Raw genomic sequence first — 144,179 nt, 5'->3', positions numbered from 1 at the left:
TATATATATATATATATATATATATATATATATATATATATATATATATATATATATATATATATATATATATGTATGTATGTGTGGGAAAAAAATCACAAGACTACTTCATCTCTACAGGCCTGTTTCATGAGGGGGTTCCCTCAATCATCAGGAGATATATATATATATATATATATATATATATATATATATATACAGGTAAAAGCCAGTAAATTAGAATATTTTGAAAAACTTGATTTATTTCAGTAATTGCATTCAAAAGGTGTAACTTGTACATTATATTTATTCATTGCACACAGACTGATGCATTCAAATGTTTATTTCATTTAATTTTGATGATTTGAAGTGGCAACAAATGAAAATCCAAAATTCCGTGTGTCACAAAATTAGAATATTACTTAAGGCTAATACAAAAAAGGGATTTTTAGAAATGTTGGCCAACTGAAAAGTATGAAAATGAAAAATATGAGCATGTACAATACTCAATACTTGGTTGGAGCTCCTTTTGCCTCAATTACTGCGTTAATGCGGCGTGGCATGGAGTCGATGAGTTTCTGGCACTGCTCAGGTGTTATGAGAGCCCAGGTTGCTCTGATAGTGGCCTTCAACTCTTCTGCGTTTTTGGGTCTGGCATTCTGCATCTTCCTTTTCACAATACCCCACAGATTTTCTATGGGGCTAAGGTCAGGGGAGTTGGCGGGCCAATTTAGAACAGAAATACCATGGTCCGTAAACCAGGCACGGGTAGATTTTGCGCTGTGTGCAGGCGCCAAGTCCTGTTGGAACTTGAAATCTCCATCTCCATAGAGCAGGTCAGCAGCAGGAAGCATGAAGTGCTCTAAAACTTGCTGGTAGACGGCTGCGTTGACCCTGGATCTCAGGAAACAGAGTGGACCGACACCAGCAGATGACATGGCACCCCAAACCATCACTGATGGTGGAAACTTTACACTAGACTTCAGGCAACGTGGATCCTGTGCCTCTCCTGTCTTCCTCCAGACTCTGGGACCTCGATTTCCAAAGGAAATGCAAAATTTGCATGGTTGGGTGATGGTTTGGGGTGCCATGTCATCTGCTGGTGTCGGTCCACTCTGTTTCCTGAGATCCAGGGTCAACGCAGCCGTCTACCAGCAAGTTTTAGAGCACTTCATGCTTCCTGCTGCTGACCTGCTCTATGGAGATGGAGATTTCAAGTTCCAACAGGACTTGGCGCCTGCACACAGCGCAAAATCTACCCGTGCCTGGTTTACGGACCATGGTATTTCTGTTCTAAATTGGCCCGCCAACTCCCCTGACCTTAGCCCCATAGAAAATCTGTGAGGTATTGTGAAAAGGAAGATGCAGAATGCCAGACCCAAAAACGCAGAAGAGTTGAAGGCCACTATCAGAGCAACCTGGGCTCTCATAACACCTGAGCAGTGCCAGAAACTCATCGACTCCATGCCACGCCGCATTAACGCAGTAATTGAGGCAAAAGGAGCTCCAACCAAGTATTGAGTATTTTACATGCTCATATTTTTCATTTTCATACTTTTCAGTTGGCCAACATTTCTAAAAATCCCTTTTTTGTATTAGCCTTAAGTAATATTCTAATTTTGTGACACACGGAGTTTTGGATTTTCATTTGTTGCCACTTCAAATCATCAAAATTAAATGAAATAAACATTTTAATGCATCAGTCTGTGTGCAATGAATAAATATAATGTACAAGTTACACCTTTTGAATGCAATTACTGAAATAAATCAAGTTTTTCAAAATATTCTAATTTACTGGCTTTTACCTGTATATATATATATATATATATATATATATATATATATATATATATATATATATATATATATTAGGGTTGTATGGTATACCGGTATTGGTATATGTGGAGGGGGCGTGGTCCACGCGTCGCCTGTGGGCGGGGCATGTGCAGGAGCCGGCTGTGAAGCAGATGACAGGTGAGTGGATGTCTCAGCTGGAACGAGTTATCTAATCACCTGTCTCATTATTAGCAGCGTTGGTGACCGCGGAGGGGGAGCTGAAAAGCTAGAGGGAAGCCAGAAGGCGAGAGAGAAGGGAAGGAGAAAGACTTTTTGAACTGAAAGAGGAAAAAGACTTCTAAACTGGAAATAAAAATAAAAACATTGTAACCTTGATAACACGCCTGGCCACAGTTTATCGGTCCTGGAAAGAACCCTGCGACACAGAGTTGTCACAGTATAGTAGCGCGATACTTATGAATCATATTCGGTACTATACCGCCTCTAAAAAGTACCGATCCCCCCCGTGTCATTGTTGGTTTTACAAGCAGACAAGCATGTTCCCCAGCGCACAATCACGGAGTACTTACAAGCAGACCCAGTGTGTAGACAGAAAATAACGTTTTGGCTTAAAAACTAAAAGATAAAAGGTGAAGTTATAACACTGAAACGCCCTCAGAAGGAGGTGCTTTAAGACATGGCTAGCTAGCTAGCGGCTAAAGTCCAGCCGCAGTCTGCAGTGTTTAAGGTACTTCTAAATCACTAATCCTCGTCTCCATGGCGACAAATAAAGTATGTTTCTTACAAGTATCATCCCTGCAGGACGAGGAATAGCTAAACATGCTTCACTACACACCGTAGCTCACCGGTGTCACCACTATTGACGCCGATCATGGGTGGATCTACACCTAACATCCACTGTAATGATACCAAGTACAGGAGCGTATCAAGTTGATACTACTATGATTACATTGATATTGTTTAGCATCACAAATTATTTTTTCGTTCTTTTAAAATAGATATTATGTTTATAAACTCAGAAAATATGTTGCTGGACACATTAGGACTTTGAATGATCCAGTAACGACTTTGTATCAGATTGATACCTAAATTCGTGGTATCACCCAAAACTAATGTAAAGCATCCAAACAGAAGAATAAGTGATTATTACATTTTAACAGAAGTGTAGATTGAACATGTTGAAAGAGAAAGTAAGTAGATATTAACAGTAAATGAACAAGTAGATTAATAATTCATTTTCTACCTCAGGGATCAATACTAGGATAAGAAGTTATCTAATGAACAGGAAACAATACGTGAAGGTAGGCGAACACACCTCTACAACGCTAAATATATCCTGTGGTGTACCTCAGGGATCAATACTAGGACCTAAATTATTCAATCTATAAATAAATGACATTTGTAAAGTTACAAAAGATTTAAAGTTAGTATTATTTGCGGATGATACAACAGCGTTTTGTTCAGGAGAGAACACACAGAAGATACTACAAATAATAACAGAAGAAATTAACAAATTAAAAAGATGGTTTGACAAAAACAGACTATCGTTGAATCTCAGTAAAACTAAAATAATGCTATTTGGTAACAGTAGAAGAGAAAGTCAAACACAAATACAAATAGACGGAATAGAAATTGAAAGAGTAAATGAAACCAAATTTCTAGGTATAATGATTGATGATAAATTGAACTGGAAATCTCACGTAAAAAATATACAACATAAAGTAGCAAGAAACACGTCAATAATGAATAAAGCAAAACATGTTCTAGACAAAAAATCACTTCATATTCTCTACTGCTCACTAGTGTTACCATATCTGAGTTATTGTGCAGAAATATGGGGAAATAATTACAAAAGTACACTTCATTCATTAACGGTGTTACAAAAAAGATCAGTTAGAATAATACATAATGTTGGATATAGAGAACACACAAATCCTTTATTTATTGAATCAAAGATTCTGAAATTCTACGACATAGTGAATTTGCAAACAGCTAAAATTATACACAAAGCAAACTATAACCTGCTACCCAAGAATATACAACAATTCTTCTCAAAAAAAGAGGAGAAATATAATCTTAGGGAGAAATGTAATTTAAAACATTAGTACGCACGTACAACACTTAAGACCTTCAGTATATCAGTATGTGGAATTAAATTATGGAATGGATTAAGCAAAGCAATCAAACAATGTACTAATATGATCCACTTCAAGAAACTCTTCAAACTTAAAGTGTTTACAAAGTACAAAGAAGAAGAACCATGATAAACATTCTGAATTTATTTAACTCATCCATTCTTTCATTCTTTCACTCACAAAAAAATCTTACTTATCTCAACATATGAAATGTAACTTACTTCACCAATTATTATTTATTTACTTATTTTATTGTGATTACTTATGGAGTATATTGTGAATAAATTGAGAACAGGAAGTGAACAAAAGTTTTAGCAAATGTTATGTAAAAGAAAAGGGGTAGGATTAAATAAGCTCTGCTTCTTCCTACTCCTTTTCGAACATGTTGAAAAGAGAAACTGGAGATTGTGATGTATCATGTTGTATACTTGCATGTTCGAAATAAACTCAAACTCAAACTCAAACATGTCCTTAATAATTTTGACAAAATAATAGGTAGATAAATGACACAATATGTTACTGCATATGTCAGCAGCTAAATTAGGAGCCTTTGTTTGCTGACTTACTACTAAGAGACAAGTTGTCTTGTATGTTCACTATTTTATTTAAGAACAAACTTGCAATAAGAAACATATGTTTAATGTACCATAGTAGATTGTGTTAAAATAAAGTCAATAATGCAATTCTTTGTGGTCCCCTTTATTTAGAAAAGTATCAAAATACATTTATATATATATGTATATATATATATATATATATATATATATATATATAATTTGATACAAATGCTTCTCACCTTCTTTATTTACTTACTTACTACTTTTTTTTTTAAACCCATGATGGGTTATTTAGCAGTCGCACTCAAAAAAAAAAAAAACACAAAGACTTAGTCACTAGTGCGTAGGATTCTTTTATGCGGGAAAATTATGAATTGTTTATCAATATTGCAAATCCTGTGAACATGTTTTGTGTTATTTCAGAACCATTTTGGTAGACAGTAAAAATCATTCCAGTTTTTACATCAGTTTTAAATACATAATCATACTCCATTAGACTATGAGAGACTATTAATCATATGCAGCATTCACCAAATAAGCAGTGGTACCGAAGAGCAGGAAGTTGAAAGTTTCTTCACATTCAATATTTCCATCCCCATCGGGGCTTCATGCCAAAATTAGATCAAGTGTCTCATTCACAGTTAATCGTTTACTCATTGAAGTGCTAGAGCATGATGACACATGCAGGCAGACAAGTGGTATTTATAGACCTAAACCAAGAAAAGGTATAGGTGTGGTGGTGTTGATTGGATGAAATAGTGAGTGAGAGGTAAGCTAAGTGTGTCGAACCATCTGCGTGAGGCATACACTGTAGATTTAATTTATCACACTCCTGCTGGCAGCTAACAAATACATTTAAAGTTTTCGTCACTTGCATCGTGATTTGTTCTCCCTAACAAATAGATTCCCTGTGGCATAGACCATTGATCTTTGCATCGCTGACCTAGTGGCTGTTTTGGATTGATTTTATTTGGCTGTGTGCGGATTGATTCACTTCTATTTACCCTCTCTGTTGAATGCTGATTTGCTATAATCATACAAGTGTAAAAAAAAGAAAAAAAAGAAAGACTTTTAATGGCTAAAACTGCAGAATAGAAGCCAAAGGCCATTTTGTTTTAAACACAACTTGTAAAAGGCAGCGCCACAAAGTCATTCACTGAGCTTGTGGGAGGTCTAAAAGAGTGAAGCTTTTCAATATATCATAGCATTACTTTTGGTTGTGTTATGTGTACAGGAGGAGGAGACAGCACAGACAGGGGGAACGTCGTATAAACTACAAACCCCGTTTCCATATGAGTTGGTAAATTGTGTTAGATGTAAATATAAACGAAATACAAGGATTTGCAAATCATTTTCAACCCATATTCAGTTGAATATGCTACAAAGAGAACATATTTGATGTTCAAACTGATAAACATTTTTTTTTTTGCAAATAATCATTAACTTTAGAATTTGATGCCAGCAACACGTGACAAAGAAGTTGGGAAAGGAGGCAATAAATACTGATAAAGTTGAGGAATGCTCATCAAACACTTATTTGGAACATCCCACAGGTGAACAGGCAAATTGGGAACAGGTGGGTGCCATGATTGGGTATAAAAGTAGATTCCATGAAATGCTCAGTCATTCACAAACAAGGATGGGGCGAGGGTCACCACTTTGTCAACAAATGCGTGAGCAAATTGTTGAACAATTTAAGAAAAATCTTTCTCAACCAGCTATTGCAAGGAATTTAGGGATTTCACCATCTACGGTCCGTAATATCATCAAAGGGTTCAGAGAATCTGGAGAAATCACTGCACGTAAGCAGCTAAGCCTGTGACCTTCGATCCCTCAGGCTGTACTGCATCAACAAGCGACATCAGTGTGTAAAGGATATCACCACATGGGCTCAGGAACACTTAAGAAACCCACTGTCAGTAACTACAGTTGGTCACTACATCTGTAAGTGCAAGTTAAAACTCTGCTATGCAAGGCGAAAACCGTTTATCAACAACACCCAGATACGCCGTCGGCTTTGCTGGGCCTGAGCTCATCTAAGATGGACTGATACAAAGTGGAAAAGTGTTCTGTGGTCTGACGAGTCCACATTTCAAATTGTTTTTGGAAACTGTGGACGTCGTAAGAGGAAAAGAACCATCCGGATTGTTAAATGCGCAAAGTTAAAAAGCCAGCATCTGTGATGGTATGGGGCTGTATTAGTGCCCAAGACATGGGTAACTTACACATCTGTGAAGGTGCCATTAATGCTGAAAGGTACATACAGGTTTTGGAGCAACATATGTTGCCATTCAAGCAACGTTACCATGGACGCCCCTGCTTATTTCAGCAAGACAATGCCAAGCCATGTGTTACATCAATGTGGCTTCATAGTAAAAGATTGCGGGTACTAGACTGGCCTGCCTGTAGTCCAGACCTGTCTCCCATTGATAATGTGTGGCGCATTATGAAGCCTAAAATACCACAACGGAGACTCCCGGACTGTTGATCAACGTAAGCTGTACATCAAGCAAGAATGGGAAAGAATTCCACCTGAGAAGCTTAAAAAATGTGTCTCCTCAGTTCCCAAACGTTTACTGAGTGTTGTTAAAAGGAAAGGCCATGTAACACAGTGGTGAACATGCCCTTTCCCAACTACTTTGGCACGTGTTGCAGCCATGAAATGCTAAGTTATAATATTTGCAAAAAAAATATAAAGTTTATGAGTTTGAACATCAAATATGTTGTCTTTGTAGTGCATTCAATTGAATATGGGTTGAAAAGGATTTGCAAATCATTGTATTCCGTTTATACTTACATCTAACACAATTTCCCAACTCATATGGAAACGGGGTTTGTATATTTATTAATATATATATATATATATATATTTATATACACTATATAAATAAATAATGCACGAGGGAATGGAGTGTGACTAAAAAAACGAACACAAAAAATGGGTGGCACAAGTTGAGCAAAGAGCTTAACAAAAATGGGTACAAAAACAAAGTAGCGTCAAAGACAAAGTAGATCTGACAAAAATCAAGCAGAGTCTATCAAGGCTACAACACAGCATGGCAGACAAAGAATCAACCTGATTCAGTGGTGAGCAGGTGGTTTTAAGAAGGATGAATGGTGGACCGGAATTGGCTGGCTGATTAACAGGTGAAATGAGGAGCAGCTGGCAACAGGAACCGGTTGATTGGCAGCAGAGGCCGTGAACGAGCGTGACCTGTAGGAACAATAGGGGAAGAGACACAAACGAACCACCACTAGTGCTGTCAAAAGATATTTTTTTCAAATCAGATTAATCAGACATTTAAATTTGGATTAATCACAATTAATCACAGGTTAAAACTCACTTGCATAATTCAATTTAACTTAAACAAAAGACCACAATATTTGGACTTAAATGCATTTTTACTGTCAGAAAGTCATAAAGGAACATGTGTTATTTGCATTTATTTCATCAAAACTTGGTAACAGTTTTATCTAAAGTCCTGAGAGGGTGTATTTTGAAGTGAAATGTGTCAGTGAGGGCTTCACGGTGGCAGAGGGGTTAGTGCATCTGCCTCACAATACGAAGGTCCTGAGTAGTCTTGGGCTCAATCCCGGGCTCGGGATCTTTCTGTGTGGAGTTTGCATGTCCTCCCCGTGACTGCGTGGGTTCCCTCCGGGTACTCCGGCTTCCTCCCACCTCCAAAGACATGCACCTGGGGATAAGTTGATTGGCAACATTAAATTGGCCCTAGTGTGTGGATGTGAGTGTGAATGTTGTCTGTCTATCTGTGTTGGCCCTGCGATGAGGTGGCAACTTGTCCAGGGTGTACCCCGCCTTCCGCCCGATTGTAGCTGAGCTAGGCTCCAGCGGCCCCCGCGACCCCAAAGGGAATAAGCGGTAGAAAATGGATGGATGTATGTGTCAGTTTAACACACCAGTCAGAGTCTCCTCATTTATCTTTGCACTGACATGTGCATTGACCTCATCACTGACCGTGGAACAAACCACACCGCCTTTCAGTTAACCATCCACGGTAAAAGGTAAAGCAGCGCTCAAAATAAACAGCATGAATAATCTGCATACATACATAACCAATGAGATATTTTTTGTGATTAATCGCACAGGTTAATGCAATCTAAACAGTTTATTCCAATATACGTATAATGTTAAAATAAAGTTGGGTTAAGATCAGACAAAGTAAGTTAAACATGATGGGATATTTGCATGTTACACTGGTATAGGATGTCACCTAAGAGTACCTGTATTGCACTATATAATATAACATATACTGTATCTAAGATTAACCGATAAGCAAGAACGCTTGCTCACGCTGAAAGAATTGGCTTTTCTAAGAAATTCATTTTAGACACAAAAGGGAAAACATGGTTTATGGTCCACTGGGAGAAAAGTTCAATTACTCACATTGTTCTCTTGTGTTCTCTTGTGTTCAACTGATTGATTCATTAGCTTGGCTTTTTGTTCTCAACCAGGGTTGTTAATTTGTTTTTACCATGCCGGGCTTAAAAGGAAACCTCACAACCCCCTCAAGTGAATAAATACTACCATTATTCTTACCATAATGTTCATCCACAAATGTAACTCTTCTGCACTCTGACAGTGTCATCAGATCAGTCATACTGGACATACGCAAACGTTGGAAAGAGATGTGATGTTTATCATTTACAATCCTTATGTAAGACAAGAACACATACGATTGGCTTTTTTTTGCATTCAAAATCGTAATTGAAAAGCTAACAATTGAGTCAACAGATCGAAGGGTCCTCTTTTGCGCTCATTATACTCTCTCAAAACATCCAGAAACCGCCAAACATACTCCATTTACATGTTGTGACCTGAAAATAACCATATTGTTATTGTAAGTGCCAATACAGATGGACTATTTGCAGTTAGCCAATGCTAGCTCACGCTGCTATTTTTGACACATTGAGCCAACGGCTGCTCTGCTTCGTATCAAATTTGCTAAAAGTAAATTCTAGATTATAATTCATGCAGCTCTCACATAGTAGTTGACAAATGTGGCCATGGACCGAGAGACTAATGGACTTTCACATCCCTGAGAGATGGCGAAAAAGACCCCAAAAGACACTTCCTGCAGATACTTTTTTTAACCCTTCGTGAGGATTGCAATTGAATCTTCATCTAAACGCGATTATGTGACCCATAGCAAAATTGAAGATGAGATCTCATGTATGTCTTATATATATATCTCCTAGACATAAAAGAGCACTAATCGTAGGCTGACCATATTCTGAAATCCCAAAAAGAGGACACCAGTGACGTGCGGTGAGGTTGATGGCTGGTGAGGCACTGACTTCATCACAGTCAGATTTACAAACATATGAACCCTAAAGAGTATCTTATTCACCATTTGATTGGCAGCAGTTAACGGGCTATGTTTAAAAGCTCATACCAGCATTCTTCCCTGCTTGGCACTCAGCATCAAGGGTTGAAATTGGGGGTTAAATCACAAAAAATGATTCCCGGGCGCGGCGCCGCTGCTGCCCACTGCTCCCCTCACCTCCCAGGGGGTGGGCAAGGGGATGGGTCAAATGCAGAGGACAGATTTCACCACACCTAGTGTGTGTGACAATCATTGGTACTTTAACTTAACTTTAACATTACACATACAAACTATAGCACACAAAAAAGCACATTTAATTAAAAAAAACGTTATTATGGTCTTACCTTTACTTATAAATGAAGTCCATGTGCCGCTCCTTTTGAACAAAAGCATCGATAACTTGTTTATAGAAGTCTTCCTTATCTTTCTTCAGTTTTAAAAGTCTCTCTGTCTCGATGGAGATCTTCCTTTAAGTATTACCTCCTGCTTCGATTGAAAGTCCAGTTTAGAAAACTGTTTTATTTTAGATATGTAATCCTCCATGTTAATAGTCCAAGCAAGAGGAAAAAATAAACGATCGCTGCTAACTGTTGCTGCTTGTTGTCACTTCTTCTGCAGCCTGTAGTCGCAGAAATGCTCCCTGGGATCACTACCGCATCTACCACCAGGAGGCGGGATTACTGCGAGCCTCACACAGTGCGTCTTCGCAGCAGTTTTATGATTGCTCAGCACAAGAAATACGTTACACACATACAGTTGTTGACAAAATACACTGTACATTATATACCTCAGCTAACTAAACTATGGAAATGTATAATATAATTCATATAGCAATACGGTCTCACTGCACAGCAGGCCAGCAGTTAGCCGAATCATTGCGCAATCCATGGTGAGGCTCAACGCAGTGACGTGCCTCAACTGGCTGCTGACTCACCGCAAGTCTCTTCTCAATATTTGAACGGCAAATGTGAAAATTCTGCGATTTTGAATAAAAAATAATCTAAAACTGCTGAAGTTAAATAGAAAATAACTTTATAGTATAATCACTGGATACATATAACAATTAAATTATTTTTTTAAATTGCTATATGTATCCAGTGATTATACGCCTCTCCTGCCTCCCCTGACTGCACGTCACTGGAGGACACATATATGCGGGCAGCACGCCAAGGCCGGGACTAGGTGAAAATTTGCCAATGATACCCAAACTTGCTTTATTAATAATATATTTATTTAAATAAAGCATTTTTTCTCCTCTGTTGATAGTAGTGTTGGCGCTAGGAATTTTCAAAATTGGGTCCCAGGGACCCTATCAAGTCATAAAAATGGGGTCCCACCATACTTGCCAACCCTCCCGAATTTTCCGGGAGACCCCCGAAATTCAGCGCCTCTCCCGAAAACCTCCCGGGACAAATATTCTCCCGAAAATCTCCCGATTTTCAGCCGGAGCTGGAGGCCACGCCCCCTCCAGCTCCATGCGGACCTGAGTGATGACAGCCTTTTTTCACGTCCGCTTTCCCACGATATAAACAGCGTGCCTGCCCAATCACGTTATTCCATAAGAGGCGTCCGGCATACCGCCGATGAGCATGGTGCGGATGGAGAAGGTCTTCTCGGCGTCCGTGTTGGCGCACACGTTGCCAAAGTCGACGCTGGTCAGGCTGCTGAGGGTGAAGTAGAGGGCGTCGATGTAAGAGCTGCACACCGACGGGCCCCCGACCGTGTTGTTGACGTAGGGCATCTCCAGGCATTTGCCCAGCTCATGGAGCCATCCTTGGGGAAGAGACGGGAGAGCAAATGGGTGACAAGAACTAAATCATCCAGACTAGAGATACATTTTAATTATTATGTTTATCTTACCTAAAAATAAATGTATTTATTAATACAAATAAAAATAAACTAAATAAATGTTTACTATATTTTGCTAAAAACATCAAAATGAATTGTGTTTTTATTTGTATTTTTTCTGACTCCTTATTACATCCAGCCATAGAATTTATACATTAAAATAAACATATTTGAAATAATTAATTTTAAATGATCATAATAATTAATTTAAAATGACCATATTTAATTATTAAAATAATTGCTTGTTTATCAACAACTTTAGCATTTTATTCATTACATTTTGAAGCTCTCAGAAGCCAAGTTATGTTATATTCCTTAAGATTTATTTATGCAAGTTTGAAGTATCAATTATCTCAACACAATTTTGTTTGCATATTTTCAGAATGTAGATTTTATATATATATATATATATATATATATATATATATATATATATATATATATATATATATATATGTATATATATATATATATATATATATATATATATATATATTGTATGTACTGTATTTGTGTATGTATGTGGGAGCGTAGGTACATATGTATGTGCTTGAGTACCTTTGTGTGCGCGTATGTATGTATTAATGAATTAATATACGTATGTGTGTATATATGTATGAATAATTGTGTGTTTGTGCATTTGTATATACACTATATTTGTCTCCTAGTGTGTGCTTTTAATTGTATTCAATAATTATATGTAACCTATTTACAGTTTAACAGGATTAACCTTATTGAATGATATGAAAGCATGTGTTAATCATCAATTTAAATACTACCGTAATCATATATACAGCAAAAAGAAGGGACTCATAAGAAATAAGCAGTGCTGTAATAAATTAGTTCTAACTAAATGAATAATCAAAAAGAACAATGAGTATGTTTCTTAACTAAATTTAAGTGCAAATGAAAATACAGCTTTACCATTTTAGTCATAATTTTTGCGTTTAAGAAACTTCTCTTTAACTTTACCTCCAGACTTCTTCTGTTTGTTAGATGTTGTAATTACTGCCACAAGTGGTAGAAAAGTGTATTACATCTGAGTACTGTTGCAGCCCATACAGACAGACCATTTTTGGTGGCACTGCTCACGGCCCAACGACGGGCCCTTGCCCAATGGTTAAGGAACACTGGTCTACATGCTGGATGTTCAGAAGATACAATGAAAGGATCACAATTTAAAATCACTACTTACTTGTGCATGAGGAACACGAGACAGTTGCTTTCGATGGGTATTTAATTCGAGGCAAATATTTGAAATATTTGCGTTTGTGCGCATGGTGCATGCTAAGTAGCGGTGGGTTGTAGACATCGATGGGTTGCAGACATCCACAGAACACCGGCAATCCTCTCAGAGGTGGACTGGCAATCAGGAGTTTCAAAAGAGGACCGTTTATTTATTGCTGCACCTTGCCTTACCTTACTATGGTAACTCTTCCAGGAACATGTCACTGCAGACACAACACAACAGAGACAGTTGTGTGTTTGTGTGTACATCGATTAGGTGAGTTGGCACCTGTATCTGCGCATGGATTGTAGACCTGCTATTCTGCCAACATGAATTTTCATACTCCGCACGCATTTTGACCCCTGAACGCTCTGTTGATTTCAAGAATGCATTTTGTGTTATGTTTGCTGGACGAGACCCTCAATGTCTGGGAATGTTGTGGGCCAGTCTGAACTAAAATGTCCCGGGTCAAATCTTTCTCCCAATGAATGACTAAATTAATACCAGTGGCGGGCCGTGCGTTTCCCACCTAGGCCTTCAGTGATGTCCTGTGTCCAATGATTACATGATCAAAATACCATCATTTATGAATCGCCACCAACAGTGTACAAAAACGGGTTATTTTCTGGCACATCATTTAAAAATCAATAAACCCGCATCAGCAATTAAAACATATCTTATGTGGTACTGTCAAAATTAAAATTGCAAAAAACATATTAAACATGAAAAATATATATATATCTATATATATATCTAAACTCACAATTTGTAAAACACATTCAAGCTTTCGGGGTTGGCCGACATGGTCTGACAAGATGTAGTTTCTCTTTAAATATCCTTCTTGAAAATGGCCTTACAAATATACGTGTTGTATTGTCTAATTATAAAAAGATGCAGACGAGGCATGTTGGCTGAGTTCTTAAAGTTTACTCCACAAGGTGCTCATCAAAAACATCCCCATGGCTAAACGAGGCTACTGCACATGCTCTTCGTTACTGTGGCATGCTGGGTAATGGAGTTCTTATGTTACCTAGCTTATAACATCACAATATATATCTGCCTTAGGCCAGCGAGAAGGCCTTACTGACAACAACTCGTGGTGGCTATCGCAACTGTCTGTCAACTGTATGCATACTTGCCAACCCTCCCGGATTTTCCGGGAGACTCCCGAAATTCAGCGCCTCTCCCGAAAACCTCCCGGAAGAAATTTTCTCCCGAAAATCTCCCGGAATTCAGCCGGAGCTGGAGGCCACGCCCCCTCCAGCTCCATGCGGACCTGAGTCCAGTGTGCGCACACAAGGAGACGAAGCAGAAGAACGAGACCATAGTCGAAGAGCACAGGGAGACACTTCTCCAGGGCCGATGTATGCTCGGGGCAACACCCTTCACCTTACCCAGCAGTGGGTCTCCACAGCGGACGACTTTAGGGTGAATGATGAGTCCAGCGATTAGTTGCAAATCTTGCTTTATTGATTGCTTGCACACAGCCAATCCAACACAAAACCAACTAGTCCGTCCCCGCACTCACGCTACCCCGCTCTCTCTCTTCTCTCGCCCACACACTCATTGACGTCACTCACCTCACATGCTGTCACCTATTAAAGGGCCACACACACACATACTCTATTCTCATAACACACAGTACAGTTAGTAGAACAACTGTGTTTTCATTACTGTGTATTTGATAGGTGCCATTGCCCCGGAATTGTATTGCATTGTACTTTCAAGTACAACAACGAGTAGATGAGTGTTATGTGTGTGTATATGTGTAAATAAATGAACACTGCAATTCAAGTATTTCTTTTATTTATATATATAATAAAATAAATATATATATATATATATATATATATATATATATATATATATATAATATATATATATATATAGCTAGAATTCACTGAAAGTCAAGTATTTCATACATATATATATATATATATATATATATATATATATATATATATGAAATACACGAGTTGGTGAATTCTAGCTGTAAATATACTCCTCCCCTCGTAACCACGTCCCCAACCACGCCCCACGCCCCACGCCCCACGCCCCAACCACGCCCCGCCCCATCCCGACCACGCCCCCAATCCCCACCTCCCGAAATCGGAGGTCTCAAGGTTGGCAAGCATGACTGTATGTCCCCGTTCACTTAAAGTGCACGGACGCCTGCATTGTTGATTCTGAAGCCTCGGGCAGATTTGGTACAGCATGGCAACATAAGCTAGCTGAATTCTGATTGGATAAAAACTTTATAACCTAAAAACAACAGCGCTGGAAGGATCATAATATGACATGAAGACAATATGAATACTTTTGGATATTTAGGGAAAGTAAGTTTTCAAATTACTTTTAATCTTAATTATGATCATGATTTCTGGTTATGTTAGGCCAGCAGAGAAGACCTTGCTGGCCTTGACGGCACACCGCTGATTAATACGCATAATCCCAATCAAACTTTCTGTAGCTGATTTCATATGTCACCAAAATGTAAATGAGTTGGAATTTCTAGATTCAGTTCATCAATGTTGTGTGTTGATGCATTAGTGCTAAAGCAGACACCTCTCAATCAGAGAGATAAAGGTTGTGTACGGTATGTTGATAAGATGCTGTACATTGCAACACATTGAAGGCTATTAATGTTACCCAACAGTGTCCCTCAATGACACAAATTGCAATGGCTTGTTTTTCATCACGTTCTTGCTCTGGGCCTCCATGCCTCACTCCAGGCTCTCCCTCTGGCAGGAAAACTCCATCTGTGTTTATTACACCTCAAGCTCCGTTCCCGAAAAAGGGGAGTGCTCTTTTTGAACAGATGTACTGCAATCTGTTAATTCTGGTGCTGACACCCTGAAATGGGGTGGAAAAGCACTGTGCATGTATCCTTCTTAAAAAGTGTTTTACTCGAAATGATGTACCTCACTTGTAGATAAACATCATGAAGGTTAAGGTCGTTAAGGCAATGTCTCACATTTCAGGGGAATTGCACAATACTTTTATACAAATTTTCAGTTCAGTTCCAGTTTATTTTGAACATGCATACGATACAATGTAATGCATCACATACAATTTTGCTAGGTCATTAAAAATGGTACCTTGGTTTTTGTTAGTAATCTGTTTCAAAAGGTCTGATAAAGTCTCACGAAAACCGGAGCAGTTTTTCCCAGGAAAAATATTGTAAATATCTTTAAGGCACTCAACATATGTTACAGAAATCTCTATTTAAATCCTGTGGCGTAGATTTAGGTCAACTCATATCATTGCAATGACTTGTTATGCAAAAGAGGCTGATCGGGCACCTGATCCTCGAGTGTTATCATTTCCATGTAAATGAATGCGGCGTAACCCTGGCTGGATGTACACTGTCATTAACAGGTCAGGAAGACAGAAACTTCTGAAACAGACAAACAATATAAAATATGTTTTAAATGTTGCAGGTATGTTGTCAAATGTGCGACACAAAATGTATTATTTTTTAATTTAAAAAAAAGACTATTGTTCAACATTAATTATTTATGAAAAATAATTATTAGGGCTGTTTCAACCTTTACGTGACTGTGTTGTAAGAATTATATCCTGCCCTCTTACATATTTTAGCATGTACAATAAATTACACCAATAATTCATTAAGTTAAGCGCATGACACAGTAAGATGAGCTATCCAATTATAAGAAGGTTCTTAGACTCCCCCGGTAGTGTCCACTCTTGAAGGGAATATCATACAAGTGGTGCATGAATGTAAATACCTTGGTGTTTTAATTGATGACTCCCTCAACTATAAACCTTTTATTGATAAAAACTAAAACTTAAATTGGGGGTTTTCTCTTGTAATGAGATGTTTTTCTTTAAGTGTAAAAAAAGTTCCTTGTCTTTGCCATATTTTTATCTGTGCTAGATTATAGTGATCTTTTTTATATGAATGATACTCGTTTTTGTCTTCAGATGGTGGACTGTGTTTACCATGCTTCTTCGAGGTTCATCACAAAGTGTAGAGCCATGACACACCACTGTGACTTGTACTCTCGGGCAGGGCCGGCCCGTGGCATAGGCCGTATAGGCAAATGCTAAGGGCGCCGTCCATCAGGGGGCGCCACGCCAGTGCCAAAAATGTTGGAGAGAAAAAAAGAAGAAAAAAAAAGTTGGTACTATTATTTCTAAATACAAAAAATAATCCCACGTTAATTAAAATGCAAAGTAAAGCCTATTTAATAGAAATATTATTTGTTACAACATTACACCCCCCCCCCCCCCCCCCCCCCCTCTCCCCCCGCACGGTGCGCCCCCTCCCTTCCCGTATCATGACTCTTTTTGGACGTCACCACATCAAAAAATCAACACAAGATGTCAAAACGGCCAAAACTGTCAGGTGCCCAGGGAAGAAAAAAGAGAAAAGAAGAGGAGGAAAAACGAGAAAAGACAGAGGTAGCAGGTAGGTGAGCCGAACATGAAATTATTTGTCTGTTACAGAATGTGATAGTAACCCGGCTTTTTAGCATTAAGCTAATGTCACATGATTCGGCAATTGCTAATCAATAAATAGCTAGTTCTGTTTTAACGTCGGGTTAATATTGTGGAGGGGGCTAAATTGTTATGGAAAATAATAATGTAACGTTAGGTAATTACAGTACTCCCACCTTACATTTTTCAGGGACATTTGTATTAGATCTTTTAAGCAGCTGTTTTTTTTTTTACATTGTTATTGCCTTCTGGTTAGCTATGTTTGCGCTGCAGGTAATAGTCACTTTTCCACCCCTTTATATATTAGGTATAGTTGTAAGTAAAAAAAAAAAAGGTCAAAGACAAAGCTATTCGGTTTCTTGTGAGTATATACACTTCACTGCCGATGTGGGGGGGCGCCACCTAAAATCTTGCCTAGGGCGCCAGATTGGTTAGGGCCGGGCCTGCTCTCGGGTACCATGAATTGATTAACGTGGACCCCGACTTAAACAAGTTAAAAAACTTAGTTAAAAAACGTATTCAGGTGTTACTATTTAGTGGTCAATTGTACGGAATATGTACTGTACTGTGCAATCTACTAATACAAGTTTCAATCAATCAATCAATGGGATGGCATTCTCTGTCCACTAGGAGACAGTGTCATTGGTACACTCATATTTACAAAACTTTTGTAGGACTATTACCCTCTTACATCTGTATATTGATTTCACACAGATGTACGGACTCTTATGCACTGAGATCCAACGATCAGCTGTTGCTCTCTGTCCATTTTGCTCGCAATGAGCTAGGGAAAAAAACTTTTCTCTATGCAGCTTTTTGTGCTTGGAACATGTTACAAAGCTGACTGAATTGCGATCCTTAAATCTAAACTGAGAGCATTCGAAGGAGCCTCACTTATCTGTAACTGTTTTACTTGATGTCCATCCTGTCATTTTAATGTGTAATGTGAATGTAATTTTATGTGAAACTTTGCTGCCTCTTGGCCAGGACGCCCTTGAAAAAGAGGTTTTCAATTTCAATGGGATTTTTTACTGGTTAAATAAAGGTTAAAAAAAAATTAAAAAAATGTTTGTTACTGGATCATTTATAATCCGCTTCTGCCTTGGAGACTTTGTTTCTGTGAGTAATATGCAAGAAGAATTAACTGATACTTGTTTACATTCACAAACGTGGTCTTTTATATTGCAACATTATTAAATTAAGGACACTTACAAATTCGTATGTCTAGCTTGTGTGCTATTTTGTGTTTAGCTGTTGTGTAACTGCTAGCTCCTAGTAACCTATAAGCAGTGTTGGGACTAACGCGTTACTATGTAACGCCGTTAGTTTCGGCGGTAACTAGTAATCTAACGCGTTATTTTTTATATTCAGTAACTCAGTTACCGTTACTACATGATGCGTTACTGCATTATTTTACGTTATTTTTTTATGTAGTATCGGCTAGAAACAGAAGATCTGAGTGTGTTTTATTGCAGCGCTGCGGTGTCTTCCTTCTGTGTCACAAGGAAAAGAAGAGGCGTGCAGAGAAGAGGCGTGCTTTGTGTGGGTGGGGGCTGGGGGGGCTCCCAGACCGTAGTTGAGGGGCGCAGGGGAGACGTTCCTCCAGGGCCTATGTACTTCGGGGCTGACAACCTTCACTTTACCGGGAAGTGGGTCTTTACAGCTGAGGGTGAATGACGAGGCCGGCGGTTTGTTGCAACTTTGTGACTTTATTGGACGCAGCCATCCACCAAGCTAGAGCACCTGCACGCACTCACTGTCGCCGGTCCCTCACCTCTCTCGCCCACTCACTCACTGACGTCACTCACCTCACATGCTGTCATATCTTAAAGGGCCACACACACACACACACACATACGCTACTCTCATAACAACTAAAAAGACATCATGGTGAAGAAAGAAGTCGAGTTTCTTAACATGGAGACATTCTCAATAATATTCTTTTGTCGAGCACAAAGAAAATAACATTTTAGTTAAATGTAAGTTGTGTCTTGGATCAAACATCCTATCTACTTAAAGTTAAAGTTAAAGTGCCATTATGTTGCAGCTATTTAAAATAGTTTTGTCAATTTGTTCTGACCTGAAATAAATTGGCCCTTTGAAACATATCTTTGTCTTTGTGTGTTGTATGTAGACCACATTGCTTTCTGAGTTCAGTGATGCAAATGCATGTCAAGTTAATCAACAGATTGTATTATTCTCCAGTGCAATAACAGTACTGAAATGAAGGCTTAAAGGGCATTAATGGGAGCCTTAAAAAAAAAAAAAGTAACTAAATAGTTACTTTGCACAGTAACGTATTACTTTTTGGTGTAAGTAACTGAGTTAGTAACTGAGTTACTTTTGAAATAAAGTAACTAGTAACTGTAACTAGTTACTGGTTTTCAGTAACTGACCCAACACTGCCTATAGGGGAGGGTGTGGCTCAGATAATAGAGCTTGAGGTTTCCAAGATCGATTCCAGCTTCCGCCATCCAATTCACGGCCGTTCACCCACCTTGCTCCAGTGCTGCTCACACTGGTGTATGCATGTGAATGAATGTTTGGTGGTTGTAGGGACAAATTGGCAGCCACGCTTCCGTCAGTCTACCCCAGGGCAGCTGTGGCTACAAATGTATTAAGGTGTGAATGTGGAGTGAATGAATGATGGGTTCTCAGTGTCTAGAAAAGCGCTTTGTATATCTAATACTTTATCATTATTGTCATAATAGCCTACCATGTTTCCATCCATCCATTTTCTACCGCTTGTCCCGTTCAGGGTAGCAGGGGGGCTGGAGACTATTTGTGTTGGCCTACCATGTTTGCCTATTACAAATAACTTTGCTAAAATACAAGGAAAGACCAACCTTGTGTGCTTATTGGGGGACATTTAGGCCTGGTTCACACTACTGTTCAATTCTGATTTGTTTGCCCAAATGCGTCCTGTGTCGGATATTTTCATGTCAGTGTGAACAGTGCAATTCCAAATTGTTCATATCCGACCCAGGCCTCTTTCATATGTGGTGGATATAAATTGGATATGTATGCGATGTGACTGCAGTGTGAACGCTCCCATGATCTGGTCGCATTCACCAGAACAGAACGTCATCAAAAAGCAATCACCGTCATCATTTTTTACCAAAATAGACGGTTACAAAATAAATTGTTGACAACGGAGCAGAAAACAGGTGAGAATAATATGTTTTAGTAAATCACGTCAAAGTTCCAATACTCATGACTCTGACTGCTTGCCGACACCCACTTCGGAAGACGTGAGAGTGAAATGCCTCGCAAACTGCCAAAAACAAAATACGTGCCCTCTTCCTGCTTAGTCTTCTTTTGCAATAATACAGTTCAGAAACTGTTGACTTTAATTGCACAAAATCCTTCAAATTGCCACAAATGCACCAAGACTAAGACCGACTAGAATTAAAGCCATGTATACTTCGGCAAACACGTGTGATGTCATGACGTCATGTCTGCATGCGGGTCAGATTGCACTCACACTAGAAATCAAATATTTTTTGGTAATGCCACTGAAAAGATTGGATTTGACAAAAAATCAGAATTTGACATCCGACCCTGCATTGTGAGAGTAGCCATAAATGTTAATTGGCTGTCAAGCTTTTAAAAAAAATTGAACGCGCTGCAGGACTGCTTGTATCAGGGCTCATATTGTAGATTTTAAGTGCAAGTCGATATTGATACTAAGTTTTTTTGCTGATATCAAACCGATATTTGATATCAATATCGGATCGGGACATCCCTAATTATTAGTAATTATAACAAATATAAAAAAACTAAATAAAATGTAAAAAATATTTGCTCTGTTAAAACACTCATGGTAACATAAGCGAGCCGGTGATTTTCTCATTATATTTTTTTGGTTTGCAAAATGTAATATTGAGGAAGTTGCAAATAACCCCTTTAAATACAAATAATTACTTTCATTTTAACAAAAATTAACTGTGCGGAAAAAATCACATCCAATTTGGACAAGTGCGTTTAATTACAGTTAACTAAGGAAATTAATTTGTACTTTCCCCAGAAAGAAAAACAAGTCTTTCAATGACGAGATAGGGATATATTGATGGAACATAAAATACAATTAAAAAAGATAATCAGAAAAGTTTACTCAATTGAGTTGAGTTTTTTCTAGCCCTGATGTGGGGTCTGAGCCGAGGATGTTGTTGTGGCTTCGGCAGCCCTTTGAGACACTTGTAATTTTGTCAAGGCCCGGGAACATTCCAATGCGCCCTCATCTGTGCGCTCTGCTGATTGCAGCTTCCAAGAGTGCACCTGCGTGTGAGTCCTGCTGCAGCCGGCAGCTGCAGTCAATCACCGGCAATCAGCACACCTGAAGTTGATCAGAGGTCCTGCCTTCAAAAGCCTGCACAACCTGCTATTCCGGGTCAGAACGTAGTCTGCTGTTTGAGTACCGTAAGCGACCATCAAGCTCTGTGCAACCTTGCTCTCTCTCTGCGTGTTTCTCTCCCGTCGTGTTTGATTGGTCCCATGTCTTCCTTGTGGTCCTTCCAGCAGGCTGCTTTCGTTCCACGTGACGAGCTGTGCGTCTCGTCTTCTCCTGTGATTCCCTGTTGTTCCCCTCTGGTTCTCTGGCTGCCCCTTTTGGATTCTCGACCTCCCGCTTGGACACGGACCTTCTACGCCCCGCTTAGCCCCCGACTTCCCGCTTGCCTCACGGACATCCGAGCCTGCCTTTCCCCTCCGGGACTTCCGCCTCTTGCTCAACACTCCCAGTAACACACAACAGCTAATCTCCACACATAGTCTCTCACACACACTTTTGGATTTTGTCACACTACATTCTCGAGTTTATATTATTATTGTATATATATATATATATATATATATATATATATATATATATATATATATATATATATATATATATATATATATATATATATATCCATCCATTTTCTACCGCTTATTCCCTATATATACAATAAAATCATAAAGTTTAACTACACCCCCTTGTGGTCTGTGCCATCTACTCCCCCCAGTACATAACAAATTTAGGGCTATATAAATAAACTTTGATGGATTGATTGATAAATATATTTTTAATGAAAGAAGCCTGGTTCAAGAAGCATCTGTTTATTTCTCCTCTTGACCAAGATTCATCAAAAAAAATAACGCCAGTGGTAAAATGCCACTCATGTTTGTCAGGAAGCTAGGAAGTCATTAGTTTATCAAACCTAAAACAGGAAAACATTACAACAGCACCTTAAAATTGCATCGTCAGCTTAAATGGTGTACCTGTAAACTAAGAGCACATTTGCACATAGATCGTGTTTACTCACTAATACACCGAAATTATACGTTCGAGTCGGTCCATGTATTTTAATCATATCACACATTCGCATACTAATAGAATTATTTTCATTTTATACAGTAGTTTGTATTTTATGTAAGCAAATATGACAGTATAACGCGTCAGTCAGCAGGTACAAAATCAGAACAATGATCAAATGAAAAGTAAATGTTAGCAGCTGTTCAAATGGATTTTAATTAAAGCCAGCCACAAACCAATCCAGCAATGTAACAGCAGTTGCTGCACTCCAAGCAAATCTTTATTCATAAATGTACAAACTCTCTCTCTCTCTCACACACACACACACACACACACACACACACACTCCAAGACATGACAATCCCCACATTACAGACCCAAACACTAATTCCACTTTACAATATTTAAGTTTATGCATTAAAATATGATGAAGTATATTGTAAGGACAAATGCTACCATTGAGTGCGCGGACATTTACTTCTTTAGCGAGTCAGTACAAAGAGATGTATAACTACATGTTTATCTTCTTAAATATGTATTAGTTTGTAAAGGTTTTAGAGTGTTTTTATTGATAAAGGCAAAACAAGGCTTCACTTTCTGTTGTAGACATGCCCATATATTGATCTATCATATGGATCAATCACTCACAGAGCACTGCCTGTAGGTTCAATGTGCGCAATTGAATAGATCAGACAGCAATGTGTTTATACAAGTTAAGATTGGGCTATAGCAGGGGTCGGGAACCTTTTTGGCTGAGAGAGCCATGAAAGCCAAATATTTTAAAATGTATTTCCGTGAGAGCCATATAATATTTTTCAACACTGAATACAACTAGATGCATGCATTTTTAAGTAAGACCAACATTTTTAGAGTATACTAAGTCTCTTATTCTTTTTAATAACATTGTTATTCTGAAGCTAACCAATAATAAATAAAATACTTCTTACCATTAATGCAACTTCTTGAACAGGTGCGGTAGAAAAGGGATGAATGGATTAAAATGCATGAGAATGTTTTATATTTTGAACGTTATTTTTAACACTGTGATTACCAGCTGAATTATTGAATTTGAGCACATTCAACAATATACGACTGTGTCAATAATGATACGTATAACTTAGCATATGCCATATATGCGTTAATGATTAGCAATAGCAATTTCACATGCCAATTTCAACACCCCAAAATCTGGCAGTATAAAATACAAAGAAGATGCTTGCTAAAATCAAAACAAGACTGGCACATTAAAGTTAATGCCAATAGACTACATATATATATATATATATATATATATATATATATATATATATATACACACACACACAACTGTACAGTACAGTTACATTATCATTATCAGCTCAGTGTTATTGGGAGAAAAAATGTTTCACTTTTAAACAAACTAACATATATTACCGTATGAATGAACTTAATGCCTGCGATGAGGTGGCGACTTGTCCAGGGTGTACCCCGCCTTCCGCCCGATTGTAGCTGAGATAGGCTCCAGCGCCCCCCGCGACCCCGAAGGGAATAAGCGGTAGAAAATGGATGGATGGATGGATGGATGAACTTAGTGCCAATAGACTACTTCCTGAGTACGGCAACACACCTAGGACAAACTTAAAGATTATTAAAATTAATGTATACTTGCCAATGAGACTCAGAAGTGTATATATATGTATATATATATATATATATATATATATATATATATATATATATATATATATATATATATATATATATATGTACACACACAACTGGACAGTACACTTACAGTATCATTAATGTGCAGTGTTATTAGGAGAAAAAATGTTTTACTTTTAAAGAAACTAACATTTATTACCGTATGAATGCACACAAAAGTACCAAATACTGATTCCCAGATACCGTATCGGTTGGGTAAAGGCACCCATCCCAACTGGTTTTGGGTGATTGTTTAGAATGACCTATTTAAGACAAAATATGACTCATGAGTTATTGTGTACAAACAAGGAGAAAACTTTATGCATCTTTTCAAAATAGCTTGTAGGAATGTGATTGGCAGTTAGATTATCAGGAGAGATACAACCAAAGTTCTTTGCGGTCCTATTTTTCAAAGCATGACAACTCACATCCCAAATAGCCTAATCTGTCAGATGATGGAGAGAAAACGACAAGATGAATACCATACCTTTGATTACTGCTGTTTATCAGGAACAAGGGGAATAATGCAAAACATGTCTCCTCCTCCAACTACCTCTCAATGCTTTAAACTGTTTTATCTGATCAGTGAGGCAGCGCTTCAGGGACATCTTGTGTTCCAACTTTATGAATATTTCCTGCCGCTAGTCAGGTAATTCAAAGGGTCCAGCAACTGGGTGTCACAGCAGCACTTTGTAAGAAAAGGTCTCCTTTCATTCGAGAAATCTTTTTGTTAGAGGCTGGCCCTCCGGAGACAGTTTGATATTTTTACAACTCAGCTTGTCTTTGCTAACGTCTCTTTCTGAGTGGCCTAAATTGTTGCAGGCTCTTGTAGTTCTAAAAAACACAAAAAAGGTCAGGTACCAGCCAGACCACTAATGTTGCCCTCTCTAACTGTTTTAAGTGCTTTTTATTTACACTTTCTTTTCTAGCGACGTAATAAACACCCATATTTGAATCTGATATCATCCCATGTTGTCCCATCAATACCCCAAATTTTGAATATATTTTTTTACATGTTTGTACAGTACAGTGTACCTTAATCCGTTCCAGAAAGTTAGGTGAAGACCAAATTGTTCGAAAATCTAATACATTTTTTCAATAAAGAAATTCCAAAAAACCCAAAATATTAACACAAAAAACAATTTATAGGGAATAATTATAGTTTTATATGCAGAAACAAATGTTAAGTATGTATGAATAACAAAGGATATATTGTAGATAAATGAGCATTCAACATCACTTTGACTTTTATTGAAGACGAGAAGGACGAGACAGTACTTTGCGTTATTTCTTGAATGCCATAGTGCAGTGGTTCTCAAATGGGGCTACGCGTACCCCTGGGGGTACTTGAAGGTATACCAAGGGGTACGTGAGATGTTTTAAAAATATTCTAAAAATAGTAACAATTCAAAAAACCTTTATAAATATATTTATTGAATAATACTTCAACAAAATATGAATGTAAGTTCATAAACTGAACATCAAATCAAGTAGGCTATTCCATTCATTACAATGCAACAATGCAATATTCAATGTTGACAGCTAGATTGTTTGTGGACATGTTCCCTAAATATTGATGTTAAAGATTTCTTTTTTTGTGAAGAAATGTTTAGAATGAAGTTCATGAATCCAGATGGATCTCTATTACAATCCTCAAAGAGGGTACTCTTTGGGGATTGTAATCAATAAAAGTTGATGATTACTTCTATGTGTACAAATCTTTATTTATAATTGAATCATTTGTTTATTTTTCAACAAGTTTTTAGTTATTTTTGTATCTTTTTTTCCAAATAGTTCAAGAAAGACCACTACAAATGAGCAATATTTTGTTATATAATTTAATAAATCAGAAACTGATGACATAGTGCTGTATTTTACTTATCTATCTCTTTTTTTTCAACCAAAAATGCTTTGCTCTGATTAGGGGGTACTTGAATTAAAAAAATGTTCACAGGGGGTACATTACTGAAAAAAGGTTGAGAACCACTGCCATAGTGTATCTCACCTTCTTTATTAAAGTGCTAGCACATGCAACTTCTTTTGGCACTATGGTGGCAGAAAAATTAGCCACCACACCAACTACAAATTTAAATTTACCAAGAAAAATGTAAAATTACCTCTGCTATAATTGTTACGAGCCGTCATCACCCTGATTGATAGCCGTATCAAAAGAGAGGATGTTGCGAACTCGCATGGCTGCAGTAGTAGTGACCCCAAAAAACATGAACCAGGAGAACGAAGAGCAGGTAAGACGATTTTAATATATTTAAACAGAGAAGGCAGTAGTCGTGCATGTAAACGGTTCTCAACATAAGCAATCCTCAAGCCCTGAGGAACAGGCGAGGCAGGCATAAATAGCCACCTGATTGGCAATTGCCACCGGGTGTGCCCGGCTGCCAATCAGGGACAGGTGAGGAAAACGAGCGCTCAGGGAGACATGCTGGAAATGGAACAAAAATACGAGCGCTGACAAGAAATAAACATCAAACAAGGAAACACAAACATAAATGAAGTGACAAATCGTCACAGAGAAGTTACATAAAAAGGGCTACGTTCCACCACAAGCTACCTCTTTACCACTCATAAAAAAACGATGCATTTCTTCAGTAGGCCTGCAGCAAACACAGGCCTATGTGTTGTTGACAAAGCAAACAACTATTACATTACTTTTTGGTTACCTTTCATAAAAAAACTATACTGGGCGTTTTTTCCATTAGGCCTATGTAGCCCACATGGTTCAGCCCCCTGACTTTATCCCATTCTGCACGGGGACGCGAACCCTGGTCATCGGCATGAAAGGCAAGTGTGCTGACCGGCGAGCTAACTCGGCAGTCACCACATTTTTAGAGGTTGTCAGGGAGTGAGGTTTTCTAATATGCACATGGCGCCCGTTACACCTATGTGGCGTTTACGATCAAAACAGTTACTATAGGAAAGTAAGTTGTGTAATACTTTGTATTTATGGATGTAAGAAATGGATGGGTGGATGTTGTATCTATCCTTCAAACATACAGCCTTGTGCTTGGGGATTTTCCTCATGTTCAGTTGAAAATGAGGACTCCCACAAGCTAGCTTTCGTCCAACAAAGACATTCCTCATAGTTTTGTCTTCTGTTTCAGGAAATGGGATGGGAAACTCTCCGGTTATCATCGAGTATATCCACATTACTAGTGCCCCATCCACACCTAAGACCCATTTTTTTCTGAATTAAACTTCAACTCTACTGATTTTTAGTCCGTCTTAAAGGGGACCCGCACTTTTTTTTTAAATTTTGCATATCGTTCACAATCAGTATGAGAGACAAGAAAACACATGTCTTCTTTTTTGTGGAAGGGGTGGTTATTGGAAGTCACCGTTGTAGCCTTCAAAGCTCTCTAAAACAACTTCAATAATAAGTACCGTATTTTTCGGACTATAAGTCGCAGTTTTTTCATAGTTTGGCCGGGCTCCAGTGCGACTTATATATGTTTTTTTCTTTTTTTATTATGCATTTTCGGCAGGTGCGACTTATACTCCGGTGCGACTTATACTCCGAAAAATACGGTAAGAAAGTGCCGTATTTTTCGGACTATAAGTCGCAGTTTTTTTCATAGTTGTGCGACTTATACTTAGGAGCGACTTATGTGTGAAATTATTAACACATTTCTGTAAAATATCAAATAATATTATTTAGCTCATTCACATAAGAGACTAGACATATAAGATTTAATGGGATTTAGCGATTAGGAGTGACAGATTGTTTGGTAAACGTATAGCATGTTCTATATGTTATAGTTATTTGAATGACTCTTACCATAATATGTTACGTTAACATACCAGGCACGTTCTCAGTTGGTTATTTATGCGTCATATAATGTACACTTATTCAGCCTGTTGTTCACTATTCTTTATTTATTTTAAATTGCCTTTCAAATGTCTATTCTCGGTGTTGGGTTTTATCAAATAAATTTCCCCAAAAAATGCGACTTATACTCCAGTGCGACTTATATATGTTTTTTCCTTCTTTATTATGCAATTTTTGCAGGTGCGACTTATACTCCGGTGTGACTTATACTCCGAAAAATACGGTAAGTACATTTTATTTATAAATGGCTTTTCACAGATAAAATCATAAAGCACTGTACAAAACATAGGTGAAGTAAAACAATTCAATTAAAACAACAGGGGCAACATCATAAAAACGATACAAAGTGGATTACAATTGATCGTTAAAAGGTGCATTAACTAAAAGCTTTACTAAAAAGAGAAGTTTTCAAATGTTTCTTAAAGGTTTCAACACAGTCAAGATCACGGAGGGACTGGTGAAAATTGTCCCAAAGTCTGGGAGCTATAGCCTGGAATGTCAGGTCTCCACGGGTTTTAGAACAAGTTTTTGGGATCTTTAGAAGACCCTGGCCTGAAGACCGGAGGTGGCGCCCTGAAGAGTAGGGACATAGCAAGTCAGTGATGTACTGAGGGGCCCACCATGCAACGCACGGAATGTCAGGACTAAAATCTTAAACTCAATGCGGAATTTAACTGGAAGCCAATGAAGACTGGATAAAATCAAGCTGTTATGTACACACTGCAAGTATATATATATAATGTAGCAGCAGACACATTCATAACAATATGTAATATGTACAATATTTACAGTATTTTGGTCATTTTAAGCATTGCCTTGGCGCATTTATTTCCATTTCCATTGTAGCACATTTCTGACTTCTGGCAACAAATGTGTGTCCTACTTCCGGAAAAAAGGCATCTGTGTCCTCTAATCATGGCAGATTCGGTAACAAACAACAAAGACGACTATTTTTGGACAAATGAAGATTCACGACCTTATCTTTTTGAAGCTGTAGCTGAACAACTGCTTCTAGAAACCAGCACGAAGGAAGAGTGAGACGTTGGAGAAGACGGAAGCCGAGAAAGTGAGGTGAAAGTGACTTGAAGCTGCCATATGTGGAATTTGTAGCCAAGCTATTTCGACATGAATGGTTTACCCAAATAAACCAGAAGAAATGTCCGCTGAACCAAACAGACAACTGTCAATCAAGTGGGTCACACTTTATATTGTAATTTTCGACAAAAAAAATATAAAAGCAAAATATGTTCCGGTGAAGGCACTAATAGATTAACTAAATCTGCATATTCATGCTTTGCACAAAATGTAACTGGCAAACCATTTAGAAGCACAGAATAGAAGCAAAAGGAGCTCAAAGCAGGTACAATGAGATAAAGAAACATGATTTGCAGCCTGGTAATCATGAAGATAACAAGAGGGAAGATAAATGACTGGACAATGAGTCAGTAAAGAAGGCAATTATTTATAGGGGACGACTGAAGGCGGGAGAAAGAGGACGTGGCAATGAGAGCGTGACAGACCGAAACAAAGACGCACATGTGCAGAAAGGAAAAACTAAGTAAGAAAATGGTGACGGGGCCAAATGGAGGTTCAGGTGCAGAGAAATTGAGTGGGTGAGATAAGATTAGCAACTGTCACATGTCATTGATCCAACCCTTAACTCGCACTGAGCATTAGTAGTGCATAGTATTAGGTATACAGAATAGTTTATTTAATCAAAAGTATATTTGTATCCTCCTCAACAAGTCCTCATAGATTCCATTTTGTGTTTATAGTACGACTGAAGTATTTAATAATTGTGAGATGAGACAACATTGACGTTATTCACAACAACATGAATGCAATTTAGTGGATGTTGTGCGAGAGTTAGTAGAGCAGAGAAACCCTTAGTGTGGCCAGATGGACTAATTGGCTGGCCGGTAGGAAGTAACAGTCCTTACACTTGTTTTGATTGGCTCTAATTATGATCTAGTGCAAGGGCTTTCCAAGTGCTGACTGGGGTTTAAAAGAGCAAAGCTTTCCAAGAAAAAGTAGGTCAAGCGAAGGTGTTTAGCAGGTAAAAAGCAGCAGGAGTGGACATATGGTAATTGAAGTATCGGAAGAAATCCCGGGCAGGACCTGTAAAAAGCAGATACAAGGTAAAGTCCGATAATGGGAATGAAGGTTATGTTGCAGTCATTTTTAAGAGAGAGAAGCAAATGTTGCACTAAAGATAAAACATGCTGACTCACACATACCTGTATACCTGTGTGTCTACTGTTTTGAAGTATGCTATAGAGTAGAACCTCTTAAACCATGGGTGTCAAACTCTGGCCCGTGGGCCAAATTTGGCCTGCCGTGTAATTTCACTTGGCCCGTGAGGTGATATCAAATTAACACTAGAGCTGGCCCGCCGATTATATATAGCGGCGGTGCCGCAGTACACCGCTAATTCTCATACTTGCCAAACCTCCCGGGAGACTCCCAAATTTCAGTGCCCCTACCGAGAATTGTAACGTCCCCTTTTCGTCCAGTCCAACGTGTGCTGGCTCAGTTACATAATATGTGCGACTCTGGCACGCACACAGAAGTGAATGCAACGCATACTTGATCTTCAACGATACAGGTTACACTGAGCGTGCCAGTATAAAAACCTTTAACATTGTTAGAAATATACGCCACACTGTGAATCCACACCAAACAAGAATGACAAACACATTTCGGGAGAACATCCGCACAGTAACACAACATAAACACAACAGAACAAATACCCAGAACACTTTGCATCACTAACTCTTCTGGGACGCTACAAGGTGTGTGTATGTGTGTGAGGGGGGGGGGTCGGCGGGGTTTGGAGGTAGCGGGGGTGTATATTGTAGCGTCCCGGAAGAGTTAGTGCTGCAAGGGGTTCTGGGTATTTGTTCTGTTGTGTTTATGTTGTGTTACTGTGCGAATGTTCTCCCAAAATGTGTTTGTCATTCTTGTTTGGTGTGGATTCACAATGTGGCGTATATTTCTAACAATGTTAAAGTTGCTTATACGGCCACTCTCAGTGTAAACTGTATCGCTGTTGATGAAGTATGCATTGCATTTACGTGTGTGCGTATAGGAGCCGCTCATATCTTGTGACTGGGCGGGCACGTTGTTAGAAGGGATGAAAAGCGGACATGACGTCAGCTCGTAGAGGACTTTAAAAGCAGTGCCTGCAAGGCACGCCCCCAAGACTGTGGAATACGAGATATAATGACTGATGAACACCTTCGTGCGATAATGAGGGTTGCCTCAGCTCAAAGCCTGAGCCCCGACATTAATGAACTAGCATCCAAGAAAAGATGGCAGGTAAATGGCTTGGGCACATCAGATTAGATCAGTGTGTTGCAAACTGAGCAGTTTAAAGTCCTGAATGGTTGGTTTATTCATTATTTTATTTTCAAATTTATTAGCCTGTGGAAAAAGTTAATGTTAATATTTACCTCAGAAGGCTGCAAATAGAAAAGAGGCATTCAATTTTTATTTAAATTGTATTTGATATGCCATTGATATTTTTTAATTATTATTATTATTATTTGAAACTCGATTTTGCATGTCACTATAAAGTTATATAAGCCTTGCTTGTTCAATATTTAATGCAAAACTTGTTTGGGTCCCTTTCAAAAAGGTGAATTTGTTCAACCTTGGCCCGCGGCTTTGTTCAGTTTTAAATTTTGGCCCACTCTGTATTTGAGTTTGACACCCCTGTCTTAAACTGTGTTGACTAGAATGTTTACCATATTGCTCCGGACCTCAGTAAATCTTCCAAGATTGCTGTATCGGATAAACCCCTATAGTACTCGAACACATACCCCTTTACCCTATTGAGTGCCCCTCTGGTGATCAAGAAAGAAACAAAACATAGGGCCTGATCTACTAAGATCCAAATAACAAGTGCTAAATAGTGTTTGCAAACTATAAAATTGTGTGTACTATTAGTGTAGCAAGACTGTGTATACAATTGATAGCAAGTACAATTACATAAATATTGATGCAAAACAGCAGCCGCAGAACAGTTTTAGTCTTGATTATATTACAAACTGTTAGGCCAGGCCATTCTTTGTTTTAGTTTTTGGGTGTGTTTCCTGTGTTTTGGCTTCACTTCCTGTTTTGTTTGCCCCAGCTTGACTCTCTTTCTCAGCGCTTCCCTCCTCACTTGCGGCTTGTTTGCGTTGATTGTCTTGGAGGGCTATTCAAACCAGTCTTTTTTCTTTTTCGATGTTGGGATCATTTCAAATGTTTGGCGTCCTGGTGTTTGGAGGAATTTTCACAGTTTGTGGCCTTTTTCACTTCTTGTATTTGTTTCTTATTTGCTCTATTTTGTTATTTTTCTTGTACAGTTTCCCTGTGCTTGCTTTGTTCATATCCCTGTTGCACTCAACTTTAGATTTTTGGACCTTTTGACATTAAATACCGATTTACCTGCACTTTGCCTCCACTTTGTCTCCTGCTTTTTGGGGTCACGACCTCTGCTATAAAGACCATTTCTAACAGATTAATCACATTGTGGGTGTTGAATGAATTAATATGCGTCTATAAAGTACTTTATCTTTTCTTACTAAGTGCATTCTTTCCATTTTGAAAAAAAAAAAAAAAAACATGTTGTAGAAGTCGCTGTCTTGCGGTTCCACGGATATGCACGTCAAAGTATCCAAGCGTACAGAGTTGACGATAGATTTAATGTTTTTCAACCCAACCATCAAATGATATGCTTTCTTCCAGGACTTTCCAGTCTCTCTCCAAACGTCCTCCTTCTCCTGCACCCGGCCGCTCACTGTTAAAGACAACAGATGATTAGATTAACACGTACCACCTGTGAAATCTAATCACCTGCCAGCTGTGTCTCGCCGTCAGCACATGCCCCGCCCCTGCCTGATGGTGCTCGTCCTCAGCTCCATGGACAGCGGCGGTGACTTTTGCTCCTGCAGGCAGCGCTGGCTACATCACCCTCCACACATGTATTGCACGCAATTGCTTATCTCTTAAATTGTAATATTATCTAATAATGCAACAAATACAATACTATCATACATTTTAAATGTTTTGATTAAAAATCGAAATAATATTAATAAGTATCTGCCTGACAATTTATTTTAGAGCAAGTTATTCCTAAAATTGTACACTGTAGAAATGACAATACATTGTGTAAAAAAAAACAAAAAAACAGGCAGCTCAGGAGCAAAAATTTGACTGTAAAAAAACAATAGTACCATTTTTGTATTTACGGTAATATGGCTGTAAAAACCACATACATTTTACGATAAAATTATAGTGACTGAGCTGCCAGATTTTTTTTACTGCAAAATCTAAATATTTGTTACAGTCTATGTAAAAAATATATATAATAATCAAATGCATAGAAAATTGTATAATATCAGGAGGTGAATCCCTACACATTTATATTCATAAAGTGTTTCTGGTTACAAGTGGCCCTCTGAGGACAGGCATAACTGCGATGTGGTGCTCAATGAAAATGGATGGTTTGCGCTCTCTATTTTGCTCATTTAAGAGACGCAATTCTTGGCGCACATGCTTAGTAGGTGAGCTTTTTATGCGCTGCCAATTTTGCACGTGTTTACTACAATGCATACCTTTTGTAGATCAGGCCCCAAGAGTGTTACAGCAGACAACCTATACGCTACCTGCTCCATTACCAGACAGTCAAGAGTCCTAGCTCAGGGATTACACAATCAATACTCATTCATGACCACTCTACTTGGATAAAAATGAGGCAAATGTGTAGGCAGGGTCCTCGAAAGCAGAGGCTGAAAATTGGCAACAAACCGGTGGTATTGAAGGAGCCACTGTGATTAGGCACATAGCTACTATGTAATATCCTACAATCTTCCTGTGTTTATTCAAGGGCCCCACTCTAATGCTGACAACATTGGTCCTTATTTCATGGTTCTGGACCTAAAAATTATGTCTACAGGTAAAATTACTCCTAGTATGGATCTTAGGCTTGTTTTCCAAAGTGTTTTAGCACATTTTGGAACACCCACTTTTCTCCAAAATGTGCATCATCTTAGCATCTTCATCCTGAGTCACATTATTTTTGCGCAGAATTTGAAGGAATTAGCAAATTTATCTGCCAGATGCATCGTTACAGAAAGGGTCAGCCTGCATACATTTCCAAATGATGGGAATATTAGGAAAGTATGGACCTCTCCATTCAAATTGACTTACGCAAAATCATTAATATGGTATTGTCGTAAACCAAACAACAAGACCTACCAACCACAACACCCTGTTACTATTTTGTATTTATTTAGGTTATGTGGTTATTGATAACATTAATGGTATTTTTCCAAACATTTGTAAGTAAAAGTTTAACATAAAGCTACATTAGTGTTCTGATTGGGTGACTAAAACGAAATGTAAACTGCGGCCAATTGTTGACTCTGCCTGAGTGCTGGCGAGTGATGTGCGGACCGTTACTGAATTATCGATAGCGTCGATATCAGATCTTGATGCTTTAACATTGATTCTCAAATCAAAATATCGATAAGTTTGATACTTTAGTTCAGGGGTGTCCAAACTTTCACCAAGGGCTGCATACTGAAATGTCAAAATATGCGTTGGCCATATCGATATAATTTATATTTTAAAACATGCTAAAAACAGATATTGTGTCAGCTATGTACAGTATAGGTGACAAACTATAATATTATCATTAGAACATTTCACCTTTTTCTCATTGCATACCGTATCTTTTATTTTTTTGCTCATTTTTCATGCATTTTCAAGATTGTTTTTTCCCCTTGTAAGAGTACAATAAAATAATAGTATGATTGTTTAACAGCATAACATAATGTTCAGTTACACATTTAACAGTGTTTTTTATGGTATTTAAAATTAATTCATAAGTTAGTATTATTCTTTTTTAATTACCTAACTAAACTTTGTCTATATTTTAAGCATATTTATATTTTATTTCATTTTGAAAACTTTTAATATTTTAGATCACGTGTGTTTTAACATTTTCCACCAAGAGCCGAATACTGAAAGTCCACTATCAGGGGCCATTTTGATATTTTTCTATTTAGAAAAATGCTGAAAATAGATAAGACATATCTTTAAGTAATAGATTACTAATGATATGATTAATAATAATTTGTTCAAAAATGTCAGCTTTTTTTCATTACATTTGGATTTTTTTTCATTTTTACTGTTGTTTTTTTTACATAGAGATGTTATTATTTGAAAATACATAACTGTAGATACGTTGGGTATATTTGCACAAAGTATTGGTTTCCGATCGGTATCACCGACACCAGCATGAATGATACATGATACATCGTCATGAAAAAGACTGCTGCAAAATTAATTTTAGTATTGCATGCAAAGATGTCTTTTGGTGTTCATTTAAGTGTTACAAGGTAGGAGCAAATTTGCACCCTCCTCCCATTCTTTCGGCCACGCTCTCTTCTCTCACTTCTTCTTCTTAACTTGACACTGATGAGAAGCGAAGAGGCAAATTAATCGGTGCAGCACCGGGTGGCCAGCTTTCTCTGACATAGGACATCCACAGAATCTTTAAGGGAAATGCGACGTCAACTCCTATCAGCGCTAAAAGAGGCAAGTCGTGGTAGAAGAATGGGTAAAGGAGCAGCATTGGAGCCATGCATTATCATCGCGTTACTTCTCTGTAAAATGAAGAGTGAAATGATTTAAATAGCTCCCTCGATAGACCTGGAAAGGGCAAGTGAGGCAACGAGGGAAAGTAAGCAGGGATGAGAGAAAATTGAAGATGGTCTAAAACAGTGTGTGCCGTGGGAGATTATCTAATTTCACCTATTTAGGTTAAAAATATTTTTGGAAAACCAGTAATTATAGTCTGCAAATTATGTGTTGTTGTTGAGTGTCGGTGCTGTCTAGAGTTCGGCAGAGTAACCATGTAATACTCTTCCATATCAGTAGGTGGCAGCCGGTAGCTAATTGCTTTGTAGATGTTGGAAACAGCGGGAGGCAGTGTGAAGGTAAAAAGGTGTCTCATGCTTAAACCAAAAATAAACAAAATGTGAGTGCCCATAAGAAAAGGCATTGAAGTTTAGGGAAACTAAAACTGAACTGGCTACAAAGTAAACAAAAACAGAATGCTGGACGACAGCAAAGACTTACTGTGGAGCAAAAACGGCGTCCACAATGACCATCCGAACATGACATGACAATCAACAAGAAGGATAAAAACAACTGAAATATTCTTGATTGCTAAAACAAAGTAGATGCGGGAAACATCGCTCAAAGGAAGACATGAAACTGCTACAGGAAAATACCAAAAAAAGAGAAAAAGCCACCAAAATAGGAGCACAAGACTAAGACACTAAAAACACAAACTAAAACACTACACACTGGAAAACAGCAAAAAACTCTAAATAAGTCACGGCGTGGTGTGACAGGTCGTGACTTTACACCTACTTTGAGACAAGAGCTATATTGATGCATAGTTGGTATTGGTTTAAAGTCATATCCAACGACTTTTTACTGTCAACTGAGTTTCGTTGTTTAATGATTTCTGCTGTTAGTGTGCCTCCAGATTTTTTCAATGCGAAAAATGTGCCATGGCTCAAAAAAGGTTGAAAAATACTGGTCTAAAAGAGCTAAGAAAATGAAAAACTTTTCTAATTTAAGAGACTTTTAAAAATATATTTAATCCAAGAGGGACATTACACTGTAGTTTATTATGATAGAACGCTCCTAAAGCTCAAGTTGTTGTCCAGGATGAATCAGCATCAATTACCGGTAGTTCTAGTACAGATTTCACTGCACAAAATGCCTATATCAGTTTTCAAAATGTGAAAAATAGTTTTTGAACAAAGGAACAAGAATACAGCAGTTCACCAGTACACTAACTGAAATCAATATACGTTTGGTAGCATATTTCTCATTACGAGTCATGAACACTTCTGACTCTGGGCTTTGTAAATTAAATAAAACTCATTGAAATTAAATTGAATCCATTAAGTACTTAAATCAGTACATAGCATAAGCTATTTGACAAAGCATACCGAAATCCAAAATTATAGCAGGATATAGGGATGGGGTATGATCTAGTATTGATATCGGAATATACAGTATATTGCATTCTCCTGCAATAACGATACAGTATATATAGCAATGTATATTTTGGAATGTAAATGATAATGGAAGCATTTCCAAGGCGGGTTATTACAAATGCTCCTAATTTGGCTGTTGATTAGTATGTTTGTAGTATTATTTTCTTAAAATTATTATGGATTTACTTGATAATTTACTGTTAATTTCTGGTTACTTTCTGTTGTAACATAGTTAAATCTACACTTGTGTTTGGTAATATTGTTATATAATGTGATAGGGACTTATTCTTCTCCTTGGCTACTTTACATTAGTTTTGGGTAATATTACAAATGTGGGTATCGATCCACTTCGAGTAGTAACAGGGGCAGTATTGGTCATGCCAATGCTGATACTGATCCTTCAAAAAGATCATTGAATTATTCAATATTTGATCAAAATTATGTATAGGAAAAGCACAGGGTGGCGGTGTATTGATATCAATAACATTTTCAAGATATTTGCTTATTCCCTTTTATTACATACAATATCTTGGGCAAAATAAATCAACAGTGTAAACTACTTAAACATAAGCAACAACTATTGGCTCTGATTTTGTCATGATCTGTGTGACAGTTTTGGGGTGTTTTTTCTGTGTTTAGTGTTTTTTCCTGGCAAGCCCTCTTTTGTTTTTCTACTTCCTGTGTTGGTTATGTCTTGCAGTGACTTCAACACTGTTTCTAAGCACTGTTCTCCACACCTGTGTTTGATTAGTGATCAGGGCAAGTTGTCCTTTACTTCAGAATGCAAAATAGAGATTAGCTGATTCACATAATATTATCATCAGTGGATATTACAAAACATAATAATATATTATTATTATTAATATTATTATTATTATTAAAGTATTAGTTCATCTCCTGGTGGGCAAGTCTGCCCCGTATTTAAAAAGTAGTGGTACCTCTGTTTCTAACTTTAATCTTATTATGGGGTCTTTGAACGCACCACAGGATGGGCAATGAAACGCAAATGTGAAACTTTTAACTTTATCCCATGCTGCCACAGATAGATTTATTATATTTTTACCTTCTTTCTACCACTTCATCCTTGTTCCAAAATATTGCTGCTCTGTGTGTGAATGCTTAAAAAGAGCTTTGATGACGTTATGGCGTTTGTGTTGAGTAAAGGGTTCAGTAAAGGATTTTCCACTTTCCACTTGGAACAAACCGCTTTGCATTTTTGATAGCGAGTAAAGTTAGTCTTTGACATTTTTAATTTGATTCATAGTTTGTGTTTTAATTTGAATTATATTCATTTTATGTTAACATTTATCGACAATTTGACACCCATGTCAGCAAGTATCATTGCACATTCAAAATGCAGACATAGGGCCTGATTCACCAAAGGTTTGCGTATACTAAAACACGTGCAAACCTAGTAGCACATGCAAAGCTGATCTTCTAAACATGTGCAAAGTGGATTGTGTCTGTTAAGTGAGCAGAATAAGGTGTGCAATTAATATTGCGTCCCTGTCTTCGTTAATATGCAGAATATATGCTGATCATCAAAACGCCCACAGTACTGGGAGGAGAAGATGCAAACACAATTATTTAGCACGCACAATGTGATTTATCAACACTCATCACCGTTTTGGGAGCACTATTTAGCGTTGTATTTAGCACATGTTAGAAGGATGAACAAACTGACAGTTCCACGCACTGCTGCATGATCAGTGCTCGCGTTGCACGGGTAGACGAAAATCTTCCGACTTACTTACTTACTTGTGTCAACATTTTGGCTGGTCAGAAATAACAAATATTACACGTGTCCTGTAGTCTATACATCAAAATATTTTTTTATAATTTTATAGCTGGTAGAGGACTTAAGGGGCTAATCAAAATACATTAAATTGATACCTTTTGGTTTCCTTTAGTATTTTTTTAATTACGTTGTTTGTTTGTTTTTTTACATAAAATAATTATTAAAATATTTCTCATATAAAAAAAAAACCTCTTTAAGTATGCATTTTTTTGGCGTCTTGAGTGGAGTCAGTGTAGCCTCTCTCCAATGAGCGCACCTTCGGTGGTAAAATTAAAATAAATACTTCTTCTAAAATGCCCCAAGAAAGTGGTAGACTTAGACTTAGACTTCCTTTTACTGTCATTCAAATTTGAACTTTACAGCACAGATAGGAACAACATTTTGTTGCATTAGCTCGTTGTAGTGCAAGATAAAAGAGCAATAAGGTGCACATATAAATAAATACATTACTGTACAGATAAATATATTGCACATTTATGGATGTATGTTATATTGTTTTTATATTCCAGCGAGTTAATCCAATTTTGGGGGGAATCGAGGGGATTATTATGATGCGTTTAAGAGTCTTATGGCGTGAGGGAAGAAGCTGTTACAGAACCTGGAGGTTCTGCTACGGAGGCTGCGGAACCTCTTTCTAGAGTCCAGCAGTGAAAACAGTCCTTGGTGGGGCTGGGAGGAGTCTGCAGATTTTCTGAGCCTTGGTCAGGCAGCGGCTTTTTGTGATTTCCTGGATAGAAGGAAGAGGAGTCCTGATGTCTGATGATACAGATGTCTTCTGTATTTTTGAAAACATAGCAAAACGCCCGGAAGAAATTACACAATGCCTGACGCTATTTTTAGCTTTTATTACCAATCTTATGATAACAAATGGCACAATTCCAACAGGAGCATGATAACATGACTGTGCAGTAAATAAGAGTGTTTCAGTAGTCATGCCCCATATAGTACACGCAAAATCCTTATTTAAATAAGGCGACCTTCACCACTTCACAAAGGCACATGCAGTGTTAGTTAATTGCATGCAACACACCCACAAATAGTACATGGACATGCTATTTTATAGATTGCACATGCTGTTTAGCGCTTGGTATTTTAAATCAGGCCCATAGAGTCTGTTTACAGAACACAAAATGTTTCACTTGCATTAGCCAGCCACTCTTACTGTATGTATTTCTATTTGTCCATATTTAATCTTACAAATAACATGTAGTGTACAAACAAAGTAAAGGTCCTACTTGTTTGTTTTTCATCCATCCATTAATTGTATAATCCCCTTATCTTTCTCAGGGTCAGAGAGGAGCTGTGGAGTCAATCCAACTGACTTGGAATGAGAAGCGTGTTGCACCTTGCACTGATCTCCTGTCAATCACAGGCCTGTCACATACTGTAGATAGGTAACCAATCGCAGTAACATTTACATCATTGGGGAATTTAGAATCTCCAGGTGACAGACCACAGTCTGAATGTTAAAGGGGAACATTATCACAATTTCAGAATTGTTAAAACCATTAAAAATCAGTTCCCAGTGGCTTATTATATTTTTCGAAGTTTTTTTCAAAATTTTACCCATCACGCAATATCCCTAAAAAAAGCTTCAAAGTGCCTGATTTTAACCACCCGTCCATTTTCCTGTGACGTCACATAGTGAAGCCAACACAAACAAACATGGCGGAAAGAACAGCAAGCTATAGCGACATTAGCTCGGATTCAGACTCGGATTTCAGCGGCTTAAGCGATTCAACAGATTACGAATGTATTGAAACGGATGGTTGTAGTGTGGAGGCAGGTAGCGAAAACAAAATTGAAGAAGAAACTGAAGCTATTGAGCCATATCGGTTTGAACCGTATGCAAGCGAAACCGACAAAAACGACACGACAGCCAGCGACACGGGAGAAAGCGAGGACGAATTCGGCGATCACCTTCTAACCAACGATTGGTATGTGTTTGTTTGGCATTAAAGGAAACTAACAACTATGAACTAGGTTTACAGCATATGAAATACATTTGGCAACAACATGCACTTTGAGAGTGCAGACAGCCCAATTTTCATCAATTAATATATTCTGTAGACTTACCCTCATCCGCGCTCTTTTCCTGAAAGCTGATCTGTCCAGTTTTGGAGTTGATGTCAGCAGGCCAGGGAAGCTAGGGTCGATAGGGGGTTTAGCTCGCTCGTCTGCGGGAACAAACTGCCGCCATTGCTTGCCGTGCTACCGAGGTCCTTTGTCCCTGAATTGCTCACACACTCCGGCAGATTCAATGGGGGTCTGGCGGCAGATTTCTTTGACTTTATCGTTGGAAATGCATCTGCTTTGAGTGTCGCAGGATATCCACACATTCTTGCCATCTCTGTCGTAGCATAGCTTTCGTCGGTAAAGTGTGCGGAACAAACGTCCAATTTCTTGCCACTTTCGCATCTTTGGGCCACTGGTGCAACTTGAATCCGTCCCTGTTCGTGTTGTTACACCCTCCGACAACACACCGACGAGGCATGATGTCTCCAAGGTACGGAAAACAGTCGAAAAAACGGAAAATAACAGAGCTGATTTGACTCGGTGTTTGAGAAAATGGCGGATTGCTTCCCGATGTGACGCCACGTTGTGACGTCATCGCTCCGAGAGCGAATATTAGAAAGGCGTTTAATTCGCCAAAATTCACCCATTTAGAGTTCGGAAATCGGTTAAAAAAATACATGGTCTTTTTTCTGCAACATCAAGGTATATATTGACACTTACATAGTTCTGGTGATAATGTTCCCCTTTAAAGTACCTGGACCGAACCCACATAAGCACGTAGAGAACATGCAAAATTTGCACAGAAAGGTTGCTATTAGAGAGGAATAACTTCCATGATGTCTGGTCAAAGAACAACATTAGTATTCAGCACGTGCACAGTACCGTTTCAACTGCAAGGAATGTAGTCATGAGTGCTGCATGACTACAAAGCATAAATCTAAACTGCCTCAGAGCACGTAACTTAAAAGTGAAAGAAGATAATTCCCGCTGTGGAGGTTTTAGCTTCAATGGTGCCTTTTGCAAGACCCCGTTTTGGCACTCATGCCCCTCACTGACTCAAATATAAAGACCAGGTGAGCACAAATAAATATGAATCTTTTTTTCTACCTCATCAGTGCGGCGATCCCTAGAGAATTTGGCCCATGTGGCCAAAAATTCAAGCTGCCAATACTTGTACAATAACAGTAAAGTGATCTTCTAATAAGAGTGGGCGGATCCATCTAAATATTGATAGATTTGATACCATAGGTAGTATCAGTATTGGATTTATTATCGTGTGTAAAGATTAATATTTTGAAGTTCTCCTCTGTTTATTTTTTACAAATATATATGTAAGGGTTTTTTGGGGGGAGGAGTGTCCATATGGTTGAGTATGTTGCAGGGCTACTGCATTCGGGCGGAAGGCGGTTTACACCCTGGACAAGTCGCCACCTCGTCGCAGGGCCAACACAGATAGACAGACAACATTCACACTCACATTCACACACTTGGGAAAATGTTGTTTTACCAACACCTCCCGCGACCCTCAAAGGGATAAGCGTTAGAAAATGGATGGATGGATGGATGTTGGTATACTGGTATTACAGGTAATACCGGTATATTTTAGAAAGACGTAAATATTTCAGACAATACCGCCATACCGGTATCTTTAGATGTGCCTTTTTTACAGCCGTTTGCGGCTGATGCGGCGCGCCGCCGCAGGGGGTCCAGCAGGCATCGTAGCTGAGGAAGGGTCCAGCGCGCCGGAAGTGTCCAGTGCCTACGGAGTTGCTACTTAGCTTTGCCGACACCGACCCCCGCCACATTCGTCTTCGCGCATTGCCGACGTGCCCGCACCGTAGCCCTGGCAGTGTCCTCTTTATTAACCAGAGGTAACACAAGCCAGTGAAAAGATTCAGCAGAACAGCCGTCAGAGCAGACAAACTTCCGCTGCTAACTTCTAAAGCTAACAAATACAGTTAATCCGAAACCCTCGCTGACGTCACATGTCGCTTGGCAACAGACACCGCCTTTTAAAGGCACACACACGCATGCAAACGCTGCTCTCATAAACTTCTCTTAACCGCATATGACATATATTTGACGTTTTTGTTTTCAGTTTTTTAATAATACATTTATTAAGGAGTTATTACATTAATAATTACATTTCTTTTTTGGTTAATCAATCAATCAATCAATCAATGAATCAATCAATCAATCAAGCTTTATTGCAGACTCTAACGTCCAAGTAGACATACAATCACATACAGTACATAAAACAAAGAATACAGTATAAAAGGCATTACCACATAATATTAAAGCAGTGCTTGTGCATATTCAGTAAAAGGCATCTAATAAATAAATAAAAGCAGCAATAAAACCTATACTTTAAAAATGCTTCTACACATTCTATAGAAGGCACAAATACCAGTGTTTCCATATAAAGAATAGGTACCTCACCGAACTAAATTTAAAATTGGTTATCTGTATAATAAGATCCTTCTCGGCCTCCTGCAGTCTACATATAAACTTAAACATCAGTTTTTAAGTAACTATTAACTATAATTAATTTTTTTTTTTTATTAATTTTTTCGAACACTGGTAGTAACAGTAATGCGGTGCTGAGTTTAAACTTAAGATTGTGCACGTTTTGTTTGTTTTTGATACATATAGTATATCGTGATTCGGCCTTAAAATACCAGCATATCAGTTTTGGTCCATATCGCCTAGGCCTAGCATATTGTTTACAAGGAAAAATGTATTTATGTTTTTGGAAACAAAAGGAGTGTTGGTTATTATGCTCAATACAATGAAATAGTTTCTTTATTTTTGTTGATTCTGTGCCATTGTCTTACAGTGCTTTATTTGTTTATTGGTAAATTGTTCACAAATGAGTTCTTCTTTGTCCTGGGTTTTATTTGGATTATACGAAAAAGGTAAAATCACAATATCACTCAGTGATCTTGAAAACATTTCAAGTAAAAAGTCTCTGTGTCAGTATCGGTACTGGTAGTAACAGATTTGAATTTACTTGGTGTCGGATCAATACCAAACTTATATGTATTGACATTTTTATGTTGTTGTTCTTTTTATGTATTTATAACTATGTTTTAGTTATAGAATGGATTGTACTCATTGTAATTTTTATTATTGTTAAAGGGGAACATTATCACAATTTCAGAATGGTTAAAACCATTAAAAATCAGTTCCCAGTGGCTTATTATATTTTTCGAAGTTTTTTTCCAAATTTTACCCATCACGCAATATCCCTAAAAAAAGCTTCAAAGTGCCTGATTTTAACCATCGTTATAAACACCCGTCCATTTTCCTGTGCCTTCACATAGTGAAGCCAACACAAACAAACATGGCGGAAAGAACAGCAAGCTATAGCGACATTAGCTCGGATTTCAGCGGCTTAAGAGATTCAACAGATTACGAATGTATTGAAACGGATGGTTGTAGTGTGGAGGCAGGTAGAGAAAACGAAATTGAAGAAGAAACTGAAGCTATTGAACTAGGTTTACAGCATATGAAATACATTTGGCAACAACATGCACTTTGAGAGTGCAGACAGCCCAATTTTCATCAATTAATATATTCTGTAGACATACCCTCATCCGCGCTCTTTTCCTGAAAGCTGATCTGTCCAGTTTAAGGGACGGTGTGAGCCAAGACATCCAGGGGGTTTAGCTCGCTCGTCTGCGGGAACAAACTGCCGCCATTGCTTGCCGTGCTACCGAGGTCCTTTGTCCCTGAATTGCTCACACACTCCGGCAGATTCAATGGGGGTTTGGCGGCAGATTTCTTTGACTTTATCATTGGAAATGCATCTGCTTTGAGTGTCGCAGGATATCCACACATTCTTGCCATCTCTGTCGTAGCATAGCTTTCGTCGGTAAAGTGTGCGGAACAAACGTCCAATTTCTTGCCACTTTCGCATCTTTGGGCCACTGGTGCAACTTGAATCCGTGCCTGTTCGTGTTGTTACACCCTCCGACAACACACCGACGAGGCATGATGTCTCCAAGGTACGGAAAACAGTCGAAAAAACGGAAAATAGCAGAGCTGATTTGACTCTGTGTTTGAGAAAATGGCGGATTGCTTCCCGATGTGACGCCACGTTGTGACATCATCGCTCCGAGAGCGAATATTAGAAAGGCATTTAATTCGCCAAAATTCACCCATTTAGAGTTCGGAAATCGGTTAAAAAAATACATGGTCTTTTTTCTGCAACATCAAGGTATATATTGACACTTACATAGGTCTGGTGATAATGTTCCCCTTTAATATCTGTAATCTTCTAACTTTATCCATTTTTACTGTGTTTTAAAGAATAGATGTTCTGTAGGTATTGTAATTTATATCATTATTATTTTGAATCTTTTACCGTTCTGCTTTAATCTTTACAGCACTTTGGGGCATTAGTCTGTTTTAAAAGTGTGCTATATCAATAAATCAGGGATGTCAAACGTACGGCATTCGGCCCGCGAGATCAGTTTGCTAAGTATAAAAATGAGCTGAAGTTTTTTAATGAAAGAAACTGCTGTTCTAAATGTGTCCAATGGATGTCGCAATTGCAAATCTGTTAAGCGAGCAAACGGTTTATACAAGCAAGCAAGAGGTACGTAGTCAAGCGTGGCTGCGGCTCTTCCCCCGCAACCAAAATGAAACATAAAACCTGCCGTTTTACGCCTTCTGCTTCAAACACATCGTTATTTGGTACCCTCATTGCCCCAAAATGTTTCTGTTAAAAATGAGAAAAGTGCATGCAGAGTGTAACTCACTTCTCTTGAATAGTTTCTACCTCTGTTTGTATGGTTTGTTGAGTTCATTGTGTTCTTCATTGTGTTTTTGAAACTGTGTCAATTTTTTCCTCAGAACTTTCAAAAAACCTGAAATGTTTTGTCAAGAGGATTACTTGTGATTTGTATATTTTCAGAATGTGCTTGTTCTATTTTTGGTCAAAGTAAAACCAAGAAAACAATCTGAAATTGTCTTTATTTTTAAGTTATCATACCATGAATTTACCAGTTTGGCCCACTTGGGATTAGATTTTCCTCCATGTGTGCCCCAGAGCTAAAATGAGTTTGACACCCTTGCAATAAATCAACCTTGACCAACTTGCACTGAGCCTAGTCTATAAAATTCGCTACACCTCCCTGATACCGAAGTACATGTCAAACTACTTCCATAACGTAAATGACCGCCATAACCACAACACCAGGGGGAGCTCCACAAACCACGTTAAACACAGATTCCGATCTAACAAAGGTCTTAACTAATTCTCCTTCTATGCCACATCAATATGGAATGCACTCCCAACAGGTGTAAAAGAAAGTGCATCTCTATCTCTACCAGTGACGTGGAGTCACTAGAGGCAGGTGAGGCCTGGAAAGAAAAAAAATGTAAAAAGAAAAAAAAAAATTAAATTGTTAAATGTATCCAGTGATTATACTATTAAGTTATTTTCCATTTAACTTCACCAGTTTTAGATTATTTTTATTCAAAATCGCTGAATTTTCACATTTGCCGTTCAAATACTGAGAAGAGACGGTGCGGTGAACAGCAGCCAGTTGAGGCACGTCACTCAGTTGTGCCTCAACATGGATTGCGGACTCGGCTAACTGCTGGCCTGCTGTGCAGTGAAACCGTATTGCTATATGAACTATATTATACATTTCCATAGTTTAGTTAGCTGAGGTATATAATGTACAGTGTATTTCGTCAACAACTGTATGTGTGTAACGTATTTCTTGTGCTGAGCAATCATAAAACTGCTGTGAAGACGCACTGTGTGATGCTCGCAGTAATCCCGCCTCCTGGTGGTAGAGAATGCACCCCCTGATGGGAGTGTTATATCAACTAAAGCCCACACTTAAACTTTCCACGTGCAAGATTGAATCTATTTAAAAAAGTTATTTAATAAGAAGCCAAAAAGTGCAAAAACAATAATGTTCATGTTGGAGGAGTTGCGAATGACTGCTGGGCCACAACATTAGGTACACCTGCAGACTGCAGCACGGATTTCCTATTTCATTCATTCACAACTCCTCCAACACGAACATTATTGTTTTTGCACTTTTTGGCTTCTTATTGAGCTGCTGCATTTTTTGGTTGGGTTGTTTATTTCTATTGAGTAACTTCTACATTTCTAAAAGGGGAGGAATGTAATAGAGTGATCTATGTTTGTCTGTTGCCATCTCCTGGTTAATGTTGGCTATAGCGTACTGTGGTTACTTTTTGGTTGGCCAACCATTTACGTGGTGTTGCGCACCTGACGTCAAGTGTGTGAGTCTGTTCTGAAGTCTACAGTAAAGAGACGTACTTCATCACCTTGCCTGGTTATTGCCTCCAACCCAATATATTACATAAAGGTAAGACCATAATAATGTTTTTTTTAATTAAATGTGCTTTTTTGTGTGCTACAGTTTGTATGTGTAAAGTTAAAGTTAAGTTAAAGTACCAATGATTGTCACACACACGAGGTGTGGTGAAATATGTCCTCTGCATTTGACCCATCCCTTGATCACCCCCTGGGATGTGAGGGGAGCAGTGGGCAGCAGCGGCGACGTGCCCGGGAATAATTTTTGGTGATTTAACCCCCAATTCCAAGCCTTGATGCTGAGTGCCAAGCAGGGAAGAATGCTGGTATGAGCTTTTAAACATAACCCGTTAACTGCTGCCAATCAAATGGTGAATAAGAAAGTCTTTAGGGTTCATATGTTTGTGAATCTGACTGTGATGAAGTCAGTGCCTCACCAGCCATGAACCTCACCGCTCACTGATCTCTACCCTCCTTCAAAACCGCACTAAAAGAACACCTCCAGGCAACTACAACCCTAGACTAACACCCTCCCCCCACAACATCCCACCTCCCCGGATTGTAAATAATCAAATGTAAATAATCATATGTAGATACTTGTTCTTATGCTTTCTGAACTCACTATGTTCACTGCTCGCTGTACATATCCTACAAAGTCAGACCTACACTGTTTCAATGTCCATTTCTCAGATTATATAATTGTTGATGACTGAAGTGCTGATATCAACCAAACCTAACCCCCACCACCCCACCGCAACCCTCTCCACATCCGACATTATTGTAAATAATGTAAATAATTCAATGTATATACTCTGATGATTAACTTGTGTGATGACTGTATTATGCTGATATATCAGTCCACGTTAATCAATTCATGGTACAATACTACAGTATTGTACCATGAATTGATTAACGTGGACCCCGACTTCAACAAGTTGAAAAACGTATTCGGGTGTTACCATTTAGTGGTCAATTGTACGGAAAATCAACTGTACTGTGCAATCTACTAATAAAAGTTTCAATCAATCAATCAAAAGCAGTATCACCCAGTCCCACTATCAAACTGCAAGTGGGGACCTTTTGTGCATGAACACGTTTCACAACAGAAATATAATTTATATCAAGACATTTTTTTTCAGACACATGGAATCAAAACATTTTAAAAGTGTGTTTGAGTTCAACAGAACTTTTGGTTTAATATACAGTATGGCTGGCAACACTGCCTTTGAATGGTTCGAATTGGAATTACAGTAGTGTACACACACTTCCGTATTCATAACAAAGCACGCAATTACTATTTTAAAACATTCTTTATTTCATAATTTTTACTGTAACCTATTTTGTTTTGTTCATACGTTTGATATTTTATTTTTAGTTTTAGTTTTAATTCTGTTTCCTGTAGGAACCCTTGGTAATACACGTTTTCTTGTCGACGGACTTACTTGAGAGGACCACACACACAAACCTCTTCCCCCACGTGAGTTTGGTAAACGTGTGGCGTGAAATCACGTCGTCCTCCTTCTTATTCAGTATTACTTAAATAACACATTCTAGCCATATGGTTATTGCAAGTGAAACCATGGAACTAATAGACGAGGACGAGATGCTCGGCGAGGAATCAGAAGACGAATACAGCGATTTATCCGACAGTGAGGTGGGTCCTCCTATCTTTAGCTAATGTTAGCAGCTAGCCATTAGATCATGATTTGTACTGTTACAGATTGTGTGTGTTTTTGGGTCGTAGATGCCACATATTCTTTCTCCCTCTAAAAACAAAGCTTATTTTTCGAAAATGCCGAATGCAGCTGAGCTAGGCTCCTGCACCCCCCGCGACCCCGAAAAGGGACAAGCGGTAGAAAATGGGTGGATTTAATTTTTCTGCTGTTAAACTAAATGTGTTTTTCGTCGTCATCTTGAGGACTGTTATATTGCAGCTGAAACGACAATGTCATTAAATTGTGTGTTTTCACTACATTGAGACGTTTTGATTATTAGATTAGATTGTGTGAATGTTGTCTGTCTATCTGTGTTGGCCCTGCGATGAGAAGTGACTTGACCAGGGTTTACCCTGCCTTCCGCCCGATAGTAGCTGAGATAGGCTCCAGCGCCCCCCGTGACCCCGAAGAGAATAAGCGGTAGAAAATGGATGGATAGTTTATTTCAAAGGGGACAATGCACCATACTTGCCAACCCTCCCGGATTTTCCGGGAGACTCCCGAAATTCAGCGCCTCTCCCGAAACCCCCCCGGACAAATTTTGTCCCGAAAATCTCCCGAAATTCAGGCGTAGCTGGAGGCCACGCCCCCTCCAGCTCCATGCGGCCTGCCCAATCACGTTCTGTAGAATGATCGAGGGCGAGTTCTTGGTTTCTTATGTGGGTTTATTGTTAGGCAGTTTCATTAACGTCCTCCCAGCGCGGTAACAACACACAACAACAGCAGTCACGTTTTCGTCTACCGTAAAGCAGTTCGTCTGCCGTAAACAGCAATGTTGTGACACTCTTAAACAGGACAATACTGCCATCTACTGTACATGCATGTGTGACAATAACATCTAGGGCTTTTAGAGAGTGCAGTGCACAACTGCGCACACAACAAGGAGACGAAGCACAATGCATCATCAGAGAGGGTGTTCAGCATGGTTAGAAAGATAGTGACAGAGAATAGAACAAGGATGGACAATTCAACCCTTAACTCAACAATGAGTAGATGAGTGTTATGTGTGTGTATATGTGTAAATAAATGAACACTGAAATTCAAGTTTCTTTTATTTGTGTATATATATATATATATGTGTATATATATATATATATATATATTTATAGCTAGAATTCACTGAAAGTCAAGTATTTCTTATATATATATATATATATATATGAAATACTTGACTTGGTGAATTCTAGCTGTAAATATACTCTGTCCCTCTTAGCCACGCCCCCCCCCCCCCCCCGAAATTGGAGGTCTCAAGGTTGGCAAGTATGCAATGCACTTTCATAAAACACATGACTATACATTAGAGATGCGCGGATAGGCAATTATTTCATCCGCAACCGCATCAGAAAGTCGTCAACCATCCGCCATCCACCCGATGTAACATTTGATCAGAACCGCACCCGCCCGTTGTTATATATCTAATATAGACGATGCAAGGCATTAGTGAGGTTATAAAGCTTTTGCCTGTTAAAGAAAGGAGACTGATCCAATGCAGCACAGACATTCGCGTGCCACGCTGTCACGACCCAGACGCACACTAGTGCGCAATCATATGGGAGCCGCGCTGAGCGCACCTCCAAGCGCGTCTCGCTGCCGGCGACTGCCGGGTATGGGCCCGACGCTCCAGCGCCATCCATTTTCAGGGCTAGTTGATTCGGCAGGTGGGTTGTTACACACTCCTTAGCGGGTTCCGACTTCCATGGCCACCGTCCTGCTGTCTATATCAACCAGGGTGAGCCCCACCCTTTTCGTGAGCGCACTGCGCGCGGAGTGACCCCTGTTACGCGCTCCCGGCAACAGGGGTGGCGGGCAGGTAAGCTGCGCGGGCGGAGCGCGCGGAGTGACCCCTGTTACGAGCCCCCGGCCACGGGGCTGGCGGGCAGGTAAGCTGCTTACCTGCTGCGCGTGAAGGCGGGGTGTCGGTGCGGTGGGCGCGGTGGTGACCCTGCACTTGCGTCGGGCCCTTCTCGCGGATCGCCTCAGCTACGGCTCCCGGTGGGGCCCTCTCGGGGGAAGGGGCCTCGGTCCCGGACCCCGGCGAGGCGTCCCTTCTCCGCTCCGTAAAAGTGTCCATCTCTCTTTTTTTTTTTTTTCTGTTGTGGCATATGCAGCAGGTGCCTGCTCGTTTTTCGTATGTGGGTAACAACATTTAACTATGTATATATATTTCCGAATTGGTTTAACTGCCACCCGCCTGAATCTATTTAAAATCTTTTTTTTTTTAATTTCAACCGCCCGACCCGACCCGCGGATAAAATCTAATTTTTTAAAATTTCATCCGCCCGATCCGCGGATAATCCGCGGACTCCGCTGTTGTGCCCGCAAACCGCGCATCTCTACTACACATGGTTGAAAAAGCCGGAATTAGCCAAAGGCTAGTTTTCATCTGTAGTCCCCTGGTCATGATGTAAAAAAGGCAGTAAAATTACAATTTAAAAGAAAAGAAAGAGAGCGAATAAGAAAAAAAAGCACACAATACATATTAGCCTGGGCGATATAGCCTTTTATAAATATCTCGATATTTTTAGGCCATGTCACGATACACAATATATATCTCGATATTTTGCCTTAGTCTTGAATGAACACGATGCATATAATCACAGCAGTATGATGATTCTATGTGTCTACATTAAAACATTCTTCTTCATACTGCATTAATATATGCTCATTTTAATTTTTCATGCAGAGAGGGAAATCACAAAGTCAATTTACCAAAACTGTATTTATTAAACAGTTATTAAGTAGTGGCACAAACATTCATGTAATTTCCAAAACAGAACATGCAACATTGTCAGAGACATTTTAAAACAAGCTATTAGTGCACTTTTGTGCATGATGTCACTAAGATGACCTATCAAAACAACACTAAATTAAAGTGCACTTTTTGTACAGAATGCCAATGGTTTAAAACAAATAAAGTGCACTTTTGTGCATGATGTCACACAAGATATTTCAATAACTGTCAAATAAAAATTAGCTGCATAATAGGAAATCAAATAGTGTATGTCCTTCGCTATGTGGTAGTTTACTGCGGACATTATCTCCTGTTGTTGACTATTTGTTTCATACGGTGTTGATCTGGAAATGGTTGCTTGGGCATTTTGTTGGTGTGGCACCAAACGGAGATGTTGACATGCAGAGTTTCAAGCACTCTTCATTCTCTAGCGGGTGACTTTTCAAGTCATGCTACAAATTAGCAGTAATGCTACTTTTTGTAGCAACGCTTTTGCCGCATACTTGACATATTACGGTTGTCTGTTCAAAATCTTCCCGCTTGAAACACAACCACCGCTAGACGATGGAACCCGTGCTGTTTTTCTTGGGAATTAATTATTCTTCCTTCATTTGTTACCAGATTCGTACCTTCTTTCTCTCCTATTACCACTCGCACCACTCCGCTAGCACCACAGCTAACGTTACCCATGCCGCTACCTCTCTGCTCCGCGAGAGCGTATGACGTTGCACGCGCGACAGTATGTGACGTATGTAAAAAGGTGCGCTTGTTTTGTCTCTGTGAGGAGAGACGAGAAAGAGTGAGAAACGCTTGTACCGGTAATACAATGCCCGCAGCTAAAAGCAACTGCGTGAGACAAACCCGCGATATATCGTGTACATTCGATATATCGCCCCGCCCTAATACATGATAAATAAATGATAAATGGGTTGGACTTGTATAGCGCTTTTCTACCTTCAAGGTACTCAAAGCGCTTTGACACTACTTCCACATTTACCCATTCACACACACATTCACACACTGATGGAGGGAGCTGCCATGCAAGGCGCTAACCAGCACCCATCAGGTGCAAGGGTGAAATGTCTTGCTCAGGACACAACGGACATGACGAGGTTGGTACTAGGTGGGGATTGAACCAGGGACCCTCGGGTCGCGCACGGCCACTCTCCCACTGCGCCACGCCGTACCTACATATACAATATGATACAAAATAAAATACAACATCACAACATAACATTTATCTTAGCATCAAAACAGGTTAATTTTTTAGTGCTGACAGTGCTGTAGGTGTTGATAAGCCACATTTTACATTTTTTTGTGAAGGCCTTGTAAGTTGTGACCAGTTTAACCTCCTCGGGTACTGAGTTCCACACATTTGCACTCCTTACTGACCAGGCCGACATACTGAAAGTGCTCCTGCTCAGATGAATATGACAGTCACCTCTGTCAGAGCCTCGAGTGACACGCACACGGCTGTTTCTTTGGCTGATGAACTCTGCCAGGGGAGCTGGAGCCAATTCATGCAGTACTTTATAAGTCAGGTTTAAGTCTGCAAATGTGTGAAGACTGTCCCAGTTTAAAATACTGTATTGTTTTAGAATTGCACTGTGATGATAGTGCCTAGGTTTTTATCCATAACCTTAATTGCTTGTTTGTAGAAGATTTCCAATGGTTGTTTTTAACTCTGACCAGCCTGAGATCAGCTGGTAAGGCAATAGTTGAAGTGGCTGAAAATCATCGAATGCAAATACAATTTTGCAGCTTCAGTTGACATTTCATTTCGATTTGCATGAATATTTAAGAGATTAAACTCGATTATTTTACACAATTTGCCAATATGGGCTTTAAAGGAAAGCTCTGAATCTATTAACACATGATATTTATATTGGATGACAATTTATATTTTTTCTCCATTAATATGTATGTCGGGGTCAGATGATACTATTATAATCAAATCCCTGTTGTTTTTTTAGCTCCAAGAAGCTTTTGCAAAAGGCTTGTTGAAACCTGGAATGAACTTGGTGGTGGACAAATCCAAAAAGTACGCCAATAATGCGGTGAGTGATATAATAACGTATTTTGACCTTTTGTATATTTAATATTCCTAAGTTGATTGCGCACAGTTCCTTCACGACATGATTGCTTTATGCAGGAGGGTTTGAAACAGTGCTTGGGAGACTTGAAGAGAGACCTTCCCTGGGTAGAGAGATTGGACCGTACCAACCCACCAGTTGATGATATCTTTGCCAAGACTGGAGGTAAAATACCAAATGCCAACAATGGAGACGTCGATGCAGAGGATGATTTCCAGAGGGAAATGTTCTTGTAAGTGTCCACATATTAAGTTCACTTTTAAGCATTGGTATCTTGATAATATTTTATTGTCTTGTTCATCATTTAGGTAACATTCATTCATCCATTTTCTACTGCCTGTCCTTTTCGGGGTCGCAGGGGACTCGATAACCCTGTAAAATAGTTAAAAAAAAGTTTACAACTTGTAAAAGTTTTAGTTGTGTTTTGTGGCCCTGGACTATTTTTCTTTTGTGGAAGAGGGTGAAATATTGCTTTTTTTAGTAAAGGTTAACGACCACTGCCCTAAGGTTGACAGTTTCGGGGTGCAGACACAAACACACACACGAAAGCAGGGTTTCCCCGAGACTGGCGTGGTTTTATGGGTGTGGTCATCATGACGTCATCAATTTGCAAAATTTTTCCAAAATGTGTTTCTTTAAAAAAGCTCAAGAAATGTAAACATACATTTCAAATCAAATCTGATATTATCAATCAGTATTAACATATTTTTTTATCGTTTTCGCCATATTTTCAATTGTTGCCGCTTACTGTACTATGTACTTTGATGATATTTTTTAAGTGTCTAGAGACTTAATTAGTTTTTTATTAAAAACAACTAGCAACAAACAAATCTTAGCGTCTTTTTATGGTGATGTTATAAAATGTCGTCGTGTTTAGAGACTATACTTCTGTCCCTCAAAGTCCCTGACAAAAGGCGAGCATGACATCCTACTTGCTTAGCGCTGTTGCTCCAGTTGGACTTTCCCTCTTTATAAGCCGCCTGTCCTCTTAAGTATTTGCACATTTTGTATACGGCTGTCCGCGAGTATATCTGGGATATGAGGTGGCAACTTTTATAGGATGTACCTGCCTTCCGCCCGAATGCAGCTGAGATAGGCTCCAGGACCCCCCGCGACTCCAAGAGGGACAAGCGGTTGAAAATGGATGGATGGACGTCCAGATCACAGACATGCCACCGACGCTCCAGGATAGCGAGCGTTTTGATTACACCCGGTTTCGGTGCCGCTGTTTTCGGGAATCAAAGTATTTTTTTCAGTGGTTGAGTTTTCGGTACATCACTTGTCAATAGTGCGCAAATAATAGGCTATATCATTTCATACTGTTATGACCAGCTGGTGTTAATGTTTTATGTTTGTGTGGCTAAGATTTGATGTCATTTTTTCCCATGTTTGAAAAACACACCGTCCGTGCCTAAAAGGTGATTGGTGGAGAATGAGGAAGTGTTCTTTTGTGTCTGGTTTTTAGAGCCATCATCTTAAATATTGATCTCTGTCTGGTCACTGTTGGATGCTGTGTTTGCATTTAATCTCTAAAGCTACCACATTGTGAATCTTTCAACAGCTCTCTTGGATTCTACATGTTTGTGTAGGCATCCAACTTGATTTAAAAATGATTTGTTTTGACTGTTAAATTCTTTCACAGCTACCGTCAAGCTCAAGCAACAGTTCTTGCTTCCTTGCCCCTCCTGAAGAAACACAACATTTCCACCAAGAGGCCCAATGACTACTTTGCTGAGATGGCCAAGTCTGATCAGCAAATGCAGAAGGTGAATGCTGTTTACTATGCTAATCTGTGCTTAATATTGTGATCAGGATTTCAAAGGGGTGGAATCAGGCTGTGGGAATACATAGTTATTTGAGGTAAAATAATATTACAAATTAAGATTTTTTTTTTTCAAGAATTATATAGCATATTAGGCATTTTTTAATGTTGAGTCATTTTAAATATTGTTGTTGGTAGGTTCACAAGTTATCCACGGAGTCTTAAAGCCTTAAAATTACTAATTATTTTTTGTTTAAACAAATACATAAACATATTTCTCGCTTTTAATATTTTAATTTTTGAGGACGCTATTTATAACTACAAAATGGAATTCATGTAGCTGTGCAACTTTCACAACTTTGGGCACAGTAGTACTCTAAGGGCCTGATTTACTAAGATCCAAATACCACGCGCTAGACAGCATGTGCAAAAAATTAAATAGCGGGTATTATGAGTGGGCGTGTAATCTACTAACACTGCGTGTGCATTTGAAAAGTGGTGCAGATTACATTATTAAAATAAGGATTTTGCATGCATATGGTGGTTTTATTAAGGAGAGGATCATTTTCTGCACAACATGTCGCACACCTGTGTGCGACATGTTGAACCGGCAGCAATCAGTAACATCTTTTCTGAAACACAATATAGACAACAGAAACAAATGCACACTGACAATTATGTGCACGAGGCTGTGGATCACACCCCCAGCCTATTTGTGCTTCTGGAATGACTCAAACACACAACAAAATACATATTTTCATGTTGGAGATGTAGTAATATATTTCCTAAATAAATAAAAAAACAAGCAACAATTAAAAAAACACCAGCAGACATCAAAACACATAATTCGTATTCATTTTAATCAGCCTCTTAAGTCATCCAGCAGCTATGAAACTATACAAGGAAATTGCTGAATAGACGATATGGTTTGTATTTTTTTAGTTCTGTCAGTCCAAAATGTTGACTCTGGGATCCCAGATGCCCGCTATTTAGCAGAATGCCGTGTTTTTTTGTTGTTGTTTTTTAGCCAAAGTGGTAATTTGCCCCCCTTGTCCCCTACCCTGGACCTGGCTGGGGACCTGCGGCCCCCATACCCCTGTCTTATTTTCAGTCTTTTTCATTAAGTTCAAATCACCTGCCTGTTAAATGCGATGTCCAGAGGCATTAAAAATGTAATTCAATTGTAGGACTTGGCCGATAGTCAACATGTCATTCCATCAAACGATAAATGAAAAATGAACTGAAGAACGATGCAGTCATCGATAAATATCTTCGTCTGTCTGTGTAATTATTTTCTTGGTCTCTGGCTTTAAACTGGATACAAGATGTCTTGTAAGGTACGAAAGCAAGAAACGTGCTGCCTTCATAGCGACTACTCTGCTGGACCGCAAAATGAAATGGCTCTTGGGGCCCAAACTTTCGTCACTGTTAGCGTGTAGTCCTTAACTCTAACACCCTGTTGTGTTGATGAGGAAGCAGAGCTTGTTTTATGCACAACTCTTTGATTTCAGTCTTCTCCAGTTCAACACATGTGCTAACTTAGCTAACATTTGCAACTCTCATGACGCAGGCATCTCACTTAACCTACGGTGGCTTAGGATGGTCAAACGAGGCAATTCTCACACTTGACCACAACTCTTATTTTCTGACCTAGTTCCTCCAACTGCTTGACGCTTTATGCATAACTTGATATCTACTGTACCCATTTTAAACACCTGACAGGGTGTAAAATACAACCTATTCAAGATGTTAAATTGACTCCGTTTTTTTTAATGCATTTTATTGGCATCTTTGCAAATGTCATTCCATGACATGTGTTTTTAAACTGTGTAAATCAGTCATCTATTTCCAAACACATGCATTATTTGTATTCCTAGTATGATGTTCATTTATTATTCCATAAACCCTTTTAATGATTTTTTTTTAAATTGTATCGTGGTTAAAAAACATCCTTCAGTCTGTGGCTAGCATAAGTCATACATTTAGAGGATTTGCATGTTTTCAGCATGTTTTAAAGAGATAACATGACTTCTGGGTAGATTATATTGATCAACTAATTAAAAATGGATGTTAATTTAAAGGGCTTAAGTGCAGTTCCACTTAAATCATTTTAATTGAAAGTACAGTGTGGTGATTGACAGGCGGAACCTTTTAATTGGCTATTGTCTACGGCCAAGCATGTAGTCAGAACACTCGATGTTACTACAGTAAATAAATAAATACAAATATCCAGTTCTAATTCACTAGATAATAACAGCAGGGTTTCCCTTTAATATAACTGAATTTGGTGCACCATCACCACCACGATATCATGGCCGCCACACCTTGAAAAATAAGTTGTTTTTTTAAGTGTAAAAAAATAAAGTAATATTATGTATTGTAGCCTCGAGAAGAAGTCACACAAAGTCAGACATTTTTCACTTTTATTGTCAATCTTATGCCAACAAACAGCACAATTTCAACATGTTTTACCTCTCATGCAAACACTTGCGTCTCCGTGCTTCCCGGGATACACAACACTTTCTCATTCTCCAGCAATACGCAGTGCCTTCAGGCACAGACTGAGTGTTTGTGATCATGGGGAAAATCAACATCAAATCAAAACCACATGGACATTATAGAACATTACCACCAGTAGATCATCACCCTGGCACACTTGTCTGTCCGTGCAGACGTGTGTGGAACTGTCAGTTTGCACATCCTTTGGACACATACTAATAAATAAGACGCAAAATAGTGCTCGCAAAACGGTGATGAGTGTTAATAAATCACATTGCGTGTGATAGTTATGGTTAATTGATGAATTATTATTGATATTAGCATTTTTCCTCCCACTATTGTAGGCGTTTTGATGATTGGCATATATTTTACACTTTGATAAAGACAGACGCAAAATGGATTGCATGGGGAGGAGGGAGATGTTTGAGATGAGGGGGGCGGGGTTGAGGGGGCAGGGTTTGGTGGTAGGGGGGGTGTATATTGTAGCGTCCCGGAAGAGTTAGTGCTGCAAGGGGTTCTGGGTATTTGTTCTGTTGTGTTTATGTTGTGTTACGGTGCGGATGTTCTCCCGAAATGTGTTTGTCATTCTTGTTTGGTGTGGGTTAACAGTGTGGCGCATATTTGTTACAATGTTAAAGTTGTTTATACGGCCACCCTCAGTGTGACCTGTATGGCTGTTGATCAAGTATGCTTTGCATTCACCTATATGTGTGTAAAAGCCGCATATATTATGTGACTGGGCCGGTACGCTGTGTGTATGGTGGTGAAGCGGACGTGACGACAGGTTGTAGAGGACACTAAAGGCAGTGCCTTTAAGGCACGCCCCCGATATTGTTGTCCGGGTGGAAATCGGAAGAATGGTTGCCCACATGGGAATGGTTTTCGGGAGGGGCACTGAAATTCGGGAGTCTCCCGGGAAAATCGTGAGGGTTGGCAAGTATGGATTGCGCGCCTTATTCTGCTAACTTAACAGGCGCAATACACTTTGCACATGTTTAGTAGATCAGCTTTGCGTGTGCTATCAGGTTTACACATGTTTTAGTACACGCAAACCTTTAGCAAATCAGGCTGTAAGTGTTTTCCTCTGCTCGATTGTGACAGCCAAAAACACTGCAAAAGTTAGCATCTCTGCTACAGCTAAATGTTTATTAGTCCCTTTCACAGATGACTTATTGTTGTGCTTTCCTCCACCATGGCGACGTCACTTGAAAACACTCAATATGAAGCACACTGTACCTTCTGCAGGAACATTTGGAACATAAGGCATTTCAATCAAATGCAAATTAGAAACTGGTCTATACGATATTTGCTGATTTTTATTTTAGCGTTCCAAATAAACATTGTTTTACAGTGGAACGGCTTCTGGTGTTTTTAGTTAGGTTAAGCATTTTGTTTTCCAATATCAAGGAGCAGTGAATGAATGAAGATATTTACAATTATTGTTGGCCTTCTATTTTCCTTCATATCTTTATACTTTTGTATAAGTATCAATGTGAAATGGGCCTAAGTTTTATTCATTATGATATTAAACATGTCTCAAGTCTTAAACTTGATTTGTTGAAACCTGCAGAGACCCCGGTTGAAATGCAATAGCAAAGCGATAGTACCCATACTGTAGTGTACAGGATTTAAGACCTAGCAATTGCTAAGGACTTGCAGTCACACGGTATATGTTAGAACTTCGGCAGCCAAGTTTAACGAGACAAAAAAAATTGCATTTATCATGTATAGATGCAGATTAATCACACAATTTATCTTGACACATGCTCCTATACCTTAACCGTGGATAGTTACCTGAAAGGTGGAGTGTGTTATACGGTTAATGATCAGGTCATACATGCAATGCAAAGATGAGTGAAGAGATACCGACTGATGTGCTCGCTGGCATAGTTCACTTCAATTTATACCCCGACGTTACTTTAGACAAAAAAGCTACCACGTTTTGTGGGAATTATTCTCAGGCATTCAAGTAAAACCTTTTTAAAATGTTGTTCCTGTATGACATTTTGACAATTAAACTGCATTAGTTTTAAAATATCGCTTGTTTTATGTTTATTTATATAATGCAAGCAATTTAATTCAAAAGTGCGGTTAATCTGATTTAAAAGAATAATCATTTGACCACGCTTATTAAAACATGACCAAATTGAAGTTTAAAAAGGAATGGCACTTTTTTAGAATTGTGCCAATAGTTCACAATCATTATGAGAGACATGGATGGATGTATTTTTTTTCAATGCATTCTAAATATTAAGTGAATGCGATCAAAAGTCAGCTTACACTGAAGCTTATAAGAGCTGTTCAATTCTGCCTACGAAGCCCCTAAAACATTCAAACACCTTCATTAGGGTTTTATATACATGATGTAAGTTTAACATTTAATAGTTATGTATTTTGGTCATTTTAAGTATACACAGTGCATTAATCTCAAAAACGCTTAATGATGTTTGCTTTTTTTCTTCATCACTGATTTCTGCTCACTGCAGACTTTATGAGAGCCAAAAATAATAAAATATCACTTACTATATAAGGTCTGCTGTCATTAGGATGCCAACTGCTGGAATGTTCATATATTCCCATTTAGATGAAGACTCGCGAAGAAACCGCATGAGTTCAGGGGACCAAGCGTCTTTTTGTGTCATTCTGGCCATTTTCGGATCCTAAATGGCTGTCATAGTGTCCCAACTTGTCGGATTATATCCTCAGTCATCTACTTTCCAGGTGAGAGGCATGATTTATGATCTACATGAAAATTTCCAAAAAGCAGGGAAGCGAGGAAACAGCAGACCACTCTGACGTAAACATAGGCACACACGGTAGTGACCACGGCGCTGCTATAGTCTGCGTTAGTGCTTATAATAACAATATCACTAATATTTGATAAATATTCCAGTCACAAAATATAAATGTAGTATTGTTGGCGCTTTTTAAATGGTTATCGGATTTTATGGCCGGAATAGCGGACATCCCATTGGCTACGCTGTGAGCAGACTTTTATTTACGTTAATTTAATATTTAGAATGTAAAAAAAAAATCATGTCTTTCATAATGATTGCGAATGATACACAAAATTCCCCCAAAAATATGCAGTTCCCTTTTAAGTAGCTTGGATAAGCTCCGGCCCCCAAGCAGTAGTAAATGGATGGATGGACTGCAATTGTGTACATTCTTGTTAATTTCTTTGGTAAACGTCAAGGTTTGAAAATGTCTATAAAGTTAGCAACCCTTTCTTTGTACCTTTTTTTTTTTTTTTTTTAAAGCATCCTAATTGAATGTAATTAAATATATGCACACATTTCTCGTATGATTCACTATCCAGATCAGGAAAAAGCTGCTTGCAAAGCAGGCAGTGCTGGAGAAGTCGGAGAAGGCCAAGAAGATCCGCGAACAAAGGAAGTTTGGCAAAAAGGTAAGATAAGTGGAACGGGGGGGACAATGGTATCGTTCTTTTTCGTCGCTATTAATGATTGGGTTTGTCATGCCAGGTCCAAGTACAAGTGATCCAAAAGAGACAGAAGGAGAAAAAGGCAATGATGTCCGCTGTTAAGAAATACCAGAAAGGTTTGTTCACTTAAGTCTGGATGTTCTGCCAGTGTAACTCAAACCAAACTCTATTTACTGTGTTGATAAATATGTAGTATTTACAGTATGCACCTCCTTTCTTTGCTCTAAAATTGTAACTGTTCTGATCATTGCACTTTCAGGAATGATTGACAAGTTGGATTTCTTGGAAGGAGACAAGACAGCAACGAAAGACACTCCTAAGAGTTCCAACAAAGCAATGAACCAGAAAGGGTACATTTCTTAGTTTTAATTTGCATCAGTAACTGTAAAAAGTGTTTTCCTAACCTTTGTGAATGCTCATTTTTATAGAGCCAATGCCAAGAGGAAATATAAGGAGCAGAAGTTTGGCTTTGGAGGCAAGAAGAGCGGAAAGAAGTGGAACACCAAAGAAAGTTTCAATGATGTTTCCAGTTTCCGTGGCAAGGTGGCTCATGGAAAGGGGGCAAAAGGAGGGAAGAAAGGAAAGGGAGGGAAACAAAATGTAAGTTACACACAAGGAGCACTTTTTACCCTTCAGGGGACAAAGGCTGGTTAGTTTGGTCCGTTCAATTTTTTGCCATAATTGTTACTATTAATTATTTTACCTATTATTCATGATTTTTCCTTATAGGATTGTTTTAAATGTACAATTTTACATTTCAATGTCAAATCCTTTATAGGTGTATGATACACCGGCAGTTATTTGCCAATACCTAATCTTGAGAGACATTTGTGGTGACGTAATACGAGAGTACCGTTGTCATTTGCAACTGACGACAGAGCAACATGGCAGACAGTAATTCTGACTGCCTTACTGACAGAACCAATCACAGACCAATCCTTAAATTCTTGTACCTAAATCTAGCGAACGAAAGGCACCACACAGTGTAAACCAATCAGAAACAACCTAAGGCGGATTTTGCATCTTTATTTTTCACACACATCTCATCAGCACAGTGCTGTCTACTTGGCTACTTTCTCGCTAAATCTGGTATTTTTCCAACTCCTCTTTGTGACTTTCTTTCAAAAGCGAGTAGCGACAAATCTAGCAACTTTTGTGGATGTATCACTCTGTCTTCACCATACAAGCGGTGCTGCTGTGAGCCTTTCCTCACAGGCCCTGTCTACTGAATGTCTGCTCTTAGACAGCTTGTAATGAAAACATTTAGTTGTACTTTTAAGTGCAATCACAGTTAAGTCCATTCCTGTCTGAGCAGAGAAGAGACGCACACGCACTCTGCAAAGCTGCCGCTGTTTCTGCCTTGGTTGATATGTGAATGTTTGATCACTGTCACGCTTCAAATAAAAACAAACCAATCGTTCATGTTAATGAGCCAGTCAATAGATTTGTTTTGTTTGTGAATATCACAACCCTTCAGTCTTTTGATCAAATTTGATACTCGAACATTTAAGGATGTAGAACAAAGAAAAATACAACTAAACTAAGAATCAACAGAAGAAAAAATATTTACAGTTCTAATCATAATTTATAATTTTTTAACTCACACATCTTCTTTTCTTTTAGTTTGGGGATTGCAATGCATTGACGTTGATAGTTCTATTTGCTAATCATTAATACAGGAATAGTCTGTTTTGTATGTGTCTTATTTAACAAATAAACACATGACATTGTTCTGACATGATACTTTAATTTTCTTTTGACCATGCAAAGCATCCATCTTCATCGAATCGTATCACATCGAATTGTATTGAATCATAATGGTTTAAAAAATATTGTAAGTAAATCGTATCGAAATTCATATCGGATTGCCATTTAAGGTATAAATGCACACTATGTACTGTATATATGTGTATAAATATATATGTATATGTGTGTGTATATGTTTGTATGTATATATGTGTGTGTGTGTGAGAGAGAGTGTGAGTGTTTAGGACTGAAGTTCTAGACATTTGAGCAAAAGAAAAAAAACAAAAGAAAAATATGCCATATAAAACTTAAGGACTGGGAGTTAGAGTCCCTGGGTGTACCTGCTTGTGGAGATAATTTGGATTTTCTTGACATTTTCTTTCAGAAACGTCCAGGCAAGTCTGTACGCAAGAAGATGAAGTCTCGCTCATGAAAACAAGACTGAGGTTTTTCAAAAGGACTTGAACTTTGCTTTTAGGGTGAATTTCCCAACAGCTGGTCTTGAAGACACACAAGAAAGTTGACTTTGGGAAGTTTTGCTGAATCATTCTTCTGTAAGGTGTGTGTAAAGGTTCAAGAGGTACATACAAGTAAGGAAGACATTCTGCTGTGTAACTGGCCATGTACATTCAACGACAAATATTTTCTCAACGCTGTTAAAAATAAAATCTCCATCCCCTTAAATGTAGTCGTAACAAAATCTCTGTCCACATAAATACACATTTACTAACTGGCATGTGTATTTTGACCAATCAGAAGCCTTGGTGACACATCAATATATATATGTACATTAGCTTTAAAATCAGCACACACTTGTATATAGCCCAGGAAAACTCATGAATGTTCCTTATAACATGCTGCACACAATGGCACCAATAAGTCTATAGCTTCATGTTATTTTGTTAAATAAGGTTTCAAAACATTTTATGTGAAAACCAAAAAGCTCAGTTTTACCTGTCCACACTAGTTTTTTTAACATCTGCCCAATTTAACCTGTGGAAAAATATTCATATTCATGTAGACATGGCTTAAGGAGGCTGTTGCTGGAATGTGGAACATACTTTCATGATTTGTGCAACTTTTGCAATAATTATGAAATGGCAAACTTTATCTTTATTAAATATCATATATGGATATTTTCCCTATTGTGCTAAACTGAGAGGTAAACACCACAATCTCCCTGCCCTTCCATTAACTTTGTTTTTGCCTTCCCAGCGTGTTGATTGTCTCCCATGTGACCTGACATTTTTAATAATACTGAGCAAGTGTCACTTTTGCTCTTTGCCTTTCATTAGTATGTGACAATAATTGCTTTATATAAAGACCATCCCAATACTTGTTTTTCTTCGCTGGTTCCGGCAGCCTTTGTGTCATTTTTTCATTGTGAGATGATAAAAGCTGTATTCACTAAATTCAAATGAATAACCAATTAGGATTTGATTGTGTGATTTCCGTAACAAGTGGTAAAATAAAGACTTACATTTCTTTGAATGCGCATGCAGACAAAGCACAAACAGAGGAACTGCACTTTGTTATGTACATTTTGCCCATCATTCACGATTATGAGAGACAAGAACACGTCTTTTTTTATATATTTTTTTAATTTTTTTTAGGATCATCAAGATGATAAAAAAAACGCTTGCAAATTTCGGCTAATGGGAGTCACCATTGTAGCATTCAAAGCCATCTAAAACAACTTCAAATCCCTCCGTTTTGTATACACGCTAAGTATATATATAATGTAATAACTGACACGTTCATAACAATATAATATGTACAATGTTTACCGTATTTTGGTCATTTTATGCATTACTGGAATTTATTTCCTCAGCACTTCCGACTTTCGGCAATATATGTGTTCCTACTTCCGGAAACTAATGCAAATGTTTTGTTAATAATGGCAGACTTGGTAATAGACAACAAAGAGGACTATTTTTGGACAAATGAGGATTCACAACCTTATCTTTCTGAACCTAAATATACAGAAGTCAAACTTCTGCTTCTTGAACTGAGCACGAACACAGGGTGAAACGTTGGAGCAGACGTAAGCCGAGAGCGAGAGGTCGGTGTGACTTGACTGTGTAAATGTGGAACTTGGAGCCAAGCTATGCTGACATTAATGGAGTGCTTACCCAAAACCAAATTGATAAAACTTCCCCAACCAGCTGGAACAGACAGATCGAGTGAGTGTTTTTAATATAGATCATGATACAGTCAGCACGTTATGCTTGTTATTACAACTACACACATCGAGCTAACTGTACAAGCAAAACATGACATGTGGGCTCATATTTTACAGATGCTGTAATATGATAGTTCATGTTTTCCAGTCAGTACATATTGGTGTCCTATTGCGTGTTGGACATTACAAACTCAAAAGCGATTCAGCTGCTGAAGCAAAAGCCATAGCTTACCTTTTGCCATAGCTATACGGCCAATGCCATAGCATGCCTCCGCAAGACGATGTGTCACTACGTTAGATAAACAGTTCCTCAGTGTTCGTTTGCTCTTACAAAAACAATGTCGTTACAGTTTGGTTATTATACAGATTATGGAATGTAAATAATGTATTGTTGGTGGTTTTGGATGCATTTTTAAAGTCCCCATTAGCTGCTTTGCTAGCCACCTGGAACAAGCCGATTTTTACACTTTAGAATGCAAAAAAACCCCAACTTTTTTCTTCTTGTTTCTCATTAGGATTGTGAACGATAGGCAAAATTCCCCCTAAAAAAGTGCAGCTTCCCTTGAATCATGTAGTTTAAAATCTTGCAGCATGATTATGAAACGCACATTGTAGTTTTTACATATTGACAGATTACACGCGTAACATTGGTCAGGTGACCTCAATTTGACAGTATGAGCAGAAAGTGATGTTTTCAGTAAGAAATGAAAGTCAAGCAATACAGAATATATTCCAACAAAATGTATTTCCATCTCCGGACGCTTGTCTAAAGGTTATTTTGAAGAGCGCAGGATAGACTCTTGGTGCTTGCTGATGTCTGAGCTCCGGCGGTAGAAATTCAATCTGTCGTCATTGCGATTGGTTGGAATCTGCATACAAAACAAATAAGAAAAATAAATATGCCTTACTAAACGTCCGTGTGACAGAAACCAAAAAGTATCTTAATGTTCCATCATGCTGTCCTCACCAGGGGTTTGGACACCCATCCAATCTCCTGACTCTCAGTCAGTGGCATTGAATATTTCTTAGTGGGCTCTTGGCGGGCTTTGTGGAAGGCCTCAATGAAGTCCGCTGAAAAAAGTAGGACATAATTAATTAGCAGATATACACTTTATTTATTTTTAAACCACAGATTCATTGGATCATTTCTGTGTCAAAATTAAAGTCAACATGCCACAAATTATATGCAGTAGCCATGATCAAAGATAACTTGTGGATAAAGATGAATAACCGTATTTTTCGGACTATAAGTCGCAGTTTTTTTCATAGTTTGGCGACTTATATATGTTTTTTTCTTTTTTTATTATGCATTTTCGGCAGGTGCGACTTATACTCCGGTGCGACTTATACTCCGAAAAATACGGTATAGAGATGGTGGATTCAAGTCTTTCGAACAGATCTTTTAAGTTAACGTTGAGAACCAATTTTAGCATTTGGGAGCTGTCGGGCAGCAGTTTTTATGCAGATACAAAAACAGAAATCAGTCACAGCCAAAATAAATGCAGCATTTGATTCCCTTTTAATTTGTATTTTTTAATTAGTCTCTGTAGTTCATTGTTCTAATATGTACAGTAGTTCAGTTTATTTATTTATGTAGCACATTTAAAAACCACCCCAGTTGGCCAAAGTGCTGTACAAACAATTTGAAACCAAAAAAGGGCACATAGTGTCACATGTACATGCTAACACATAAGGATGAATAAAATACAATACTGCAATATATCTTAAAAGAAGTGCAGAATATATCACCTTAAATACTAAAATGTATAAAACAAGAAATAAAAAGGACCAAGATATCCTGCCTAACTGGATTTGAACGCCAGGGAATAAACATGTTTTTAATCTAGATTTAAATTGGCTCAGAGACTGGTAGGATCTAATAGATAATGGAAGGTTGTTCCACAGTCTGGGCCCTGCCTCTGAGAAGGCTCAATCTCCTCTGGTTTTTGGGTCAGCCAGGAGGAGCTGGTCTAAAGACCTCAGGGTCCTGCTGGGACAATAAGGCTGCAACAGCTCAATAAGATAGGACAGGGCTACTTGGTGAAAGCATTTAAAAACAATAAGTACAACTTTAAAAGTAACTCGGAGCCAATGAAGGCAAGCCAGTACAGGGGTAATGTGCTCACGTCATTTGGTTTTGGTTAGAAGATGAGCAGCAAAATTCAGGAAACACTGCAGCTGCTGGAGAGAGCCCTGATCCAGGCCTACGTACAAAGAATTACTGTAATCCAGGTGTGGCGTCACAAATGCATTGATAGCTCTTTCAAAGTCAGCCTGTGAAAGATACTGCTTTATTACAAATAAAAGGAGTTTAAAATTGATGCGTTATCGAATCAATTTTAAACTCCTTTTATTTGTTTTTAAATGTCTAAACAACCTCGCGCCAACCTATCTCTCCGACCTCCTTCAGCCTTACTGCCCCACCCGATCCTTAAGATCAGCCGATCAGCTGCTGTTGACGGTCCCTGACACAAGGCTGAAGCTTAGAGGTGACAGAGCTTTCGCCGCTGCTGCTCCCAAGCTCTGGAACGACCTACCTCTGAGTATTAGACAAGCCTCCTCTCTTCCTGTTTTTAAATCTCTCTTAAAAGCATACTTTTATTCCATGGCTTTTAACACTGAGTGATATCCATCCTGCAATGGCGCCCCATAATACACATGCTGTGAACCTGTTTTTATGTTTTTATTCTATTTTATTTATTTATTTTTTATCGTGTTTTGTTTGTGTTGTGTTGTGTTTGCTCGGTACTCGTATTATCTTTTAACCTGTCCATTGTACAGCACTTTGGCTACCCCTGTGGTAAATTTTAAATGTGCTTATAAATGAAGTTGATTTGATTTGATATTTTTGCAAGGAGTCTTAGCTGAAAGAAGCTAGATTTAATGACAGAGCTAATTTGTTTGTCCAGCTTAAGCAAACTGTCAAAATAACTCCAAGGCTCCTTGCTGGTAAATGGTAAATGGGTTATACTTGTATAACACACAGTCTGGTGTGTGGCAATATGAGGACAGAGGACCGATAGGACTGTCATGACCTTGCAGCTGGTTTGTTTGACCAAATTCGACGATTTGTTGTATTTTTGTATAAGTAAAAAATTGGCCCCCAACCATTCCTCTACATCATGGGTGTCAAACTCTGGCCCGCCGCGTAATTTCACTTGGCCCTTGAGGCGATATCAAATTAACACTAGAGCTGGCCTGCCGATTACATACAGCGGCGGTGCCGCGGTACACCGCATTCCCCGCTAATTCTCATACTTGCCAACCCTCCTAGGAGACTCCCATATTTCAGTGCACCTCCCGAAAATCGTCACGTCCTCTTTTCGTCCAGTCCAACCGAGTGCTGGCCCAGTCATATAACTTGTGTGGCTGTGGCACGCACCCACAAGTGAATGCAACACATACTTGATCTTCATTGATACGGGTCACACTGACGACGCCCGTATAGAAAACTTTAATACTGTTAGAAATATACGCCACAATGTGAATCCACACCAAACAAGAATGACAAACACATTTTGGGAGAACATCCGCACAGTAACACAACATAAACACAACAGAACAAATACCCAGAACCCTTTGCAGCACTAACTCTTCCGGGACACTACAAGGTCTGTGTGTGTGTGTGTGTGGGGGGGGGGGGGGGGGCTATTTTGTAGCGTCACGGAAGAGTTAGTGCTGCAAAGGGTTCTGGGTATTATTTCTGTTGTGTTACGGTGCGGATATTCTCCCAAAATGTGTTTGTCATTCTTGTTTGGTGTGGATTCACAGTGTGGCGTATATTTCTAACAATGTTAAAGTTGCTTATACGGCCCCCTCAGTGTAACCTGTATCGCTGTTGATGAAGTATGCGTTGCATTCACATGTGTGCGTACAGAAGCTGCTCATATCTTGTGACTGGGCAGGCACGTTGTTAGAATGGATGAAAAGCGGACGTGACGACAGCTCGTAGAGGACGTTAAAAGCAGTGCCTGTAAGGCACGCCCCCAAGACTGTGGAATACGAGATATAATGACTGAGGAACAACTTTGTTCGATATTGAAGGTTGCCTCAGCTCAAAGCCTGAGCCCCGACATTAATGAACTAGCATCCAAGAAAAGATGGCAGGTATCTGGCTTGGGCACATCAGATTAGATCAGTGTGTTGCAAACTGAGCAGTTTAAAGTCCTGAATGGTTGGTTTATTCATTATTTTATTTCCAAATTATTAGCCTGTGGAAAAAGTTAATGTTGATATTTACCTCAGAAGGCTGCAAATAGAAAAGAGGCATTACATTTTTATTTAAATTGTAATTGATATGCCATTGATATTTTTTTAATTATTATTGTTTCAAACTCGATTTTGCATGTCACCATAAAGTTATATATGCCTTGCTTGTTCAATATTTAATGCAAAACCTGTTTGGGTCCCTATCAAAAAGGTTAATTTGTTCAACCTTGGCCCGCGGCTTTGTTCAGTTTTACATTTTAGCCCACTCTGTATTTGAGTTTGACACCCCTGCTCTACATCATGCAAACAGTTCTGCAGAGTAGTCATGGCAACCTGCTTATTGTTACAGGCAGATATATTTGAATATATTCTGCGAAACAGTGAAAAGAGACATTGTGCTTTTTAAAAATAGCACCCAGGGGAAGCATGTATAAAGAAAAGAGGACAGGTGCCAACATTTAACCTTATGGTTCACCATACTGAAGGGCAGGTTCAGAAGAAGAAGAATAAGTGGCCTAGGCTTACAGAAAAACTCCTGCTGGTCAAAAATGACTGAAACTATTTTAGAGCTGTTCCCTTAATACCCACACAAGACTCAAGGTGAGTAAAAAGAATGCTGTGGTCTACCGTATCAAAAGCAGCAGTCAAATCTAAAAGCAGAAGAACTGCAGATTGACCTAAGTCCACAGCTAAAAGCAGCTTATTAAAAACTCTTAAGAAGGGCAGTTTCTGTGCTATGTTGTGATTTAAAACCAGACTGAATTTTCCCCCCAGTATCATTTGAGTTAAGATAAGAAATAAGTTGATCATAAACAACCTTCTCTAGGACCTTGGACAAAAATGGCGACTTTGAGATTGGTCTAAAATTTTATAAAATATTGAGGTCAAAGTTATTCTTTTTGATTAGTGGTTGGACCACAGCATGTTTCAAGGAGGTTGGGAAACATCCACACCTCAGGGAAGAATTTCTTAGATGGACAATATAAGATAGAGTTGTTAAAAAGCCGACATGCACTTCCAGCGTACACACCTGGTGAGGTAGTACTGTACAATTTGTATTTTAGTTTTATATATATTTTCTAAAAACTGACATTTTGTTCCTATCTGTGTATTTTTCCTGTATAGTTAAAATATGTTGCAAAGTTTTTTAGGTGAGGTTGCAGCTGGGATAGGCTCCAGCACCCCAACTACCCCGAGAGGGCCAAGCAGTAGAAAATGGATGGATGGATGTAACATTTAAAATATTACGGGGGATATGGCCCCAGTGTGTGAATGTGAGTGTGAATGTTGTCTGTCTATCCAAAAGGGACAAGCGGGAGAAAATGGAGGGGGGATATGGCGCCACCTTAAGGAATGTTTACAATAAAATATTTAAGAATAATTCCTACCAATAGATTGATTACCAATCATTTAAACCTGCTCAGTGGCCTTGTGGGTAGAGTGTCCGCCCTGAGATTGGTAGGTCGTGAGTTCAAACCCCGGCCGTTGGTATTGGGGGTTAAATCACAAAAATGATTCCCGAGCGCCGCCACCGCTGCTGCTTACTGCTCCCCTCATGCTCCCCTCACCTCCCAGGGGGTGGAACAAAGGGATGGGTCAAATGCAGAGAGGAATTTCACCACACCTAGTGTGTGTGTGACTATCAGTGGTACTTTAACTTGAATCCCTATCTTATCATAACTGTTACTTGTGTATATTTCCTGGATAAAAAAACCCAAAACATTATAAAAAACACTTTTGAACGGTTCCCTTCACCCATTTCCTAGCTTTTAAAAGCAATAAATCCCATATCTAATCACTTATTTTCAGTGAGGAAGGCTACATCTATTTTATTTGGTCAAACTACATATACAGTATACAATATAACTGTTGAAAGATGGTAACATTTTACACTGTCATTATAAGATATTTTCTACAATGCATTGTTGAAGTCAATGAAGTCGAATGATTAAACTCACAGTTCTCTGAAATCACTTCTTTTGGTTTCCTGGACATGGGTTTGTCTGGTATGATGTGCACTAAAAGTCAGGGAGAAGAAAATAAGTTTTGTTGTGGTGAAAACATGGCATAGAAAGTTGTAAGTATATACTGCAGTAGTAGTCATTGGTCTATTGAGGTAGTTTGAAGTACAAGTTGTGGTACTTACATCTCCTGTGTGGGTTGATGCTAAACTCCGTGTGAAGTCTTTGCTGTCTTTGCTCTTTCCTGATCATCTCAACGTGAATTGCATTCTGATGGACCAAATCCTTCTCCTTTGTTGCCATTTTGAAGAGAAAATGAAATGATGTACTTAATGAAATGTAAAGCGGACTCTTCTACGCGAGAGAGTTTAGGCGTGCTCCAATTCTCACTGCCGTTGCCTAGCAGTAGTAAACGTTGATTCAGGCTGCAATAGCAACATTTGGCCACACGATGGGAGTGTGCGCTTTACTTAGATTTTTGTCCTTAATGAACATGATCATTTAAAGTAAGTATGCAGCACATTGTCAAATACTAACAAAGAATATACCACTAAAAAATATATGTATACTATATATATTTATCTATTATATGTACATGTAATTTATTAATCAGTATTTATTACCTCATGTAAACATGTAAGTGAGACACATATTAGAAACTGCTCTGGTGCATTGCTCCAATAAATGGCCAATAAAAGTTGTAAATTGGTTTTATTTAAATGCCACTGTCGGACAAATACATTTGATTAAATTAAACTCTGTTTTGCCTCTAATGAGTGGTAAATATAGGCTTATATGTGAGGATGTTAATATATATTAATACATACCTTGTAACAATAAACTCTATTGTGGTGATTATGTATTGTATTTAGGAGTTAACAATGCGTCATATTATTATGCATTATAATAAATAAACATGGTCATGCTCCTTTTCAGGCACATTTCTTTTTTTTTGTTTTTTTACATTTTATTTTTGATTTTTTTTATAATTCTACCCCCCTCCCCCACATCCCCCCAGGTGACTCGATTGTTTTAGTCGTGTCATCTCTTTTTTACTGAGCTGACCGATCCGTTTGCGCATTCGCTGAAAGTCAACAACTTCTGTTCCCAAAATGTAACATTTCCTTCTTTTTTCTTAAACAGTTGGCGAAAAAATTTACCGATAACCTCAAATAATCGACAACTACACTTTAAAAATTCAAATAACTTAACAATCTGGACTTTGTTTATAATTTTCATGTGTTGTGTATAATTTCCTGTCCTGGTGCTCTTATTTAGGTTTTACTTCCTGTTGAATTCTTTGTTTCACTGCACCTTCACTTCCTGCTCCATTTCCTGCCAGCACACCTGTTTGCCGTTTGTTAATCTAGCCCAGTGGTTTTCAAACTTTTTTCCCACCCAAGTACCACCTCAGAAAACAATTGGTTCTCCAAGTACCACCTTAATAACCAATGTCAAAATACAGTTGCATAGTAGGCCTAAGTATTCATTAAAAATCAGGCAGATGTTTGTCTTTACAATTTTTGGCCACCAACACTATACGTAGTTTGAACAGAAACACTGTGTTTGAATATAGGAAAATAAAACACTGTAATAAATAAATGATAAATGGGTTGTACTTGTATAGCGCTTTTCTACCTTCAAGGTACTCAAAGCGCTTTGACACTACTTCCACATTTACCCATTCACACACTGATGGAGGGAGCTGCCATGCAAGGCACTAACCAGCACCCATCAGGAGCAAGGGTGAAGTGTCTTGCTCAGGACACAACGGACATGACAAGGTTGGTACTAGGTGGGGATTGAACCAGGGACACTCGGGTCGCGCACGGCCATTCTTCCACTGCGCCACGCCGTCCTGTACTTAAATAATGACTCAAGTCATTGCCGTACCACTAAATGGAGTGGTACACGTACCACAGTTTGAGAATCACAGGTCTAACATAGTTACTTTCACCTGTCAATAATAACCCATTTTGCTTTTTAAGTGTTTGTCTCCCGTGCACTTCCATTCTGCACTCGATTTGTTTTGCACTGTCCGTGTTATTCACAGGTAGTGTACGCCTTCCTTGCTCTGCATCCTGGGGTCCATACCACAGTGACGTGCGGTGAGGTTGATGGCTGGTGAGGCACTGACTTCATCACAGTCAGATTTTCAGAGTATCTTATTCACCATTTGTTTGGCAGCAGTTAACGGGTTATGTTTAAAAGCTCATACCAGCATTCTTCCCTGCTTGGCACTCAGCATCAAGGCTTGGAATTGGGGGTTAAATCACCAAAAATTATTCCCGGGCGCGGCGCCGCTGCTGCCCACTGCTCCCCTCACCTCCCAGGGGGTGATCAAGGGGATGGGTCAAATGCAGAGGACAAATTGCATTACACCTAGTGTGTGTGTGACAATCATTGGTACTTTAACTTTACACATACAAACTGTAGCACACAAAAAAGCACATTTAATAAAAAAAACGTTATTATGGTCTTACCTTTACTTATAAAATAAATCCATGAGCCACTATTGTGCTGGATTAATGCAATCCTTGACGAGAGTGTTATATCAACTAAAGCCCTCACTTAAACTTTCCACGTGCAAGATTGAATCTATTTAAAAAAGTGTAACCGAGGGTTTATAAATGCAGGCCTATACTGTATGAAACTACAAAATAACAAACACGGAGGCTCCAGTTTACACGAGGACCACTTTATTTACCTTATTTCAAAAACCTCCACAACGTGACATCACTTCCGCTCTTAGCGCCTTCAAAATAAGAGCTCAAGGCATATACTGTATAACAGCGCATAACAGGAACTTAACATCACAAAGAGGAAAGCCCATGAAAATAGGTTACAAAAGTTATTTAATAAGAAGCCAAAAAGTGCAAAAACAATAATGTTCGTGTTGGAGGAGTTGTGAATTACGTACACCTGCAGTCTGCAGGTGTATCTAATGTTGTGTCCCTGCAGTCGTTCACAACTCCTCCAACACCAACATTATTGTTTTTGCACTTTTTGGCTTCTTATGAAATAATTTTTTTAAATAGATTCAATCTTGCACGTGGAAAGTTTAAGTGTGGGCTTTAGTTGATATAACAATTCTACGGCGGGGGTGCAGGAGGCGAGCCTCAGCCAGTGCGTCTTTTGCAGCCGTTTTATGATCGCTCAGCACAAGAAATACTTTACACACATACAGTTGTTGACAAAATACACTGTACATTATATACCTCAGCTAACTAAACTATGGAAATGTATAATATAGTTCATATAGCAATACGGTCTCACTGCACAGCAGGCCAGCAGTTAGCCGAGTCATTGCGCAATCCATGTTGCGGCACTGAGTGACGTGCCTCAACTGGCTGCTGTTCACCGCACCGTCTCTTCTCAGTATTTGAACGGCAAATGTGAAAATTCAGCGATTTTGAATAAAAATAATCTAAAACTGGTGAAGTTAAATGGAAAATAACTTTATAGTATAATCACTGGATACATATAACAATTTAATTTAATTTTTTTCTTTTTACATTTTTTTTCTTTCCATGATGGCAGGTGAGGCCCCGCCTCACCTGCCTCTAGTGACTGCAAGTCACTGCCATACCAACACCGCTAGCACACACATTTCACATCATTCCCAATTATCCAGCATATGAATTCGTGGGCCTTATTTGATAGCACTATAAAATCTTAGCGAGATCAAACCAAACTCTCAAGGATATTGTAAAAGGATATGCGTTATATAACTTCATTTCATAGGTCAAGTCATTAAACTGTAGCAGTGAATAAAGCTCAGTGAGTCATTTCCATTTAAGGAGAAATGTTCTCTCTCTCTGTCTCTCTCTCTGTCTGCTTAACCTACTGTATAACAATGAATGAAGATATTTCATTCAAGCAAAGTATTTACCCCCATAGAAATGTACTACATTTTACTAGATAAGCATAACGTGTACATGCCATGTATTTTGTATTTATTTATTTGTTATTCCATCTTAATTGCTGCGAGTGCTGGCTTTTGTGAAGCTATTTCTATTCTGTTTTCTAATCACACTCTACCACTGTTTGGATCCGATGTGAACAGCCTACTTATTTAACTGATTTCACTATTTCTGAATTGGTATGGTCGGATGGTCACCGTTGGATTATTGGGGAACCGCACTTTTGTTTGGGGACATTTGCCCATCATCCACAAGCCTTCTGTGTGAGACAACATCGAATGTCTTTCCATTTTACGTGCGTTTCAAATAGTGAAAGACTGCAAGTAAGAGGCGGTTATGTAGGTAACAAGAATACTGTACGACCTATCAATTGATCTCTAAAAACCTACGACATTGTTTTGTGTACATGCTGTAAGAAGTACCGGTACACTGCAAAAAGTCAGTGTCCAAAAACAAGAAAAATAAAAATAAAAATTAGGGGTATTTTATTTGGACTAAGCAAAATTATCTTCCAATAGAACAAGAAAATTTGGCTTGTCAAGACTTTCCAAAACAAATAAACCTCAATGAACCCAAAACTACCTTAAAATAAGTATATTCTCACTAATAACAAGTGCACTTTTCTTGGTAGAAACAAAGGAGACGTGTTTGCTCAATATGTTGAAAAATATTCTTAAATTAAGTAAATGCTAGTGCCATTATCTTGACATAATGATATGCGCTCCGCATTACATTTCTTGAAACCGGCAAACTTATACTAAAAACTAATTTATTGTTCTTAATGGAAAGGCAACAAGGCAACCACTTGTTACTCTCTGGGTTTCCTAGCCGCTCAGGCAAATCACCCATCCATCCATCCATCTTCTTCCGCTTATCCGAGGTCGGGTCGCGGGGGCAGCAGCCTAAGCAGGGAAGCCCAGACTTCCCTCTCCCCAGCCACTTCGTCCAGCTCTTCCCGGGGAATCCCGAGGCGTTCCCAGGCCAGCCGGGAGAGATAGTCTTCCCAACGTGTCCTGGGTCTTCCCCGTGGCCTCCTACCGGTCGGAGGTGCCCTAAACACCTCCCTAGGGAGGTGTTCGGGTGCCATCCTGACCAGATGCCCAAACCACCTCATCTGGCTCCTCTCGATGTGGAGGAACAGCGGCTTTACTTTGAGCTCCCCCCGGATGGCAGAGCTTCTCACCCTATCTCTAAGGGAGAGCCCTGCCACCCGGCGGAGGAAACTCATTTCGGCCGCTTGTACCCGTGATCTTGTCCTTTCGGTCATGACCCAAAGCTCATGACCATAGGTGAGGATGGGAACGTAGATTGATCGGTAAATTGAGAGCTTTGCCTTCCAGCTCAACTCCTTCTTCACCACAACGGATCGATACAGCGTCCGCATTACTAAAGACGCCGCACCGATCCGCCTGTCGATCTCACGATCCACTCTTCCCTCACTCGTGAACAAGACTCCGAGGTACTTGAACTCCTCCACTTGGGACAGGGTCTCCTCCCCAACCCGGAGATGGCACTCCACCCTTTTCCGGGCGAGAACCATGGACTCGGACTTGGAGGTGCTGATTCTCATCCCAGTCGCTTCACACTCGGCTGCGAACCGATCCAGTGAGAGCTGAAGATCTTGCAAATCATATTGTCTAAAAATGCATTTTTCCATCGATAACATGACATCATCGCGCCAAGTGCTTGCTCTTTCAGTCAATTAGTGCTCATATATATAGCCCGGCCCGAGGCCAAATTTTTTTTAATTGTAATTTTAAAGAATTTATCTAAATGTGCATGAACTATTTCTGTTCAAAATTGTTTGAAATCCATCCATCCATTTTCTACCGCTTATTCGGGGTCGCGGGGGGGCTGGAGCCTATCTCAGCTACAATCGGGCGGAAGGCGTGGTACACCCTGGACAAGTCGCCACCTCATCGCAGGGCCAACACAGATAGACAGACAACATTCACGCTCACATTCACACACTAGGGCCAATTTAGTGTTGCCAATCAACCTATCCCCAGGTGCATGTTTTTGGAGGTGGGAGGAAGCCGGAGTACCCGGAGGGAACCCACGCAGTCACGGGGAGAACATGCAAACTCCACACAGAAATATCCCGAGCCCGGGATTGAACCCCCGACTACTCAGGACCTTCGTATTGTGAGGCAGATGCACTAACCCCTCTGCCACCGTGCTGCCCCAAAAAAAGTAGTTCCTCTTTGTTAACCTTTACCATAAGAATGTCGCTATAGCTTGGTTATTATGCCGGTCGCAACATGCATATGGAGTTTTGTCGGTGGTTTTTGCATTGTTCGCTGCCCCATACTAGCAGTTTTTCTACTGTTTGGAATGAACATTAAAGGCCTACTGAAATGCGATTTTCTTATTTAAACGGGGATAGCAGGTCCATTCTATGTGTCATACTTGATCATTTCGCGATATTGTCATATTTTTGCTGAAAGGATTTAGTAGAGAACATCGACGATAAAGTTCGCAACTTTTGGTCGCTGATAAAAAAGCCTTGCCTGTACCGGAAGTAGCAGACGAGTAGCGTGACGTCACAGGTTGTGGAGCTCCTCACATCCGCACATTGTTTACAATCATGGCCACCAGCAGCTAGAGCGATTCGGACCGAGAAAGCGACGATTTCCCCATTAATTTGAGCGAGGATGAAAGATTTGTGGATGAGGAAAGTGAGAGTGAAGGACTAGAGGGCAGTGGGAGCGATTCAGATAGGGAAGATGCTGTGAGAGGCGGGTGGGACCTGATATTCAGCTGGGAATGACTAAAACAGTAAATAAACACAAGACATATATATACTCTATTAGCCACAACACAACTAGGCTTATATTTAGTATGCCACAAATTAATCCCGCATAACAAACACCTCCCCCCTCCCGTCCATATAACCCGCCAATACAACTCAAACACCTGCACAACACACTCAATCCCACAGCCCAAAGTACCGTTCACCTCCCCAAAGTTCATACAGCACATATATTTCCCCAAAGTCCCCAAAGTTACGTACGTGACATGCACATAGCGGCACGCACGTACGGGCAAGCGATCAAATGTTTGGAAGCCGCAGCTGCATGCGTACTCACGGTACCGTGTCTGCGCATCCAACTCAAAGTCCTCCTGGTAAGAGTCCCTGTTGTCCCAGTTCTCCACAGGCCAATGGTAAAGCTTGACTGTCATCTTTCGGGAATGTAAACAATGAAACACCGGCTGTGTTTGTGTTGCTGCAGTCGGCCGCAATACACCGCTTCCCACCTAAAGCTTTCTTCTTTACTGTCTCCATTGCTCATTGAACAAATTGCAAAAGATTCACCAACACAGATGTCCAGAATACTGTGGAATTTTGCGATGACAACAGACGACTTAATAGCTGGCCACCATGCTGTCCCAAAATGTCCTCTACAATCCGTGACGTCACGCGCTGACGTCATCATACCGAGACGTTTTCAGCAGGATATTTCGCGCAAAATTTAAAATTGCACTTTAGTAAGTGGCATGTGTTGCAATGTTAAGATTTCATCATTGATATATAAACTATCAGACTGCGTGGTCGGTAGTAGTGGGTTTCAGTAGGCCTTTAAAAGGGAAATATGTGTTTTTGCCTCACGCAAGGATTGTGAATAACAGGCAACATTCTTAATAAAGTGCATTTCCCCAATATGGAACAATATAGCTGATTCAGGACTTCTCATCTCTTTGTTTTCCCGCTTACTGCACATTTGATTTCCCATTAATTGGAAATAACAATGCGCTCATTCTTTTAGTTGGTGGTGAGCGTTTGGTTTCTCACGGTAAAAAGTTGCAAATGGTTTCAGATGCTTGACTTCCGGCTGCTGCCTCATAAATGGATTCAAGGGGTTTATTATTGGAGAGCTACTGTGTGATTGAAAACTGGAAATAACACAAACCCTCAGAATTTTGAGGGTGTGGGTGTGAATGTGAGAGGGTGGCATGTTCCATGTGGTGTGAGAGAGGAGGATGTAGTATGTGTTGGATGTTAGTTTTAAATATATAATTATGGCGGTTTCCTGAAACAACTTTGCAAGTTTTCTATCCTATATTTTACAGGTCACACATATATTTTAATGTGATCTCTGGTAAAGACTGTGAGAAAGTCGTTTTGTGGTCTGAATGGAGACCTCCATGACTGTTCTGCCAGTCAACTATGACGCTAATCTAAGAGCAGATGGAATGTCACCCACCCATCGTAGCCTCCTGTCTTCTCACATACTGTGAGAACTTTTTATCTCAACTTTTTACCTTTTTTGTGAACACTAGCAGTGGGACTATGAGTGTTTGTATGTTTTTTTTTATTTTTTTTTATCCGATTAGTATGCTCTCCTTTTATGCATGTGCAATGTACCTGTAAATGCATACAAAGTAGCATCTGCATGGTTTCTCCAGCCATTCATTCTGCAGTGGAATCACTAAGTGACAGTGGGGCATGCACACACACATGGACTTGTTTTGGTAGTCCTGTAGGTGACTGGGGCCGACTGGAGACACAGCGGTCATGGGAAAGCTGGGTTACCATCAGATGGAAGTTCTATATCGCTATCATTCTTGTCTGCGATCTCCTGTTTTGTCTCACTGACAGAGACTTTCTCAGCAAAGATATACCCGATAGCAGTGGTGTGCCGTTAAGGCCAGCAAGGCCTTCTCTGCTGGACTAATATAAATCATGATCATAGATTAATAAAAGTTCATTTTAATCTACTTTCCATAAAGTATTCATCATATTCTCTTCATGTCTTATTAGGCTACGGTGTTGCTTGTTTTTACGTTAGAGCTTTTATCCAATCAGAATTCTCGTTGCCAGCGCTGGTTGAATTCTCCCGGATAGACAGTTGATAAACAGTTGCGATTGTCAATCAATCAATCAATCAATGTTTATTTATATAGACCTAAATCACAAGTGTCTCAAAGGGCTGCACAAGCCACAAAGACATCCTCGGTTCAGATCCCACATAAGGGCAAGGAAAAACTCACAACCCAGTGAGAATGACAATGAGAAACCTTGGAGAGGACCACAGATGTGGGTGATCCCCCCCTCTAGGGGAGACCGGATGCAATGGACGTCGAGTGGGTCTAGCATAATATTGTAAAAGTCCAGTCCATAGTGGATCTAACCTAATATTGAGAGTCCAGTCCATAGTGGGGCCAGCAGGAGGCCAGCAGGAGGCCAGCAGGAGACCATCCAGAGCGGAGACGGGTCAGCAGCGCAGAGATGTCCCCAACCGATGCACAGGTGAACGGTCCACCCCGGGTCCCGGCTCTGGACAGCCAGCACTTCATCCATGGCCACCGGACCTGTGCCCCCCCTTCCACGAGGGAGAGGGGGGCAGAGCAGAAAATAAAATAAACGGCAGATCAACTGGTCTAAAAAGGGGTCTATTTAAAGGCCAGAGTATAGAAATGAGTTTTAAGATGGGACTTAAATGCTTCTACTAGCCAATCAGACAGTAGCCCGTCAAGGTAGCCTTACGATAAAACGTGACTGTGATGGGATTTTCACTCGTCACTCCCCAGTGAGAATCCCATCACAAGTTGTAATTTGCGAAAAGCAGGAAGGGGCACCGGAACCATACCCGGCCAACGGAGAAATCATCGGTTCTCACTTTTTTTTACTCACAAAGAAAAAGTTCAAATATTTTATTTATTTATTTTTCCACATTTAATATGTTCTTTACAATTATTTAAACAGACCACGTAAGGTATGTTTTAATTGCTGATTGATTTTGAAATGTGCCGAAATATAGCCTGTTTTCTACACTGTTGAGGTGTTTCAATGAACAGTGGTGCGCAAGTGTGTTTCTGTATAGTATTTCTCTCATGTGAGGACATAAATGATGGTATTTTGAGAGGTATTTATTAAAGTCGGACTAAGTAGGACATCACTGAAGGCCTAGGTGGGAAACACACTGAGGCCTGCCCGATAGCGATTATAGCTATTTTCATTGAGGGCCACCTCGCAGTTACGGCTGCCCTCAGAAAGCCGCTTGTAACAGTGAATGTATGAATAAAGATGTATAATCGCTTCATTACACTATTACACACTTGCCTTTGCGGTTGATTCTTTGATTTTTGTACAAATTGATGGTCAAGGGGACAATCAGATATTTAAGTATCTATATTTATTCCGACAAACAAATTGTAGTAAGGTATGTAATTATTAAGGATCCTCAAAAAAATTGAATCACATCCGAATTGCGATTTTTAAATATGAAACGGTTCATAATTTTAGAAATCGATTTAAAATTAAATAATATATACACATATACATTTTTAAGTACATTTTAAAAAGTCAAATCCATGATTACTCGCTGCACGCATACGTCAAACGTCAGCAACCAAGAGGAAGTTTTTTTTTTAACCTGTAACCTGTTTTGAAACGGTTTTATTATAATTAATATACCAAATAATACATTGCGAGAATCATCTTGAATCAGGAATCAATTCTAAATCGAATCGAGAATCCCACCTCTAATTATAATATATTTGTTGCATGAGCAGATAATATTGAAGTTTAAAACATATGCAGTTTCATCCATCCATCCATCCATTTTCTACCGCTTGTCCCTTTTGGGGTCGTGGGGGGTGCTGGAGCCTATCTCAGCTGCATTTGGGTGGAAGGCGGGGTACACCCTGGACAAGTTGCCACCTCATTACATTCACACTCACATTCACACACTAGGACCAATTTAGTGTTGCCAATTAACCTATCCCCAGGTGCATGTCTTTGGAGGTGGGAGGAAGCCGGAGTACCCGGAGGGAACCCACGCAGTCACGGGTAGAACATGCAAACTCCACACAGAAAGATCCCGAGCCTGGGATTGAAATCAGGACTACTCAGGACCTTCGTATTGTGAGACACAAGCACTAACCCCTCTTCCACCGTGCTGCCCAGTTGCAGATATTTTAAACTTTAAAGGGGAACATTATCACAATTTCAGAAGTGTTAAAACCATTAAAAATCAGTTCCCAGTGGCTTATTATATTTTTCGAAGTTTTTTTTCAAAATTTTACCCATCACGCAATATCCCTAAAAAAAGCTTCAAAGTGCCGTCCATTTTCCTGTGACGTCACATAGTGAAGCCAACACAAACAAACATGGCGGAAAGAACTGCAAGCTATAGCGACATTAGCTCGGATTCAGACTCGGATTTCAGCGGCTTAAGCAATTCAACAGATTACGAATGTATTGAAACGGATGGTTGTAGTGTGGAGGCAGGTAGCGAAAACAAAATTGAAGAAGAAGCTGAAGCTATTGAGCCATATCGGTTTGAACCGTATGCAAGCGAAACCGACGAAAACGACACGACAGCCAGCGACACGGGAGAAAGCGAGGACGAATTCGGCGATCGCCTTCTAACCAACGATTGGTATGTGTTTGTTTGGCATTAAAGGAAACTAACAAATATGAACTAGGTTTACAGCATATGAAATACATTTGGCAACAACATGCACTTTGAGAGTGCAGACAGCCCAATTTTCATCAATTAATATATTCTGTAGACATACCCTCATCCGCACTCTTTTCCTGAAAGCTGATCTGTCCAGTTTTGGAGTTGATGGCAGCAGGCCAGGGAAGCTAGGGTCGATATTCTTCTCTTGATCATCTTCGGTGGCATAAGGGACGGTGTGAGCCAAGACATCCAAGGGGTTTAGCTCGCTCGTCTGCGGGAACAAACTGCCGCCATTGCTTGCCGTGCTACCGAGGGCCTTTGTCCCTGAATTGCTCACACACTCCGGCAGATTCAATGGGGGTCTGGCGGCAGATTTCTTTGACTTTATCGTTGGAAATGCATCTGCTTTGAGTGTCGCAGGATATCCACACATTCTTGCCATCTCTGTCGTAGCATAGCTTTCGTCGGTAAAGTGTGCGGAACAAACGTCCAATTTCTTGCCACTTTCGCATCTTTGGGCCACTGGTGGAACTTGAATCCGTCCCTGTTCGTGTTGTTACACCTTCCGACAACACACCGACGAGGCATGATGTCTCCAAGGTACGGAAAACAGTCGAAAAAACGGAAAATAACAGAGCTGATTTGACTCGGTGTTTGAGAAAATGGCGGATTGCTTCCCAATGTGACGTCACGTTGTGACGTCATCGCTCCGAGAGCGAATATTAGAAAGGCGTTTAATTAGCCAAAATTCACCCATTTAGAGTTCGGAAATCGGTTAAAAAAATATATGGTCTTTTTTCTGCAACATCAAGGTATATATTGACGCTTACGTAGGTTTGGTGATAATGTTCCCCTTTAATATACTCTATACCAGTGTTTTCCAACCTTTTTTGAGCCAAGGCACATTTTTTTCATAAAAAAAAATACAGAGGCACACCACCAGCAGAAAAGGTTAAACAATTAGAAACTCCACCAGGTCATTTTGAGTTTGTTGTTGTTTCCTGTGTGTAGTGCTTTGGTTTCTGTCTTGCGCTGTTATTTTGGTGACACTTCCTGTTTTGTTGGCGTTCTCCTGTAGCAGCTTCACGCCTTCCTTTGAGTGCTATTGCCCGCACCAGCTTTGTTTTCGCAATCAAGAATCTGGACGCCGTCTCTGCTCCACACGCTGTAAGTTTTTGCTGTTGTCCAGCATTCTGTTTCTGTTGACTTTGCAGCCAGTTCAGTTTTACTTTTGCTTTGCATAGCCATCCCTATGCTTCAGTGCCTTTTCTTAGCGGGACTTGCCTTTTGTTAATTTTTGGTTTAAGCGTTACATACCTTTTTACCTGCACGCCGTCTCCCGCTGTACTCTGCATATTGGGATCACGACAAACCACCCTCGACGCGTTACGACTTCTACAAAGCAATGAACTACCTGCTGCCACCTACTGATATGGAGTATTACATGGTTACCCTGCCGAGCTCTACACAACACAGACACTAGACAAAGGCACATTATTATAATTATTGATTTGCAAAAAATATTTTTTGCTCCAATTTGGTGAAATTGCATAATTTCCAGTGGTTGAAAAACACTGCTCTATACATTCCAAACATTTTTCTTTGTTAGAATAAAAATAAATACCTAAATATTTGTGAGGCTTATGATTTCAAAGCAGTCGAAACATGTCAGCTAAAAATTCCATTGAGTATATCGAACATATTGTCTGACTAAAAGACAACTAGTATATGAATCAGAAGACATATTTAACCTTTTTGAGCGATTTCAATGCAATGTTTCCATCTAAGTGTACAATGTAAAAAGAACAATGGATTTTACTGTAAAAAACTGGCAGATTAGTTGCCAAAATGTTACTGTAAAAACAGTGGCACTGTTTACAGTATGCATTTACAGTAACAGGCTGTCAAATTAATGGTGAAATTCTAGTGACTGAGCTGCCAGGTTGTTTTTTTACTGCAAAATCAACAGAGTATTTTTTACAGTGTAGGTACAAAATATAGAATAATCAAATGCATGGGCATTTGCATAATAATAGCATGCGGCGAATCTCATACATTTATATTCATATATTATTCACGGTAATAAGCGTCCCTCCGAGGGCGGCTGTGACTGCGATGTGGCCCTCGGTGAAAAGTAGTTTGACACCCCTGTAAATAGACAACCATTCACACCTTTAGGTTCTCTACTTGACATATTTCTGGAAGGCGGGTGGGAATCCAGAATATTCAGGTAAAAAACCCTCCCCAAGAACAAGGGAGAACATGCTAAATCCACCCTTCTATGGACTTGATTTGTACTTAAAACACTGTTCTCCCCAATTGCAGTTTTACGAGCAATAAAAGAGATTTTATTTCATTAGGTACAATCTGGTTTTAGGGCATTATTTTAATTTGATTGAGGATGATTTGTCCAGATGAATTCCAATCAGACAAAAGCAGCCAGGAGAATGAACACATTGAAGGTTTTATGATGTTCTTTTTTTTTGCTTGTCTGTGCTGCACCCTTCCCTGAAGCCTAATAGCAGAATGAATTAAGTCATTTTTTTATGAACTCATTTTCATTGTCTCTTTAAAATAACATCAGTGATCCAATCTGGACGTTAATGACAACTCTGAGTATCTTGCAAGAGAATCATTTGGAGATTATTGCTAAACGGCCTCAATTGAGATAAGCACTCATTACTGCGTTTACTAGAACAATCATGTCCGTAATGACTGCGTTTCCTCGACGGGTCAGTGGTTGCCAATAATGTAGGAGGGATAACTTCTTGATTAAGGTTTATAGACAGGAAGTTTTGTATTATTTGCAAAAATTATGTTTTTCTTTTTTTGGATATATAACAGTTTTATACACTGTCAATTATTTTTTTTAAATGCTCCAGGGTGGCACTAATGAGCCGCATGCGGCTCAAGAGCCGTGGGTTTCGGGCCCCCGCCTTATATATTTGAATATATATATATATATATATATATATATATATATATATATATATATATATATATATATATATATATATATATATACATACATGCATATATATATTAGAGATGCGCGGTTTGCGGGCACAACCGCGGAGTCCGCGGATTATCCGCGGATCGGGCGGATGAAATTAAAAAAAATTAGATTTTATCCGCGGGTCGGGTCGGGTCGGGTGGTTGAAATAAAAAAAAAAAAGATTTTAAATAGATTCAGGCGGGTGGCAGTTAAACCAATTCGGAAATATATATACATAGTTAAATGTTGTTACCCACATACGAAAAACGAGCAGGCACCTGCAGCATATGCCACAACAGAAGAAAAAAAAAAAAAGAGATGGACACTTTTACGGAGCGGAGAAGGGACGCCTCGCCGGGGTCCGGGACCGAGGCCCCTTCCCCCGAGAGGGCCCCACCGGGAGCCGTAGCTGAGGCGATCCGCGAGAAGGGCCCGACGCACGTCCAGGGTCACCACCGCGCCCACCGCACCGACACCCCGCCTCGTCCGCCTTCGCCGCGGCCGGCGTCACGCGCAGCAGGTAAGCAGCTTACCTGCCCGCCACCCCCGTGGCCGGGGGCTCGTAACAGGGGTCACTCCGTGCGCTCCGCCCGCGCAGCTTACCTGCCCGCCACCCCTGTTGCCGGGGGCGCGTAACAGGGGTCACTCCGCGCGCAGTGCGCTCACGAAAGGGGTGGGGCTCACCCTGGTTGATATAGACAGCAGCTAGGACGGTGGCCATAGAAGTTAGAACCCGCTAAGGAGTGTGTAACAACCCACCTGCCGAATCAACTAGCCCTGAAAATGGACGGCGCTGGAGCGTCGGGCCCATATACACGGCCGTCGCCGGCAGCGAGACGCGCTTGGAGGTGCGCTCAGCGCGGCTCCCATATGATTGCGCACTGGTGTGCGTCTGGGTCGCGACAGCGTGGCACGCGAATGTCTGTGCTGCATTGGATCAGTCTCTTTTCTTTAACAGGCAAAAGCTTTATAACCTCACTAATTTTACCTACTCAGTGGCCTAGTGGTTAGAGTGTCCGCCCTGAGATCGGTAGGTTGTGAGTTCAAATCCCGGCCGAGTCATACCAAAGACTATAAAAATGGGACCCATTACCTCCCTGCTTGGCACTCAGCATCAAGGGTTGGAATTGGGGGTTAAATCACCAAAAATGATTCCCGGGCGCGGCCACCGCTGCTGCCCACTGCTCCCCTCACCTCCCAGGGGGTGATCAAGGGTGATGGGTCAAATGCAGAGAATAATCTCGCCACACCTAGTGTGTGTGTGTGACAATCATTGGTACTTTAACTTTAACTTTAACTTTAATGCCTTGCATCGTCTATATTAGATATATAACAACGGGCGGGTGCGGGCGGATGCGGTTCTGATCAAATGCTAGATCGGGTGGATTGCGGATGGTTGACGACTTTCTGATGCGGTTGCGGATGAAATAATTGCCTATCCGCGCATCTCTAATATACCGTATTTTCCGCACCATTAGCCGCACCTAAAAACCACAAATTTACTCAAAAGCTGACAGTGCGGCTTTTAACCCGGTGCGCTTTATATATGGATAAATATTAAGATTCATTTTCATAAAGTTTCGATCTCGCAACTTAGGTAAACAGCCGCCATCTTTTTTCCCGGTAGAACAGGAAGCGCTTCTTCTTCTACGCAAGCAACCGCCAAGGTAAGCACCCGCCCCCATAGAACAGGAAGCGCTTCTTCTTCTACTGTAAGCAACCACCCGCCCCCGGAAGAAGAAGAAAAAACGCGCGGATATCACCGTACGTTTCATTTCCTGTTTACAATTGTAAAGACCACAAAATGGCTCCTACTAAGCGACAAGGATCCGGTTCATGAAAAGACGCAATCTCTCCATCCGCACACGTATTACTACCGTATTTCACAGCAACTGATATTCCTGTGAACCGCACTGTGGAACGGGAGCACGTATGGTGAATATTCGCACCACAGGGAATGAGAAGTCATCCTTCACTGTGGTTCTAGCTTGCCATGCTAACTTCCACCCGTGGTGATATTCAAAAGGAAGACCTTGCCAAAAGAGACCTTTCCAGCCGGCGTCATCATAAAAGCTAACTCGAAGGGATGGATGAAGAAAAGATGAGCGAGTGGTTAAGGTAAGTTTAAGTTTACGCGAAGAGGCCGGGTGGCTTTTTTCACGCAGCTCTGTCCATGTTGATATACGTATGTTTGTGATTGCACATTTGCGTACATTTTGGGAGTGAACAGAGTTGTTAGAACGCTGGTTTTTAATATATTATTAAAGTTTGACTGACCTATCTGACTGTTTTTTTGACATTCCTTTAGCGCAGTTAGATGCGGCTTACAACATGGGGCGGCTTATTGGTGGACAAAGTTTTGAAATATGCCGTTCATTGAAGGCGCGGCTTTTAACCCAGGGCGCCTTATGGTGCGGAAAATACGGTATATATATATATGTATACATATATATATATATATATATATATATATATATATATATTTTTTTTTTTTTTTACATAAAAATTGATATACTAGCTTTTGAAATTATGAATCAGGGGAGCAATAAATTTATCCTAACAAAAAATGTTTGGAATATATGTTAATATTGGGCTGGCAAATCTTTTTCACCGAAGGCTGCATACTAAAAAGTCAAAGTATGCGGGGGCCATTTTGATATACTTTTATTTTGTAAAAAGAAAAGCTAAAAACAGACATTACCTATATATTTAAAGACACACCTTAGTGTCAGTGTTGTGTTACAGGTGACAAAGTGCACTCTTATTAATTATTACAAAGGTACAAAAAAAACACCAGAAAAAATGTAAAAAAAAAATAAAAAGATCAAAAACATATAAAAATAGTTGAATGACAAAAAGCAGAACTGTTGATACTAATAATCAATATTACACTTTGTCACTTATAACACAAAGCTGACCCTAACTTCTATTTAATTATACAATAATAATAATAATAACAATAATTATAGTACTACGGTTAATGTTAAAGTACCACTGATAGTCACACACACACTAGGTGTGGTGAAATTACCCTCTGCATTTGACCCATCCCCTTGTTCCACCCCCTGGGAGATGAGGGGAGCAGTGAGCAGCAGCGGTGGCAGCGCTCGAGAATACTGATATTAATAATAATAAAAGTTGAAGTTAAAGTACCAATGATTGTCACACACACACTAGGTGGGGTGAAATTATTCTCTGCATTTGACCCATCACCCTTGATCACCCCCTGGGAGGTGAGGGGAGCAGTGAGCAGCAGAGGTGGTCGCGCCCGGGAATAATTTTTGGTGATTTAACCCCCAATTCCCACCCTTGATGCTGAGTGCCAAGCAGGAAGGTAATGGCTCCCATTTTTATAGTCTTTGGTATGACTCGGCCGGGGTTTGAACTCACGACCTACCTATCTGAGGGCGGACACTCTAACCACTAGGCCACTGAGCAATATATATAATGTCTGTTTTAATCTTTAAAACAACACTAATACAAATAAAACAATATTAAAATGTTACTCACATACTTTGACTTTTCAGTATGTGATCCTTGGTGGAAATAATTTGGACACCCCTTATAGTAATTAGTGTCAACTTTTTTCTCATTACCTCACACATTTTAGCTCCTTTTTTTGTTATTTCTGTTGTTTTTTTTTTTATCCAAAAACAAGCTACGGGCCAACAAAACTTGAGCTGCTAGCCACACTTTGGAAACCGCTGTGTTAACATAATATTTTTTGCAAGGTCATATAATTTTCAAGTTTAAAAGACATGCAATTTACTGTCAAAATTGGAAGAACAAATGTGTTTAGCAAAAAAGATGAATTACTTTATTGATGCACATTTTTCCAGGTTTTCGCGGACCACAGAAAAAGACGCGGCAGGCCGGATTTAGCCCGCGGGCCTTGAGTTTGACACATGTGAGCTAATGGAATATTGACAAACATGGCTTGACTTCCTTTCAACACAAGTAGCAACGTTTGAATATTATTCGCAAATTAACACAGTCACCTTTAACAAGTGGCTTTGTATTTCACATTCTTAGGTCGATAGCATTCAACAATGTTTGCGGCTTGGCTGCAGCGCATCATTAGCTGTGTGTAGCTGCGCGGCTAATAACATAAGCCCATGTGCGCATGGCTCAGATCCTCTGAATAGGAAGGTCGTTAAGGGAGAGCAACAGGGTTATCGCTCATGTCACATTCTTTGCCAAAGTGGCCACTTTGTTTTGGAAAGGGATCTGACTTTGTCACGCCTTGGCATTCACTCGTTACACTCGAGTAAAAAAAAAAAAATAAAAAAAAAGTTCAAGACCGCGGAACAAGACTTTGAAAGATAATGTTGCTCCTGTGTTGAAATATTGGACATTTAGAGAACTGACAAAATTGTCATTGTTGTCTACACAAGTATTAGGACCTCACAAAAACCCCCACAACAAAAGACAGAAACAAAGTCCCACGAGTCCAATAAAAATGCTAAATATTGTGTGTATGCTGTTGTAATTGGATGAAAATGTATTTATGATTTTATGGGAATATTCGTCAAATATAACATAAACAAATACCCGCATTAAGGTAAGGGTTGATTTCTCAACTGCACTTTTAAAAAACAACACCTTCCTTAATATGTGTGTATGTATGCATGCATAATACGGTACTGTGTATGAGTAAAATTACAACTTTATTTAGAATGCAATTATTACTTATTTCTTGAAAGAGCACATTTGACATTTCCCATTTAAAAAAAACAACTAAAAACTATTTTTGTCAGTATAGCCCTAGTCCGGGAATCAGCAACCCGCGGCTCTTTAGTGCCGTCCTCGTGACTCCTTGAAGCATTTCTAAAAAAAAGGATTGAAAATGGAAAAAGATGGGGGAAGAAATAGTTGTTTGGTTTTAGTATGTTTTTTGTTTGAGGACAAACATGACACAAACCCTCCCAATTGTTTGAAAGCCCACTGTTTAATATGTTTGTGTGTATGCTTCAAACAAACATATTTGGTGAACATTGTTTTGTACTACTAATTTTGGTGGTTCTTGAACAGTTTGATACAATGTAAAATCTTCCACTCCTTCTTTGTCTCATTTTGTCCACCAAACGTTTTATACTGCACAAAGGTGAACTTTGTTGATGTGTTTGATTTGTTGGAGTGCGAATCAGTGCATGTCTGCAAGCTAATCAATGCAAACAATCTGGAGTACCCTAGCTGTATGTGCATATTGCAACATTATGCCTCGTTTGTAGCTATATTTGAGCTCATTTAATATACTTTACTTTTGTCCTCTTTGTATATAATTTAATTTTGCATGCCTCATGACATATTATCTGCATGTAGTATTGTTTGTGGGCCATGTTGTTCCAGACCACAGCAAACTTTACCTAGTTTGCCAAAAATGTTAATACATCTATTAAAAGAAAACAGCTTGCCGTTTCCTTTAACTTGGACACACACATCTATACCTTTGGCCATTAAAAGCCAGTCATTTCCAGGAGTTATCTCACCTTCTGAGTAGCCTCTGATTTACTAATGGTTTCCAATGTTGTAAAAATGTGTGGAATAAATATTACATTTCAGCCTGCGACACATAGTCATTTTGATAGTAGGCTATTATAGCTAATATAGACCCTTACGTCATGTGTTACTTCATTATAACATTTATATACAGCTTTTAATTTTTTTGCGGCTCCAGACAAATTTGTTTTTTGTATTTTTGGTCCAATTTTGGGTTGCCGACCCCTGTCCTAGTCTTTGGGTCCGATCTACCAAGATCTCAAATAACAGGGGCTAAATAGCGTGTATACACACACAAAAAATGCACATACTATTAGTAGGCGTGATCTACTAAGACAATGATAAACACTTAACCACAAATGCAAAAGTGGTGCAGACCGCCCCTTTTAAATACGGATTATGCATGAAAACATTCATTTCCCTCCACGTTTATGATGTCATACTCCAACCTGTGTTGTGGAACATGCAGCAGACCACTATAACCTATACCACCTTTTCTGGGCTATTAGAAACACTCCTATGGAACCTACACCCGCATTAACTGTGATGGTGCGGTGGAATGATCCATTACAAGAAATTGCATGTTGCAAGAAATCTGGTCAAAAAACAAACAACATTGGCAAAAAAAGCATGCAGACACCGAAACAAATCACAATCAGTTTCAGCATTGATAAATCACCTTGCGAGCGCTACATGATTACATTTGCATCTTCTCTTCCCAATATTCTTGGGATTCTAATAATCGGCATATATTCTGCATAATAATGAAGGCATGCAAACACACTAAATGGATTGCACTCCTTATTTTGTTCCCTAAATAGACGCAATCGTCTGTGCACAAGCTTAGTCGATCATCTTTGTGTGCGCTATCAAGTCAGCACATGTTTTAGTACACGCAAACCTTGAACCGTTGAACAATACTCTAGTTGTAGGTGAGATTTATGTGAATATATTTCCTGTTTGAGTGGTTAAAACACACCTGCACTGGCAACACTGTCAGCTTTGACGGCTAGAACATGAGAAGTCAATTTCTGTTCCAGTAGTCTTCCCTTTCGGACCGCCGATGACAGTTCAGCTAAACAACACATCTGTCAACAACTACCACTTTAGTCAAGCGACTAAAGTGGGGTCAGGTTGCTCCTGGAGTAGGACAGTCTTGACACGTGTGAGGTGGGATTGTAGACTTTCTGGATAGAGTGCTTTTGCTTTGAGTTTCGAACATAACGAGCGACATTTACTCCATCACATTTACTTGCACCACTTTTTGGATGAATTGTACTATGCAGAGTAGTTTTAATGCAACATACCTTTCAATTTTACTTGAGTATTTTTGTGAAGAAGAAACCCTACTGTTACTTTGTTACATTGAGTTGTATTCCTAACACTACATGTATTTATATCATCATTTTATTTATTTACAATATCTTGATTACTACTTGCAAAGATGCATATTGTTTAGGATTGTCAGAGACACTTCTCCCAGCGGGCGCTGTCACATGACTATGTTTCACCAAGCCAACGCTAGAATTTAATTTAATTTTCCAAATTAAACAGAACCTGGCAGTCGCACTCGGAAATATTGGCAGTCCCACTGTAAAAGGTGACACATTTACAGCTCTTCAATCAATGTTTACTTCAAACTACAAACCCCCAAACCAGTGAAGGTGGCACGTTGTGTAAATCGTAAATAAAAACAGAATACAATGATTTGCAAATCCTTTTCAACCTATATTCAATTGAATACAGGGAAAAAAGGCTTGTAGGGATGAAATAGCCTTTGTGTTTTTTCCTGACCTAACGTCCATCCATCCATTTTCTACCGCTTGTCCCTTTTTGGGGTCGCTGGAGCCTATCCCAGCTGCATTCGGGCGGAAGGCGGGGTACACCCTGGACAAGTCGCCACCTCATCGCAGGGCCAACACAGATAGACAGACAACATATGTATATATATATATACACATGTATATATTTATGTATATATATATATATATATATATATATATATATATATATATATATATATATATATATATATATATATATATTTATGTATATATATATATATATATATATATATATATATATATATATATATATATATATATATATATATATATATATATATATATATATATATATATACACACATATATATATATATTTATATACACACACATATATATATATACATATATATATATATATATATAAATGATAAATAAATAAATAAATGGGTTGTACTTGTATAGCGCTTTTCTACCTTCAAGGTACTCAAAGCGCTTTGACACTACTTCCACATTTACCCATTCACACACACATTCACACACTGATGGAGGGAGCTGCCATGCAAGGCGCTAACCAGCACCCATCAGGAGCAAGGGTGAAGTGTCTTGCTCAGGACACAACGGACATGACGAGGTTGGTACTAGGTGGGGATTGAACCAGGGACCCTCGGGTCGCGCACGGCCATTCTTCCACTGCACCACGCCGTCCCATATATGTATATATATATATATATATATATATATATATATATATATATATATATATATACACACACACACACACACACATATATATATATATATATATATATATATTTTTTTTAATATATATATATACATATATATATATATATATATATATATATACACATATATATATATATGGCGCGTTTCGTATCGTTCTCGACAGTTCCAGGCCCTAAATGACGGTCAAAGTGTCCCAACTTGTCGGATTATATTCTCAGCCATCTACTTTCCTGGTGAGAGGCATGATTTATGATCTACAATAAATTTACAGGGAGCAGGGAAGCGAGGAAACAGCAGACCACTCCATGATGTAAACATAGGGACAAACGGAAGTGATTACGTCGCCGCTAAAAATAGTTTGTCTGCGTTAGCGCTTATAACAACAATATCACAAATATTTTGTTAATATTCAAGCCACGAAATGTAAATTAAGTATTGTTGCCGCTTTTTGAGTGGCTATCTATCGGAATAGTGGAGCTACTTTTGGCTCCGCTGTAAGCTGACTTTTATTTACGTTTATTTAATATTTAGAATGCATTAAAAAAATCCATCCGTCACGTCTTTCATAATGATTGTGAATGATAGCCAAAAGTCCAAAAAAAGTGCAGTTCTCTTTTAAGTTTTTATGCGGTGGCTGTTTGTTTAGCAAAGGCATATGTTTAACTGAACTGTGGTACTTTTGATGACAACATTGACGCAGGTAAACCGCCAGTGTTCTCTGCTTGTTGTCGATGTAGCTCGCATTCATGCTATCGGCGCCATCCTCAAGTACGTGTTTCGCTTTAAGATGGTATTTTATATTTGATATGCGGTGATGATAACGTTTGTTGTTACCTCAGGCTTATCTAAAGTTCTGTTTGGAGGCGAATTGGCCGCCTCTCATCGCAATCACAGGCCGCGTAACAATGCACCCGTTTTCCGGGTTAAGCCTTAACCCGAAGTGATTCATCTTCATTCATATTTGATAACGCAATAATTTATTTTTATTCATCAAATGCGCATTGATCTTGACAGCCCTAATACACACACACACACACACACACACACACACACACACACACACACACACACACACATATATATATATATACTGTATAAATATATATATATATATATATATATATATATATATATATATATATATATATATATATATATATATATATATATATATATATAACCCGATCCAACTGCTCCAACAGCATTAAAAATGGCTGGTATTTGTTTAAATCAGTGTTTTTCAACCACTGTGCCGTGGCACACTAGTGCGCCGTGAAATACAGTCTGGTGTGCCGTGGGAGATTATGTAATTTCACCTAATTGGGTTAAAAATATTTTTTGTACACAAGTAATTATAATCCGTAAATAATGTGCCGTTGTTTGAGTGTCAGTACTGTCTCGAGCTCGGCAGAGTAACCACGTTATACTCTTCCATATCAGTAGGTGGCAGCAGGTAGCTAATTGCTTTGTAGATGTCGGGAACACGTTGTGTCGTGATCACAATATGCAGACGACAGCGGGAAGCAGCGTGCAGGTAGTAAGGTATCTTATGCTTAAACCAAAAAGAAAAGACATTGAAACTTAGGCATGGCTATGCAAAACGAAACTAAAACACAACATTCTGGACGACAGCAAAGACTTCCAGTGTGTGGAGACGTCATCCACAAAGTACATTCGTACATGACATGACAATCAACAATGTCCCCACAAAGAAGGAAAGCGTCCGCACAACTTAAATAGTCTGGATTGCGAAAACAAAGCAGGTAAGGGGAATAGCGCTCAAGGAAAACATGGAACTGCAACAGGAAAATACCAAAAAACCAGGAAAAAAACACCAAAATAAGAGCGCAAGACAAGAACTAAAACACCACATACAGGAAAACACCAAAAAACTCCAAATAAGTCACAGGCGTGATGTGACAGGTCGTGACAGTACACCTACTATGAGACAAGAGCTATAGTGATGCATGCTTGGTTTTGGTTTAAATTTATATCCAACAATTGCGAGAACTACTTTTTATTGTCAATATCGGCTACTGAGTTTCTTTTTTTTAATGATTTCTGCTTATGGTGTGCCTCAGGATTTTTTCAATGAAAAAAATGTGCCTTGGCTCCAAAAAGGTTGAAAAACACTGGTTTAAACAACTGGTTAAACTAAGGAAGAGTAAATACAGATGTAAATAGTGCACTATGGAAATGTGTGTATGAGTGTCTTTATTACATTATCTATTAATATACTGTCTGTACACCTGTACCTTGTTTGCAATATTACTGCACACTCTCAAAATGTGCACCTATGTCTTACTATACTTACTGTCACCAAGTTTTGAGTAAAACAATGACTTGCAGTACATTTGAAAATGTTCCTGTATGTTATTTTGACTACCAAATTGCATTTGTATCCAAATGTCAGGGTATTTTCTTTAGCAAATTATATTTATGCAGGCAAAAGATAACCTGTGATTAATCACGATTAATCACAGTTCAAGAGTGTGATTAATCTGATTAAAAAGTTTTATCATTTGAGTGATAGAATATATATATATGCACTATATGTGTGTGTGTACCTATATATCTATATCTATACTTCTACTGTGTATGTCTACATCTACGCTTGTATATTTGATCCATATTAGATTCTAAAAATGCTACCCCCGAACCCTGACTATACCTGACGGTATAGCTCGGTTGGTAGAGTGGCCGTGCCAGCAACTTGAGGGTTCCAGGTTCGATCCCCGCGTCCGCCATCCTAGTCACTGCCGTTGTGTCCTTGGGCAAGACACTTTACCCACCTGCTCCCCGTGCCACCCACACTGGTTTAAATGTAACTTAGATATTGGGTTTCACCATGTAAAGCGCTTTGAGTCACTAGAGAAAAAGCGCTATATAAATATAATTCACTTCACTGACCACAAAAGGGACAAACAGTAGAAAAATGGATGGATGGATAACTATTTTGGGGGGTAATAGAGCATCATGCAGCTCTTTGAGACACTTGTGATTTAGGGCTATATAAATAAACATTGATTGACATGGATTGATTGATCATTAACAATATTCAATAAAAACACATAACTGTCCATGACAGTTTTTATTAGTATCTTGTATTTTGTATTATTTCCTGTCCAACGCAGTTATTTGTTGCCCTCTTTCTGTTTGCCTCCATTTGCCACTTCCCCTCTGGTCTTAGTGCTGGCTCCCTCACCTGTCCCTGATTGGCAATCAGGACACACCTGTCCCCGGTCGCCAATCAGGAAGCCCCTTAAAACAGCCTTGTCAGCAGGACAGATTTTGGTTTGTTTCTAAATGTGCACAGCTTTCTCCATGCTTCCTGTGCACTATTTTTTGAAGTACATTTTTACCTGCGCGATCGTAACGGTCATGAAACCGTTCAATCTTTTCTGAATTAACAAAATTTCCCAATATGCATTTTAAATACTTCGAATCCCGACTGGAGCTATCTTATCTTGTCTTTGAACACGATCTGATGAGGTCAACTCAGACGGGAGATGAACGGTCTTCTGAACAGTTCCGATGTGATCAATTGAATGTTCTAAAAATACAATGACCTGGATAAAGGAACATTTTCACAAGCATGCATGTGAGGCCAATTGTTGTTGGTCTATATGTGCCATTGTACTGGCACATATGGTGCACCCCATGCCAGTCAGCTGGGATAGGCTCTAGCTCACTGGTGACTCTAATGAGGACAAGTGGTTTAGAAAACAGAAGAATAGGGTTTAAAAAAAATGGTAACATGCTGAACAAAAAGTGCACTTTGATGGTTTAAAGCAGTGGTTCTCAAACGTTTTTCACCGAGTACCACCTCAAAAACCATTTGGCTCTCCATGTAGAAGCTAATACAGACAATGACAGAAGAAATGAATAAATTAAAGGGATGGTTTGACAACAAAGACTATCCTTAAACCTCATTAAAACTAAAATAACGCTATTTGGTAACAGTGGAAGAGAAAGTCAAACACAAACACAAATTGACGGAATAAACATTGAAAGAGTAAATTCAATCAAATTTCTAGGAGTAATGATTGCTGATAAAATGGACAGGAAATCTCACGTAAAAAATATACAACATAAGGTGGCAAGAAATACATCAATAATGAATAAAGCTAAATATGAATTGGACCATGATATATCTTCATATTCTCTACTGCTCGCTCGTGTTAACATATTTGAGTTATTGTGCAGAAATATGGGGAAATAACTAGACTTAGACTTCCTTTTTATTGTCATTCAAATTTGAACTTTACAGTACAGATAAGAACGACATTTCATTTCATAAGCTCATGGTAGTGCAGGATAACAAAAGCAGTAAGGTGCATATATAAATAAATAAATAGGTTACTGTACAGATAAATATATTGCACTTTTTCACATGCGTCCACGTTTATGGATGTATGTTATATTGTCTTTTTTATTCCAGTGAGTTAATCCATTTTGGATTGGTGGGGGGGGGGGGGGTTGAGTACACTTCATTCATTAACCGTGTTATAAAAAGATCAGATAGAATAATACATACTGTTGGATATAGAGAACACTCAAACCCTTTGATTGAATCGAAAATATCGAAATTCCACGATAAAGGTGAATGTGATGTCTATAAAAAATATTTCTTAAATGTTAACTATCTTATTTTGTAAGGCCATGTCATTTTAGTTTGTTTCTGGTGGGACAATTTAGTTAAGCGGAGGATGAATGTCCCATTACGAAATGATAGAGAAAAAGAAGAAGCTTATCGGCAACGGTGTCTGCACGGACCATAAAGGACGGATGCGCGCAATTTTTCAGGATTTATGCAGATCCCAAATACAGATCAGCAGGTACCAGAAAGTAAGAAAAGTTTCTTTTGCATAATATTGCGAAACAAAACGCCAGATAATGTCTTACCTTATACACACACCATAATAATACTCTAATGTTTAATGCGCCAACAATCCTTCAAGCGGTGTAGCTTCATACTTACCAAAGTCGTACTAAAACATTTTGATAGATTTTTGAGCGCCGTGTGTAATGTTCTATATTTTCAATTGAACATTTAAAATGTTGGTGTTGTTTACTTGACACATATTGCCATCATAGTGCAGCCTACACTTATCTCTTATGTTTGACTGTCATCTACTGGTCACACTTATCATTACACCATGTACCAAATAAAATAGCTTTGAGGTGGGTAAGCTCAACCAAACTTAAGGCGCACTGTCGAGTTTTGAAGGGAAAAAAAATGATTTTAAGTGCGCCCTATAGTCCGGAAAATACGGTATGTTAGTGTCTTTTTTAATTTGTAAAGAAAGGAGAAATCTGGTTTGCCATTTAGTTTGTCAAGCACTCCCTGCAGCTCTCTCACGGTGGTTACCATGCTGACTGGCACTTTCCAATATAGAGCTGGAGTGCATGTTTAATAAAGCTCTACAGAGACTATGCACACTGTATATTGGAGGGCTTACATGGGTTTTGCTATGAGTGCTGGTCTGCAGCCAAATGCTGCTGCCAGGATGCCGTCATCCCACATTTTATCTGGCAGTGTCTCCATAGTCCATCATTTGACAGACACCCTGTTTAAAATGTATGTGTGTGTGTGTCCGTGTGTGAAAATGGTATTGGCAAAGACAGAAGAGCAGAGAAGATCGAACCAATGTAGACTTTGTCATGAGGTGCATCTTGTTCATCAAGCTCACCTGTAACACTGAACAAGACAAGCAGCAGAAAACGAATGAATGTATCACAGTTACACAGTTATGTCTCCAGCTCCGAATAGTATTTTCTTAATTTAACTTGGATTTAAGGTTAACGAGGTCTCTGTGAACCATCTCTATTTTATTAATTTCTTCTGTTGTGATAAGTACATTTTTATTTACATAGCACTTCTCATAGAGAGAGCCCACAAAGTGCTTCACATGGTTCGACTACAACGAGTACAATGAAAACAAGCATACAGCACTGTCAAATATGCCGACGACACCACGGTGCTTGGGCTCATCAGTAATAATGAGACAGCATACAATGCAGGGGTCCAACAGCTGGCTTCATGCTGTGCTAACAATAACTTGGTTCTTAACACTAACAAAACCAAAGAACTAATTGTAGACTTCCGCAGGAAAGGGCAGAACAAACACCCTCCACTTTTAATTAATAACAATCTCGTAGAAAGGGTCAAGCATTTCAAATTCTTAGGGGTGAATATAACAGAAGATCTATGCTGGGATTATGTCATTAACATTGCTTCTACAGTCGGAAAGGCCCAACAACATCTTTTTTTTTTTGGAGGAAACTAAAATGCGCAAACATTCCGCAGAAATCAATGGTCAACTTTTACAACTGTGCCATCAGCAGTGTCCTCACTTACGGATTTTTAGTGTGGTTTGCTAGCTGCACTAAAGCGAACCAACAGGCCCTCCAGCTAGTGGTTAAAGCGGCGGGGAAAATTACAAGGACGATACTCCCAGAGATGAGTGCCATGTACACAACTCGCTGCCTAAAGCGAGTACACAACATCCTGAAGGACAGATACCACCCAGTCCATGGCCTCTTCAACCTGCTACCCTCTGGAAGGAGGTATGGATCGATTCGCGTCAGGACCACCAGAATGTCTCGCAGTCTGTATCCCCAGGCTGTGAGACTGCTAAATGAACAGCCTGCCCCTTTGCTTACCCGGACCATCTTGTTACCTCACTCTTCACCACCTCAATAATTGTGCTCTGGACATTGCATTGCTGCAACATCAACGTAACACCCATCAGATATCCGACTGTTCCCACCCATACGTCCCTCTTATCGCGATCTTCCTGACAATGCAAAAATGTAAACTATTGTCAACCTGCACATCAATGCAGTTTCTATGCCGCTGGACAAGCTCAAACAAAATCTCGTTGTTCATGTATGACTTAAGTGTTATTATGACACTGACAATAAAGGACTTGATTGATTGATTGATTGATACAGCATGATGCAACAGCAGAAACATTGTTATTTCAATCAATCAATCAATCAATGTTTATTTAAATAGCCCTAAATCACAAGCCACAACGACATCCTCGGTTCAGAGCCTACATAAGGGCAAGGAAAAAATCACAACCCAGTGGGATGTCAATATGAATGACTATGAGAAACCTTGGAGAGGACTGCAGATGTGGGTGACCTCCCCCCGACTCATCAAGTAAATAAAAACGTCTCCCTATTGGCGTATTATGGATACCCCCAAACAATGTTCCCTCTAATTTTCCATATGCGTGAGCAAACACAAAAACTCTTTGAGCATTCAGTGGAGCACATGTGAGCAACGTCAGACGTGCACATGCACTGTGGCCACACCAGCAGCACCTGTCCCAAACCTGACTAAATAACAAGTTAAATCTTTTATTATTATAATCAAATGACAACAGTCATTTCCATGAGATTATTTTCTAATATAAGTGTTTTCGCCCACTTACAATGACAATAACAAAAAATTATGTTTTTCATGAGCTTTGTACTAGTATTGTATGTCTGGGTGGGGTTCGTGCTTTGGAAATAATTTGTACCCCTTTCAGATGTCGCATTTAGTTCCTACTAAAACATTCACATGTTGCACAATGAGATGTAAACATGGGATCATGTGTACATTCCTGTAAATTTCTGTTTGTAAAATATATCTTTATTTGTATTTCTTTAATATAATATTAATAATTTCATGTATAATATTTATAAATTAAGATTAAATTAAGAAAAAACATTTTATCTTTCACTAAAGAAGGGTTCGGTGAATGCGCATATGAAACTGGTTCGGTACCTCCAACAAGGTTAAGAACCACTGGTCTAGCATAATATTGTGAAAGTCCAGTCCATAGTGGATCCAACATAATAGTGAGAGTCCAGTCCATAGTGGGGCCAGCAGGAGACCATCCCGAGCGGAGACGGGTCAGCAGCGCAGAGATGTCCCCAACCAATGCACAGGCGAGCGGTCCACCCCGGGTACCGACTCTGGACAGCATAATATTTGCATAATAGGTCCCCCTCAAGCATTACTGTACAGGGTTTCCCCTAGATTGCCAAGAAACCTGACATGACGTTATTGCATAATTTGCTTAATTTGCTATGATAAAATGATGGGGAACAAATTAAATGACCTTTGATTTAATTTAAAAACAAATATGTTATCCATAATTAGCATTAACATATATTTTTTATATCATTGCCATATTTTCAATTGTTGCTGATTATTGTACAATCTACTTTGTAATGTCTAGAGACTTTTAATGACTTTTATTAAAAACGACTAGCAACAAATCTAACATATTTTTCTGGTTTTTGTATAAATGTTCTCATGTTTAGCGACTCTACTTCTGTCCCTCCAAGTCCCTGACGAAAGAGGCGAGTTGCAACGAGCATGGCGCCACAAAGAGTTGGACTTTCTCTCTTCGAAAGCCGCTTAATATTTGCACATTTTGTAGATCGCTGTCCACGGGTACATTTGGGATTTATCAAAGTTGCGCCCACATCACAGACATGCTGACAACTCTCCAGACGTTGGCATGTATTTTGTTTACATCCGGTTTCAGCAGCGCTGTTTTCGGTGATCAAAATATTTTTTCCGTGGCCGAGTTTTCAGTGCATCACTTGTCATTAGTGCACACATACTAGGCTATATATATCCATTCATAGTGTAACGACCTGCTGGTGTTATTGTTTTATGTTCGTGTGGTTGTGATTTGATGTTAATTTTTCCCATTATCACAAACACACCGTCCGTGCCTGGGAGCGTATTGGCGGTGAATGAGGAAGTGCTGTTGTGTGTCTGGGGAAGTACAGAAGTGTTTGCACGAATTGGCTGAATTTTGCTGTTTGTTAACATAAGATTGGCAATAAAAGTTAAAAAATAGTGCCGGGCTTTGTGTGACTTCTTTTGGAGAGTACAAAACATTATTTTGGAGGGAGATATGACCAGCGCTGCCTGCAGGAGCAAAGGTCACCGCCTCTGTCCATTGAGCTGAGGACAGAGCACCATCAGACGGGGGCGTGGCAGTGCTGACGGCGAGACACAGATGGCAGGTGATTAGATTTCACAGGTGGTACGTGTTAATCTAATCATCTGTTGTCTTTAACAGTAAGCGGCCGGGAGCAGGGGAGGAGAGAGGATACGGACGTGACTGAAAAGTTACGTTTGGCGGGAGAGAGATTTTGATAAAAACCGATGTACATTAAAAACGTTGTTAAAAACTGCACGCTTGGCTCATGTGCCGTGTCTACAGTGGAACTGCTAGGAAGCGACTTCCACAATTACTGTATATTAGTTTAATTTGTTTTTATGTAAAAAAACCCCCGTCTTTTCAAGGTGTGGCGGCCATGATACTGCCACATTCAGTTACTTTAAGGGGAAACTCTGTTGTGACTTCCTTTCTGGGCGCATTCATTTCACAGAGTGCATAGCAAGAAATGCTATTTCCATCAACAACATAGGGAGCACTTTCTGTGGCAGCTTTTGTGAGAGCCCTGGAAAGTTTCAATGTTGCACAATTGCTAAACGTTTCAAATAAGAACATAAAACAGGGATTTACGATATGCCCTCTCACTGGGATGCCAACTGATAGGGGTAGTTGTACCTTTCAGCACTTCTTATCTCCTTGAGCTGCTAAATTAAGAATAATCATCACTCCTCAGATAAAAAAAATGCTTCCTAGCAATGTTGCGATGGTTTTATGCTGCGTTCCATTTGTTGAGAGCCATATTGAATTAAGTTGGTAGCGTGTAAAATTTCAAAGTTGACCAACTTCTCATGGCCAAACCTTCTACAATACAGGTGAGATGCATGATTTGTAACTTAGCATTAACGTTTAGAAACTCACAGACAGTACAGCACCAACTCAAGCTCCTTCTTCTTATTCTTCTATATTTTAGCTCATGCTGGCTAGTAGTTGGCTACTTGCTAGTGGTCACAGGAGCAGTGAGAGCAAGGTGATGTCACTACGCCATAAAAGTAGTTCCTCTGTGTTAGCTCTTACAATAACAATGTCGCTACAGCTTGGTTATTATGCAAGTCACAGCATGTAAATGGAGACTGTTTTTTATTTTTTTAGATCACTTTATAACCGTAGTAGATTAATCATTGTAAGCTGCCTCTTACTAACAGTTTTTCACTATTTACAATGCACATAAAAGGGAAAGACAAGAGTTCTTGTCTCACATAGGGATTGCGGATAATGGGGAAAATACCCAAAAGAGTGCAGAGAGAAACCAAGGAAGTAATTCATCATCTAGATCAGGGGTGTCGAACTAATTTTAGATCGGGGGTCACATGGAGAAAAATCTACTCCCAAGTGGGCCGGACTGGTAAAATCACGGCACGATAACTTAAAAATAAAGACAACTTCAGATTGTTTTCTTTGTTTAAAGATAGAACAAGTACATTCTGAAAATGTACAAATCATAATGTTGTTTTTTTTTGTTTGTTTTTTACACTTACATGTTGCGGTTAATAGTATTCTATCTTTATTTGTCGTTATTTATACTTTCTAAATAACTGATGTGATAATGTTCATCAGTCAACTCATTGGTGTTAATTTTCAATCTATCAAGATTCAAAAATTATATCAAAATCAAATTACAGGATGTTATTTATGTGGTTTGCTCATTTTCCTCAACTGGTGCACTGACATCATACAGGTAAAAGCCAGTAAATTAGAATATTTTGAAAAACTTGATTTATTTCAGTAATTGCATTCAAAAGGTGTAACTTGTGCATTATATTTATTCATTGCACACAGACTGATGCATTCAAATGTTTATTTCATTTAATTTTGATGATTTGAAGTGGCAACAAATGAAAATCCAAAATTCCGTGTGTCACAAAATTGTATGTTTTTTTATTTTTTTTAATTTTTACATATGTCATGTCTTGGTGATCATGTTTAGTTTGGCTATGTTCTGTTTGGTTTTTGCACTTTGTCAGTTCCTGTTTTTTCACTCCCTTTTTTGTTTCCATGACTACCAATCAGTTCACCTGTCCTCACGACTCTCACACCTGATTCATTTGAACTCACGCACCTGTTTTCAATCACCACATGACTATTTAAGCCTGTCATTTTTTGTTGGTCGGCCTGGCGACATCACATTCATGCTCTGCACTCTTGGCACGCTGCTTACTCTGTCCAGGTCATAGTTCATGCTGCTCTTTTCTTGCCGCGTAAGTTTTTTTGTTTATTCAAGCCACTGTTTTGTACCTCCGCTGTGAGCGCCTTTTGTTTGTTTCTTTTTTTCCATAGTTCTGCCTTTGTGCTAGTTTTGTTTTATTAGCCAAGTTTGTTCCCCGCCTTGTGGGCGCCTTTTGTTTATACTTTTTATAGTCTATTATTAAATCATGTATTTAACTTCACGCCATGTCCGGTCCAATTCTTATGCATCTCGTGAAAACAAACCACTTCATAGTCCTCGTCATGACAACATATGTAGCATCATCTACACAGATACAAATAATTGCTATTGCGACATCTAGTGGACACATTTAAAACAGCAGTTTCTTTCATTCAAAAATTTCGGCTCATTTTTATACTTAGCAAACTCATCCCGTGGGCCGTACATTTGACACCACCGACCTAGATAGACAAACAATATGAAAATCTTAGCTTGTAAAAAGCACCCAATAAATCAGCAAGCCGTGCTATGAATTGACATAGCATTGTTTATTTTTGAACTTCAATGTTTTTAGCTGTGGTGTCTACAAACAACATATGTTCCAATGCACATATGATGAATCCCAAATGGACTCTAAACCCCACAAACTGTAAGAAGTGGAATAACACAAACCTTTATTGGCACATAAAAAAAAATTAATAGATAAACAATGGCCAAGTCAGCAGTTAAATCCTTGATCTCTACCTAAGTGTCCTAATATGTCCCGCATGGACTATCACGCCGTCCCCGTCGGCTGCCTGTGATGCTCCACAAAATGACAGCTATCAAGCAGCTCAGTTCCAGGCCATTGTCTCACTCTCACACACAATTAATTACGCATGCACCGTTTCACTGATATGTTTACAGTACATCAAGATTTACTTCCTGCAGACACACATGGCTGATCTTCGCCTACTGACTTGTGATCAGTGCTTGTGCAAGATAATTAATTACAGCATTTACACAACATCGACAAATACACACAAGCATTTTGACGGTGAGACCTCATCGCCTCGCACACAGAATATGCACAACTGACCAAATGAGCACTTGTTGACACAGCTGGATCTTGCCTTGGCAGTCAATGGATAAGTTCGTACTGTGTGCTTGCAAACAGGTCAAGTACACACACTGTAGCTGCCACTGAGACAGTTTTGAGGCAATTTAAGATATTTAAAGTGAGATGGTTGTGCATCCATATTTTTTCAAGTTTATTAACGTTTAGATTTAAAAATACCGTTTTTGCGTGACGTATAAATATTACAGATGTCCGATAATATCGGGCTGCCGATATCATCGGCCGATAAATGCTTTAAAATGTGATATCGGAAATTATCGGTATCGGTTTCAAAAAGTAAAATGTATGACTTTTTAAAACGCCGCTGTGTACACGGACGTAAGGAGAAATACAGAGCGCCAATAAACCTTAAAGGCACTGCCTTTGCGTGCCGGCCCAATCACATAATATCTACGGCTTTTCACACACACAAGTGAATGCAATGCATACTTAGTCAACAGCCATACAGGTCACAATGAGGGTGGCCGTATAAACAACTTTAACACTGTTACAAATATACAAATATCTGCAATGAGGTGGCGACTTGTCCAAGGTGTACCCCGCCTTCTGCCCGATTGTAGCTGAGATAGGCTCCAGTGCCCCCCGCAACCCCGAATGGAATAAGCGGTAGAAAATGGATGGATGGACAAATATGCGCCACACTGTGAACCCACACCAAACAAGAATGACAAGCACATTTCGGGAAAATATCCGCACCGTAACACAACATAAACACAACAGAACAAATACCCAGAACCCCTTGCAGCACTAACTCTTCCGGGACGCTACAATATACCCCCCCCCCCCCCGCTACCCCCCCCCCCCCCCCACACACACACACACTCTCAATCTCCTCATGCTCTCTCAGTGAGAGCATGTCCCAAATTCCAAGCTGCTGTTTTGAGGCATGTTAAACAAAAATAATGCACTTTGTGACTTCAATAATAAATATGGCAGTGCCATGTTGGCATTTTTTTCCATAACTTGAGTTGATTTATTTTGGAAAACCTTGTTACATTGTTTAATGCATCCAGCGGGGCATCACAACAAAATTAGGCATAATAATGTGTTAATTCCATGACTGTATATATCGGTATCGGTTGGTATCGGAATCGGTAATTAAGAGTTGGACAATATCAGAATATCGGATATCAGCAAAAAAGCCATTATCGGACATCTCTAATAAATATGTTGGTTATTTGGGTGGCAGAACCAATTTTCTCCTGTATGTTTTATGTTGGGAAATTAATGATTAGTGCTCTATTACTCCATTGTGCCACAGAGAAAAAAGTCATCTTTAAGATGCCAATGTAACCTTTTAAGCGGGGGTCAGCAACCCGCGGCTCTTTAGTGCCGCCCTAGTGGCTCCCTAGAGTATTTCTACAAAATATTGAAAATGGAAAAAGAAGGGGAAAATTTTTTTGTTTTGTTTTAGTATGTTTTTTGTTTGAGGACAAACATGACACAAACCTTCCCAGTTGTTAGAAAGCCCACTGTATAATATGTTTGTGTGTATGCTTCACTGATGAGAGTATTTTGGTGAACATCGGTTTGTCCTAATAATTTCGGCGGTTCTTGAACTCACCATAGTGTGGAATGTGACGCAACAGTTTGTTTACATGTAAAATCGTCCACTCTTTCCTTGTTTCATTTTGTCCACCAAAAGTTTTATGCTGTGCGTGAATGCACAAAAGTGCGTTTTGTTGATGTTATTGACTTGTTGGAGTGCGAATCAGGCATATTTGGTCACTGCATGACTGACTGCAAGCTAAGCAATGCTAACATGCTATTCAGGCTAGCTGTATGTACATATTGCATCATTATGCCTTATTTGTAAGTATATTTGAGCTCATTTAATATCCTTTACTTTTATCCACTTTGTATGTAATTTAGTTTTGCATGTCTCATGACACATTATCTGTATGTAGTATTGGCTGCATTGGCTGTTTGTGTGCCATGTTGTTCCAGATCACAGCAAACATTACCTAGCTTGCCAAAGATTGTAATACAAATATTATAAAAAGACAGCCTGCCATTTCCTTTAACTTGGACACACACATCTATACCTTTGGTCATTAAAAGACAGTCATTTCCAGGAGTTATCTCACTTTCTGAATAGCCTCTGATTTACTAATGGTTTCTATAAATATTAAATTTCAACATTTCTGTCAACAAAGATTTGCTTCAGCCTGCGACACATAGTCATTTTGATATTAGACTATTATAGCTAATATAGACACTTACATCATGTGTTGCCTTCATTATACGACTTATACAAGGCTTTTAATTTTGTGCGGCTCCAGACAGATTTGTTTTTTGTATTTTTGGTCCAATATGGCTCTTTCAACGTTTTGGGTTGCCGACCCCTGCTTTAAAGAATGTACTTCTAATATAAAGACAAACATTTTTGGATTTATTTAAGATGGTGTTCAAAATAAATACAGTATGCTAATAGGTAGCTTGCTATCACGTTAACAGGCCAATACAGCAAATGTGTGAGCTATACCATGTTTTTATGTTTTCTATGAGAATTATATAGTCTTATTTAATATTTCAATACTATATTTTATGAGCCATCATATTTTATTTTGTTAAGTTCCCATTCTTTTTACTGTTTTGTGTTTGTCTCTGTGTCCAAATGGCAACGGAACGTGACTTTTATAATGTTATTCTGATCTCCTGTGGCATGCCAGTGGACGTCTTCATGAGAAAGTTCAAAGTCAACGCTCTATGGCTGAAAAATACATTTAAATGTTTATTTTTCCTATTGCGGCAGGTTTTCTTTGCAGGTCGCTGCACAAACACGTTGATGCATCACGCCGGAGTTCTGGCTGGTGGCTCTCAGACAAATGTCTTTCTTCATTAGACTCAAAACGTCTTTGTTTATTTGAAGAAAAAAAAAAGACATCTGCCCAGGGAATTTTTGTTTTGAACAAAAACCAAGCCAAGATTATGTTATATGTAATGCAAAGTGCAAGTTGTGCCATGGAAGACATTCTTTGAATACATATTTTCCGCGAACTATGCTCTTTGCCAAAACTTTGTGAAACTATTTGTTTTAGTAATAACACTTGTTTCTGTTATTTCATCTGAACATATATTTCAGGGATCCATTCATCCATCCATCTTCTTCCGCTTATCCGAAATCGGGTCGCGGAGGCAGCAGCCTAAGCAGAGAAGCCCAGACTTCCCTCTGCCCAGCTACTTTGTTCAGCTCTTCCTGGGGGATCCTGAGGCGTTCCCAGGCCAGCTGGGAGACATAGTCTCTCCACAATGTCCTGGGTCTCTCCTGCTGGTCGGACGCGTCCTAAACACCTCCCCAGGGAAGCTTTCGGGGGGCATTCTGCCCGAACCACCTCATCTGGCTTCTCTCAATGTGGCGGAGCAGAGACTTTACTCTGAGCTCCTCCCGAATGACACAGCTTTTCACCCTATCTCTGCGGGAGAGACTCGCCACCTGACGGAGGAAACTCATTTCGGCCGCTTGTACCCGTGATCTTGTCCTTTCGCTCATAACCCAAAGCTCATGACCATAGGTGAGGATTGGGACGAAGATCAACCGGTAAATTGAGAGCTTTGCCTTTCGGCTTAGCTCCTTCATGACCACGACAGACTGATACAGAGTCCGCATCACTGCAGACACTGCACAAATCCGCCTGTCAATCTCACGATCCACTCTTCCCTCACTCGTGAACAAGACCCCGAGGTACTTGAACTCCTCCACTTGGAATAGGATCTCCTCCCCAACCCGGAGATGGCACTCCACCCTTTTCTAGGTGAGAACCATGGACACTGACTTGTAAGTGCTGATTTTCATCTCAGTCGCTTCACACTCAGCTACGAACCGATCTAGTGAGAACTGAAGATCCTGGTCAGATGAAGCCAGCAGGACCACAACATCCACAAAAAGAAGAGACCTCATCCTGCAGCCACCAAACGGAATCTCCTAACGGCCTGACTGCGCCTAGAAATTATGTCCATAAAAGTTTTAAACAGAATCTGTGACAAAGGGCAGCCCTGGCAAAGTCCAACCCTCACTGGAAGCGGGTCCGACTTAATGCCGGTTATAACGCGGACACTGATCATACTGGGAGCGAACCGCCACAATCAGGTGGTCTCTCTGAGCACTGTTCACAGGACTTCCCTAGGGACATGGTCAAACACATGTAGACTGGTTGGGCAAACTCCCATACACCCTCAAAGATCCTGCCGAGAGTATAGAGCTGGTCTGCAGTTCCTCGAGCAGGACGAAAACCACGCTGGGGGGGCGGTGTGGCTCGGTTGGTAGAACGGTCGTGCCAGCAACTTGAGGGTTCCTGGTTAGACCCCCATTTTCTGCCATCCTAGTCCTGTTGTGTCGTTGAGCAAAACATGTGTCGTGGTTAGGGCCTTGCATGGCAGCTACCGCCATCAGTGTGTGAATGTATGTATGAATGGGTGAATGTGGAAATAGTGTCAAAGCGCTTTGAGTACTTTGAAGGTAGAAAAGCGCTATACAACTATAACCCATTTCCCATTGTACCATTTACTGTTCCTTTTGAATCCGAGGTTCAACTATCCGACGTAGCCTCCTCTCCAGTACACCTCAATAGCCCCAGAAATAGGCTCTCCTTTCACCACAGATTCTCCAGGCACTGCTTCCTCATTGGAAGACATGTAAGTGTCATTTAGGAGATATTTGAAGTATTCCTTCCACTGATTCACAACATCCCCAGCCGACCTCAGCAGTACGCCGTCCCCAATATACACGGTGTTGACAGTGCACTGCTTTCCCCTCCTGAGGCGGCGGATGGTGGGACAGAATCAGTTCAAAGCCGTACGGAAGTCGTTCTCCTTGGCTTCTCCAAACCATTGCTTCTGCTACCGCCAAAGCCGCACACCGCTTGACTTGTCGGTACCTGTCTGCTAACCCAAAGTCCCATGAGCCAAAAGGACCCGACAGGACTTTTTCTTCACCTTGACGGCATCCCTCACAATTGGTATCCAACAGCGGGTTCTGGGATTACCGTCATAACAGGCACCAACCACCTTGCGGACACAGCTCTGATCAGCTGCTTCTGCAATAGAGGCACGTAACATAGTCTACTCGGACTCGATATCCAGCGCCTCTTTCGTAACATGTTCAGAAGTTTCCCGGAGGTGGGCATTCAAACTCTCCCTGATGGAAGACTGTCAGATGTTCCCCGCAGAGCCTCACTAAACGTTTGGGCCTGCCAGGTCTGTCTGGCATCCTCCCCCACCATCGGATCCAGCTCACCACCAGGTGGTGATTGGTTGAAAGCTCCGCCTCTCTCTTCATCCGAGTGTCCAAAACGTGAGACCGCAAATCCGATGATACAACCACAAAGTCGATCATCGAACTGCGGTATAGGGTGTCCTGGTGCCAAGTGCACATATTGACACCCTTATGTTTGAACATGGTGTTTGTTATAGACAATCTGTGATGAGCACAAAAGTCCAATAAGAAAACACCACTCTGGTACAGATCAGGGCGGCCGTTTCTCCCAATCACGCCTCTCCAGGTCTCACTGAAGCTATCCTTTTGTCTACTGGGTTAAACTCCAATGTGCAGGCTCTGAGCCCAGGGCAACCAGTATTGCCACCACCACCCGTCGCCTCTCACTGCTGGTAAGGCCACAGTGGAAGAGAGTCCAGCCCCTATCGAGAGGACTGGTTGCAGAGCCCCTGCTGTGTGTCGAAGTGAGACGGACTAAATCCAGCCGGAACCTCTCTCCCTCGCACACCAGCTCAGGCTCCGCTCCCCCCAGCGAGGTGACGTTCCATGTCCCAAGAGCTAGCTTCTGCAGATGTCGATCGGACCGACAAGGGCCCTGCCTTCAACTGCCGCCCAGCTCACAGACCCCCTCCTATGGGTGGTGAGCCCATTGGAGGGGGTACCCACTTTGCCTCTTCAGGCTGTGCCAGGCGCTTGCCATCGAGCCCCACCTGTGGGCCTGGCTCCAGAGGGGGGCCCGGTGACCAGCGTCCGGGCAAGGGAAACCTTGGTCCTCGATTTTTTGTATTCACAGAAGTCTTTGTCTGGTCCCTCACCTACAACCTGTTTGTCATAGAAGCCCCGGGCAACATAGCTCCTAGGATCATTGGGACACACAAACTCCTCCACCAAAGTAAGGTAGCAGCTCAGGGCAGAGTATTGCAGCAATATTCAACTAAAATGGTTTGGGGGCTACATTTCCAGAAAGCTCAGCACTGAGGGGCCAGACTTTTACATATACTATTAGTCTTTTGTTTGTATATAAATGAGAAACAGTGTCCTCAACAGTACACATTATTTTTTTGTTTAAATTATTATCTCAGTGTTAAAGGAGTACTCTGCTGTTTTTTGTTAAGATCTTCTGCAAAAAAGCTTGTCAAAGATCATCTCTATGACAGCATTCTAGTGTTTTTAGGATTCTGCTGCAAAAATGTGAGTCTCTCACCAGTATTTTGAATGGAAATCGGGGGCCAACAGTTGAATAGCCCAAATGATGAAAACGAGAGGACCTAAAATGGAACCTTGAGGAAAACTAGCATAACTAAAGAAGCTGAACAAATGACTAATGACTGTATCTAAAGTTAACAAGCCCATTACGAAAAACATTTTGTAAAAAGGAGATGATTTAAAGGGGTGCCTTGAGGAACGTCTTGGTTGTGTAAATCACAAGTTTGGACCCCAGTGTCACGGCCCTGGCCCATTCTAATGCGCATTCATCTGTGCGCTGCGCTGATGCTCAGCTGCAATCAAACAGCCATCTGCACACCTGAAGCTGATGAGACGCCAGGCTTCTTAAGCCAGTGCAAACCTGCATTCCGGGCCAGAACGTAGCGACCTGTTCCTGTGCAGTAAGCCGTCATATCTAGCTCTATACTCATTCTCTCTCTCTCTGTGTTTTCTCCTCCCCCGTGTTTATTTGTCTTGTGTGAATGTGTGAATGTTTGTGTGTGAATGAGTGAATGTGGAAACTAGTGTCAAAGCGCTTTGAGTTCCTTAAAAACCTAGAAAAGCGCTATACAAGTACGACCCATTTACCATTTACCATTTGTGTTCCCGTCGTTCCCTGACAACGAGCTGTGTCTCTCGTCTCCCCGTATTCCCGTCTGGTTCCCTGGCTGCCCCTTTTTGGTATCTCGACCTCCCGCCTGGACACATACTTTTAAATGATAAATGATAAATGGGTTGTACTTGTATAGCGCTTTTCTACCTTCAAGCTCCTCAAAGCGCTTTGACACTACTTCCACATTTACCCATTCACACACTGATGGAGGGAGCTGCCATGCAAGGCGCTAACCAGCACCCATCAGGAGCAAGGGTGAAGTGTCTTGCTCAGGACACAACGGACATGACGAGGTTGGTACTAGGTGGGGATTGAACCAGGGACCCTCGGGTTGCGCACGGCCACTCTTCCACTGCGCCACGCCGTCCCTTTTGACGCCTTGCTCTTGCCCCTGACCTCCTGCCTTTCTCTGGACCTTCGAACCTGCCTTGCCCTATCTTGGACTTCGGCACCTCGCTCAACACTCCCAGTAACACTCAGTTAATCACTACACATAGTCGCACACCACACATATTTGGATTAGTTACACACTTCATAGTATTGTTGTTAAATAAATAGAGCTAAAACGACGTCCTGCATCTGTGCCGTCTCCTTCTTCCCCCTCTGAACCGTAACAACCAGTTTGCTCCTCTAATCAACAGGAGCACTCTCGGGTTTTTAGGAATTTGCTGCAAAAAAGTTATGGTACGCTGACCTCCGGGGGCCGGTAGGGCGTCATTTTTGGGCCGGATATGGCCCCCGGGCCGCCAGTAGATTTAGATCTGCATTGTTATTACTGTGAATATCGCCCTAGAGCTTTTCAGAAGCACATAGCGTTTGGCCAACAATGGAATTAGAGAGAGTGCATGTGAACAGAGATGTCACATTGGAATTTGAAAATGTGTCTGTCTGTCCCTGTGATTGGCAACCAGTCAAGAGTGTAGTTGATCTGGGATAGGCTCCAGCTCCCTGCAAGGAAGGCAAGCAATGTAAAAAAAAAATGCAGAGATGGATAATGAACCTATTCAGAAATTATTAGGTCTTTCTGTTTGGTGTATATTTGTTATTTACATGCACATTTAGTCAGGGTTGGCCTTTGTTTGTGTCTGTCCTAGTGAAGTGTGGCGCAGTGGAAGAGTGGCCGTGCGCGACCCGAGGGTCCCTGGTTCAATCCCCACCTAGTACGAACCTCGTCATGTCCGTTGTGTCCTGAGCAAGACACTTCACCCTTGCTCCTGATGGGTGCTGGTTAGCGCCTTGCATGACAGCTCCCTCCATGTGTGTGTGAATGGGTAAATGTGGAAGTAGTGTCAAAGCGCTTTGAGTACCTTGAAGGTAGAAAAGCGCTATACAAGTACAACCCATTTATCATTTATATAGCGGTTTTCTCTAGTGACTCAAAGTGCTTTTTTTTTACATAGGGAAACCCAATATCTAAGTCACATTTAAACCAGTGTGGGTGGCGCCTCCTAGTAACTCACTCAAAATGTTTCTCAGCTATAGTGTTTCCTAAAAGGCTATCTCGCAGAATGGAAAAATCAGTAAATGCTTACCGAGCTGAGATGTGTCTGACAGGAGGAAAGTGGGGGGGTTAAATGATGGACAGATTGTGGGAGGACGGGGAAGAACATGTCGTGGAGGTGGAGGCGTCTGGTCTGACACGCAGTCTGACAAAAAGCAGCCTTGCTGTCTCCATTCTCTTTGTTTCCATCTGACAGTCTTGTTCTTTCTTTCAGTCCCCTCAACTTGCTTCTACTCTTCAAAAAATTATTTTCCCGTTGTTGGTTGTTGTCGCTTCAGATAAACTTTTGTGACTAATACCAAAATAATTACACCATTAATAAAGGTCCTCCTGAATTAAATATTTTGGCTTGTTTTGTGGGCATACCTGAATTCATACCTTCTGCAAAAACACTCAATCCTTACAACGCTGAAAAATGTGGCAGTGTAAGAATCCTCCATCTTTTTCCCCTAATGCACACACACACACACACACACACACACACACACACACACACACACACACACACACACACACACACACACACACACTCACACTCAAAACTGAAAAAAACAGAAACATAATCAGAATGAACTTAAATGTATTATGTGTGAATAGTTGTTTGTTTATGAGTGCCAGGGTGAGGTACCAAATTCGGTACTTTTATAGGTTCAGACCAAATTCTGTCGGCATCAATTCACTTAAAATCAAACGCAGACTCGGCACGAGCTCAAACACTTGGCGAGGAAACAAGCACTGATGCAGCACTCATGGGGGACTACAGTTATTCGTGCCAACAAAGAAGGCATGCCTGATTGAAACTTGAAAAGTGCATCGAATACGGCCGTAAAATTGTCCCCAAATTATACTTTGACGAAATAAAAGCATGTTTATTGTAAGTTTATGAGCTGGAGTATGTTTAGAACTATAACTAGACTTATTATTTTGACATCCCAAATATGTGGTCTGCTATTGGCAGGCGACTAGTCAAGGGTGTAGGCCGGGTGTCAGCGGGGATACACTCCAGCTTGCCTATGACTCTAAAGAGGATAAGCGGTATATAAAATTGATTAAATTGATTATAAAATAATTTTCATTTATTCACAAAACCTCCTTTTGTTTATTTATATATTTTCTTGTGGATTTAAAAGGAAGTAAATATTGTGGTTGCTTAATTGAATTTAGTTTAAATTGACGTTTTAATAACATCTGGTTTACGACAAAATGTTTTATTGAATAAACTTTTGTTTGAATATGTGATAGACTAATCATTATTACGAAACTTGTAGAATTACATATATTAATAATTATAATTAGGGCTGTCAAACGATCAAAATATTTAATTTCGATTAATCTCATTCTCCATAGTTGACTCATAATTAATCACATATAAAATTTGTTTTGTATCTTTATTAAGTGTAACTTATTAAAATATACAAGGGACTGGACAATTTGCTTGTTTCATGCAATTGTTTGTTTATAAAAATATACCATAGGTGTGACGAACTCGCATGGCTGCAGTTGTAGTGACCCCAAGATGCAGGAACCAAGAGAATGATGAGCAGGTAAGATGATTTTAATTCACTCAAACAGAGAATGAAGTTGTCGTGCATGTAATGTCCAAAACATAAATCAATCTTTGAGCGCTGAGGAGCAGGCGAGGCAGGCATATATAAGAAGCCTGTTGATTAGCACCAGGTGTGGCCCGTCTGCCAATCAACAGCAGGTGAGGGAAAAACAGCGCTCAGCGGAGACATGCAGAAAATGGAAATCAAAATACAAACACCGTTTCCATATGAGTTGGGGATGTTCAAACTCATAAACTTTTTTTTTTTTTTTGCAAATAATAATTAACTTAGAATTTCATGGCAGCAACACGTGCCAAAGTAGTTGGGAAAGGGCATGTTCACCACTGTATTACTTCACCTTTTCTTTTAACAACACTCAATAAACGATTGAGAACTGAAGAAGCTAATTGTTGAAATTTTGAAAGTAGAAATCTTTCCCATTCTTGTTTTATGTAGAGCTTCAGTCGTTCAACAGTCCGGGGTCTCCCCTGTCGTATTTTACGCTTCATAATTCGCCACACATTTTCGATGGGAGACAAGTCTGGACTGCAGGCGGGCCAGGAAAGTACCTTCACTCTTTTTTTTACAAAGCCACACTGTTGTAACACGTGCTGAATGTGGCTTGGCATTGTCTTGCTGAAATAAGCAGGGGCGCCATGAAAAAGACGGTGCTTAGATGGCAGCATATGTTGTTCCAAAACCTGTATGTGCCTTTCAGCATTAATGGTTCCTTCACAGATGTGTAAGTTACCCATGTCTTGGGCACTTATGCACCCCATACCATCACAGGTGCTGGCCTTTGAACTTTGCGTCGATAACAGTCTGGATGGATCGCTTCCCCTTTGGTCCGGATGACACGATGTCGAATATTTCCAAAAACAATTTGAAATGTGGACTCGTCAGACCACAGAACACTTTTCCACTTTCCATGAGTCCATCTTAGATGATCTCGGGCCCAGAGAAGCCGGCGGCGTTTCTGGATGTTGTTGATAAATGGCTTTCGCTTTGCATAGTAGAGCTTTAACTTGCACTTACAGATGTAGCGACGAACTGTATTTAGTGACAGTGGTTTTCTGAAGTGTTCCTGAGTCCATGTGGTGATATCCTTTAGAGATTGATGTTAGTTTTTGAAACAGTAACGTCTGAGGGATCGAAGGTCACGGTCATTCAATGTTGGTTTCCGGCCATGCCGCTTACGTGGAGTGATTTCTCCAGATTCTCTGAACCTGTGATAATAATACGGACCGTAGATGTTGAAATCCCTAAATTTCTTGCAATTGCACTTTGAGAAACGTTGTTCTTAAACTGTTTGACTATTTGCTCACGCAGTTGTGGACAAAGGGGTGTACCTCGCCCCATCCTTTCTGGTGAAAGACTGAGCATTTTTTGGGAAGCTGTTTTTATACCCAATCATGGCAACCACCTGTTCCCAATTTGCCTGTTCACCTGTGGAATGTTCCAAATAAGTGTTTGATGAGCATTCCTCAACTTTATCAGTATTTATTGCCACCTTTCCCAACTTCTTTGTCACGTGTTGCTGGCATCAAATTCTAAAGTTAATGATTATTTGCAAAAACATCAAACATCAAATATGTTGTCTTTGTAGCATATTCAACTGAATATGGGTTGAAAATGATTTGCAAATCATTGTATTCCGTTTATATTAACATTTAACACAATTTCCCAACTCATATGGAAACGGGGTTTGTAAGAGCACTGATCAGAAATAAACATAAAACAAGGAAGCACAAACAGAAATGAAGTGACAAATCGTCACAGTACCCCCCCCCCCCCCCCCCAAAAGCACAACATGGACACAAACATTATGGACTGAGGGTCATACACAAAATGTGTTAAAATGTGCCGTTAAAGGAAACATTTATCAACTTTGACAGCCCTAATTATTAAATTAGATTTAACATAATATTTATGGTGTCGCTGAACACAAGGCATACAAAAGAATGACTGTGCATGTGAGCTGTGTGCTTGGTATTTCATGTATTATTTTTATCTATTTATCTGAGTACAATGTTCTTATGTTTTTTTATGTGTCATTATGAATTTGCACTAAATTAGTTTGCTTGCAATTTTGTTGAACAATGTACAATGACAGTAAAGATGTATTCTATTCTATTGTCTTTATGATAACTTGTTAATATGATTCAAGATTCAAGATTGTTTATTGTCATATGCACAGTTAAACAGACCGTTTGCCGTACAATGAAAATCTTACTTTGCTAGTCCACCCTTCAACAAGTCACGCGGTAGTTAGCTAAAAATAAAAAATAAAAATGTATATTCAAGGCACAGTAAGTAACATAACATTATTGCACATTCTGATTGACAGTCAACAGTATAAATATGGAGGTGACATTTGGTCACAGCAGCAGTTAAAGTGTCTTTAGTGATCAAAGGTGAAAAGTGTCAACAATGTGTGTCTCAATATGTGGACATAACCTAAAACAGAACGCAATCTCAGTACAAGCACTGAGCAGTTCCAAATTAGAGTTAGTCTGCAAACCACGTCACCTTTTTTGTGCGTGAACCCGGAAAGGTGACCAAGACTTGTTAACGTCAGTCCTATTTTTGTCATCCATCCATCCCTCCAGCCACTGCACTCCCTCGTCTCCTGAGAGGAAAGTAGGCTCATTCGTCAGCACTGCCATGGCTGTACTTTCTCATTTGTCTGTCACCGGTTCGCCTCGGTAAGTTAACGGCAACTCGATTCCCTGCGTTCTTTCATTCTGCGTTCACACTCGTTCAGGTGATTGAGCACTCGGGAACTTAACTGCTTGGAAGTCACATAAGGAAGGGCTTTCCCCGTCCGTACGTTGACTGATAAATGGGCGTCAGGAGGCCTGGGAGGAGAGCTTCTGTCCCCTGCTGCAATAAGTGCTTACACAGGAAAAGGAGGCGCTCGACTAAATCCATCCTCTGTTCTGTCTGTCTTTCTTCTGCATGTTTCTTTCCTCTCGCTTCCAACAGTGCCGCCTCTGTCTGCAAGTCTGCACCCGATCCACAGTGACTGAACCTATTTTGTTCCAGGCCTCGTCTCATGGCCGACACATTAGCCTGATGGATTATTAGAAAACAGTGTCGCGCACATGCTGTAATTGCAAAGGCATTTTAAGTCACATTAAATCAGGATCATTTTCACTTGGAATATTTAAAAAGGAACAGTTCGGTATGGTCGTCTGTTTATTTTGAAATCATACTCTTAAATGGCCGATCACCACTCAGGTTATTGCATCAAGAACGCAAATTGGAGTCATACAAACCAACCATTTTGAACAATATTAGATTACCTACATGTCTTTCATGCAAAAACACAATTGAAAAATACAAAATGTGTATTTTCTTTTATGAAATTAAGCGATGTTACGTTATGGTTATATATTGTTTTTTTGTTTTTTTGTATTGGTTTTATATGTATTTATTTTTTGTTTTTATTCAGTCATTGGTGGAGCTAAGGATAATATTTGAATATTGTTTTTAGTATCGTTGTGCAGCACTTTGGAAACATGTTGTTGTTTAAATGTGCTGTATAAATAAAGTGGATTGGATTGGATATAATGTAGTGACTGGGGATGAGTGAATACCTGTCACATTTTAAACCGATACATTACTGATTCCCGGTACACTAGTATACTCAATGGTATACATTTTTGGTACTTTTGTGTGCGTGTTCATGAGGTTATAAATGTAATTATTTTTAAATAATATATATATATATATATATATATATATATATATATATATATATATATATATATATATATAAATATCAGTGACGTGCAGTCACTAGAGGCAGGTGAGGCGGGGCCTCACCTGCCATCATGGAAAGAAAAAAAATGTAAAAAGAAAAAAAAAAAATTAAATTGTTATATGTATCCAGTGATTATACTATAAAGTTATTTTCCATTTAACTTCACCAGTTTTAGATTGTTTTTATTCAAAATCGCTGAATTTTCACATTTACCGTTCAAATACTGAGAAGAGACGGTGCGGTGAAAAGCAGCCAGTTGAGGCACGTCACTCAGTGCCTCAACATGGATTCCGGACTCGGCTAACTGCTGGCCTGCTGTGCAGTGAGACTGTATTGCTATATGAATTATATTATACATTTCCATAGTTTAGTTAGCTGAGGTATATAATGTACAGTGTACAACTGTATGTGTAACGTATTTCTTGTGCTGAGCTATTATAAAACGGCTGCAAAAGACGCACCGGCTGAGGCTCCAGTAATCCCGCCTCCTGCACCCCCGCCGTAGAATTGTTATATCAACTAAAGCCCACACTTAAACTTCCCATGTGCAAGATTGAATCTATTTAAAAAAGTTATTTCATAAGAAGCCAAAAAGTGCAAAAACAATAATGTTCGTGTTGGAGGAGTTGTGAATGACTGCAGGGCCACAACATTAGGTACACCTGCAGACTGCAGGTGTATCTAATTCACAACTCCTCCAACACGAACATTATTGTTTTTGCACTTTTTGGCTTCTTATTAAATAACTTTTGTAACCTATTTTCATGGGCTTTCCTCTTTGTGATGTTAAGTTCCTGTTATGCGCTGTTATACAGTATATGCCTTGAGCTCTTATTTTGAAGGCGCTAAGAGCGGAAGTGATCACATGGGGTGGAGCGGAAGTTTTTGAAAGTAGGTAAATAAAGTGGTCCTCGTGTAAACTGGAGCCTCCGTGTTTGTTATTTTGTAGTTTCATACAGTATAGGCGACATTTATAAACCCTCGGTTACACTTTTTTAAATAGATTCAATCTTGCACGTGGAAAGTTTAGTTGTGGACTTCATTTATAAGTAAAGGTAAGACCATAATAACGTTTTTTTTAATTAAATGTGCTTTTTTGTGTGCTACAGTTTGTATGTGTAAAGTTAAAGTTAAGTTAAAGTAGCAATGATTGTTACACACACACTAGGTGTAATGAAATTTGTCGTCTGCATTTGACCCATCCCCATGTTATAATAAATGATAAATGGGTTGTACTTGTATAGCGCTTTTCTACCTTCAAGGTACTCAAAGCGCTTTGACACTACTTCCACATTTACCCATTCACACACACATTCACACACTGATGGAGGGAGCTGCCATGCAAGGCGCTAACCAGCATCCATTAGGAGCAAGGGTGAAGTGTCTTGCTCAGGACACAACGGACATGACGAGGTTGGTACTAGGTGGGGATTGAACCAGGGACCCTCGGGTCGCGCACGGCCACTCTTCCACTGCGCCACGCCGTCCCTATTGTTCACCCCCTGGGAGGTGAGGGGAGCAGTGGGCAGCAGCGGCGCCGCGCCCGGGAATCATTTTTGGTGATTTAACCCCCAATTCCAACCCTTGATGCTGAGTGCCAAGCAGGGAATAATGCTGGTATGAGCTTTTAAACATAACCCGTTAACTGCTGCCAATCAAATGGTGAATAAGATACTCTTTAGGGTTCATATGTTTGTAAATCTGACTGTGATGAAGTCAGTGCCTCACCAGCCATCAACCTCACCGCACGTCACTGATATATATATATATATACATATATATATATTTAACATTTAACCCTGAGATGATAGTGTTTACTGTGCTCTCCAGTGTAACATCTTGTTTTCTTACACTACAAATATGCATTAATTTCAGTTTGTTCTTGGTGTGTATCTGTAGTTGGGATGTAGTCATCGCCATTAAGTTTAATATTCCAATCTTGTTTTATATTAAGTGTTATACTGTAAGTATTGTACTTTTTACACACTGGCTGCTTAATTGGAATGTGCATTTTAGTTGTAATTTGTATAACTAAATTTGGAGGTGTTCAAAATTGCCATTTACATCACTAATGCTAATCAGTAGCATCTCTCTGGCATTTCCAGTGTAAATTTAGTTCAGTTCAGTTTCAGTTTATTTCGAACATGCATGCAATACAATGGAATGCATCACATATTTCCAGTTGTTTCATTACAGCACGTCGGAAAAGGAGTAGGAAGAAGCTGAGCTTATTTAATCCTACCCCTTTTCATACCATAGCAATGTTATTCTATTTCCTTGTTCTCTGTAACATAACAGTGAACAAATAAATAATACTTTAAGTAAGTAAAAAATATATTAAATACAAACATTATCTTTGTCTCAATAAAAAAAAAAAAAAAAAACACAAAACAAAACAAATAAAAAAAGGGTTCAAGATGTTCATCATAATTCTTGTTCTGTGTACTTTGTGAACACTTGTAGTTTGAACAGTCTCTTAAACAGAATCATATTGGTGCTTTGTTTGATTTTTTTGGTTAGTCCATTCCATAATTTTATTCCACATACAGATATGCTAAAATTAATTGTTGTACATTCTTGGGTAGCGGGTTATAGTTTGCTTTGTACATAATTTTAGCTGTTTGCAAATGCACCAAAACGTTGAATTTAAATAATTGTGATTTAATAAATAAAGGGTTTGTATGTTCTCTATATCCAATACTATGTATTATTCTAATGGATCTTTTTTGTAACACGGTTAGTGAATGAAGCACACATTTGTAGTTGTTTCCCCATATTTATACACAACAACTCAGATATGGTAACACTAGTGAGCAGTAAAGAATATGAAGTGTTTTTTGGTCTAGAAAATGTTTTGCTTTATTCATTACTGACGTGTTTCTTGCTACTTTATGTTGAATGTTTTTTACATGAGATTTCTTCATCTATTGTTACACCCAAATATGTGTTTTCTTTTACCCTTTCAATGTCTACTCCGTCTATTTGTATTGTGTTTGACTTTCTCTTTTACTGTTACCAAATTAGCATCGAGCTAGCATATTTTGAAAAATGGAGGCTTACTTTTTAGCGCTTTCTATCAGGCATGCTTGCTTTGTTGTCATGGAAAATTGCAGCCTAACTTAGAAGTCCAGCTGAGTACGTTATTAATATCCCTGTTTATACACCTTGTGTCTGAGTCTGTAACCGGAAGTAACGTCACATGCAACAAAGGTAGCAAAATATGGTACCCTTTCATTCAACAGTAATCTTAACCCGGTAAAAGCACAGAATTTGGCACCGATCACTGGTCAAAGAGGAGAAACGGATGATAATTAGTGCCATTCCATTGACAAGTTGATACATTTGTGATACATGCATGTTACATAAACTGATAATACAAAGTCCTGGAGGTCACCAGGAGTCAACTGTAGGCCCCTATTGGTTTATATATTTCACCAAACCTTTGTAGTATGGCAAGACCTGCTGACTCATTTCTAATTTTCAAACAGTTTGACAACTAAGGCAATGGCCAATGGGGCTGACTACGATTAGCGTTCCTGTTTTGCCTAAACAAATATGGTTTTGGCATAAAATGTGCAAGACCACAGGATTTAATTGTTATGAAATATACTGAAAATTGAATATATTACCATCATTTCACAATGGTTAGACTCTAAATAGTTTGTGTTCCCTACATACAACTCTCAGTAAAATAAGTACATCATTGCAACTACCGTATTTTTCGGACTATAATTCGCAGTTTTTTTCATAGTTTGGCCGGGGGTGCGAAATTATTAACACATTACCGTAAAATATCAAATAATATTATTTAGCTCATTCACGTAAGAGACTAGACGTATAAGATTTCATGGGATTTAGCGATTAGGAGTGACAGATTGTTTGGTAAACGTATAGCATGTTCTATATGTTATAGTTATTTGAATGACTCTTACCATAATATGTTACGTTAACATACCAGGCACGTTCTCAGTTGGTTATTTATGCCTCATATAACGTACACTTATTCAGCCTGTTGTTCACTATTTATTTTAAATTGCCTTTCAAATGTCTATTCTTGGTGTTGGGTTTTATCAAATACATTTCCCCAAAAAATGCGACTTATACTCCGGTGCAACTTATATATGTTTTTTTCCTTCTTTATTATGCATTTTCGGCAGGCGCGACTTATACTCTGAAAAATACGGTATGTACAATGGCATATTTACTCTTGAAACCGTATCAACACACATGTATAGTTTTGACCCCTAAGAGGATGCAAACAATTGCCTAGATGCCCAACAATAACATACGGAGTAAATTAAACCGAAGCAGAAATAACTGATGTACTTTTTTAACCTTATCTCTGAGAGTGAAGGCTCACTGAAAGCTTGATGCCAAAGCTGAAAGAAGTTCAGGTTAGAGCAAGCAGATTTTAAACTCTTTGTGTTACTGATCGTAACTTGACGACCTCTGGCTTTTCATTTTCAGCTAATATTTGGTCACCTGAAGCTATTACGTTAGAGAAAGTTGCTTGGGGCAGGGAGCACCTGCTGGTAGTGATTCATCACCTGTTGGGTGCGGGAGTCCGCATAAGCGACTGGTGTGACGTGGAGAGTGAGCAGCTGTTATTGAGAGTTAATTGAGAACGATTAGGGTGATTAATCGCTTGGTTTGAAGCAAAAACGCAAGACGGATCAACATGTCTTACTGAGTAAATAGTTTGTGAAAAATGTTTATGCAGGGTCGCACAATGATGCAGTGTGTGTTAGGAATGTGTATTGGGCTTAGGAGGAACAACTTTTCTGGAAGGAAATAGCCTTATTAAATACAAAGCCCAAAACCAGTGAAGTTGGCACGTTGTGTAATTCGTCAATAAAAACAGAATACAATGATTTGCAAATCCTTTTCAACTTATATTCAATTGAATAGACTGCAAAGACAAGATATTTAATGTTCGACCTGAGAAACTTTATTTTTTTTTTGCAAATAATCATTAACTTAGAATTTAATGACAGCAACGCATTGCAAACAAATTGGCACGGGGCAGTTTTTACTACTGTGTTACATGGCATTTCCTTTTAACAACACTCTGTAAACGTTTGGGAACTGAGCACATTTTTTGAAGCTTTTCAGATGGAATTCTTTCCCATTCTTGCTTGATGTAAAGCTTAAGTTGTTCAACAGTCCGGGTCTCCATTATCGTATTTTACGCTTCATAATGCGCCACACATTTTCAATGGGAGACAGGTCTGGACTACAGGCAGGCCAGTCTAGTACCCGCACTCTTTTACTATGAAGCCACGATGTTGTGACACGTGGCTTGGCATTGTCTTGCTGAAATAAGCAGGGGCGTCCACGATAATGTTGCTTGGATGTCAACATATGTTCCTCCAAAACTTGTATGTACCTTTTAGCATTAATGGTGCCTTCACAGATGTGTAAGTTACCCATGTCTTGGGCACTAATACGCCCCCATACCATCACAGATGCTGGCTTTTGAAATTTGCGCCTAGAACAATTCGGATGTTTTTTTCCCCCTCTTTGTTCCAGAGGACACAACGTCCACAGTTTCCAAAAGTTTTAAAATGTGGACTCGTCAGACCACAGAACACTCTTACACTTTGCATCAGTCCATCTTAGATGAGCTCGGGCCCAGGTCAGCCAGCGGCGTTTCTGGGTGTTGTTGATGAATGGCTTCCGCTTTGCATAGTAGTAACTGTAGTTACTGACAGTGGTTTTTTGAGTGTTCCCGAGCCCATGTGGTGATATCCTTTACACACTGATGTCATTTTTTGATGCAGTACTGCCTGAGGGGTCCAATGTCACGGGCATTCATTGTTACGTGCAGTGATTTCTCCAGATTCTCTGAACATTTTGATGATATTGCAGATCTTATATGGTGAAATCCCTAAATTCCTCGCAATAGCTCGTTGAGAAATGTTGCTCTTAAACTGTTCGACAATTTGCTCACACATTTGTTCACAAAGTGGTGACCCTCGCGCCATCCTCGTGTGTGAATGACTGAGCATTTCATGGAAGCTGATATTATACCCAATCATGGCACCCACCTGTTCCCAATTAGCCTGTCCACCTGTGGGATGTTCCAAATAAGTGTTTGATGAGCATTCCTCAACTTTCTCAGTCTTTTTTGCCATTTGTGCCAGCTTTTTGAAACGTGTTGCAGGCATCAAATTCCGAATGAGCTAATATTTGCAAAAAATAACAAAAGGTTTCCAGTTCGAACATTAAGTATCTTGCCTTTGCAGTCTATTCAATTGAATATAAGTTGACAAGGATTTGCAAATCATTGTATTCTCTTTTTATGTACGATTTACACAACGTGCCAATTTCACTGGTTTTGGGTTTTGTACTAAAAAGTGTGTGCAAACTATAAAATGCGGTGTACTATTAGTGGATGTGTTGCTTTTGATCTCCTAAGACTGCGTGTGCAATTGATAACAAGTGTAAAAGTGGCTGGTGCTAACAGAGTGTGTGCTGGAAATAAAAAAATAAAAAAATAAAATGTGTTTTTTAATATAAATTAATAAAATAAAAAACACCAGCGGACACCAAAACACATCAATTGAATTTGCTTTAATTAGCCCCCTAAGTCAGTCAGTAGCTATACAATTATAAAATTACATTGCTGAACAGACCATATGGCTCATATTTTCCATTTATTACATATATGTTGAAAAGCATACGTAGGAAAGAGCTGCAGAGTGATTGCCTCCTTTCTCACAGTCATTTCTGTGCGACTGCCAGTTTTCACGTACATTTCATACATGCGAAATATAGAACAGATTCAGTCTTGATAGATCACACTGCCTGGGGTAAATAATTAAATGTGCGTCTTCTCCAAGTGTTGTGGCCGTTCTGATACTTAGTATATATTCTGCATATATTCATGAAGACAGACACGCTAAATGGATTGCACGAGCAAAACAGATCAGCTTTGTGTGCGCTATCAATTTTGCACGTGTTTTAATACAAGCAAACTTTGAATAGATCCTGCCCACAGTGTTTATGCCAGGTTTGCCAGTTTCTGGTTGGCAGAATGGAGCTTTAATCTTCACAAGATTTAAAACAAATTTGGAAGACTTCCAAAATCAAATCACCAGTTGGGGGCAGGAGTGCAAAGCTAACAGGAAATGCAAGAACAAGCACAAGGGTTGTTTGGAAAAGCCACTGTTTCACTGGAATCTCGACTAAAATCTTGGGTTTGGGTCGCAGTGGAAGGCTGAATATTGATTATGGGAGTTCAGGTACATTTTAGGAGTAGATTGACTACAGGTACTAAGGTCAGTTATGTATTAGTGATGTATGATAATATCGGACTGCCGATATTATCGGTCGATAAATGCTTTAAAATTCAATATCGGAAATTATCAATATAGGTTTCAAAAAGTAACATTTATGACTTTTTAAAACGTTGCTGTGTAGACGGACGTAAGGAGAAGTACAGAGCGCCAATAAACCTTAAAGGCACTGCCTTTGCGTGCCGGCCCAAACACATGATATCTATGGCTTTTCACACACACAAGTGAATGCATGCATACTTGATCAATAGCCATAGAGGTCACACTGAGGGTGGCCGTATAAACAACTTTAACACTGTTACAAATATACGCCACACTGTGAACCCACACCAAACAAGAATGACAAGCACATTTCGGGAGAACATCAGCATCGTAGCACAACATAAACACAACAGAACAAATATCCAGAACCCCTTGCAGCACTAACTCTTCTGGGACACTACAATATACACCCCTCGCTACCCCCTCCCCCCCCCCCACAACCCCGCCCACCTCAACCTCCTCATGCTCTCTCAGGGAGAGCATGTCCCAAATTCCAAGCTGCTGTTTTGAGGCATGTTAAAAAAAATAACGCACTTTGTGACTTCAATAATAAATATGGCAGTGCCATGTTGGCATTTTTTTACATAACTTAAGTTGATTTATTTTGGAAAACCTTGTTACATTGTTTAATGCATCCAGCGGGGCATCACAACAAAATTAGGCATAATAATGTGTTGATTCCACGACTGTATATATCGGTATCGGTTGATATCGGAATCAGTAATTAAGAGTTGGACAATATCGGAATATCGGATATCGGCAAAAAAGCCATTATCGGACATCTCTATTATGTATACATTGCAAGATGTATCTAAATATTTACTGGTGTTTTTCTGTTGTAGTTGTTTTAGAACGTTATAGAGACAAGATTGTCTGTCAACAGGGAAACATTTTACAACCTATAGCAGTGAAAGTGATAGGCTAAACCAACTAATTTTTTTCCCTTTAAAAAGCATTAACCTAATTGTTTTGGACAAAAACAAAAAGTTCTTATGCTGTCAGTAGTTTTTTTTAATTATTATTTTAATTTTGGCAGATTTGCCAAAGGCTGTCTGTGAGTACAATTCTTACCAAGAAAGAAAGTGTATTATGCTGCTGATCTTGGCACAATGTATCACAGTTTTGGGTTCTGCAGAGCAACTATCTTCAATTGCCCAGATTTTCTTGAATGTTTTTGACTTCTGCCCAGCACACTTCCTGGCCAAATGTTATTCTTAGAGGTCTGAGAACCTGACATCAAAACAAAGTCCGATGGGTTATTAAACTATCCACTTCTACAATAACTTTTTTTTATTATTACACACAAGCCTGCACATAGTAATCCCTTGGATGAGGGTGCCAATGCAATTTATTCAACATTCAAGGGCATATGAAACCAGGACCCAAAATAACATCTGGAGGGATTTGATTACGAGGAATAGCCAAGAGAGGTGTTTGAGTTTGATGGTGCAAATGTATCAAAAGAATATAATCAAAATGAAGCTGGCCAAATACAGGATTGATTAATAAGCCTGGCTGTCCAAACTGTTTTCTTATCGATATTATTGTTCCCTCGCTGAGTTTATAAAGTGCTGCGCATTTTGCAATAAAATGTGAGAATGAATAAAAATCAGTAAATTATGCAAAGGCTATGCAGGGTTAACATTTTTAAAGCTATAAAGGTAAGTGTTGACACCTTTATTTGAAAGTCAATCACCCAATGTTATCAACATAGCCTATTTTCTTTTACGTTGATTATTAACTAGGTGGTTCTCAAACTTTGTCTGACACGTCCGCTGTTAGAAGAAGATACGTTCTCTCATCCCGCCCCCCCCCCCAAAAATGTATAAATATTATATCTCATTTCTTGTGCAAATAAAGAAAAATATTATGTGCATGTCATCTTTGCAAGCCAGTTTTGGGGCGCATCGGCACTCAATTTTTACAAGAGGATACTCACACGGGGACCTTGTAGCAGTGTTGAACTTGGACGCCACGCGCATGTACTCACACACTTGACTTTGTGCCTTATTTCGAGTCTTTCTATTTATTTTTCATGCAAAGTGACCTGCCTGTCATTCCGCCACACCCTCCCAGTTTGAGAATCACTGGACTAAATTATGAGAAATGTTAGTTTGATTTAAGTTCTTTACAGAAGACAACATAATTTAATATACAGTGGTACCTTGGTTGTTGTATACATTCATCCATCCATCCATTTTCTACCGCTTGTCCCTTTCAGGGTCGCGGGGGGTGCTGGAGCCTACAGCCTCGGTTAAATATTGTGGGAACAAACTAGTCATTTCGCTTTGAGTGCCCAAACAAAGAATCCCCGGGGTAGACCATGGGTCTTCAGAAGGTGGCACGTGGGCCAAATTCGGCCCGCTGATGTCCTTCCATTTGGCCTGCTAAACGTTTCCCAAAAAATAAAAAATACAGTTTCAAAGTCAACTACTCATTAATGGGAGAGTCACACATTGGGTGGCTCCGTAGCTCAATGGACAATTATTTTTGTTCTCTTAATAAGGGGATTTGGGTTTAATTTCGAGTTAAGGTCGATAGTGATGTGTACCATTACTGTTTTTACTGGCACTTAAAGGAAAATTGCACTTTTTTGAGAAATTTTGTCCATAATGCACAACCTATATGTTAGACAAGAACACACGTCTTTCTCTTTTCTGTGTAATGGTACAGCGGTGAAGGAGACAGCACTGAGACAGGGATGTCTTTTAGCCTTAGGCGTGTTTATTAGCACAGACGTGTGTAAGTATACCAAATACGTGGTGTGTGACTATGTGATGCGTTTAACTGGTGAGTGTTACCGTACAATTTTGAAGGTGCGTGTAGTCCAGAGGGGGCAAGGCAGGCTCGGAGGTCTGTGGACAAGCAAGAGGTCAAGGGCAGGAGTGAGGCGTCAGAGTCCGTGTCCAAGCGAGAGGTCGAGACCAGGGAGGGCAGCAAGAAGACCAGAGGGAATCTGGGGAGACGAGACACACAGCTCGAATCCAGGGAACGAAGAGGAGCTGCGGGATGACAACACAGGACAAGACACAATGAGCACAGAGGAGGGGAAAGACAGAGAGCGAGTAGGCGCATGAAAAAGGAGCTAGAGACGTGTGGGCTTACTGTACTATACAGGTGGCTATACGTTCTGGCACTGGAACGCAGGACAAGCTGGCTTAAGAAGGACGTGGAGCTCTCATCAGGGCAGGTGTGTTGATTGCCAATCAACACACCTGGCAGGAGAGGCACGCCCATGGCCGTGCCCAGAGGCGCGCTCAGAGGAGCGCACAGAAGAATGTGCGGTGGCAGGTGCTTGAGCCGTAACATTCTGTGCTTCATAATTACTGAAAAACAGCAAGCAAGAGGCGGCTAACAATGTAGGTAATGGGGAGTCATTCCTTCTGCCTATTCTTTGTATTCAGTCACGTGCCTTTTTCTGACCTGTGTACTTGGTCAACCAAACCAATATGGCTGCTGTGCACCAAAGAGTGTGCAAACTATCTGAGTACACAAGGGGCCTAGATATTACTGCTAAGAGCAGATAGGAGCAAAAAAAATCTAACTATGCAATAGAATTGATCCCAAAACGTTATATATATAAAAAAAAAAGATTTATCGAGTGATCTCAAGGTTTAACCTTCAGTCGCATTCCCAGACATATCGAACTATCTGGTGCTCCAAATGTCATTCTACACAACAAAACCGATGAATGCTTGGAAAAGCATGGAAGTCTACAATTTTGGATAAATCGTGCATCGTTTTTGCTCCGTTAATGTTGCATTTCATCATTTAACTTGTTGTCTTGCGAGACGTCTCCTCGTAAACAAACTGCGAGTAGCACTCAATAGCCTTGAGTCACTGTTTTTTATTTTCCCATTATGTTAACCACTCATAAAGATAATGGGGGACACCTCTTAAGACCTGGCTGGTTGTGAAAGAAGACGGAGAAGGGATCGCAGCTCACTTGTCGTTGCACACGTCGTTACGAGTACGCATGGTTTTCCCCGTCTTTATCAAAATATAACTATAGATCCCAACTTGGGCACGTGCTGAAAGCTTCATTTATTTTTGCAGCTTTTGGTAAAAGCTTAACTCATTTTGCTCACATTTGTTTTCCTTTATTTAAAGATGTTAAAGAACCAATGATTGTCTCACACACACACTAGGTGTGGTGAAATGTATCCTCTGCATTTGACCCATCTCCTTGTTCACCCCCTGGGAGGTGAGGGGAGCAGTAGCGGTGCAACGCCCGGGATTTAGTGATTTAACCTTTGATGCTGAGTGCCAAGCAGGGAGGTAATGGCTCCCATTTTTATAGTATTTGGTATGACTCGGCCGGGGTTAGAACTCACAACCTACCGATCTCAGGGCGGACACTCTAACCACTAGGCCACTGAGTAGGCCTAGTGGTTAGACTCACCGTGTCTAAAAAAAGGTGCTTTACAAAATTCTCATAGCAAAAATGCGTTTTAAGAACTCCGAAACAAGACAAAATACAAATAATATCAATATAATACTCAATTGGGAAATACTAAACGTTAAAAGTATATCAAACAAAGCTTTACCGAAGTGATCATTGCAGATATGTACACTCGTTCACCCTTCTTGATTACCTTTCGAGGAACTTTGAAGAACGTTTTCCTTTTTGCAATTTGAATGGTTCCAGCAGCCGACAATAACATAAGCATAGGGTTTTCTTAAAGAAAAGCAACATGCCACCCAGAACACTTTGCATATTTAATGAGCCGGATGTGACATCAGGTCAATACAACCTATAAAAACCCCGAAACACATTAAATAAATGCCAACAATACTCCAATTCCATACTGTGACCTGCATATTTACCAAGCTGTAGACATTGTTATTGCAAGCTAACACCAAGAACATACTTTTAGGCCTCTTCTACACTAAGCCGGCTAAGGTTATCCAGGCTATAACCCACCTCTTATGCCTTCTGATCTCTCTCTCTCGCTCTCTCTCTCTCTCTCTCTCTCTCTCTCTCTCTCTCTCTCTCTCTCTCTCTATGTCCACTACTTGCTGTACATATCCTACCAAGTCAGACCTACACTGTTTCAATATCCATTTCTCTGTTCTCAATTGTTGATGACTGGTGATAACAACCAAACCTAACCCCCCCACCCCCTCCACACCCCGAATTGTAAATAATGTAAATAATTCAATGTATACACCCTGATGATTATCTTGTGTGATGACTGTATTATGATGATAGTATATATCAGGGGTCGGCAACCCAAAATGGTGAAAGAGTCATATTGAACCAAAAATACAAAAACAAATCTGTCTGGAGACACAAAAAATTAAAAGCCTTATTACATACAGATAGTGTGTCATGAGATATAAATTGAATTAAGAGGACTTAAAGGAAACTAAATGCCCTCAAATATAGCTACAAATGAGGCATAATGATGCAATATGTACATAGAGCTAGCCTAAATAGCATGTTAGCATCGTTTAGTTTGCAGTCTTGCAGTGACCAAATATGTCTGATTAGCACTCCACACAAGTCAATAACATGAACAAAACTCACCTTTGTGCATTCACGCTCAAAGTTAAAAGTTTGATGGACAAAATAAGACATAAAAAGAAGTGGCATAAAACACGTTCTAGAAAGTCGGAGAAAGTTATACATGTAAACAAACTATGGTGAGTTCAAGGACCACCAAAATTAGTAGGACAAAACCACGCTCGCCAAATACTCGAATCAGTGAAGCATGTTTAATATAAACAGTGTGCTTTATAACAATTAAGGAGGATTGTGTCATGTTTGTCCTCCTACAGAAACCATATTAAAACAAAAAATATGTTTTTTTCACCCTCATCTTTTTTTAATTTTTCATACATTTTTGAAAAAGCTCCAGAGAGCCACTAGGGCGGCGCTAAAGAGCCGCATGCGGCTCTAGAGCCGCGGGTTGCCGACTCCTGGTATATATGATAGTACATATCTGTATCATGAATCAATTTAAGTGGACCCCGACTTAAACAAGTTGAAAAACTTATTCGGGTGTTACCATTTAGTGGTCAATTGTACGGAATATGTACTTCACTGTGCAACCTACTAATAAAAGTCTCAATCAATCAATCAAACCTTGTCCACACACACACAATGCTAACGTTTAAGACCCCCCCCACCGTCTGCCGGCACAACGCGACCTAGTACGCATGCGTGAAAAAACATGCGCTCGTCATAGTCATCTCTGACCTGGAAGTGTATTCTTTCCCTGTGATTCAATGTAGACTATTGCCACATTTCTTTTAACAGTAAACCTTGCTTGCCTCACCATCAGCAGCTGTTAGACTATTGTAGTGAATCACACCTGAACCATCGTACATGAATCATCTTTAATGGACGTGTGGAAGTAAACACTGTGATAAAGGACATTTTACAACAATCAATGTAGGGCTCTAGATATCTGGTCAGGACACTGTGCTTGTAGGCTGAAATTGGCGGTCGTACTTGACGGCCGCAACCACTTCATGGCTTTACAAAACAAAACAAAACAAAACTAGACGTTGAGTAATCGCTCTACATACATTGCGGACAATAACTGATAGTCCGGTTTGCCAGTCCAAATGCATTCGCTGTTTTCCGTAGTACAACGGGAGCCTGCATTCTCGTTGTCTCCCCTTCGACAAATGGACAGAGTTTTTCGCTAAATAGAATCACAACTGACCTGGACATTCGAAAGTTCTCTTGCCGTTCCTCTAACACAACACACTCGGTGACAAACATATCCCACCAGGCTGCCGTTCTTCCAGGACTTATCCAAAACCGTCGCTCAACTTTGCTATGTTGCCGTCTGAGATGTGTTGTATCCGAAATAGCTGCAATCGCCCGTTTCCTTCTCTTAAGGTATTCATGTGTGATTTCCAAAAGCGCCTGTACATGTACAAGAATGAGAAACACGGGCATGTCTGGATGACTCGTCTCCATATTTCCAGTGGTTACCTCCGAGTTACGATACCGCTTGTTATGAAGCTGGCTGTGGCGCGTTCTTTCTGACGTCACTTCCTGTGCGGGGCATGGACTTTCTGGCGTCACTTCTTCTCCGAACTCAGTTTATAAACGATCAATGAGTCCATACAAAGGGCAGCATGGTGGAAGAGGGGTTTGTGTGTCTGCCTCACAATACGAAGGTCCTGAGTAGTCTTGGGTTCAATCCCGGGCTCGGGATCTTTCTGTGTGGAGTTTGCATGTTCTCCCTGTGACTGTGTGGGTTCCCTCCGGGTACTCCGGCTTCCTCCCACCTCCAAAGACATGCACCTGGGGATAAGTTGATTGGCAACACTAAATTGGCCCTAGTGTGTGAATGTGAGTGTGAATGTTGTCTGTCTATCTGTGTTGGCCCTGCGATGAGGTGGCGACTTGTCCAGGGTGTACGCCGCCTTCCGCCCGATTGTAGCTGAGATAGGCTCTAGCGCCCCCGCGACCCCAAAGGGAATAAGCGGTAGAAAATGGATGGATGGATGGGAGTCCAATGGGAGTCCATACAAAGCTAAGAGCCGGAGATTCAAGAAATACACAGCGCACTTAACCGTGTAAAAAAAATATCCAAGGAGGGGGACCTTAAACGATGGATTAGTGTGGCTGACACGATGGGGACGGCGTGGCGCGGTTAGGAGAGTGGCCGTGCCAGCAACCTGAGGGTTCCTGGTTTGATCCCCACCTTCTACCAACGTCCATTGTGTCTTTGAGCTAGACACTTCACCCTTGCTCCTGATGGTCGTGGTTAGCGCCTTGCATGGCAGCTCCCGCCATCAGTGTGTGAATGTGTGTGTGAATGGGTGAATGTGGAAATAGTGTCAAAGCGCTTTGAGTACCTTGAAGGTAGAAAAGCGCGATACAAGTGTAACCCATTTACCACTTAGGCTAAATAATTATTTGTTTAAGGAGTTATCTGGCTTAATGTAGACAGGGCCTTAGTAACACCGCATCTTGTTCACAGAAAGGTAAGCTAGCTACTGAGCTTCTGCTGAATCCCCATTTTGAATCCTACAGTTTGGAACAATTAAGACGATAAACCTGTATGGTGGAAGGTTGTGGCTATAAATTGAGAAGTTGGTAAACTGTCAAATTTAACTTAGACCCAAATCACTATGCTTGTTCCATCCTAACATACATGATGCTTAGTGTTTAACTATAGTTGGATCTGCTTAGCACACAGATCCTAAAACATGTACCTCAGACTCAGCCAAGATGTGGAGGACATCAGGCAGCTTGCAATTTGGTGTTGGTCATTATGGTTTTGGTAGCCATTTTTGTGTTATTTATATTTCTCTGGCACTGCATTGTGAAGAGAAAGTGCGATCAGCGCGCCTGCAGGAGCAAAGGTCACCGCTTCTGTCAATGGTGTCGAGGGCGGCACACCATCGGCTAGGGGTGGGGCATGTGCAGGATGGCGAGACACAGCTGGCAGGTGATTAGATTTCACAGGTGGTACCTAGTAATCTAATCATCTGTTGTCTTTAACAGTGAGCGGCCAGCGGAGGAGGAAGTGTTGGGAGAGACTGGAGAGAAAAGCTTCTGAAAAGATAGTGCTTGACTATACATGGACAATAAAACTCTGTTAAAACGGCACGCCTGGCTCCTGTGACGTGGTATCTGTGGAACGGGTAGGGATCGACTTCCACATGCATATATTAAGTAAAATTATAACATTTTTGAATAGAAACATTCTGTGTCATTTACAGCTGTGGTCCCCAACCACCGGTCCGGGGACCGGCCCCGGTCTGTGACACATTTGGTACCGGGCCGCACAGAGACATTAAATAATTTAGAACCAAACACATTTTCTCCTACTTAACTTTGGCCAGTCCCACCAGACCAATACTACCAATAAGCTTGTTCACAGATGTATAATGAAACTCCTGATAGGAAGTCGCCATTTGCTTTATTTGGTAAATTATTGTGACATGGGACAATGCACATTAATAAACATATAAAATGTACAGGTGCCATATCATAGCCAAAAGCTAGGTTCTCCATCTGCAGGTTGATGACCTAAGATCAGGAAGGATCAGGAAAAAAGTGACCATAGTAGTTAAAGTGCATAAGGCAGATGGAGAAGTGTAACATTTTTGCATATAATAATTGTACTGAAGCAAGAAAATACACATCTCCTTTGGCCTAGTAAGTCAAAGTGCAGGGTATTACTGCACGTAGTCCTATTACACAAGTAGTTAGCAATAACAGATGTATTTACACATGGAAAATTGGACCAAAACAAAAGCTAACATTAGTGTATCTATGTATGAAATATTGCACAAAATATGAATACATAACTTTTAGAAGGGAAATAGAAATCCATTGATATCTATGGGAACTAATGGCAAGTATTTCTAGCTTTATCATATATCCATGCTTTTGTCCTTGGATATGATGTATCATCTATAACCCATCGAATACTAAAGGCAAAAAAAGCCTACTACTAGCAAACATTTGTAAAAAAATAAGTAAATAAATAAAAGTCTATGGAGAGCTGTTTTGCAAAAGGAAAAGGCCAGGTTCTCCCACTAATTGAACGTCATGGTGAGTTTTTTATTCATTTTTCATGCACTTATTTGCTATATTTATCTGCCAGACGCGGAAGGCCGGTACGTGAAATTAATGCCTACATTAAACCGGTCCCTGGTGCAAAAAAGGTTGGGGAAACCTGATGTACAGCACCTGTGACGAGAGCACAGGTGAAACTGATTGGACAAATGTGGAGTTGAGAGACTGGCTGTGAAAACAGTTTTTTAACCACTTCTTACGCAACACTTGAGCCTTAGTTTTCTTTGTAGCTTTGTATGTAGTTAAAGTTGTTTTTGTTCACCTTGGCATGACTGTTGGAAAGAAGACCTTTTTTGCAAATAAAGCTATTATTTGAGAAACTTAATTTGTAGTCGGAAGTGCGTATGAAAGTGCACCACCTGCCCTGGCTCAGCCCACGGCCTTTGGTTTAGAAAATGGGAAAACTTGGAAAAGCCGATACAAATGGCCAGTGGCGAACAAGCTACGGAAAACAACGGAACCAAATCTGAACAGTTGCATAAGGTGAACAAGAATCCCGCGGAGTTTCTTAAATGCCTCAAATGTCCGGCATTTTGAGTTAGGGTTGCGTGTATTTTCAATGTACGTTCAGGGTTAAGAAGGGGTTAAAAACAAAACAAATTGTGCACGCAGCAGCATTGGTGAGGGAGGGGCAGAGACAGAGAGAGCGAGAGAGTTATGATAAACGCACATGCGTCGCCAGGCTTTGCTGTTTATCCACAGAGTTATCAGATTTAATTTTTTATTGTCTGTAGCAGGGGTGTCAAAATTGTGCCCCGGAGGTCATTTGCGGCCCACAGCTAATGTTTTGAAGGCCCACGGCACATTCTAAAAATACTATTAAAATAAACAAAAACATAACAAAAGTGAAATAACAAAGCTTAAAGGTGAAATGTAATTTAGAAAAACGTGCAATGTTGACTAATAAAACAAAGCTGTTTTTTTTTTTCTTTCAAACTGTCATTGCTCAAAACATAATATTGAATCAAAATCAATGTTATTATGAATTATTGACCTATCCAAGGTTCCGATTACTTCACATCAAATATTCCACTTTAAAAAATATTTTTGGTGGAAGATTTTGCATATTTTGTGTTTGCCATAAAAAACATAGTTTTGTTTGACAAAAAAGGGCGGGAAAAAAACAAACAAAAAAACAACATAAAAAAAACTAAAACATTTTGAAATGAGGAATAGATCTGAAGTTAATGTAGACACCAGAGATTTAAGCGTTAAATATAAAATGTATGTATGCCCTGCAACACCATTATCATCAATTCATGACCCAAGCAAAACACTTTTTACACTTTTATACTGAAATAAATACACCTACAACGTATTAAATAAAAACATAGAAAAAACTACCAGCAGCGTAATGAAGGAAAGAAAAAAGTGAATGAATGTTTATAACTGAATACATTTACATATGCATACAAATGTGTCTTCTTTTTTTATTATTTCTTTTAATGAATTAAGTAACGTTTATGACAACCTTTTTCCAAAACACAATATAGAATGTGAGATACAACAGGATAATGCATACGTTTATCATTTTTTTCAAAACGCTTACAAAAAAGTGGGGCCCCAAAAATTTACTGTGGGACCCCATTTTTATGACTTGATGGGGTCCCTGGGACCTGATTTTGAAAATTCCTAGCGCCAACACTGCTGTCAACAAAGGAGAAAAAATGCTTTATTTAAATAAATATATTATTTATAAAGCAAGTTCGAGCCTTGGCATGCTGCCCGCCTTAGCACGCATATATGTGTCCTCTTTTGGGGATTTCACAATATGGTCAGCCTAACTAGCGGTTGAACGCTCATGTCACCGCAGGAAGATACACATAACATAGGGAATAAATACAATAAAAACAAGACAGAACATGACCACCAACGGGTCATGACAGAACATTGCCCTGTGAAATCAATGCACCCAGGAAAGAAGTTCCGGTAATGCTTGTAATGACAAAAATACTGTCAATATTACATGTTATCATGGATGTTCCTGTTACACATTGTATGCATACTTAAAGCATGTACCGTATTTTTCGGACTATAAGTCGCAGTTTTTTTCATAGTTTGGCCGGGGATGTGACTTATACTCAGGAGCGACTTATGTGTGAAATTATTAACACATTACCGTAAAATATCAAATAATATTATTTAGCTCATTCACGTAAGAGACTAGACGTATAAGATTTCATGGGATTTAGCGATTAGGAGTGACAGATTGTTTGGTAAACGTATAGCATGTTCTATATGTTATAGTTATTTGAATGACATACCAGGCACGTTCTCAGTTGGTTATTTATGCCTCATATAACGTACACTTATTCAGCCTGTTGTTCATTATTCTTTATTTATTTTAAATTGCCTTTCAAATGTCTATTCTTGGTGTTGGGTTTTATCAAATAAATTTCCCCCAAAAATGCGAATTATACTCCAGTGCAATTTACATATATTTTTTCCTTCTTTATTATGCATTTTTGGCAGGCGCAACTTATACTCCGGTGCGACTTATACTCCGAAAAATACGGTAGATAAAACAGTGTTGGAGGTTTTTTTATAGGTAGAATAGGTGAATTTCCATCACCTGTATTGTTAGCCACCTGTTGCTAGCTATTTTTTAGTGCCATTTAGAGCAGTGGTCCCCAACCACCGGTCCGGGGACCGGTACCGGTCCGTGACGCATTTGCTACCGGGCCGCACAGAAACAATACGCTTGTTAATAGATGTATATTACAACTCCTTTGTTATAGTACATTGGACAATGCATTAATGGACATATACAATGTTAATGTGCCGGATTGTAGCCAAAGGCTAATTTCCATCTGCAGTGCCCTTCAGGGTCATTGTATATAGCAGGAGTTCTTATCCTTTTTGACCTCGAGACCCAACGTTTCCACTACAGAGGAGCCTGGGGACCACTCCAATATTAACCCTGAAGTAGTATTCTTATTCTTGATTTTGATCACATTCAATACTTATAGTTAACCTACTTACAGTATTACTACTTTGTCAAATTATATAAAAGCATGGGTCAATCATAAAGATTATTATTAATTTAACAAATAAACCTTAGGCTTCGGTCAGGCCGATTTGAAAAACAAGTACTAATCAAATAAACAATACATTGGAGGGCTGGAGATGGATGGATGGATGGATGGATGGATATTATGTTGTGCTAAAATAAACTAAATTAATAATAAATATGTTTCTTAACTAAACTTTCTTTTATATTGTCATTACTGCCACAAGTGGTGGAAAAGTGTATTTTAACTGAGTACCGCTACTGCCGATACGGACCACAGCTGAAAAACAGATATATTACATTCTATGGGGCGCTCGTGGCCCAACACTGGGCCCTGGCCCTATGGTTAGGAAACACCGGTATACAGTATATGCCATCAACATGCCAGGGACCAAGTCTTGGCAAAGAAACACGCCCAGGGCTCCCACTACTTCAGTCTTATGGTGAGTTGATTTTTCATGCTCATTTTTTTGCTGTTTTTATCTGACACACATGGAAAGCTGGTAAGTGAAAATAATGCATACTTTAAGCTGGTCCCTGGTGGAAAAAAGGGAACCCTGATTTAGAGTGAAGTGAAGTGAATTATATTTATATAGCGCTTTTTCTCTAGTGACTCAAAGCGTTTACATAGTGAAACACAATATCTAAGTTACATTTAAACCAGTGTGGGTGGCACTGGGAGCAGGTGGGTAAAGTGTCTTGCCTAAGGACACAACGGTAGTGACTAGGATGGCGGAAGCTGGCATCCAACCTGGAACCCTCAAGTTGCTGGCACGGCCACTCTACCAACCGAGCTATACCGCTCTAGAGTATACGTAAAAGAGACATACACATGTGTTCTTATTCCCCATGGGCAAAATTAAACACAAATTTGAACCCTCGGACTAAATTTAACTGTAGACTCGAGTTGTACGGTATACCGGTACTGGTATATCGCGGTGCTAATGAATCAAAAACGGTACTATATGTACTCTGTTAGAAAAGTACCGGTTCTCAGGCATGACGGCGCGTCATCACGTCATGATATTGCTGGTTTTGCGAGCAGATAAAGATAAAGGTGAAGTTATAACACTGAAACGCCCTCAGGAAGAGGCGCTTTAAGACATGGCTAGCTAGCTAGTGGCGAACGTCCATTTGCAGTCGGCAGTGTTGTAGCTACTTCTAAATCACTAATCCTCGCCTCCATGGTGACGAATAAAGTATGTTTCTTACAAGTATCATCCCTGCAGGACGAGGAATAGCTAAACATGCTTCACTACACACCGTAGAAGGATACAATAGCTAACTGCTAACAGCAAGCTAGCACCCTGAATGCAAACAAATGCCTGGGGTGGATCCACACTTAAAATCCACTGTAATGATACCAAGTACAACGCGTATCTAGTCGATACTACTATGATTACATCAATATTTTTTATCGTCACAAAATCATTTTTCCTTTTTTAAAATTTATATTATGTTTATAAACACGGGAAATTTGTCTCTGGACACATGAGGACTTTGAATATATATGTAACTACTTGGTATCGGATCGATACCTAAATGTGTGGTATCATCCAAAACTAATGTAAAGTATCCAAACAACAGAAGAATAAGTGATTATTATATTTCAACAGAAGTGTAGATAAACCATGTAAAAAGTGAAAGTAAGTAGATATTAACAGTAAATGAGCAACTGGATTAATAATCCATTTTTACAGCTTGTCCCTCAACATTTTGACAAAATGAATGATAAATGACACAATATGTTACTGCATACATCAGCAGCTAAATTATGAGGCTTTGTTTGTTTACTTACTACTAAAAGACAAGTTGTCTAGTATGTTCACTATTTTATTAAAGGACAATATTGTTATTTGATTGCAATAAGAAACGTATGTTTAATGCACCGTAAGATTTTTTGTTAAAATTAAGCCAATAATGCCATTTTTTTGTGGTCCCACTTATTTAGAAAAGTAGCGAAAAATATTGAAATACATTTTGGTACTGGTACCGGTCCTAAAATATTGGTATCGGGACAACACTACTGTAGACAAACAGCCACTTATTAACATTCACACTTACAGACAATGTGTGGTTCTCAATGAAGCAAATATGCATATTTGGGGATTATGGGAGGAAGACCCACCTGTGAGGCTTAAGACCCACCTTTTTGATTTGGCTTTTACCTGATATTAATTATTTTATTGAAGTAATTTGTATTTTAATTTCTATTAGTTATGCAAGATTTGATTTAGTTATATTTATTTATTATTTATTTACTGTATATATATTACACATGGTTCTTACTATTTTACAAGTTTTATTATTTGTATTTTCCAACGTTTCTCAGATGAGCCATCTGCCTCAGTGGTTATCGGCCGTGCTTATGGGGACGCCTTTGTGTCAATGACCTAGTGGCCATGGTCTGATGACGTCCTGGTGCAGATGGCTCCTGTGATAGTGTTTACTCACATGTCTCCTCTGTACTTAGGCATGCAATCATTGATCCATATACATACCCCGTTTCCATATGAGTTGGGAAATTGTGTTAGATGTAAATATAAACGGAAAAAAATGATTTGCAAATCAATTTCAACCCATATTCAGTTGAATATGCTACAAAGACAACATATTTGATGTTCAAACTGATAAACATTTTATTTTTGCAAATAATCATTAACTTTAGAATTTGATGCCAGCAACACGTGACAAAGAAGTTGGGAAAGGTGGCAATAAATACTGATAAAGTTGAGGAATGCTCATCAAACACTTATTTGGAACATCCCACAGGTGAACAGGCAAATTGGGAACAGGTGGGTGCCATGATTTGGTATCAAAGTAGATTCCATGAAATGCTCAGTCATTCACAAACAAGGATGGTGCGAGGGTCACCACTTTGTCAACAAATGCGTGAGCAAATTGTCGAACAGTTTAAGAAAAACCTTTCTCAACCAGCTATTGCAAGGAATTTAGGGATTTCACCATCTACGGTCCGTAATATAATCAAAGGGTTTAGAGAATCTGTACATTCTGTACATATACATTCATTGTACAAACACATATACATATTCTGTACATATACAAGTACATATGCATACTTACACTCATGCACATAATCACGTTTCATCAAACATATATTAACGTTGTTGCCCTAGGGTAAACTGGGTGTAACACATGGCACACTGACAAAGCTTAACCTATTGTGACTATAACAATCTACAAGGTTAATGTAGGTTGCTTCTCTTTCTCCCCCTCCATTTTTCTGCATTCTTTCGTATCTCAAGTTATCATTACGTATATGTATTGTTGCATTTAAACAACTGTATTGTTGATAATAAAGGTAAATTATTGGTATTGTTCATTATCAATAGCGCTATTTCTATTGGTATTTGTATTGATCCATTTGTAGTGTAATAATGCTCATTGTCATTTCTGTATTATTTTTTATTTTTCGCTAACTGCTTATTTGCTATTACTTTTACCATCATATTTGTACATGTCATATTTGCTGATGTTGCTCTATTGTTGTTGTTGTTGTTGTTTGCTGTTGTTGTTTTTGTCTCTCTGTCTAATCCCCCTCTTGTCCCCACAATTTCCCCCTCTGTCTTCTTTTTTTTTCTCTTTCTATCCCCTCCTGCTCCGGCCCGGCTGCACTAAATGATAATATAAATACATTTAATAAAGTCAAATACAAATAAGGCAACAAGAGAAGTATCCTACACTTCTCTTTTGTAAAGTAAATCTGAACAGCCGACATGGGCATCTACATCAACTATATGATTTGCCTGAGAAGCTGGACAGGACACAAAAAAGAAAAAAAAAAAAAGAAAAAGAGAATCTGGAGAAATCACTGCACGTAAGCAGCTAAGCCCGTGACCTTCGATCCCTCAGGCTGTACTGCATCAACAAGCGACATCAGTGTGTAAAGGATATCACCACATGGGCTCAGGAACACTTCAGAAACCCACTGTCAGTAACTACAGTTGGTTGCTACATCTGTAAGTGCAAGTTAAAACTCTCTTATGCAAGGCGAAAACCGTTTATCAACAACACCCAGAAACGCTGTCGGCTTCGCTGGGCCTGAGCTCATCTAAGATGGACTGATACAAAGTGGAAAAGTGTTCTGTGGTCTGACGAGTCCACATTTCAAATTGT

At 39.5% G+C, this 144,179-nt stretch overlaps 2 protein-coding genes and 1 long non-coding RNA gene across 4 annotated transcripts; 2 read left to right on the top strand and 1 right to left on the bottom strand.

Moving 5' to 3' along the window:
- Nucleotides 1-48,779: 48,779 nt before the first annotated feature.
- Nucleotides 48,780-64,028, top strand: ebna1bp2 (EBNA1 binding protein 2). The gene is made up of 9 exons (XM_061975680.2): nucleotides 48,780-49,007; nucleotides 53,773-53,856; nucleotides 53,952-54,124; nucleotides 55,535-55,658; nucleotides 61,473-61,562; nucleotides 61,639-61,714; nucleotides 61,858-61,948; nucleotides 62,027-62,198; nucleotides 63,730-64,028. Exons 1-9 carry the CDS (start codon nucleotides 48,912-48,914, stop codon nucleotides 63,775-63,777), a joined length of 954 nt encoding a protein of 317 aa, XP_061831664.2. The 5' UTR covers nucleotides 48,780-48,911; the 3' UTR covers nucleotides 63,778-64,028.
- Nucleotides 64,029-65,194: 1,166 nt separating this feature from the next.
- cfap144 (cilia and flagella associated protein 144) lies at nucleotides 65,195-129,457 on the bottom strand. 2 transcript variants are annotated; one of them, XM_072914689.1, is made up of 5 exons: nucleotides 129,419-129,457; nucleotides 71,882-71,987; nucleotides 71,694-71,753; nucleotides 66,494-66,597; nucleotides 65,195-66,395 (listed from the first exon to the last, which is right to left on the bottom strand). In XM_072914689.1, the coding sequence occupies exons 2-5, from the start codon at nucleotides 71,946-71,948 to the stop codon at nucleotides 66,300-66,302; spliced, it is 327 nt and encodes a 108-aa protein (XP_072770790.1). In that variant the 5' UTR covers nucleotides 71,949-71,987; nucleotides 129,419-129,457; the 3' UTR covers nucleotides 65,195-66,299. The 2 variants fall into 2 exon arrangements, with proteins under 2 accessions (XP_072770790.1, XP_061831665.1); XM_061975681.2 differs by lacking the exon at nucleotides 129,419-129,457 and having other exon boundaries at nucleotides 71,882-72,069.
- LOC133616439 (uncharacterized) lies at nucleotides 118,893-136,423 on the top strand. The gene is made up of 3 exons (XR_009816866.1): nucleotides 118,893-119,078; nucleotides 135,953-136,092; nucleotides 136,171-136,423. It is a non-coding gene; the product is annotated as an uncharacterized lncRNA (long non-coding RNA).
- Nucleotides 136,424-144,179: the final 7,756 nt, after the last annotated feature.

The sequence above is a fragment of the Nerophis lumbriciformis genome, linkage group LG14, assembly GCF_033978685.3.
Source record: "Nerophis lumbriciformis linkage group LG14, RoL_Nlum_v2.1, whole genome shotgun sequence".
Classification (NCBI taxonomy): Eukaryota; Metazoa; Chordata; class Actinopteri; order Syngnathiformes; family Syngnathidae; genus Nerophis; species Nerophis lumbriciformis.
This window is presented reverse-complemented; position numbering and strand designations above follow the sequence as displayed.

Bases quoted from the DNA above. Each gene is read 5' to 3' on its own strand.
- ebna1bp2 (XM_061975680.2), top strand. From the start codon at position 48,912: ATGGTTATTGCAAGTGAAACCATGGAACTAATAGACGAGGACGAGATG. The intron at 49,008-53,772 runs GTGGGTCCTCCT...TTGTTTTTTTAG, and splicing joins GCGATTTATCCGACAGTGAG to CTCCAAGAAGCTTTTGCAAA. The intron at 54,125-55,534 runs GTAAGTGTCCAC...ATTCTTTCACAG, and splicing joins TTCCAGAGGGAAATGTTCTT to CTACCGTCAAGCTCAAGCAA.
- cfap144 (XM_061975681.2), bottom strand. From the start codon at position 71,999: ATGGCAACAAAGGAGAAGGATTTGGTCCATCAGAATGCAATTCACGTT. The intron at 66,598-71,693 runs GTGAGTTTAATC...TACTTTTTTCAG, and splicing joins AGAAGTGATTTCAGAGAACT to CGGACTTCATTGAGGCCTTC. The intron at 66,396-66,493 runs GTGAGGACAGCA...TTTTGTATGCAG, and splicing joins GATGGGTGTCCAAACCCCTG to ATTCCAACCAATCGCAATGA.